This window comes from Diadema antillarum, unplaced genomic scaffold, assembly GCF_040938485.1.
Source record: "Diadema antillarum isolate AM-2024a unplaced genomic scaffold, OU_Dant_1.0 scf00000036, whole genome shotgun sequence".
Taxonomy (NCBI): domain Eukaryota; kingdom Metazoa; phylum Echinodermata; class Echinoidea; order Diadematoida; family Diadematidae; genus Diadema; species Diadema antillarum.
The window spans coordinates 3,377,696-3,485,736 of NW_027270925.1; the positions used below are offsets into that span (position 1 = coordinate 3,377,696).

Below are 108,041 nucleotides of genomic sequence, written 5' to 3' on the forward strand. Positions count from 1 at the left end.
GTACGGAGATGGTGCAGGTACTGTCCGTGGGATGTCCACTAGTCTAGGGAGTTCATGACCCGGTACATCATTACCGCCTTAGTACAAAACGTGCGAAACGTCGCCGGACTTTCTCTAATTTGGTGATGTGCACCTGTGTAGAGGGGTCCCAGACAGTACAGGCATATTTTAGGATAGGGCGCAACAGAGTTGTGTAACACAGGATTTTTGTTTTCCTTGGGAAGGCGTTGATGTTGCTTCTGAGGAAGGCTGATGTTGAGTTTGCTTTCTTGCTTATTAGGGTATCAACATGATGGTTCCAGCTATACAGCTGTATCAATACTCGAAACTCTTGCAAATGTACATCTTGTAAAAACTTAGCCCCCTTATATAGATAAGTTTATATTTCTGGTATTCTGGTACAGGTTAATCGACTGACAAGCAAAAAAAAAAGAAAAAAAAAAAGAAGTTTAACCACCTTTCTGCTGCCACTTCCGAGGTAAGGAGGGGGGGGGGGGGGGAGTAGTTGACCCTTATGTATTCCTATATGTATTATGCAAAAAAAAAAGGGGGGGGGGCAAGTGGTTAGAACCTTATGTATTCCGATGTTAGTATGCAAACTGTATTTGCTCCCCCCCCCCCCCCCCTTTGCGCCGGCCTTGATATAGAGAAGTTACATCAATGTGTTAAGTTGTGCATGTTGTAACTATGATAACATTTTTACAGGTAGTCGAAAAGAGTGCATGCTCTTTTTTTTTAATGATCAATACATTTTTCATTTTGGTATATAAAAAAAAGAAACATCTTTTCGTCATGATAAGGTCCCATAATCACCTCCATCTCCCCCCTTTCTTGGACTGTAGATGTTGAGAAGGTGAGATCTCATCACAATTCGCCTTCTTACCTCCTCGGACTCAAAAACTCTGAAAGAATACCATAACTATCTAGGCCGGGTTTCTCCAACTCACTCGCTTCTAGGATCAGAAAATGTCGAGGAGGCGAGGAACTATCTCGTCTGTTTCTTGGCAGGATATACTAAGTTGCTCATTTCTTTTAGCTAGCGTATATGATATCATATCAGTTGCATGACTTATTCAGCCAGGAATGCTGTCATAAAAGAGGCACCTTGACATCCGTATACAGTGGTGCATGATTTCTTTAGAAATCATTGTAAGCTGCTGAGGTTGATGCTAGGCGTAACCGCAGAATGATTTCTGTTGGTGTAAAAGGCTGATGGACAGCGTAACGCACCTCGCTCATCACCTTTAACTGACTTTATTTTTTTTTTCCGACAGGGCCTTCGCAATCCATTCTGTATTATTATATTCAACAAAGTTTCCAAATGAGTTCAGTAGTGCAAAGCTAAAACAAACACAGACATTTTTTCTTTGTTTCGTCATCTCAAGTGCAATTTATTGACAAGTGAATAATGCTTTATCGCGTTGAGCCCCTCCCAAAACAACCACAAAAACTAAGTAGAAGGTAACTGTCAACGATGAATTCTTCGTCACTGCTGACGTCCATATTAGTCCATATAGAAATTTATCTGTGGTTTTTGTTTTTCAATGTGTTGCCGTGCTGACTACTTGAATATAGAACACATACATAACGTATACCTCTAAGACACAAAGCTATAACAATAAAAACACGTCCAGAATGCCAAATGGTTTACTCTTATGTTAAGAGCAATGGAAAACAATTCTTTTCTCTGAATAGATATAGTGCAGGTCCTATCCTTAATCACTCAACAAGAGTAATTATGTACACTCTCTTCCTTATTCCGTTTCTCTTCTTCTGTCAAAGCACATCAATTAAAACAAGGCAAGTGCCATAATGTGTCTCGCTCATTCGCGTACAAGAAATTGTACGCGGATGGGATATAACAGATAAAAAAGAGATATAACAGATAAAAAAGAGATATAAAAGGGTAACAATTTATGGCAAAAAAGAAACGTGCCATAAACTCTTAACATTGGGCCCTTAAAGTTCGTTGACCCCTGCCTGTGACCATTGACCTTGTGGTGACCATCCACTCCCCAAGGGACGTCTACCATCCAAGTTTGGTCACAAACGGACCTATGGATCAAAAGTTATGACCCATAATAGAAACGCCCCATAAAAACTTAACATTGGGCTCTCAAAGTTCGTGGACCCCTGCTTGTGATCTTTGACCTTGTGGTGATCATCCACTCCCCAAGGGACATCTACCATCCAAGTTTAGTCACAAATGGAGTCATAGATCAAAAGTTATGACCCATAATAGAAACACGCCATAAAAACTTAACATTGGGCTCTAAAAGTTCGTTGAACCCTGCTTGTGACCTTTCACCTTGTGGTGATCATCCACTCTCCAAGGGACATCTACCATCCAAGTTTCGTCACAAATGGAGTTATGGATCAAAAGTTATGACCCATAATAGAAACGCGCCATAAAAACTTAACATTGGGCTCTAAAAGTTCGTTGAACCCTGCTTGTGACCTTTCACCTTGTGGTGATCATCCACTCTCCAAGGGACATCTACCATCCAAGTTTGGTCACAAATGGAGTTATGGATCAAAAGTTATGACCCATAATAGAAACGCGCCATAAAAACTTTACATTGGGCCCGAAAGTTCATTGACCCCTGCCTGTGAGCTTTGACCTTGAGGTGACCTTCATATAATGTTGGTAAAACGTGAAACTTTGTATGACCCCTCTTCCCTCGCAGTTTGATTGCAACTGAAGCCCGGAGTAAAGAGTTATTGAAGTTTTTGTAGTGTTACGGAAAGACGACGGACGGACGGACGGACGGACGGACGACGGACGGACGACGGACTGACAGACGCCGCAGGCGATCCCTTAGTCTCCCCTCACCTCCGGTAGGCTCGACAAAAACTGCATTTGGGCCTACCTATATCTGGAAATTGAATATAATATACATGACTTTTGTATAATTTTGGTGGGCTGGAAACACATCAAATCCTGTTCAGATTGTATAGCCCTTTATGTTTATGTGATCTCTTCAGACTATACTATTAAAATCACGTTGTCATTATACAGGAAAAAAATTATATTTCCTGCCATCACATGATTTGTTTTATACATGCATGAGGTTAAACCATATACAGAAGCCTTTTCATTAACATAATATTCATTGTTAAGTAGAGTGTAAGCTCATTTTCTGGTTGGGAAGAGTGTTTAGATCAATATCCGACAATAAACTACTTCAGAGTTACGCATAGCATCTTCTTCCATTTTTATTTTTTTACACGAGCCTGCATAATCACGCAATATAGCACACTGCTCGCACGAAGCCTGTATCAAAATGGATCACCTTGGACTCATCTCATCACTGATAGTTGGAGTATATAACGTTCATTTGGTCATAGTGGCTCTTCAGTATAACAAACAAATGTGAAATTTTCCTGAGAAGCCAGCACAGTGCGACGAATCGAACTGGCTAGAAAACAAACGAATGCGTGACAAACACACCAAACAAGCAAACAGACAGACGTACATACAGACACCAACAATATAATAATGAAATATCTCTGAAGGCAATTTCGCACCCATACTGAGTAGAAGTAAAATCAAATGAATATGATTACCAGGAATTTCATAAAAATCAGACCTGAAAAAATTATGGAGTAAAATATAAAATAAATAACTTGGCAGCATGGTGTCACGAACAACTTGCTGTTGTTTGTGTCGCTTGTAAAGGTGCGTTTAAAATGTTATTAAACCCCCTTCTATATAGAATTAGGAGGGGCGCTAAACCAAGCGCCATTATTCGTTAGGTACCATAAAAACTTTCATTTTATATTTCATGTTTCATTTTATATAAACGGTGAGTAATCTATACGACTGGGTATGACAGACTATATGCACGGCGACCCTGTTTAATCTAATGACTGTAATCTATTATGACTGACATACGTGATACATCATTTTCGTCGAATGCATAACTTAGCATTATAAATTCGGCCAAGTTTTAGATCTAACTTCCCAATACTTATTTAGTCATGAATATAGAGAGAAGTTTTGAACTTAATCCATTGCCAATGTATGTTTGTCAATTCACGATGAAACTGTCATAAGGTCCTGTATACACTATCACATTTTTATACAATGTATTCTTACACACGTCTCTCATTAACTACAGTAACATTAAGTATCAAAATCATGGATCATAATCACATCAACCAGTGATGTGCAATGCCGTTCTGCATAAGCTACAAAATGTATCTTACGTGCTTATAAATTACTGAAATGGAACTGAAAAAAATTAAGTGAAAAGCGCGAGATACTATAATACCAACAGTACTTGCAAACCCCGTATACCCCCTTTTTTTCCTGGTTATTACATGCTTAACGCAGGGAGGTATACGACCCCCCCCCCCCTCCCCCAAGCATGAGAAGACGTGCAGACCTCTGGTTGAGAAAAAAAACCACACCATACAAGCTGTTTATTTATATTCTAAATGCCATTCCATCATTAAGACATGTTTGGATTAGCTTCAGATAGAGTAAAAATTACGGATCACGGACCCTGTCAAATTAAAAGTGGTAGGTTATTTTATTATAACAATCAGACCTAAAATAAGGTACAATGTAGTTGTGGTAGAATTTCCCTTATTTCATGGAAAAGCGATGTTGTTCGTCATCAATATCCAGACGAGGTGCTGATGATGTCATCACATCACAACCCTGCACCATTGGTTTGTATACACAATTGTAGTTCGACAAAGTCATCTTGCTTCCCTCGAAGATTTTACTCTTTTGATTCTGACCCAATGAGTCAATGTGAGTTAATCTATTCAAATTTCACACATGAACAGGAAATAAAGGTGGCACAGAAGTGGTAATTATAGGCAAATTCCTTTCATTATAGTTTTATCATTCCATTTCATTTCATTTATTCGCTTTTTATTATTCTGTATGACGCAGTACAAGTCATGCAGTATAGACGCGAAAGATATACAGTTTTGTTTGTTTGTTTGTTTGTTTGTTTGTTTGTTTGTTTTCTTCTTTCATTTCAAGAAAGGACATTACCTTCAAACTATTATGTTCGGGGGGGGGGGAGGTTTAAGTTTGCTAACAATAAATCAAAACAGGATCTTTATCGTAGGCCCTATTACATTATGCGAATAGACCACTGATACAGAATTTCGACATCCTGTTGCCCCTTCTATTGCCATGCACCAGCTTCTTAATTACGTACATGCGATTGTGGCAAATATTACAGTTTGGTGAAACTATGATGTTATTTTCACGTCGGACTTCGCTGAGGCATTCTTTACGTTAACAGTCACCTTGAAGATGTGCAGAATTGCACAATTAAAGACTGCAAAAGAGAAAAAAAGAGAGAACAGAATATAAATCTTACACTAATTGACAAATAAGTGGGTTTTTTTCGTGGTTGATACGCCTCATCTTCCAATCATAATACATCATCATCATAAGTCTTCCAAGAATTCGTGTGGAAAGAGGCGACTGTTTGATTTATTTGACTAAGAGTTTATATACTCATAAACACGGACCGAATCCTGTGAATAATTATAGTTGTTTGCTTTACTTCAACCCTTTTGTTGATATTTCATCTCATTATTGTTATCTATTTATTGATTATTATTATCATTATTATTATTATTATTATTATTATTATTATTATTATTATTATCATTATTATTATCATTATTATTATTATTATTATCATTATTATTATTATTTTTTCCGTCAAACATCATATGAGCAAAAAGTCCTCTGAATGTGTTTGCAGTGCGAGTACTTGTAATACATAGACCCACTTGTTACCCACGAAATTGGAAGTGTCAAAGTGCATATCAGTAAGTCTGGACGTGCTGAAGAACGAGGGCCGGGCGCGCTGCATGTGCGGCTGTTGAAAGTTGAAAGTTGAAAGTTTATTGACTCATCAATCACCCCATTTGGGGTATGCGAGTTCAAAAGCATTATATTATACAAAATATGTGAAAACATTACACAAACATAACGTGTACAGAAACGTTACATACAGGCACCTCCTGCGAGCACTAAAACACTGAACTCATAAATACAATCGTATATACAAAATTTCCTAATATCATGCCTACCAACTAAATTTTCATATCTACACACAAAAAAAAATAAAAGTCCTACGAAAGAGACTGTATTTATAATACTCTTTGAATAAGCCCTATGTGATTAATCACTTTTCAAAATATTTAACAATTTGTCCTCACCATTTAAGGTACTGTTTACCATTGGGAGCAGTGATTTAAAAATTGTTGAGATATCACATATTTTGATGCATGTGTGTAGGTCAGGTGTATCACAAGACATCCTACAAGATAAAAAATTTACAATATAGCCTAAAGTATAAGGAGATATCATTATTTTTCTCAATATTTAGAACCATGATATTATAGACTGTTTAGTCTATAGAGACATTTTATTATAACCATTGTTAACATTTTGTATATTTAACTACTTTTATATACTATAACATTATTGATTATACTGATTCAAATTCTTACATAGATTGTTTCTATCCCTGACTCACATTTTAGAACTACAAGCGTATTTTGAAGCACTAAAGCTGGGTTTTTGTTTTATCTGCAAATGGTAAATTATGCCTTTAATGTCTCTTTAGTATATAGTCATTAAAAAGTAAATCCCTATTTATCATGCGATGTGGGATGATGCGAACCCTATTGGTTCAAGTTCAATAACGTAATCCAGTTCCTTTGCATGGGCCACGCATCTACTCCTAGCTTGCGGTAACGTCAAGGAAGGGCTCGCAAAGAGCAGGGTGTTTTGACCCGGTGAAGTGGTCCCGCCTCACATCCAACTGGACCCCATGGAAGACCAGCTTAGCAGAGCTGAAAATGGGCTATCCAGCCATCTTCTCAGATGGAAAATGAACAAACAGACAAAACACACACACAAAAAAAACACAAAACAAAACAAAGGAGAACTAAAAGCCACTGCTAGGCATAGTGATGCTGCCCTGCCAAAACATCTCACTACTAATCATCACATGGTTTGTTTGATGCGTTCATGCGGCTCGACGCTCCCGTCTCCAAGGAGTACACTCTAAGGAAGCTGACTGTATAGGATATAGAGGTCGGTCAAGTGCAGACTGCGGTGCGAATGATAGGTACAGATGCTCATTCCTTTCTACGTAGCGTAGTGACTTGTAATAAATGCAACGATGCAAGCGCCTTGCGGTTTCAGGAATATCAAAGCCCTTTTCTTCGTCTTTCTCGTCATCAATCTGGCTCTTATATTATCCCTTCTGCACATCAGACAAAAATGGGTGAGTATGAAGCAGTGATAACTCCTTCGTGTCATTCCTCATTCTCATCACATTACATAATTCAGCCACCCATGCATGCATCACTGTGTGTGTACCGTAACCGAACAAAATGTCTATCTAGCAAATAATATGTCATTCTCATCTCGCCGTACTGTCGACGTAGGTCGATTTTACCGATGTTTATTGAGATCATTATTTCGAATTGAAGTATCTGCACTGATTTGATTTCTGTCGGTCTCAGTCAAAAGGAAATAAGTCGATCGCTCCTACAACGAGACAAACGGCGATCTTATACTACACGGCATCCCTTCCCACGTACTCGAATGAATACTATTAGTGGATCTGCATGTAGGTGCATAATCAGCCCATGTCCTCGCCTTGCCTGCTGCTACTGCTGCTACATTACCACACAAGCAGACGGTTATTAGTAATCTTGTAGGCAAAGGCATAGATGTGTGTCCCGACTCCTCAGCAACTGCATAGCTGCTGGCGTGATCTTGATTTTGTATTTCCTGCTTGTGTGAACTACTTGTGTCAGTACAAAACTGCGCTCTAAAACAGGATACCGATGTTGTCTACTTTGCAGTTGGGATGTCTACAATTTCTCTGGGAGAAAATCACAACTGCCCCCCACACTTTCTACTTTAGGTTTTCCAGGCCAATTTCGAACTTTTGTCAGTCCAATTCCTTATTGCTGCATTCAATACAAAGCAGAATTTAGCGTAGATGTTCGTTATTTCAATTTTATGATCTCTTCATTGAAATTCATTTTGGAACATTCAAATTACCTTTAACCTCATTCTAATCCACACTTTATCAATTTAAATTCGTAAAACAAGCACCATTTCGTTATTTGGTCATTCAGTTTAGAATGATAAATTCACGTGATCACGTATATGCTGTGTGCGTTCATTCGAAATTCATTTTGGGGAATCCAATTGTTGTTTAACATATTTGCAGTCAATTTAGCACGCATGCTTATGCTATTTTTTTTTTCAACATAGCTATCATTTTGTAAGCATCATAACTTCATATTTTCGTATTCGTTTTAGAGATTTTGGCACCATTTTTTTTCCAATGTGCTTATTGAATCTGCCAGTCCGAAGTGCATGTGGGCACAATTTATCTTGATTCCGAGTGTGTGGGCCAGTTTTAGGAAGTCAAGGTTATGATCATCAACATTAATGTTCCTATAATAACATTCTTTCTCTCTCTTCTTGAGATATACGTCTGTATCTAACTTATGCTGTCATGACTGTAAGAAGATCGGATGAAATTAAACTGAAGTATTGGTACATCTAGGCCTATAATGAGATGTATGAAAGAAAATGGGTGTTACAGAACAACAAACTCGAGTTATATAGGGTCAAAAATATGATACCTTTACTGCTTCGACAGTGTGTGGATGAAACAAAAAGTCATATAAAGAAACACCCGTTCAAATGTCCTCACCTTTTCAAAAAATAAATATCACGACGTAAATTTGATGATGAAAATGTTTGGAATCTGACTGCCCCTTCGCGAAATTGAATGATTCAAATGCCCTTTTCGGCGAGTGATGGTGAATTTGAATGAACGTAGAGTACCAGCCAATTTGAATACCCTTTTTACGAATTCGAAAGCCACACGTGCAAATTTCAAGGATCGAAATGCTAAATTGAACGCACAAGTTACAATTTTGTGACAGACTGTGAGATAACGAGGGGTTTTGCTTAATTGGATGAACTTTCTGTCAAATGGACTGACAAAAATGCGAAATTGGCCGGGAAAACCTATACTATTAGTTTCAGGCTTATCATTTTGAAGACGTGTCTCAAGTATACTCGGGCAGGGTCTATGGGAAATGCGTGTTGTAGCAAAAACCAGTCCTTCCTTAACGGGTTAAAATAAAGAAGAAGAAGAAGAAGAAGAAGAAGAAGAAGAAAAAAACCCCACAATATTGCCCATGACTTCCTGTCGAAGGTTCTGTCCTTAGATTTTTTTTTAATCTCCCCCCCCCCCAAAAAAAAAAAGATGTTCCTAGGTCCCTAAAAATTCCAGCTGTCATTATCCATCTCATGTAATATACCTGAAAGAAAAAAAGTGTAAATCTTTCACCGTGAAGTTAGTTTTAAACATATAGATTATCAAACAGTGATCATGCAGTGAAAAACTCCTCGCTGGATTTTTTTTTTCATTGTATATATATATATATATATATATATATATATATATGTGTGTGTTCCTAGGTCCCTATGAAAATGAATGTATATATATATATATATATATATATATATATATATATATATATATATACTCAGCAAAAAAAAAGAAAGTTAACACTTTTTCAAGTTTATATTACTCATAGAATGTTTGGTGAAATGTTAACGTATTATATACCATATGAAAGGTAATTTAATTGGCTATCAACTTGATAAGTCAATAAAAAGGGAAACTTTACGCATGGGTGAACACCTTTGTTTTTTTTTCTTCCAAGGCACAAACGTGAAAATTGCAAAAATGATCAAGTTGTCATTCATGCCTAAATGCTCTACCATTAAACAATAAGAACAAAAGACAAATTTGACACAATAATGAACATGGATTCAGTTGCAAAAATATACCTATGATCTCTATAAATTCTTTAAAGCCCAAAAGATCAATAAAGGCTAAAAATAATGGAGGAAAATGAAGAATGTTCTGTCAAATCCAAATTCACATGAAATGAGAGAATAAGCAACATTAACAAAAGTGGTAGAATTTTGAATTGAATATTCAAATTAGGAAAATTGTAAATTATATTTGGTTCTTGAATTTTTCTTATGAATTCTTAAATTACTAAATTGAATGAATGAAATAAAGATATTTTGTTCATTTAATCATCTTCGTGCCCTTACTCCCTATGACACTTGAAGTTGTAGTTCATTACAAATTCTTATTTTCCGCCCTGAAGTTTCCCACTTTTATTTTGTTTGAGGTTATAAAGAGATTAAGAGAATATAAACTTATTTTTGCCATTTCTTTGTGTCTCTCATTGTGTTAAACTGGTCTTTTGTTATTAGTGTTGTTTTAAAGGGCATTTGCAAATGAAAGACAATATGTCAATTTTTGCAAATTTTACTTTTGTGATTTGGAGGATAAAAAAAATGTGTTCACTCATGCGTAAAGTTTCTTTTTATATTGACCTACTAGATTGATAGCCATTTAAATTACCTTTAATATGGTATAAAATATATTGATTTTCATGAAAATCTTCTATGAAAATTTTGAACTCGAGAGAGTGTTTACTTTCTTTTTTTGCTGAGTGTATATAGATATAAATATAGATATAGATGTAGATATAGATGTAGATATCGTTGGATCCATCGCGTACTTGAGACTCTTTCTTCGTATATATATATATATATATATATATATATTTCATATGTATCCTATATATATATATATATATATATATATATATTACATTATATAACTATTAAATAGCATAAGTCTCATTTGTGACCCTGCATCCAAAAACCAACAAAAAGTTGCACACACTGATTTTGTGTCAGTACTCAAAATAGGTGATATGAGTCAGCATAGTCAATTTTGAGTTTCTCATGTTTTCTGAAAGAGAAAGACGTCATCTCCATCATGGTAAGGTCTGGGATCATAAACTGAATGGGAAATTGTCTTGTTAGCAGTTTTTCTAGAACTTTTTTTTTGTAGAACAACGTGATTAGGTGTGTCTTAGAGTAAACGTTTCATTTCTTAAAAACCCTTTACACACTCTTCACTTTCAACTCTAATAACTTTTGAAAGGATGATGCTACTTCTGTGAAAGTTGCCATTAGTCATGAATGGAATGTGTTGATATAGAATATGACCAATTTCGGCTTACTCTGATAATCCTTTCATTGTTTATGCTGTGGAGTTTTATATCCTATTTTTTGTCCCATTCACTGCACATCTCTCTTGCACGACTCCGTATTTGATATCAAAACGCTTAAATAATCCGTATACTTTAGAGCCTCTTTTCTCAGTAAACACTTTTCCACAGTTTGTGTTTTCTTTTCAATATTTAGATAGGTTAGGATGTCCATTTGAATTGAGTTATACATGTACATCATTTTAAATCTTAAAGTCTGCTCTTTCAGAATCTGTCCTTAACTAAAAATCCATGTGTGTATTGCGACTTTTCTTTTTTGGTTTTGTGGTGCAGGGTCATTTTTAGTGTTTTTGAGTCTTTTGAGTGCATGGGTACCTCCACTTTTTTTCTCCTCAGGGTGTATATAGAGTGTATGTATCTTTATTTTACTGATCATGTAGACAAGAACATGTTGTTAATCCTGTCTAGTTATATATATTTACAACGATTCGCATGTCAAATTCATGATATTGTTTCTTATACATTCTGTTGAAGAAAGAAAGTGAAAAAAAATTAAGTTTGAATATTGTCCAGTAATTATTTGATAGGAATTGTACAAATAAATGGACAATTACTTCCATGAAATCAAGTGGTCAAAGGTCAAGGTCAGAGGCAGCCATACTCTAGGAAGAAGAAAATAACACATTTAAGTCTTTACTTCCACTTTGAGTGTCCAATGTAAATCGAGTGGATAGGGTGGAAGATAGTCAGCAAACAGTTGTATAAACATTACTGTAGTGATGGGTCAAAGGTCACTGAACTCCAGTAAGAATTGTCGTTCTTGTGCCACAACATCAGTTCAGAAGTGCATTGGTGATATCATTTGGTGGAATGGTTGGAATGAAATAAAAAAACATGCATTTTAATTATAAGAGTCGAAGCTATTAATAGGTTAAGTTCGGTTTAAATGTCTATCAAGGATAAGTCTACTGATAATATAATAAATTTGGTCTAATGTCTGGAAATAAACTGCGAATATATATTTCTTTTCATATCAACTGAACTTTTTTTGTGTGTGAAATAAGTGAAACTCCATAATATTGCATAATTTCCCTGATATTATTCAAATTTTGATCAAATTTCAACCTTTGTGCTAGAAAAAGTTCATTCTTTCTTATCAGACAAACTTTTAACAGGTCCAGAATCCTATAAATGGGAGAAAAGTCTATCTCCTGTCGCTTTCTATTTGAAACTAAACAATTTTTTTTTTACATGAATAGGTGAGGAATTATATAATTGGTGTAGCTTTTAGCACCTCTGAAGAAGAAGTATTAGTTAGTTTATATAGCATACACTGAAAGAACACCACAAGTAATTTGCTTCAAGGTCTATTTAAAGCATTCAAAAGGTAGCTTGACTCTTCCCCATATATACCTTATATCTGCAAAAAATGTTGGTTTCCATAGATTTAGTTCAGTGAGGGACGGTGACACGACATTTGCTCCTGCGACAATTGCTCCGGTCTTATTTTCTCTAAGGACTTAGGGTTAGGGTTAGGGTTGTGATAGGGTTTTAGGTTTAGTTTGATGTGAGAATTAGGATTAGGGTTAGGGTTATGTTTATGGGTTGAATTTACGTTTGGCTTAGCATGCAGACATATCATGGGAGTAATTGTCGCAGGAGCAAATGTCATGGAACCGTGAGAACCGTGAGGGACACACCACATTCGATAGAATGATTGAAGACCATGTTTTTTTCAATCAAGCCAGGTTGATGGTTTCTAATTTGTGAGTATGTGTATGCACATTTATATATGTGTGTGATGCACACAGGTATATGCTTGCATATGTGCTTGTGATTTGTGAGATTCTGTGAGGATGGCACAACACACTGTTTCAGTGCAAAAATGATTCTCTGCACATCAATGTCTTATCTTGCTCATTAGGTCAACAACCACTAGTTCATCCCAACAGGTGTGATAATTTTCTTTTGATTTTTAATCATTTCATTTCTCTATTCACAGTTTGGTCATGTTGATGCACCCGTGACATCAACGAATACTTGTAACAGTGATCTTACAAAAAGGGGGCTTGAGACCAGGTGGCGCCATATTCTATCACCTTGGAATACTACGCGCAGGAGACCATATCCAGATGAGCCCATCGCCAAGGGCTCCATTGGTCAGTCACTTGTTGCTGTGGATGTGCAGCCCATATCAATGGGACTTACTTCTGCGGTCACTAGCGACTATGAACTGATATCTCCACAGCATCCAAGCGTAGGCGATACTCTACACTACCATCTCTTTGCCAAGGATGCCAACGGGCGAGCTCGCCATCGGGGCGGCGACTTCTGGTACGCTGTTCTACAAACACCCAAACTAAAGGTAGATTAATGCTATTAAATGTTGGATGGGTATTTGTGTTTTATATATTCCTCACCCTGTGTCTGATATGATTATCCATCTTGAATGAGCTAGAATTTGCTCTATGCAGCAGTTGTTATAATCTGAAATATATAAAGCATTGCATGGCACTTTATTTTTTCTACCCATTTGCTGTGTATTGGGAAAATTGAAAAATAGCATAGCAGTCTCTTCTCTCTTTGGTACATTTTGTTTTCTGGAGACATACTTTTAATGTAGTGCACCCTCGATTCATTTGTGCTTTGGCAGTGGCAAATGTTCAGATCAGGAAAATATCTCAAAGATTGGCACATGTTTCACACCATTGTCAAGTTGACCTTATGAAGAGAATGTAATCAAATTAAAGGAGCAGAATCTTTGAAGTTTTATCAAAGTGGAATTGAAACTTTAAATGTTACGGAAGTTAGGAGTTTCACACGCTTTTACTCAGTAGAGATATTAATGACAATTGCATTATATGCAATTTAGCTGAGTGGACGGTGTCACTTAGTCACAACTCCCGTGTCAGTTTGTGCACTGAAATATAAATATCATGATTTTGACTGATTAATTAATTGCGACACTTTCCCTTGAAAAGTTACGTCAACACAACAACAAAGGATACAATATATGGGTGGGTTTTTTTTTTCTTGTCACAAAGAAATTTCTGGAGATGTATGTGTTTGTAAATAAAGCAAGTGTGAGACCACAAAATGTATCTCCTTGTCTGATTAACATAATGGCTGCTGTATATCACTGTTTCATGAGGGCATTTGAAACTTGACAGATTTTGAACATTGTTACTTTGCATTCTAACTTGAAGAAATTTCTCTAATTCTTATGAAATGATTTTTTTTTCTCAGTAGAAGCATTGGACATGATGTGGGTTATTGCACTTAGGGCCTTGTGTGATGATCTAGTATATACGTGATGCTCTCACAGGTCCTTACCTGTCCTACTGGCATGAAACACTCCTAATGGAATGATGTGCAAGAAGATGAAATAATGGCATTTTTCTGTTAGATATATATTGAGCAGATGATCTCAGTGGAACATGCTCACATTTGCCACTTCAGTTTAATTCAATTCAAATGATTTTATTCCCATATAAAGTAATACAAAGTAATATACATAACGCTTACATAAGTACACAATACAGGTTTTCCCAGTCAATATCATACTTTTGTCATTGAAGTTCTTATTCCGAGCATTCAATTTCACGCATTCCGCGCTCGCAGCACTGAATCAGCAATCAAATTCAAAATCCGGAAAAAACCAAAGATAGTAAAAAATATTTAAGTCTATTAATAATACCTATATTAATTCGTGAAATTGCTTTACAGAGAATATTACATACAAAGAACTTCCCGTGGTGTTTGTCCATGCAGGCGAGCACTGCTGCAAGGATTGTAGACCACGACAATGGGACGTACAGCTTGTACTTTTTGGCAGGCTGGGCCGGCAAGGTGCAAGTGAATGTGACCCTGGTCCATCCGAGTGAGGCTGTGGACTACCTCAGAAGCTCTTTTCGGTAGGTTTTTGCTTCTTGCTCTTAGAGCAGTGATTTCTATCATCCTGTTTTGACAGTATGACGTATAGTTAATGGAGTCTCCTGAAAGTATCCCTGTTGTACAGTCTGCCTGAAGTGTTTTGCTGCAAGAATTTAATTCAGTGATACACAGTATATGTGGCATAATATTTACCCTGTGTTTTTATCCTTGCAAATTTTGCAGGTTGACTGATATTCGTGAAATAAACAACTTGATGGATATCATCTCAAAGGTTGGAAATCACCAACTTTTGTCCTGATATTTGATGGTTTTTTTTTCTCATTTCATTGCAGATGTTTGCTATTGAATTCAATCACTCATGAAATTGTATACCAAGACTTCATTGGTTAATAAAGCATGGTTTTTAGCTAGTATTTAGTTAAAAGGTCCTGTTTACCTTTGGGAGCAGTGATTTTAAAATGTTCAAGATATCACATTTGATGCATATGTGCAGGTCTGTTGTATGGAAAAAAAAACATCCTACCATCTAAGAGTTTTGCAATAAGGCCTAAAATATAAGGAGATATCAGTATTTTTCTTATTAAATCGTAACTGTAGACGGCTTAGTCTGGAAACATTTCTATTACAAATATTGTTCACATTTTGTATAATTAACAATACTTAACATCGATTATACAGATTCAAATTTTTACAGTGGTCCCTTATCCCTAACTCACACTTCAGAATTATTTTAAGGCACTAGTGCTGGTTTTTTGTTTCTTCTGCAAATGGTAATTTAAGACTTTAATCTGTGTTTTTTATGTGTCAGTGAATCACATTGATTGATCTTTTCTATTATTTTGTGATGCAATGGTCACAATTTTAACACAGTGAACTCCCATTATAGCAAACATTGCTATATAACAAAATTTTTGTTATAACAAAGTTAAAGTTCAGGTCCCAAAGTTACCATCTATACATCTTTGTATTCTTTACTGTTTTTGCCTACATCGAAATTTCGATATAACAAAAGAAAACTGTAAGTCCCAAGGACTTAATTATATCAGGAGTCCCTTGTATACAACTGAATATATCTCTGCTGTCACTTTGAATGTGAGAAATGACAGCTGTTTTGATTTAAAGGAATCACTGATTATTTCTTTTGATCTACTAGTGTGTTATCTTTTTTACGCTCTGTCCTTAACCAATAACTCAACAATCACTTGAGCTCATTTTATGATGTGATTGTATCAGGATTTTCCCCATAACAGCATCATTACATAACTGTAATGATTCTTATTTTCTCAGACACGAAGAAAAGAAAGTGCAATGGGAAGGGATGTTTACATCTGCAGAGCGGACAGAAAATTCCCTTTGTTGGGTGGCTTACAGTGGTGAATGGTCCAAAGTATGCGAGTACAGGCCAGTGAGGGCGCTATTCCAAACACGAATCCTGTGCTCACCACCGCCTAGTCTGCCATGTAACACCCTGAGGGGCTTGAGGGGAACGACAACATACAGGAACCAGTTTGAACGAGTTCTCCCCAGAGAGAAGGTCTACTTATTTCAAGAGTAAGAAGTCTATATTATTAGCAAATTTGATACCTTACTTCTTTATTTGAGAATGTGAATGTAAAAACAGTGTTTCAGACCTGAATTGACCTGACATTGTGGAGATCTCGGTTTATACAAAACCCAGACTTTGCAACAAACTCTCTGCAATGTAGCAAAGATTTGTAAATCATTCAACAATGCATCAATTGTTGCGTTTTGGGCCTTCGTACTATATCATTGCCAGTTTAAAAATATAAAAAAAGTGCAACAAAGTAAACAGGAGAGGCAGGGGCTTGTTGAATAAATCCTCCAGCGGAGAAGAGAATATTGGTTCAAAATAATTAATAAGTGCCATCAGTTTCTCTTGTTGGTCCAACACTTCCTGTTAACTGGAATAAATGTATGATATACATGATATTACTTGAGGTGCCAAGTCTTCCTGATCTGCAGGAGGTTCTGTGAAAAATTCAAATTATTTTCTTCAAATTGTGACAAAAGAATATGAAGGCCTTTCTGCTTTGGTAATCAGTTTTGCCCACCGAGATGAATTCAAATGCACAAATGTCTTCTAAGGTAGCAGATAGATAATCTCCCTGACTTTAATATGTCAATGTTTGCAGCCCTGCATTACGAGGTCATCTCTCTCTTTTATGTTTGTATGCCCATATAGTACTTTTAGAACTGATTTGAGTGTCAATAAAGTTTCAGTTAAGGAATCAAGGGCATTTTCTTTTGACATGCATCTCCCTTGTTGCCACATTAGTAGAGCATGTCCCCTTAGTTTGGTGAACCTGTGCACACTCTCTTCATCCTATTCTCAGATATCCTCAACTATTACGAGAGAAGATAAACCTATAATGCATACAGGAGCCTGGAGGGGCCTTTATGAAGTCACTTGGTTCCTCAAAGTTGTGTAGGTAAAATGATCAAGAGTGAATTATTCAGAATAATGGAGTGAATAGATAGATTTGATTCTACTTGTAGCACATAATGTTTCACAGTAATGTATTGTTTACATCAAGAAAGTGTGCTCTTTTCCCACTGTCATGATCATTGTTTGCAGAGGTTACGTGCACGCAAAATTGCAGTTTTCAAGTTCAGTGACCATCCAGGGTGAGTGAAATCAAATTTGAAAATCATCCATGAGTGTAAGCATCCCTTTGCTGTTATTGTAACACAGAAATTATGTTAAAATCACACAGTATGTCTTTCTGGTGAAAATGTTATCTACTCAGAATGTGCTTCTTCAGAAACAGTAGGAAAGTCGTGAATGTTAATCTCAACCTTTAAAGTATGGTGAACGAGACATTAAAATCAAGAAACTCATATAAAAGAAGGTGTCAAAGCAGAGGGAAATGTCTCCTAAAACAGATTTTTAATGTGACTTATTAAAAGATATTCGCGCTACTGAGAAATTGCGAGTTAAAACTGACTGATTTACTTCACCAATTTTCGCTCCGGAACAGCCGTCTTTTTCGAGCCCTAAAATATGACGTCACGAAATGGACAAAAGTCTTTACGAGTGCAGCGGCACATCGAGGACCGCCATTCAGAAATCACGTTTTTCTTTGTGAGCGGATGCAATATCTGGCCTGTCTTTAGTCGCATCTGCTTTCTTGGCTGAAACATTAAAACGTCCAAATTTTTAACTTATATTGTTCGGAAAGACTTTGAGTTTGACATCGAGAGTGAATTGAGTGGTGCCAGTGACAATGACACTGATAATGACAGTGGCAGAGTCGGGGTGGTAGAAGAAGCGAGGGTGAGGCAACGGAGCCCACTTTGTGGATGGTGTGCGTCCAGGTTGTTGTGTTTTGTTATGGTGCGCCAAAAGGAACTGTGTTTGATTCTGTTAATACAATATCACTAATAATATCGCTAATAATTTTGTTTATAAAAACCGGAGGCTTCAGGTAGTGATATTAATGCCCTTGATTTTGACATAAGAGTAACATTTTGCTTTGATTTTGTACTGAATTCGTGATTTTCATATTGTTTTTATAGTACCGAGCATTAATTACTTTGGCACACCATAGCAATAAACCAGACCGTGTTCGGCATATGGGCTGCGCTTGTATTGACCGACTGATGCTAAGTTTGACTTTCTTGATATGGGCCGAGCTAGCTAGCGGCATGACACACGTCGCGACGCGTCAGCATCCTACTACTAGACTATTTTCTGTACTAGTAACGTTAGAGGTTTTACTATAATAGGGTCTAATGCTTCTAGAGAAAATGTCTAACGGTTACTTCTACTAGTAGCTAGCTGCCCATAGAGTGCATCAGAGATCAAGTTTGGTTCAGGATTTCTGTGTGAGGAGATTTGCCAGCAGCAGGCACACGACGACGATGTTCTATAATTACAACTGTACATTACGTACAAACGAAAACAAAACAAAACCAAAGACGATTTAGCGTGACATCACTTTACCGGGAAAATACAACCTAGACGGTCTGCAATGGAACTGCCACAACTGGTTTGTACAGTTTCGTATGCTTGATTAAATTACTCAAAATTGCTAACCTCACATTTTAAGCAGGTCTAACGTTACAACTTTTTGTGGCACTGTCCTTCCTTCTAAGTTCTCACGTGTTAGCGTTCTAATGTTACTTCTGTAGCGGATAGGGCCTAGGCGCCTACATTCATTGTATTTAGCACTTACCGTAGGTCTACTCTGCCTGTATAGGCCTATTAGTAGAAGGGCCTACTGCTGGTAGTGTTTATGCTACCCATACTGCTGGTAGAGCCTCTGGCTCTACTACTGGCAAGTGGTAGTGTTACCAAGGATCGTACACTTGGTGCTACTGAGTGTGCCAATCACTGTAGGCCTATCGTACGAACAAAATTCAAGTCTTGAGACTGCTGGTCACTGCATGTTGTCGGTGTTGCCTACGTGATTACTAGTACGTATTACGTAGGTCAGAGTTCTGGTTCTAAGTTAGCGTGCCTAGGCCTACTACGAGCCGTTTGAGAGTCGAGACTGAGGCGCGAAAGTGCAAGCAGAAGTCTAAAACGGTTGTCATCTGTATTTTTAATGGTACCGTAATTCTAAGGAAGATGGATTCAATAAGTAGAATTATAAATCACTAAACCTTGTGTCTGATTGTGTGAACAAGACACCTCGCTGCACTCTGGTCATCATGCGGAATTCACGCTTTGAACCACGGCGCCGCGTAGCACAGCGCATCAGCGCAGGGGCTGATTCGTCCATTTCGTGACGTCATAATTTTAGTCACCAAAATTTCGCCGTCAGATCGAGTTCAGATGGTCTAAAAGGGGTCTCAAAACACCATCTCTCCATCGTTCTAGTGACGTTTTCACCTTCTGAAAGTTGATTATTCATATTTATAGAGACTTAAGCTTTCCAGAAATTCATAAATCACCTTGTTTATGAATATCGTCCTTTTTTTTTCTCGTTCACCATACTTTAAACTGTTTGTATGTGTGTGTGTGTGTGTGTGTGTGTGTGCTTCATGGAATAATGCAGAGGACAGAGTAGTGACACTTTACTTAGTATGCCACAATTTTAAATGGAACTTGATGTGAAAATTCATGTTTTCAGGATGTATAATTGTGTCCTAGATAAAAGCTGCCCATTACTGGAGTATATAACCACTATGACAATTCCCCCTCCCCCTCCCCTACCCTGCTGGTATGAGAGATAGAAAATGACCCAAATTTTGGCAAAGGTAATCTAAAAGTAGTTCACATATTGTGAAAATTTTGATTGCCTAAGTGCATGTGAATCCTCATGTCCACCACCACATGGACCCATTTATAACCATAGATTTGGTTTAAGTTACTTTTATGAATTGTACCTGAATTGGACTTATTTTGCAAACATAATATACTTTATAGCCCTCCCACCTAAAACTAGCTGTCAGGCCCATACAGGCCCATACTGAAAACCAGTTGTCAAGGTCAACTTACAGAGGAATGATGCGAGTCCAGCAAGTTGGCAAAAGATGAGGGCTGATATATTGTTTTAACTGAGTGTTCAGTGGTGTACATCATCTCATGTTTCTGAGTTTATGATATCTTTTTGACAGCCACCCGTGAAGGAAGCAAGGTTTTGGATAGGGACATTCTCCCGCTTCCCACCTGCCAGCCTGACCTCCCCGTCACAGTTTCAGATGGATTTTGGTTTGGAAATCGCTGGCACTCACTGGTCTGCAGCCCCCAGGTGGAATTTCGCGGTCCAAGCATTCGCAGCTGCCTCAAGCACCAGAACGTGTTCTTCACTGGAGATTCCACTACTAGGCAGTGGTTCTCGGCTGTAGTCAAAGCCCTGGGTCGTAGTAAGCCAGAGGACAACCAGTTCAAAAATAAGTCGTTCTATCTGGAAAGAAGGGACACGATGAGTGACATTAACTTCAAATTCATTTTCCACCCCTTGTCACTGCATCCCCACGCAGTGTTTGTCAACCTCTCTGTCGTCAGGTTCGAAGCCGATGTTCTCCTTGGCCTTCCCCGTGATTCCTGCAACCATGTGGTGGTATTCAGCCCGTGGGCTCACTTCCCGAATTACCCTTGGAGGTCCTACTTGGAGTGGCTGGAAGGGGTGCGGGACGCTCTCCTGGTTGCGCGAGAGAGGTGTCCAGGTCTGAAGTTTGTGGTGAAGACCCCACATCCAGTCAACATGCAGCAGGAGATGAAGGCGCGGGACTGGATGTTTTACCAGATGAGAGCGGCAATGTTCGATGCCTTTTCTGGTGTTGGCGCCCTCTTTGTCGATACATGGGACATGAACCTTTCCTACCCGTCAGCACCCAGCAACATGCATATGCCAGACAAAGTGATATCGGAAGAGATCAGCCTGTTCTTGTCCCATCTCTGTTCAAGATGATGAATGACCGTGCAATTGACTTTCGCAATCTTGTTAACTTGTTTACTGTGTATGTGTGTGTGTATGCATCCTGTGTGTATATGAGCTACCATAGTGCAATATAGTGTGACCATGAAGACTGTATATAAAACACATTTAATAGTCCATTCTTGACAGTATTTGGTGCATATCAAAATCATGTCTTCCCTTCACTTAGATGAATTTGTTCAACTATTCTTCTCCAGCAATGTCTTCAGTAGTTGTGGGTACGTGCAGTGCATGTGAGGGCAGTGGCAGTAAATAGGAGTGATGGCTGTGTAGTTCATGTAGAGCTATGTGGTAGTACCAGTGGTCATGCTAGGGAGGAGATAAGGAACATTTCAACTAAGATGCAGAAGGCATTAAGTCAGGAGAAGTTGAGAAATAAAGCTCAGAGTAGTCAACATTGCAATATTCTTCTCTCTTCATGGAGGTGAAAATTTTAATGATGTTGACATTGTTGACATTGAACATAATAATTATTATTATCTATCTAAAGCGATGATGATAATGATACTCATATTCAATTTAGTGATGCTTTTACTATGCTTAATGTGTTTTTGTTCACTTGCCAGTTCTTGCATACACGTATAATTGAATTTGTGTGTGTTTTTCTTTACATGATTACTTGAGTACAGATTATTGTTCTGTATGAAATAGAGCAGGCCCCTACAATCAAACCAAGTGGTATACAGGAAGTTTCATCAAAATCAGACATAGGATAAGTCATGACTAATGAAACAAAGCTGGCATGTTTTCACACAACAAGAAAATGAGCACTATAGGCGTAATATGAAGTGTCTGTGCAAGGTGGATGAAGTGATGATTTAATGGCCTCGACAGGTTCCGACTGAACAGCGCACAGATCTCCTAAAAATTTGCCCTTTTTGATGTGAAATGAAAAAGCGAAAGTTATTGAAAACATATCATTGTGTGTTGTAATGACTGAGCAGCAAAGATTTAGCAGAAGTTATGATATTGAGAAGTTTTGCTGATGTTCACCAAACAGTCTTTCAGCACTCGATATGGATATGCAAATGAGCTGATGATATCATCATAGCCTCACAGCTCAGGTATAGTTTGTGCATGAAATATGGAAATTTCCATTTTTCAAAAATTCTTGTTCAAATCTAATCATGCCCAAGTCTCAAATTCTGATATAAGTCTGTGGCTGATCATTAAATCGGAGTTCATCCTTTGTGAATACCATTTGTTATGCCTTTACAGAAGAAGAATTGAATTTTTGTCAGTTTTTTTTTTGTCCATGATCAATTCAAAGTTGTGATATGATTATCATCAGCCACTCACTTGCACATCCATATCAACCATTTTGGGGATTGTTTTACAGAAATTAGCTACGTTGTAACATTTCATAATTTCCTTAATCTTTTTAATAACCAGTTTTGGTTCAAATTTCATTGCTGTGCTCGTACATTGTTTCATTTTTTACTCTTTAAATTGTTATTTTGATACGCTGTGCATTTCAGAAAGGTGAGCACACTATACACATGACAAGAACTCAGTGTCGCAAATAACTGAAATCGTTTCAGCTTGAATGTTTCATAATCCACCCTCTGAATCAATGTCTCAGTGGTACTATAGGTAGGTCACGGTATTGTGGAAAATGTCTTCATTCTTCAGTTTCTTTGTGCAATAGATCATGAACGTGCACGTAGTTTGTATTTGATATACTTGCCAACAAAATGTAACGGTCCTGTGTAAATGTAGGCATTGAGGTGAGCTGCAATAATGACCACAGGCAGATAGATAGATGTCCATAATGATCACTTGTGCAAGGTAGTTCTTGCCCTTGGTATTATACTGTACATAATGTTCATTGTACTGTGTTGTGTGAACAATTATTACTTTGAAATCTGTAATACATGTACCTCCATCAAGTATAGATTTTGCTTATTTTCTTTTAGAAAGTTTCATATGTGCGGGTATAATCATACAAGAATATTTTTGTTATCTGAAGTAAATCTACTCTGAAATACAGATGTACGTGCATCAAGAAACATGTCAATGCTGCTCATTAAAACGTTAAAAAGAAATCAATGGACACTTTGTAATTTATGATCATTTTAATGCAAATTACTTCTGATTGAATGATAGATATCTGTATAATTTAAGTCCTTATACACACACTTAAGGAAAACAAATCGTCATTTTTGTGATTAATTAGTACTGAGCTCCAAAGAGTAGTGTAACAACAGTGTATCTCATCTGATCAAATTATCAAACACTACAACCCCCCCCCCCCACCTCTCAAATTTGTATCACAATCTGACCTTGTATCACAATCTGACTTCAGAAAAGGTGCTGGTAGTATAGTGTTTTGCAATCAGATCAGTGGTAAAAGAAAAATGTTTCATAAAAAGAGTACAATGTGCCGCTCTTCTTGATTTAGATGAAACCTTGCCCCAGCCTCTGACGTGAAACAAATACATGTAGAACGTTCATGTGATAGAATATATATATATTTTTTGCCATTAAAGGTGCCGGAACGGGAGGTTTGAAGGAGCATTACTATATAGTCGACCCAACCACTAGTACTATAGCCCTGATCACCCCCCCCCCCCCCCCCCGACACGTACACACTAAGATTAGAACAAAATCATTCCCATGTAAAATTTTACACGTGAGAGGAAACGCATGGGTCCGTGGTACGTTTTTGTATTGTTTGAGTGTGTGTGTGGGGGGGGGGGGGGGGGGGGGGGGAGTATTCGGCTCAGGGATCAGTAGGGGCGTGGATCAAGGTTGGATCAATGTTCCCTCTCCTCCTCCCCCCCCCCCCACCTCCAATGTGGGTTTCCTTGCGCTTTCCGATGTTTTATCTGTTCACTTGGATTTTTAAGAAGCTAAAAGTCAGAGTGTGAGGAGGGGCTCCGCGGTCTCTGAAAAGCGTTGATTGTTCGGAATCTGGGCACAAAGAGCAACGGATATATGACATTTTATTGTAGTCACAGAATAAGAACACATTAATCAAAAGTCATCTCTGAAGTTGGTATATAGTTGCCGAGAATGTGTGTGTTTTTTTTTTTAATTTTAGACAAGACCTGGATACAATAGGGGTAAAAGAAATTACAGGACTTTCAAAACTAATCTCTAAGAAGGAAATATTTCAGAGGTAGACTGACAGACGAAAGCACATTGTAGATCACTTCTTCGTGGCTCTTTTGAAGTATCGCTTGGTCGAGACGCTTCCTTTGGTCAGCGTGAGGACCAGAAACTCGCCGTCCAGTTCTCTCCTCTCCGTCGGGTCTTTGTCATCGCTCACCGGCCGCGTCACCAGAGCCGTTGCCTCCCATCTGGCGTTGGAAGAAAAACAAAAGAAGGCAAATCAATACAGCTACCACCGGAAATAAGGACAGGATGATTATAACTATATGACACAGGGTTTATGATGATGGTAATGACCATAATGATAAAATTGATAAAGCTTATAATAACGATAGTTATAATGTCAGTCATCGAATGGATTAGAAGGAAAAATAAAGTCCATGATAATGAGTCTACATCGATGTTGAAGGAAAATTCCATAACTATATCCAAGTTGACAAGGAAATTGTTCCCGAATAGAACATTGACATTTCATTGGCCAATAGCAAAAACAGGTGTTCAGCGATTTTATTTTCTCAGCTTTTTAAGTTTCAATCAAGATTCGATAACATTGGTAACAATCACCTGACGCGTATAGGTACAGGAATGAGTGATACTGTTGTTGAACGCCTTACAAATCTCCTTTCGTGCGCTCGTGTGGACATAAACATTTGCCCCAATAAGCGTAGCATGTTGATACGAAATGCACAAAAAAGTGACAATAGTGACGTATGAGGTAAAGTTATGATGTTATGCAACACACTGCATATGTCTGCGATTCTGATCCGTATAACTGGAAATACAGCATCCGAAATGTCGCAACTGCTTCAATACTTTCTACTCATCCAATCTCTGGCTTAAGATTATGCTGGAAGTGCTGCTTCGATTAACTTGCACAACTTTGTCGTTTATTTCGAACATCATATTATATAGCAAGAAATAGAAAAAACAACAACAAAACGTTCATTTCATATGATAATTATACGGTTGAGTATCTTTCGTCGTGATAGCACAAAGAGTGGACAAAATGAACAACTCACAACAATTTCATGAATTCGAAATGAACAACTCGCTCCTTACTTGGCAATACGACGAATGGTCATCTTCCGAAAAGAGTGGTAGAACTCGAACTCCTCGCCTACAGTAAACGTCAGTTCCTGGGTCGCAACAGGCAGTCTGTCGAGAGTCAGCATGCAGCCACACCGATCATTAAAAAAAGAAATTACATCGAGACTGCAATAAATACAGCAAGGTGATTCGAATTGGTATAAGATGCTGATGGGATCATACCAGGGAGGTGCTCCCTGGATACTCTCATGGAGCTACGGTTTAGGTCCATGATGTATTCTAACCAAACATTACATACATGGGTCGTGGAATGTTTTGGTCAATGACACCCCTTCCCTTCCACGGGAAGAATGTCCGGACGGAACCCTCGAGACATCATAGATTTTATATGATTTTCTGTTACCATTATTAATTCGTTGTTGTTTTTTTCGAGTTGTTTCGGAGAGGCCAAAAGTGTGTGTGTGGGGGGGGGGGGTGAGGAGTGGGTTCTGGTGACCCTGGAGTACATAACAAAATGAGCAATACTTGCACAGAGTTAGACTTTGTGCTTATACAATCCAGTAGTTGGGTCTGAGGATGATCATGACTTTCTTTCGAGTAAAGCTTTCTATTGCAGGAACGACAAACGGAAAAACTAATTAGGTCTGCCCTGTCCTTTCTCATTCTGCCGGGCCCTCTATATTATTGTAGATTTGTCCTTCTATTTCCTGCATAGATCCCTCCATATTTTCTCTACTATGTCTTGTGTAATAGTTTGCCTGACAAGTTATGAAATTGTTACCTTCTGCGCAATATTTATATGCCTTGTCAAAGGAGTAATTATGTCTAAGCTGTCCATGAGCTTTGAATTTGCAATGGATGTGAGCCCTACTAAAAAAAAAAAAATGTAGCTATAAAGTGAATTAGCCAACTTAATTTCACCAGTGCAAGCTGTGATGAACTTTCCTTGGTAACGTCATCAATTTCATAATTCTTTTTTTTTCTCCTTAGGGCATGCAAAGATGCAAAAATGGCAAACATAGATACGTATAAACTGCATACTAAGTGTGGGTTATTTAACCGTTTTTTCTCTTTGTATTATTTTTTAATCAAAATAACCTCGTCCCCCTCATATCAAGATATCTGCTTGCATGAGCCATATTATATAACTTATGCCCATACTTTGCTCTTAGTTCAGCTTTATTCCTTTTACTTCATGACAAAAGTAATGCCAGAAGCAACAGCTAAATCAAAACCATTATCTTCCAATCAAATACACAGTAACAAAAGGGCACCCTATGCATACATGCACACTCAGATATAAAATAAACACAGCTCACGAACGCACTACAACTATAGGTGTAACCCCAACTCACAAACTATATCGACGTACGTCGTATGTGCATGTGCACAATCTACACGTACATGTAAGCCTATGTAAAGAGTTTGCTAGCAAAACGAGCTAACTCCATTCTTGTTGATTTGAGATATTTGCAGTTAAAGCTGCTATAAGCAAGGGAAATAATGTGAAAATTTTATAAATCATGTCTACAAGAACATTCCTTAATTGATCGGTTCTACTTCTATCTTGCTCTGGACTTACCTGGTACCTTAAGATGTAATAAAATGGCGCTTAGCCCGTTATAAAACCCATATATATATATATATATATATATATATATATTATATATATATACAACTTATGTAAAGAGACAATCATGAAAAAAAAAATGTCATTCTTCGATACGTTTGACTACGGGTAAATAAAAGTGGCAGATAAATTATGAACCTTACATGACTTTAAGCTTGAAGTTGTTGCCATCTTGTTCAATGTCCTGATACATGGAGGCATTCTTGATCACTTTTCTCATGACGAAGTTGACCCCGACCTCCTGTAGGTATTTATCGAAATTTTCGTCATTCCGCTCCAATTTCCAGTAGCCGGTAAAGTTGGGTACCTGCGCCTCCCCTTCAGCGGCCATGACGGCACCGCCACTGGTGAAGATTATACCAAAGAACTGCGGGGAATACAACCTGAAGTGCCAAGTGAGACGTAGTTAAGCAGTACGGAGAGAGACGTTACTCCCTGTTGTGCATATTGATAATAGAGGGTGCGTTTACTCGTGGTGTTCACATGTTGGTCTATTAAGTTTGTGTAAACACCTTTTGTGAGAGTTCGCTTTTCCCATGATAATTATGCGTTCTCAATCTTGGTGCGCTAAATGGTGAACATAACAGGGTCATCAAAGGGTTATGTCCAATGATTCAAACTCGACGGTCGAAAGATTTCCAGACCAGATGTTCGATTTCCTGTACCTCCCATTCATTGTGATTTCCATGTGTTCAGTTTTGTTGGTATCCAACGGACAAAATTATTGTAATTCGTGGAGTAACTAACAAACTGTATGCACAGCGTTCTGAGATTCGTTCATGGGTGTCTGAAGGTCGCACAGCCTTTTGTGTCCTCAAGCGTGGAAAGCATTGTCATTGGATTCGTTATTTGCAAGGCAGCGCCACAAAGTAGCCTAAAAGATTATGCTTTCAGCGGTGGTGGCGAATGCTGTGCATTAGATACGTATTAATTATCATCAGGTAAGGGAAGACCTAGTAGTATTTCAGTTCCCCTGATCTTTACGGGCGGATCATGGTGTTGATGAAGCGACAAGTTATGAAACACGCGGTATACATGTTGAAGTGATTGGCGTCATTGCTGATTTCTTCTCCCCCTTCCCTCTACAAGCCCTCCTCACAATTTTTGATACTTTAACAAAGTATTATCGAGCAACATGTATTTCAAAATCAGTCTGGCTCCTAATGGACTATGAAAGTAACTATAAGTTGCGGACTCGCCTGCCTTCAAACACTGCCACTGTCCACAATGTAAATGCCGTGCAAAATTTCTCCGGGAGCTGCTGGTCAGTGCCGTATATTATGCTGCTGGTGTCTGCACGGCGCCATCTACGATCATAGTATGGTACAGTGTCCAGGATTGAAGGCCTTGGATTCCGCGATGCTCCAATGAGATTGCCACCAGAATGCGGGACTACTCTAACCAGGATGGTAACGTATGTAATGTTAGTTGCCCCCTGCTTGTTCACGATACTGTATGCGGGCAAATTCTCATATCTAAGGTGGATATTTCCCGTATTACATACGAACAAGCAGGGGGTAACGATTTTGTCTTTTAGTGATGACATTATATCGGAATACGGGAAATATTCAAGCAGGGCATACGCACAAATAGCAAAAATGCAAAAATATAAGAACAACAACAACAGCAACATGAAATACAAGCAATGTGCAGTGGATGGTTGACCAATGAGATGACAGAATAAGTATTATATGATCACTGTAAAATTATCATTAAAATTGAGTTGCTGTCTGCCGCCATCTCTATAATATTATAATGTATAGTCTTGGTAGATCTAACAGACCACATAAAGGGACCGGAGGTCCGATAGACAGAAGATTTCATAAAATTTCTATAATAGAGTATCTTACTTAATATACAAGAAAACACACAAGCACGCACACACACACACACACACACACACACACACATAGTAGGCCTATACAGTGTATGTGGGTTAAAAAAAAGACTCGGAGACATTTTTCCACCAATAAATTACATTCATTTCTGGCCAGTTTCCTTCTTTTTGCGTGACTACTTACACACATCGGTTAATCAGGGCTGTTATACGGCCCTGGGCAGAACTACTAAGTCTCACGCCTAATACGGGCGTGAGTCTCACTCCCCAGCAACCCAATCTCACGCTCACCAGCCCAGCAATCATTTTCTTACGCCTCCCAGAGAGAAAAAAAACTTGAAATGAAAGCAAAACAAAACAAAAAACAAAAAAAAAAACAAAACAAAACCGCCTCAGGTAGATTGATTTGAAGGCCGTTAACTGAACCGAGTTATTTACAGCTACTTTCCTTATTCTTTTTTGTTCGGCTATACAGAATTCCAATGACATGGCTGTATCTTACAGCTATTTTACTTTCCAAATAAGTAATCCAAAGATTCTCTAAAAAATTCTATCATCTATTAAGTCATGCCAGTCATAAAATTCTAGACTCATTTACCCTTGACCAAAATTTAGGCAAAAAATGCTCAAAATGATGTCTTGCAGGACCATAAAAATCTTTCATAACGAATATAAATTATGAGAATTATGCAAGTAAAATTGTAGTTCTAATTCCAATACCAATACCTCCTATAACCCCCGTAAATTAAGCAGATAGGCACAGCTTTATGTCGAAGACAAAGTCCCATAGAAATAGAAATGAGACGTAAGAGTAGCTCTATTACTAACCGACAGACTGAAGTTATGACTATTAATCCCAAATTACTTGTTTGCTTGTTTTGTTTTTGCTTTTTTTTTTGTCAGTACATAGAAAGCAGTTAGGTTGTACACCAGGACTTCACGTTTGAAGTGAACAACCATTGCGATATTGTTGATTTTCTACCACCATAGAACACAAAAGATAAATGATACTCCAGCACTGCACTACAATGTGCCAGGAAAAAAACCGATGATCATACCAGGCTTAAAGGCTGGCATTCTCTTCAATAGAAATTGAAGGTAAGTATAAAGCAAGTCTCAGTAGATGATGTCTGCTTTTCTCCTTTTGCGGGCGCCAAAGTTTCTTGACACTATGGTGAGCGTTTTATACACGTGGCTCATAATTAATCATCGTCGCGTTTGCCACATAGGAGCCCGATGCAACAGCCAACATTATACCAAGAAGGTATACGAGTTCTCTATTACCAGGCACCCGGTTGTGTTCCTACTGTACAACAAAAGTTCATGGTGCTTGAGTTGGAAATAAGTATTTCAAGTGAGCAGCATAATAAGATGGGGGGAATTCTTGGCAATGAGTGTATGAACTTATACGTTTACCTGTTTACAAGGCCAATGAACTCCTTTTCAACCATGATAATGTGTACCCATACTCTCCGTATATAATATTTCACTGCAGTTGAAACTGTGTGACTTTGGAATGATCCCTTTCTCTTCGCATCGAGACGTTTCTGGAGGATCCTCAAAGAAGTATACGAATTTAAAAAAAAATGTTGAAAACATGCAGCCACTTTAGTCGGTAGGATATACATGATTCGTGATTTTGTTATAGTCCATTCTTTCCATTTCATCGGTTACCTTCAATTTTTGGGAAGATATTTTGAAATTAGTTAAAAGTATCGTCATAATGATTTGATATTATTAATTAGTGATTATTTGTAGAAAGATATGGGTCATGTGGTTTAAGAGCGATGGTCAAAGGTCAAGCGAAAATGCTCAAAATCATTTTGCTGTCTGAGATAAATTTAGTCATGTTAAAGGAAATTTGGTCGAGGAATGTATGAACTTAAACATGATAATGTATTATGAGTTGTGCTATCAAACTTCCAAATTAATAGAAATTATATCAGTTTATGTTTTCTTTTATTGATAATGTGAAACTGTCGTCTTACAGAAGATGTTTTGTGGTTTTATTGGAAGAATAATGGCGGAGGCATATCTATCGCAACATCATTTTTTTTTTGTTCTGTTTGTTTTTAAAGGTGTGCAATACACTGTATAACTGTATGAATTTTGTGTAATAATGTAATTCCTCTCATAGTCATACGTGTATGCTCAATGATTTGTAATCGTATGAAAGTCTAGATTTGTTTGTACATTTTTAACGAATAAAAGAATTAAGTTAATATGATTTTTCCTTGTTTTCAATGTCACCTGTGTCCTCATTTCGTTATTTCATGTTCATATTTCTAAATCATTACTTTGTATTTAGTTTCCTTACTTCTGTTACAGTGTAGGCCTCAGATCTCTTGCACGATCATTTATTAAATAGTCTGCAGTTTATATGTAACTGTACGATTTTAAATGTTGACGTATTATTTGTAAAATTATATGCAATTTAGTCACTGGGCAATGATGTATAACATTCATTGATGAACCCTTCCATGAAAAAGAAATAAAGTATTTTTCTCTCCATTTAGAGAAAATGGTCGGGACAGTTTTAACAAAAGACGGTCTACAGTTCTACATTTTTCCACTTGGATCTTGTGTAAGATGGACAGGCTATACAGACTACTCATGTAGTTAATCAACAAAAACAAAACAAAACAAAACAAGATTTTGTTTGAAACAAAGACGAAAAACTGCCACACTCCGATACGTGATTGCCAGAATATTTCATATAGCTGTAGGATTACAATCATTTTGTTGCAAATTCATATCTGTATCTTTATGTAACGGAGACATGTAACGTATATCATTGCTAACTCAATGACACACATCTTTCTATTTTTTGTTTCTATTTTCCTGTCCATTTACTTTCACTGATTGTCACTTTGTTTGTTTGTTTGTTTGTTTGTTCGTTTTTTTCGTTTTATCCCGCCATGGCAATCTATACGAACTGAGCACATCCACGTATCAGCGGAGCACGAAAAACTGTGACTTCTGCTGCCGCGTTTCCGACATTACGACATAGCTTTGCTTTTCTATCAAATGCAATGTTATAGATTGTAACATTATACTGTTTCAAATTTGTTTCGAATTGTAAATTGTATTTTAATATTCTTATGTAATACAGGGCTCTCTTGTAAAGCAGTTTTATGTAATGAAGAGACTACCCTGTATAAAGAAGACAGAATAAATAAATAGATAAATAAATAAATGTGGGTTTGCAACTGCGACTTGGGTGAGAGTAACTGTTGTAGCCAATGAGCTATGCGCATATTTTCAATTGGGTGGTTTTTTTTGTTTTTTTTTTTGCTAAATGTTTATTTCAACAATAAATGGAAATAAACACACACACACACAAATATATATATATATATATATATGAAATATATATAATGAGCTCTATGCAAACAGTAAAAAGAAATGTAGCTTTGAGTGTTGTCTCCTAATGAAACTAAGAACTTTATAAATCGTTGTGCTTTGTTATTTTTATCTCAAAACTGATTCTTTGCATACAATTATTCTCTCCCCCCCCCCCCCAAAGAAGAAGAAGAAGAAGGAGAAGAAAGAATAAGATTGGTCAATATTCAGATTTCACACTTGTGGTTTAATAACATAATAAATCAGAGTTTTACAACAAGTCGTTTAATTTGGAAAAAAAAAACTCAAAAAGAGCCATGATTCACATACATTGCAATAAATCATTATAGTCTACATGGGTCATGTCCAATGTCTGATGATGTCATTACGTAAGTTCGCTTTGCCTGAGTAAGCGGGATCAGACTGATGTGCTGGAATACTGAAACAGTGCCTCCTATACGTGTAAATCTCAACTTCAATTGCACTTAATTTCTGGGCACTCTAAATAGAGACATCCACTATGTAATTTCCAACATCTCTAAGAGAATAATCATTAAAAAATGTATATAATACATGTTATTTGTATGCAATGACGTTGTGTGCATCTCGCTTGAGCTGATCGAAAATCATAGTACGTATTTCATTTTGCTATGGCGCCACACTAAAGAGCAGTTCCAATTCAGTGAGAAGTGCAGGCTTTAATGGTAGAGGGCGCTCCGGTTGATTCCTCACGCTTTGATGAAGTGTCTCTTAGCAACGGTGTCTCCCTTCTGCTGAGTGATAGTCATGTGATCAGCATCTTCGAGCTCCCTGGTGGCCAATACTCCTTCCGGGTTAGTCATATTCCTGATGAAAAAAAAACAACCCAAAAAACAAAAACAAAAAACAAAAACAAAAACAAAATCATTGAGAGGATTATCATAAGAAGAATCTATACATTACGTCAGAATTCAATTCAATTACACTGTATTTCCATCCATCGAAAGGTACTAAGATAATAATTCAAGGTATACAAAGTATATCATACATAATACAAAGTATGCATAGATACAAAGGAGGAGTGGATCGTAGCGAGAAAGAGATCAGTCCTTCTTCAGCAGGGAAGGGCATTGATATTGAATAAATCAGATACTTAAGTGAAATCGAAGGTTAAAGAAATAGAATTAACAAAACTGCAAACATTATGTTTGAGACTGTGTGCTCAAATTTATAAATGGTATATTTGCCAGCCACACCGTAAATGAAATGCCCCTGATGCCCCTGATGTGTCACTTTTTGAAAAGAAATGGATCTGTGAGGATCTGTCTCAGAGCAAATCAAAGTGCTATTCTTGCAACCCATGCGACTCAATCCGGTTTGTACATACATTTCATTATCCGGTTATCGCAAGTGAAAAAGCGATCCTCTGAATACACGTTCCTACAGTGTGTACAATCACATCTTGTTGAAGACGGTGTTTCGTATAACACTACACTCATCAAATTCAGTACTGGAGGACACACACACAGCATTGATTCGTAATGCATGCCTTCAGAGCATAGCATGTTCTACCTCTGGTAGAGCAGTGGCAACACTGCAGAGACAACCCTGAATAAAGAAGATCATAATGATGATGGGCCTACTAATTATCATTAGCATTGGTTCTTATACAATATGCTCATGTCGTCAGTAGGCCTTTACCCAAACCGTTAATTTCCGCTGCATTTGCACTCGAGTGAGCTTGAATGACGTTTGATAGGCAATGAGAGGGATATGTCCTTTTCATTGTGATTTCATGTGAATACATAATTTGTGTGTGTGTGTGTGTGTGTTTGTGTGTGTGTGAGTGTGTGTGTGTGTGTGTGTGTGTGTGTGTGTGTGTGTGTAAGTCAATGGGAGACAAGTGATGTAACGAAAACATCATCCTATCCTATCTTGTGTACAGAATTATGATCAAAATATCACTGGCAGAGGATAAAAGGTGAAAAAACCCTCAGATGAAGTATGAAATTATTTCGTAACTGACTAAGATGATAATCGGCAATGAAGCCTCTACCGTTTTGTCTGTCTTGTTCTGGGAGGGAATTTTTGGGGGAAATGACAAATTGGTGATTGCACGTGGCCACTAAAACGCTTATGGGCAAGCTTATGGTCACTGAACCGATGGCTGTTAAGTTCCCTCTGAAGTGCTATAAGGTAATGAGGATGATGCGTCTTGCCAATGACGCAACCTCTGGTATGCCAGGGAACACGAGATGGAGAGTCAGGAACAAGTGTTCCATTGAAGAGACTAGTGATTTTTAATCAAAATCATAGTGAAATTTTTCCTTTTAAATCTTCATGATGGAAAGACACCACAGGCAGTTATGGCGGTTTTGGTCAGTTTATAAATTAAGCACGGGTGTCGGGCGACTAGATCCGCCGCTTACCAGCAAGTATTTTAATGACTAATTTAGCTATTCCGTTCATTCAAGCGGCGGCGCACTGCGTATCAACATTCAGTGTCCTCTTTTTGTGGGGTTCTGGTGCACTGTAATAATGTAAGGCAATGGCACGTCATAAACACATTAAAATCTAGAGATCTGTGAGAAAATAAGAATGTTCAAAGACCGCCCATGGACAATATTGTGCTGTGTTTGTTGTAGGCAAATATTTGACAGTGTGCCTACACAGAGTTACGTCTTCAAAGGACAAAATGCACCCAGGAAAGTGGGGATGGTGGGGCGTTTTGTAATGCCATGCACGTATCAGTGGTGATTGGTGGTGGCATAATAGTGATCAGATGCTGTAGAAGTAGCGGAAGTGGTGAGAATGTTGTGGTGTTGTACATTAGTTGCTCCACCCGTAAACAGGAGAAGCTGGGTTTGAACCATGAGCATATGCTTGGCAAGATGTTGTACTCCTTAGCGTATGTTTATTTTCACCTATACCATTGTATACACGTAGGTGTACGAACGGGGTATACTTGTAGTTTACATCCATTCATATAATTATTATGACAGTGTAGAGTTAATAGGGCCCTCTGTGTGGAACAGAGCTAATATACCAAAGATACGCTATACCAGTTAATTAGTAGTATAGCCTGCCTAATTTTTAGTAGCCTGGTCTTTTTATGCTTCGCACCTGTTTTCTCAAACGTTGATCACCATGGGCGTCACCAGGGGGGGTGCGTTGGGTGCGAACGCACCCCCCTTCAGATCCTTAAAAAAAAAAAAAAAAAAAAAAAAAACAACAAAAAAATCAATCTGCGAGCGACCTCAACGCCGGACGCTAAATAATTACTCTTTTCAATTTTTTTTTTTTTTACATTTTGCACCTGGGACACACACACACACACACACACACAAATCAATTCGCACCCCTGTTTCTGGCAGCACTGATTTTGTACATATCTATTAGTATTCTACAGTGTTTACTATTTATCGACCGTACTGTACATCCGTACCATACGGAGCACTTATACACGTTTGCCCCATCCCACATAATCATAATATCCGCGATGAAAAGATTTTCCTGCTTTTTTTTAGAATTCAAGAAATCTGTCCAATTATTTCACCCAAAAGCAGTGGCGTAACTAGGGAGGGGGGGGGGGGGGGAGGGGGGTGCGCCCCCCTCCCAATCCGCTGGTAAAAAAAAAGACTTACCGAAATAGTAATTCAAGTGTTAAACTGCTTTTGAATGAAAGGGTGATCAAGAAATAAGATATTTTTCTATGATTTCTTTTAACCATAATTAGATAGGTATATAGTGTGAAACATTGTTCAAAAAGCCCGGACCCGACAAAAGATTGTGATTCAGCGTGATTCCTGGTTGGCATTCTGCATATAAGCAGGATGTGCGCAGTGTACTCAGTACATCCGAACGAAGAGTCGCTACAATGTTGCGCAATGTGATGTAGAATGTACATCTTTGTACCTTACGCTTCGTTATATCAAAGCTAGATCATTGATTTTGCAGTGTTGCTTTACATACTAGTCTATGTAAAAATGTCTTGCATTGCCAATAAAAAGACTTGACCTGGGCTAATTCCTAACTTTTCCATGTACATATAAGACACACACACAAACAAACACGCACAATTAGTTTAGGGGATGCTCTTAAGTGCAGATTTTGGACATCCTTTCCCCGCTTGGTCACTTCGACGCCACCTCACTGGTCATACCTCCCCCAGTCATGAACATAAACCCACACCCTTGACTACCAGTGGCGGATCCAGGGAGAGGGGCGCACCGGGCGTCCCCCCCCCCCCTCCCCCTTTAATTTCCAAAGCGAAAAAAATATATATATCCAGCTTCAAACGGCAGTTTTTGGACAGTAAAATGTCAAAATTTTCAAGCTCGCTCGCTCCTCTCGCTCGCATTTAGTCGTAATGCCATTCTCCTGAAGTTGCTGCCAGTAATTGCCGGCAGTTGCGCCTGGTGCCCCCCCCCCCCTTAATTTCCAAAGCAAAAAAAAAAAAAAAAAAAAATATATATATATATATATATATATATAGCTACAAACGGCAATTGGGGGACTGTAAAATGTCAAAATTTTCAAGCTCGCTCGCTCCGTTCGCTCGCATTTAATCTTTATGCCATTCTTCTGATGTTGCTGCCAGTAATTGCCTGTAGTTGCGCCCGGTGCGCCCCCTTAATTTCCAAAGCGAAAAAATATGGCTAAGAACGGCAGTATTTGGACTGTTAAATGTAAAATTTTCAAGCTTGCTCTCTTCGCTCGCTCGCATTTAATCGTTATGCAATTCACCTGATGTTGCTGCCAATAATTGCCTGCAGTTGCGCCCGGTGCGCCCCCTTAATTTCCAAAGCGAAAAAATATGGCTAAGAACGGCAGGTTTGGGACTGTAAAATGTAATATTTTCAAGTTCGCTCGTTCCGCTCGCTCGAATGTAATCATTATGCTCTCCTGATATTGCTGCCAGTATTTGCCAGCAGTTGCGCCCGATGCGCCCCTTTAAATTCTAAAACGAAGAAATATAGCTACAAACGGCAGTTTGTTTGTTTTTTACTGTATAATGTCAAAATTTTCAAGCTCGCTCGCTCGCTCGCATTTAATTGTTATACGCAATTCTCCTGATGTTGCTGCCAGTAATTGCCGGCAGTTGCGCCCGGTGCGCCCCCCCCCCCCCACCTCCTTTATTTCCAAAGCGAAAAAATATGGCTCCAAGTGGCAGTTTTGGGACTATAAAATGTCAAAATTTTCAAGCTCGCTCTCTTCGCTCGCTCGCATTTAATTGTTATGCCATTCACCTTATGTTGCTGCCAGTAATTGCCAGCAGTAAGATGCGCCCGGTGCGCCCCCCCCCCCTTAATTTCCAAAGCAAAAAAATACGGCTGTTATACAAAAGGCAGTTTTTGGACTGTAAAATGTCAAAATTTTCAAGCTCGCTCGCTCGCTCGCTCGCATTTAATTGTTATGCAATTCTCCTGATGTTGCTGCCAGTAATTACCGGCAGTTGCGCCCGTTGCGCCCCACCCTTCCTTTATTTCCAAAGCGAAAAAATATGGCTCCAAATGGCAGTGTTTGGACTGTAAAATGTCAAAATTTTCAAGCTCGCTCTCTTCGCTCGCTCGCATTTAATTGCTATGCCATTCACCTGATGTTGCTGCCAGTAATTGCCAGCAGTTGCGCCCGGTGCGCCCCCCCCCCTTAATTTCCTAAGCAAAAAATATGGCTACAAACGGCAGTTTTGGGACTGTAAAATGTCAAAATTTTCAAGCTCGCTCGCTCGCTCGCTCGCATTTAATTGTTATGCAATTCTCCTGATATTGCTGCCAGTAATTACCGGCAGTTGTGCCCGTTGCGCCCCACCCCTCCTTTATTTCCAAAGCGAAAAAATATGGCTACAAACGGCAGTTTTGGGACTGTAAAATGTCAAAATTTTCAAGCTCGCTCGCTCGCTCGCTCGCATTTAATTGTTATGCAATTCTCCTGATATTGCTGCCAGTAATTACCGGCAGTTGCGCCCGTTGCGCCCCACCCCTCCTTTATTTCCAAAGCGAAAAAATATGGCTACAAACGGCAGTTTTGGGACTGTAAAATGTCAAAATTTTCAAGCTCGCTCGCTCGCTCGCTCGCATTTAATTGTTATGCAATTCTCCTGATATTGCTGCCAGTAATTACCGGCAGTTGCGCCCGTTGCGCCCCACCCCTCCTTTATTTCCAAAGCGAAAAAATATGGCTACAAACGGCAATTTTTGGACTGTCAAAATTTCCAAGCTCGCTCTCTTTGCTCGCTCGCATTTGATTATTATGCCATTCACCTGATGTTGCTGCCAGTACTGTAATTGCCAGCAGTTGCGCCCGATGCGCCCCCCTTAATTTACAAAGCAAAAATATATGGCTACAAACGGCAGTTTTTGGACTGTAAAATGTCAAAATTTTCAAGCTCGCTCGCTCCGCTCGCTCGCATGTAGTCGTGATGCCATTCCCCTGATATCGCTGCGAGTAATTTGTCGTTTCACACCGTCATTCAATAATCCATTTATAAGGGGTACCACCCTCTCCGGCACTTCCACACCGTCCCCCCACCCTTGCTCGCTCCCTCGCATACTACCCCCCCCCCCCCCCAGGTGCCCTTTCCCCGCTTGGTTTCCCTCAAAAAACAGTAAAAGTCTAGGGATTGAGAGCTTCCTATATTCCAAATGTCTGTCAAAAAAATCTCGTAAACATTTAGTGTCAAAACGCACCCCCCTTGAAAAAAAGCTGGTGACGCCTCTGATCACAAACCCGAAACATTTTAGGACGAAAATAGCATTTTTTCCCTTGTAAATTAAGGTTTACTTACTTGATGACAAGTTTTTGGCCCTCCCAGACCGCCCGCATGGTTTCCTCCTTGCCCGAGATAACGTTGTTAAACTGGAAATCCTGGCCCACAGTGAACTTGAGCGTTGTGGTCTTCAACGTGGTCTTGTTGGTGACGACAAACTCGTCGCCGTTCTGGGTGATCTCCTGCTGAGGGGACATTGATGTGATGGCCTTTCGCTTCAAGACACCTAGTCCTAGCTTCTGCAGCAGAGTATCGAATCCTTCGTCCTTGCTGTGTTTCCACTTTCCGCTGAAATTTACCGTCGCCATCTTTCGCTAATCTTGTAGTTGTACAGCGAGGATACTGTATGAATATTATTGGAGGGGAGGGGCTGATGATAATATGTCAAATGACCGATCAAAAGGTGGACGTAGATCTGCAGTAAGTTGTTTCCTTCGTAACCATATAGACGGTCGCTTTATAATACACGGTATGACAGCGGAGTATTATAGCTGGTGAGGACAGATGAAGCAGCAAGCCTGGGGGAATGGGAGACGTCAAAATAGTCCTATTGTAATTATGGTAATTTTCGATTTTTAAATCACAAGACGCAGTGGTCAAAATGTAGATACGTTATGTCTCTAGCAGTATGGACTGATTTACTTTCTCAGCAGCATGCATCGATGGTCCAATTAAAGCCCGAGGCTGTTTTAGTTGACGCAGGGAGGCAGAGCTTGACACACACGAGCCGCACGATGACTTGCTCCTATATGTGCTTCCACAATCGCCATCGAATATTATACTCAAGGACAGTAAAATACCCAAGCATTTTATACTGACAGCATGTACAGCGTAGGGTGCTCTTATGTGGAGTGCACACAATGCATGCTTCTTTGACAAAAGCAGCCAAGCGCGTAACACATTACATGTCTATTTGTCCTTGTCAAATACCCTTTTGTGTTTACCAGGGTACTCTTACGCAAGCTACAAGCTCATCATGGTATAAAAATACAGTGTTGATTGTTATTGCTGAGTACAGTAAGCCTACTTCATCGACGCACAAGCCGACTTCAAAAAAAAAAAAAACCAAACGACTGCATAACAGTCGACTGTGATGCATCCGCTTCTCATGCAGTCATTATGTTCCGATAAAATTCACTAATCTTGACCACTGACCAAGGGTCTGCCTGTGACCCTCTCTGCACAAAGGAAATATTTTCCACTCTATTTCTATCCATTACACAGTAACATTATAACTGGACTTACCATGAGGAATTATTGGCCAAAATGACATCTTGGCCCTGTTTCATAAAGAGTTACGATTGATCTTACGCTCAATCTTTATGAAACAGGCCCCTGTACTATATGTTTGCGTTCGAAGACCTTGAACTTTAACATTTCATCCCGTTATTTCGGATAACGAATTTCATATCCATTTCTCAAAGTAGTAAATTTCCTTCATGTGCCTATATGACGTCATTACGTGCTGGTAAGTAAATCAGAGAAATGGTATAAAAGGTTCCTCTGAAACTTAATGCATTGTATGTAACAACATAATAACAGGTGGTATTTATCAATACCATCTATCCCTGCAGTATGAAATGAATAAAACAAAACAAATGTATGCATACAACAAATGATCACAAAGGCCATTACAAAAAGTCATAATTAAGTAATGAAACTTTGAAGTTTTTAAAGTTTTGATGAAATAGTCTTCAGTTTCTGAAGTATTCATACAAAGTAAGTAAATCATATTTTCTGGCTGATAATCGACAGCAAGCTCATTGTGATACCAGTAGTCATCCGCTGTCATGTTATTACAAATTTACAATAATTTGAAGCTATGCAGGGTGTATTGTATGTTTGTTTGCCACTTGATTGAATCAAATTAGGAAGACAGTCAAGATTTTTGTATGGGTCAATAAAGAGAGACATCATTGGTATTTTCATCTTATGTGACGGTGAGTACCGTTATCAATAGTGCAAACATGAGGAACTTTACCATAACTCTTAATTTGCCATTAGACTTCAGTTGAACTTCCACCATATTTATTCAAATATGCTCTGTATATTATACTTATCACTTTAGTCAACCTGAGAAATGAGTGGAATTGTCCTTTGATGATTGTGGCTATATAGGACGTAGATGGCTCGATGACCATAGTATTCATTCTCGGAACGTCGTATTTTATGACCCATGCATGTAAACACAGTCACAAGTATCAGTTTGTGATTTGATTGCACTGTGATACACCTCTCTTTATCTCACGAGGGAGGGCGACATTGGTTAATGTGTCGATTTTTGCAGTTTTATAGACTAAAAGCTCTCTGTGCTCCGCAAAATGACAATACCCTGCACAGGTGTCGTTCAAAATCCGTAATTAATTACGACATTGTGACATTTTGTCAACAAAGCCCACAAAATCTCCGAAGAAGTTAGAAACAAACATACCCCGCAGCAACGTCCACAATGATGTGCTGTTCTTTAATCATAAAGTCTTCAATAAATACCAATACATAAAAACAGTTTGTATCTAATCATAACGAAGTGATTTAGTCTTGTACAGAGTAACGCATCCAGCGATGAGATTACAGTAAGCTAAATTATTGACCCAAAACATTGTGTTATTTCAATTCTTTGCACAAAACCATAGGGACTGACATAACTGCTATTCCCAATTTTCTTGTTCGTTGTATATTCCATAAAGGTATATGCGAAACTTTGAAATTCTATAAAATCTCTATATTTCCGAGATTGATGTAACATGTCATACTGTTCATCCGAACATTCCTTATCTATCGAGATCGTGGATCACATTGAGTTTGTGCTATATATATATATATATATATTCCATATTTCACATATTATGTCCTACTCCAATGTACATGTACTGAGTTTTATTTGATCTGAGGCCCGTTGCATAAAAGTTACTATTATGGTATCTTTGCCATCCAATGGTAACTTCCATGGAATTCTTGATTTTGATTGGCTGTTGAGTATTGTTGCCATGGTAGTTACCACTGGATGGCAAATTTACCATAATAGTAACTTTTATGCAACGGGCCCCTGGTCTGAACTGTTTTATCTGCTTTCCGTGTGTGTGTGTGTGTGTGTGTGTGTGTGTGTGTGTGTGTGTTGTTGTTATTTACAACGACTGATTATTCCGGGCTTACATCCATACAAGCATGTTTATCATATATATATATATATATATATATATATATATATATATATATATACATATACATACACATGTATATATATATATATATAAACTTATATATATATATATATATATATATATATACCATCATATTTTTCTATTTTGTGCAACCCGAACCGAAATATTAACCAGTTACATGTAGTTACAAAAGTATTGTGTAAAAGTACACTGTATTTATATACATACATACAAAGTATAATAATTTGAGTTCATATTATTTCAATGTGGCTCGAATGAGAAGTATGAAATAAATTGAATGGAATTAGAATTGAGCATAGTTTGGAATTACATCATAAAGAAGAAATCCACCCAAAAAATAAATAAACTTCAAACAAAAATCGGCTGAGAAAGGAAGCTACGACAGTTTAATATTTCACATTTTGGGGGGAAATATTTCTTGACCATCAGTCCTTATGAATATTCAAATGAGCGAGTTGATGATGTCATACCATCACAATTTTTCATGTATGCTTTATATGAAATTTATTAAGGTTGTTATCTTTAGCTAATACAAGTAAAAGCATGTCATACCCAAAAATATCAGAGTTAACATTTTGTTTTGTTTTTTTATTTTGAGTGGTTTTAAGACAAGTTTTATAAATATATATACAGCTGAAATATGAGTTTTTTGTCATTTTTGTGTATCAAAGAAATCAGAAATTGTGAGAGCATGACATCGTCAACTTGCTGATTTGAATATTCATCAGGACTGGTCACGAAATGTTTCCGAAAAAAATGTGGAATTTCAAAAGGTTTTTATTTTCCCTATTTCGTATCCGATTTTTGTCATTTTTGTATCGTTCTGTAGAGAATATTTTTCTTTTTCTTTAAAAGTTTACTTATTTTGGGGGCAGATTTCCTCTTTAGAATTAATTACCAAAGAACGAGAGCATTCACGTTGACACTTTATAGTGCATAAGTTATGCTCTCTCCAGTCTCAGCACTCTAAACAAAAAAGGAGGAAAACAAAAGAAAAACTTATTAATCTAAAAAGGAATCATTTCTAATAGAGACTCAAACGAGATATCTACTTAAAATTTGCTTAAATTTTAAGTAGATTCCATTCAAATATGATCAAAATCAAGTTACATATAAACAAGAATCCGTTCAAAATTTGAACAGATCAGGAAGGTGAATAGAAGCCTTGTCAGGGCCAATCTGAAATGATTCCTATTCAAAATTGGTTAGTTTTTTTTTTCTCCATAAGAGTGCACCATCATTCACGTTTGACACATTACGAACGTTATTACTTTCATGCTGAAGACATCTGCGCATGCGGCCAAGAAGCGTACAGGGCCATTTGAGAATGTAAAAAGATTGGGATACACAGCTTCCGTCATCACTCTCACTCATCGCCACATATAATCATCGAAACCTTGAAGTTAAAATCAAAATGACAATAATAATCGACGCGTGCATGGGTATATTATGAGGGAATGCTTTATTTTGGAAGCGTGGTGGTCGTTTGAGGACATGAATGTCGCAACACTTTGTGAGATGCATGCGGGATCATAATCGATAACTGTGTAACATCATGACGAGATTACAATAATACAGTACCATATATATCACGCGATAGTGCATCGTTTACAGACTACAGAGCTATTATGAATATGCATGCATAGCATTGATAAATAGCCACTGCCTTTACTCCAAATTTCCATGTGAATCAGCATTTCACATTTTACTAACATCTTCTTCATACATTATAGCAGTCAGGGAGAGGGAGAGAGATGGGAGGAGTGATTTTGTCCCTCGAAGGGAACTTATGTACCATCAGTCTCATAGTTGCTTAAAATGCCTTTACATGCTTTATAAACACTTTGCTTTCACACGATCATGATAATCTCGAAGTCCGAATCGTCTCATTCATTACACATTATCCTGACAATTCTCATTCTCTCCTAAACTATATGAAGTAGTTGGCTTGGATACTTCTTACCTATCGAAGATGGCGGTTGGTTGCTATGGCTATACGACATAATCATTAACATGCCAATCAGTTGCCTACTCCAAAGAGCTCTTCAAACAAATCTTGATTGAAAACGATCGAGCCATAATGACTTTCTTACATTTCTTGCTACGATGTATTCATAAAAAAAAAAAGTTTCCAAACTCCAGTGGCAGCATGTCACAGTTATAAGACTTACTTTGTTCAATCGGCATAAGCAAATTACACAAACCATCATTAAAAGTAGACTGCCTCCAAAGATTCTAGTCCAAGTCTCTTCACATTCACATCTTATGCCCCATTCTGCATATGTTCTGTGTTTGGTATCTGTCAACACATTTTACGACACGACGAACATACAAAATTCACTTGAAGCCTCTTACTTCGTCACTTATGAATCTACCCTGGAAAAAGACAGCTGGGGCATCATGCAAAACAAATTTAATTTCAGTGAAATCGCGAGGTAAAAAAAAGATATCGGTGCAATGATGTCTAACTGTTTGTGATCAATATAGTAACTGCAGAAGCAGTGGAGCAGCATTGTTAGTAATCGATCCATGAAAGGCTACGCCAAAATCATAATACTCTTCATCACATTCCTTTGTGTATTCTTATCACTTTCATTATTTCGAAGTTATTTTGCAAACCCTACGCTAGCTTAATGCTAAGACTTGTTTTACGTTTCTCTAAACACGAATTCGATATACGTTGTACACAGCGATTTAACATTACCTTTTAACGCCTACACTACATATCGCTAATGTAAAAATATAGTGGCGTTCGCTGCGTCATTGCCATACGATATTCTGGTATGTACGTGCATCATGAGCGCTTCTCCCGTTATCCTCCCACACCCCGCATCTCGCTGGATGCTGCGTTATCTGCATCAGTAGGTGAACGACACAAGTAAAGAATGATGACGCCCAACGAAAATATTTGTGGAGATGTCATAGCGTTTGATGCAGGCGGAGGAGATGGGTCACCTTAGCCTCCTGACGCCTTCTGGGAAGGCACAAGGTCACGGAGGTGGTGTTGTCAAGTATTAAGCAAATACTTCAGCGAGGAGATAACGAGAACACCATTAGACAGGTAATCTCAAAGAATTTATGACTTGACTTCACTTGAGGTTGGAGGCGGAAGAAAGCCGTGGGCTGGCCTCCCTTCCCTCGACACACTGACATACCTTCTTGTCTTCTCTTTTTGTGCTGTCACCACAGATATTTTTGGAAGAAAAATATTCAGGCACAGGACGTTTATCGCCTCAGCAATCTCTCACCTCTCAGTTTGCAGCTGCAGCATGTAATATGAATTTGGTTCGGATGACATGAATCATGCATGATGTATATAGATTTCGTAGATGTAAAACTAAAGTCAAATCGAATTCATTTTCCCAAAATATTTTACAAGCACTCACATCAAGTATCGAATTGTCCTTACGATGCTGTTAGCATCACAATAGTGCAATGTATGTGCTAAATAAAGTGACAAAAAAGAAAAACTCGAATGCTCGCATCTCGAGACAGTTAGGCCCATGTGGTGTGGACAATGTATCGACACGGACACAAATCCAGATTTCACAAATCTTACATTTCTCCGTCTTACGGATTAATGTTGATGTAAGTTTGAACACAAGAGCAAAGTGCAGATTTTAAAAAGAAATGTTTTTGGAAACTTCAATACGCGTGTCCCAGCGGAAACCACTGCCATCGTAAGCGAAGTAAATATTGTGGAAATGAAGGGGGCATCTAATGAAGCGTTTTGTCAGATTTTTTTTTTTTTAGAATCTGACAAACTTTTATGAGCTACTGAAATCTTTGCATCTGATTGGCTGAGAGCGAATTTGTCAGAAAAAAAAAAATCCGATCAAAACGTTTCATGAAATAATGCTCCCCAGGGTTGATGATCGACCGACCTAAGATTGACAAGCGCCTCCTACGACGCATATCAGCTTACTCTCGAATCTGTAGGCTGTAGCTATCGCTGAAAGGAAAATCATCTGCCTTGCCATTATAGAGGGGGTGGGGGTCCATACAATACAACAGCACAGTTTCGAGTAGTAGCATAGTGGTCAACAGATCATGTCAACCGCATAGATTATATAATCAGTAACACACTTCAAAAGTTTCAAAGTCCAAATAATCACAGCTGACGATTGCAAGCTATCGCATGAGATTCCCACCTAACAATGACGACACTCAACGACGACACTCAACGAATGATGGCTAGATTTCTATCGCTCTGTCTCATTTCCTGTCACATTTCCACAAAAATAATGATTTAACAATTTACCAAGATGTTTGAAGGCAATATACAGTACTCGTGAGAGCAGCCTTCGCTCACTTACAGCCTCTACAATTTCTACAACGATCATGTTCAGAAAAAATAAATACCGGTCACTATACAATAAGGTAGTTGCATACAAAAATGTGATTACTTTTTATTTTCATGATTTCCTATTACCGCTGTCAGGGTACCAATTCTCCATACATTAAAACATTGTCTGCATTCAAAACACATCATTTACATATATATTCAATTTGAAAATTGCATAAATGCACAGCCTATATCGGTTGTTTCGCCTTCAGATTGAGCTTTCACGTATAGCAACTATGACGGAAACAGATTCACTGCTAAAATGTCCCAAAGAATGATGCAAAAGTCTTCAAAATCAACGCTATTAGACGTTCAGATGTGAAAAACAACATTACCCTTTGGAGAACTATAAAAAGCGACACGGTTAAAAAAAACAAACAAAGCAAGCACAATGTCGAGATGAGTTGAGCTGAGTTGATTCGAAATTATTTCCTAAGTCGAATAAGACAGACATGTACCTGGTGCCTTTGATGTGCCGCTACCCAAACATTAATCCAGTATGCGTGATAATCCGGTCAATAATGTACACTAGATGCATTCATTATCATCCATGAACTTAACTCTACTTATGAACGTTACATCACATGCCACATGAGCAAGTTTAGGCAATTGCTGATCGCAACACCTTTTGCGATCAATAATGATCAGCTGACGATTGAGAAAATACTAGACTGCATCAATGAAAATACAATACTGTACAATGATGTTTACGGGCACGCACGTACCATTGTGTAACATGCAATCTTGATCGAAAATACACTGTAATCGTACCAGTGCAAGATAATAGAGAGCGTGCCCTCAACGAGATGGTCAACTGCACCATCTTTTGAAAACAAAATATCCTCACTATTGACTAACAAACTGAGATATCAATTTAACATAATAACTTTGAAATGAAATTCTGCTGTCATTTCATCCCTCTAAAAGACTGAAGTACTATACAAACATGGGAACACGAGGATCATAATATCATTCTGAATCTGTGGTAGTCTTGTCCGGGGGAAGAGGTTGATAAAAGCCTCCATTCATGCATTCAGCTTCATGGATTTATTTATTTTTTCCAATGCACCTGGTCTTTTTAGCAGATTAGATACTTCTAAGTACATGCAATGTGGAGTCCAGGATGCATGTATTAGTTGTTGCTATGTTGCGCAAACGTCAGGAAAGTTTTCTGGTCATGAGAAAATGGCAGTAACCCGGCCTATTTGGACTAACACATGGCAGAGGCGCTACTTTCAACTCTTTGCCTTCGCGATTCTGAATTTCACCACAGAGTTTGTACTGAACTCATTATATTTCCGTAGGCGATGGCGATGGGATGACACACTGTTTAAAGCCACTGTTTACCTTTGGGAGCAGTGATTCAAAAATACTCAAGTTACCACATTTGATGCAAAAGTATAGTTCAGTTGTATCACAAAACATTCTACCATATAAAGATTTCGCAATAAAGCCACAAATATGAGGAGATATCACTAATTTTCTCAATAAACCATATTGTAGACGGTTTATTCTAGAAACGATTTAATAAAACTACTGTTCAAATTTTATACATTGAACAATACTTAACATTGAAGATAGTGATTCACTTTTTTACATTGGTTGTTTCTGTCCCTTGCTCACATTCTAGAGCTATTTTGAAGCACTAAAGCTGTGGGTTTTTTTTTTCATCTGCAAAATAATGGAAAATGGAGCTTTAAGCGGGTATCTCATTGGCTTGAAGACTAAAGTTAACTTGGTGACATCTCCGCGACGCCTCCATGACGTCTCCTGCCAGGGGAGACTAGCCATTTCTACAGGAAGTTGCGGGAGAATTGAACAAGTTTGATTTTTGTTTCGGAGACTTTTTCCAGTCTCCAGCTGGTCTCGGAGATGTCTCCGTGACGTATCCGCGACGTCTCCTTTGAATAGTTGCGGCCACGTCGCGGAGACTGATTTTGTGTGTGACGTGGTCGAGACGATTCTGCGACCTTGCGGAGACCCATGGCGACAGTGTGGAGACGTTGCGGAGACGTCTCCGCAACTGAAAAGATGTCTTGAAGAAGACAGTCAACAAAGCATTCCGCATAAGTAAGAAATGAGGCATACATTTTCATGAAGGTTCACTGGGTGATCTAACGCATCGCATCTCGTTAGGCAGTTGTACACGTCATTGATATAGATACCTATTCAATAATCAGTTTTGCGTCAGTTGTCTGTTTTTCGTTTTCTTTTCTTTTGTTTCGGGCATTAATTTAGTTCTCTTTCTGTATTGCAGACTTTTGCTTCTCAGTAAGGACCCTACTATCAAAATTATAACTCTTATTTCATTCCGTCAAGACAAGTCCGAAGTTGCAACCAACAAGATAAAAAAACGCAAGTTAAGCATCATTTTTATTATTATTGACCAACGGCGCGCTCTTACTTACGTTAATTCGAGTCTAAAATATAAACATTTCGCTAATCTGCTAATAGTAACTGAAATCGTCTGTAAGTAGATGGTATGACTATAACAATGCGGTTGCTATGTGCGCCTCTGTCGCACAATATTTCTAGTGTTTATCTTAACTGACTCATTGCAGGAATTTTGGTTTGAAAAAAAACCCCAAACAAACAAACTCATGTTCATTAAGAACAAGAACCTAAAAACTCAGCGTCGCCCTATAATTGCACATTTTAAAAGTTCAGTCTGCATTTGCATAGAATTATTATTCTAGGATTGGCATAACCAATAATCATCTATCATTATCTGATTTAAAGGGGCAAAGCTTTCTCGCAAAGACAGTCCCTTTGAATTTCTCTACAGAAGCCTACGGTCTACATGTCAGAATTCATCTCTACAAAACTACTGGTAATGATAGTATATTTCTCAGTGATAAAATAGTAATCGTTGGTGTTAACGATCTAACTTTTTCTGCTAGAATCTACGGTAAGAAAAATAGCGAAGTAAGTGATATACAATTCAAACGTCTTTACCTAGGAATTTTGATAGAATCATGGTAGAAAAAAAAAAAAAACCTGTGCAGCGTCATTTCAATCAAATTACTATTACAAAGTAGCAGGAAGAGCCACGAGAACAAAGAATGCACATTTTACAAGCACTATCGTTAGAAATCAGATACATATACCACGAAACATACATGCACTGCTAAACAAATTAGCGGCTTCTAACGCCATCTTTTAGTTAGAATAATCGTGATAAATTCCGCCTGAAATTATGTTGCAACAATGTTTTCGCGTTTAAAGCTACGCTAAAGAGAGAGGGAGAGGGAGATTAAACTCTCCCTTTCACATCGATTTCTTCACACGGCTCCATCATGCGCCTGTTGCCCCATCATCAGCGGTCAGTCTTTCTTCTCCGTGTTGTAGAAGGTCCTCGTAGCGGTCACGTCCCCCTTGGTCTGAGTCATCACGAGCTTTTCGCCAACCAATGACCTGGTGGTCACCACGCCATCTTCTTGAGACAGTACTCTGGGATTGAGACAGAAGAGAGAAAGTGGAATACTATACTAAGACGTGAGAAGATCTAAGCTTTTGTCATCTTTTAAGAGCACATCACCAAAATGATATCAATATGACACCTTACACAATATTACAATATCACCAGAATGTAGTGGTTGTAATAGATTCGGCACGTTAACATTATCACGCTAACTGCCATAATATATTGTAAAAGACTTCGGAGAGATCGCAATAAAACTTTACCGTTTGCATTAACCCTTCCTGTGCCGATGAGCAAATGTGCACAAACATCACACACAGATCTATGGATAAGAAATTAGTGAGACGCGCAGAGAGTTAATAGGGCTTGATCGTGATACCATGCATATTTATATGCATTCACAAGTTGTGTTAAACTGCTGAAAAGTTACTGTATAGGGACCTACTGTCCATTTGACACGCTTTCGCTATTCCTCCAGAAATTTAGCCGCTCGAAATGAGGAAAAGTGACATTGACATGACTCAGAGCAGCAAGGCTGCAGTCAGTAGCATAAGTTTATGAGATGATGTTCCGACTTTTCTCCCATTTGTTGCCATGGTGACGAACTTGAACTTGGTAGATGTGTCATGGAATCGAACGGTGCCGAAGTGCCGTGTAAAATCGTTTAACAATATTGATAATAAAATCTCAGAACAGCATCGCACAGGAAATTCACAGAAAACTCGCTTTCAGCTCATTACCCATGTCTATATGAATTATCATATCCCGGGGGGCGTATACAACAACTGGCAACGCCTATATATTTTATTCCCTTGAAATCTGAATGACACCCCGGGGAGCCATTGTGTTCTATTAAAAAACAGAAAATTAGGCCATGATCTGAGATCTACTATAACTCTGCGCCAGGAAGCCTTAAAGGGATGGTCCTGTTCCTGTTTATGTGGCGTATGAGAATGTTATTTGCTAGTATTTGCAGAATACTCGATGAAATTGTGTTGAGGAAGGATAGTATCAACATCCACGATGGTTCGTTTCACATTACAGGGTAAAATAGATGAGAAAATTACGAATTTAGTACATAGTAATTTGCTGCAAGAAGGCAAAATCTTTCAAACATCTGTCAGGATGACCGTTACATACAGAGCGCCACCTGCCGTTTCCATTGCAATACGATACTGTCTCTGCGTTTTGCGAGCCAAACTCCAGCCACCTTCCACGCCTTCCATTCCTCCAAGCGACAGGCCCTCCTGACCCCTTGACCGAAACACATCTATTTTTAGGCTTTCCTATCACTCTGCGAGCTCCCCAAGGACTCTCGGCAGAATCTCTCTCCCCTTCTCCCAACTCTCGCCGTACAGACCTACACACACCAGAGAAACACACCCAATACCCAATGATGCCCAGCCACTTGCTTCATTTGGTGTACGGTGGAACACACACCGGTATCGTAACCCCATTGAACGTGTTGGGTCGCCGATACCAGTATCCCTACCTACCTGGTTATGGAAATGATCCGAATGTCTAGTAATGTACAGCTCCATCCATTGAATACTATGTATCCAAGGTTGTGCCATTGGGTACTAAACTTTGTGAGTCCGAAGAAAGTAATTGAATGGTTATGGCACCGACTGTAGATATTTCACGTATGTCTGTACTTGAGCCCACCGGCATCAACGATTTTATCATCTATTCGAACATGAAAGTTTGAAGCTAGACACACGTGTACTAGCTACTACACACACACAGAAAAAAGATCCTAGATGGATTTCGATTGAATTTTTGATGTTCAAACCGCCAGCTCAGAGATATGTTTATGACTGTCTTGACACAGGCTTGATCAGCGCATGTGAGGCACTATTGAATAATCGCGACTAGCCACCCTCACAATTCCCAAAAGTAGGAAAAAAACTCGATCGGTAACTTCCGATTTTTTTGTGTGTGTGTGTGTGTCAAGACATTACAGAAAGTATCCAAACAGATAGACGACGCCAATATTTGAAACGCTACACCTATATTGCAGTCTGCAGCTTCACACACATGAAACGAAAGAAGTTTGCATCAAGATTTCAACCTCCAAATGAGCCAAAATACATTAGTATAAACACTACATTTTTAAAGAAATTAATTGTGAAGTTACAGCCCCCCCCCCCCCAAAAAAAAAAAAAAATTGCTGGGGTGAAATTCAGGCAATCTATCGTCCGGTCATTTATTATCATTTTTTAATCAAAATTTACCGCATACAGTCACTTCCCGTTACAACTGCCGAAAAAAAGCTAACGAGCAGAGATTTGTTTACGTGAATGATCCATAATTATTACGGGCAGGTATCACGGAGTACTTCCTTGGTATCACAACGTTTTGTACGTGAAGTATTTATAGAATATAATAGAGACAATACTTGGTTTCTTATCATCAAACGATGATAATAGATTTAGTGTTAATTTACTGTTACGGAACTATTGTGGCAAAGTCTGTATTATCAATCGCGTCATGAATAATATGACTTACCTGCTTGACAAATGGTTCATTCTGCTTTATTCTGCTTAGCGCGTGTAAACAAAATAAGTAAACACGTACCGAACGCGATGTGATGAATAATTTGAATCAAAAATATTTTAATCAGAATTATTTTAAGTAAGACCCCCTGGCAGTGACTTGATTACACATTTATGCTGTATATACTTCATGGAAACTTCTAGTTAGAATGCGGTTACAGCTCGTTATTCCGAAGGGTCGTTATTCCGAAGGCTCTTTATTCCTAAGATTCGTTATTCCGAAGGTTCATTGTTCCGAATTTCATTTTCGGATTAACCAATCTTCGGAATAACGAACCTTCGGAATAACGCCACAAATTTTCGGATTAACGAACCCTTTTTCATTTTCGGATTAACGAACCTGTAGGTATAGGGAATTTGCGTGTTTCGGATTAACGACCCTTCGGAATAACGAACCTTCGGAATAGCGAACCTTCGGAATAACGAACAGCACCCTTAGAATGCTATATATACTATCAATTGTCGGGTTTTGTCACCGATGGGATCGTATGTTTTGTTCAGTATAATTATAGTGGTCGAGATTTCACTGATTTCACTGTGCATAGCATACAAACTGACTTGCCCATGTTTAGTGGATCGCCGAGCTATAAGAGCTCCACCGGCGATATTGACAGAATGGAGTTATATGGTTCACAATAGGCGTTTTCACATCAGCCCGATAAAAATCCAAGCTCGAGATATTTTTTAATTTCCCAAGTCAGAAAATAGCGCGCTATTTCGAAACATCGGGCTGATGTGAAAGCGCTTATTGAGTCTTACTGAGCGTTATATTGTTATAAACAATGTATACGTTGGAGGCGATGTGATAGAACCATACACAAGTTTCGGTACGGAGGAATCAACAATGTTTTCATCAAATAATTTTTAGTAAGACCCCCTGAAAGACATTTTATTTAGGTTTATTAATTATTCTTTATGGAAATGTCGTGTTACAATTTCAAATCAATGATAGCTTTTGTTACCAATCGTATAATTCGAGGCCGAGATTTTTGTTTACGTGAATGACCCATATTACTGGCAGGTATCGTACGTAGTACCTCCTTGGTATCACAACGTATACGTGAAGTATTTATAGAATATAATAAAGACAACACTTGGTTTCTTATCATCAAACGATGATTATAGATTTTGTGTTAATTTACTGTTACGGAACTATTGTGGCAAAGTCCAAAATCTTCGAGTGATCCCTGCGGTCACTCCAAAATGAGTGAAAATGAATATGTTCACTCGAAATTCACTCCAATTTCACTCGAAATTCACTCTTTTTTGTATTCACTCCTTCGAGAGTGAATATTTTCACTCAATCTTTTTTTTAGAGAGTTATGTTTGATAATAATGTGAGTTATGCGACATACATTTGTAATTGTCAATTGAAAATCAACGACACTGCAATTACCGGTAGGCCTGTAGGACTTGAGTTTCTGAAATTCAAAGTTTTTTCTTAATCATGTCTTTTCAAAGATGGAAATAAAGAAATTAATACATTGAATTGAATTAGAGAAGGAAAATATATACCATTTATTGGCTAGTTCCTTGATTTTGACTGCCAAATCGGTATGTTTAGCAACCAAGGGTCATCTCTATAGGTATGTTAATATTTCAATCTCACTGCTGCTTCTGAAATGTATGAAATTCATGTCCGAAATCATGCGACAAAATAGTAATAATACACGTTTGCATGAATGAAATCACCTTTTTTTTTTAATAGCTGTGTCTGATACACCTACAGTCACTTCCCCGTTACAACTGCCGGAAAAAAAAAATAAGAGCGGGGATTTGTTTACGTGAATGATCCATATTACGGGCAGGTATCGTACGTATATAGTATCACAACGTTTTATACGTGAAGTATTCATGGAATATAATAAAGACAACACTTGGTTTCTTATCATCAAACGATGATCATAGATTTTGTGTTAATTTACCGTTACGGAACTATTGTGGCAAAGTCTGTATTGTCAATCACGTCATGAATGATATGACTTACCTGCTTGACAAATGGTTCATTCTGCTTTATTCTGCTTAGCGCGTGTAAACAAAATAAGTAAACACGTACCGAACGCGATGTGATGAATCATTGAATCAAAAATATTTTACTCAGAATTGTTTTTGGTAAGACCCCCTGGCAGTGACTTGATTACATATCTATGTTGTATTATACTTCATGGAAACTTCTAGTTAGAATGCTATATATAATATCAATTGTCAGGTTTTTGTCAGCGATGGGATCGTATGTTTTGTTCAGTATAATTATAGTGGCCGAAATTTCACTGATTTCACTGTGCATAGCATGCAAACTGACTTGCCCATGTTTAGTGGATCGAGCTACAATAGAGTTCCGATGTATACCTATAATGCAAGTGAATTCGACAGGATCATGCTGGAACATTCAACTCCCTAGCAGTTATCATGATGTACATCTCTCAAGCACCCCGCAGTGAAATTCGACTGCGAAACTCGAAATATATTGACAGAATGGAGTCATGGTTCATATTACACAAATCTTACTGAGCGTTTGTTATAAACAACGTATACATTGGAGGCGATGTGATGATCCATAAAAGTTTCGGTACGGAGAAATCAACAATGTTTTAATCAAAAATTTTTAGTAAGACACCCTGAAAGACATTTTATATGATTCTATATTTAGGTTTACATTATTCTATATGGAAATGTCGTGTTACAATTTCAAATCAATGACAGCTTTTTATACCTATATACTCACGTATGAAACAAGGTGTCTTGGCTCATCTGCAGGTTGAAATCTTGGCTGTACATGGAAGGGTGCTGTTCGTTATTCCGAAGGTTCTTTATTCCGAAGGTTCGTTATTCCGAAGGTTCCTTAATGCGAAACACACAAATTCCCTATACCTAGATGTTGGTTAATCTGAAAATGAAAAAGGGTTCGTTAATCCGAACATTTTTGTAGCGTTATTCAGAAGGTTCGCTATCGAAGATTTTGTTAATACGAAAATGAAATTCGGAATAACGAACCTTCGGAATAACGAAACTTCGGACTGAAGAGCCTTCGGAATAACGAGCCTTCGGAATAACGACCCTTCGGAATAACGAGCTGTAACCGTATGGAAGACGATGCCGTCAAGCAAAAACTCTTGTCAGTCTATCTCCACAAGCAAAATCTATAACATGCAGTGACCATCATATCACAAACAGTGTTTGACAGTGTTCATACAGAGATGTGTGTACATGTGTATTTATTGTAAATTTTGAACACCGCTTGTATTCGCGTGTCTTTTCCCATTCTTCAGAATAGAACTGGAAATTTGAGTAATTTCGAGACAATTTTACGTGTATATATATATATATATATATATATATATATATATATGTGTGTGTGTGTGTGTGTGTGTGTGTGTGACGGAAGGAAAACTTGCAGTATAGACGTTGCAGTGATGTTCAGTCTTGCCTTTATTCCCCAAGCTTTCGGCTGTTTCACCAGCCTTTTTCAAGGGCTTGATGAGACATAAACATAAAAGCAAAATAGCAACCAATTCGCATGCATTTGAACAGAAATAGAAATAGTAATAACAAGAGGCCAATATATATATATATATATATATATATATATATATATATACAGAATTGTAATAAGAAAATTGGTTTGCTCGGCATCTTGATGATAATAAGTACAAGAATTAGTAGAAGAAGAACGCCGTAAAAAAAAATCATAGATCCTGAAGATCTTAAAAACGGAGCATAGCTCTCAAATACTGAAAGGCAAGGTCACACTCTTGAACTGATGAAGAGTGTGACCTTGCCTTTCAGTATTTGAGAGCTATGCTCCGTTTTTAAGATCTTCAAGATCTATGATTTATTTTTTTACGGCGTTCTTCTTCTAATTCTTTTACTTTATATATATATATATATATATATATATATATATATATATATATATATATATATCTGTATATATAACAAATACTTGTATACATGTACCTATGTAAACCACACCACATATTTTTTTTTCAATCACAATTCTGACAGTGCTAAACAATGTATCTTGTTTGATGTGAAAAGGTAAGTAGCATAAGAAACAAGCCTTATAATAAATAATGATAAATCTGTTGATCTTAACATTGGAATATTTAAAAAAAATGCGTGTATTATGGTAAATAATTTTCACATAGTATAAAAATACAACGATAGGCCTACAGACTGCAGCAATTCTCTTTAAATTAAATAGCAAGACTCTTTTGGGCTATTTTGGAGGGGAAAACTATAAAGTATCAACATGGAGACAATTCGCAAACCATAATACAGATGAGACATTGGTGTGAACTATAGATACATGTATCATTTTATAGAAATTGTATACATCACATCCAACTCATTTCGGGCATATACAGATACATAGATGTAAAAGACAGTGTACCAAAATTTTGTGTAGGAATAAGATGTCAATATATTCCTGAAAATCCGGAGATCAGGAGGTCGTAGGTTTGAATTCTTTTCGATTATGTACATCCATGATTTATTTTGTCAAAGATACTTCAAAAACACTGATCAGATTTCTAATGCTTATAAACGTCGATGTATAAAAGGCAATTTTTCAATCGGATGCACCAAGACGAGGGATGAAACTGTGCGGCAGCACACCTCCCCGACCATGGATTACATTCAAATCTTTTCCGACAATTCTGATGTAAAAACTGAAACAAAACAACACGGTAAGCCTGAAACTAAGGTCAGAAAGAGAGAGAGAGAGAGAAGGAGAGAGAGGGAGGGAGAGAGAGGGAGGAGATATCTTTCCGTTCACAGTTCCTTGCTGAAACATGAGGTCGACAAAGCTGTGAACTTGACGAACGAAACAAGGTTGATCTTGTCAAGGATTACAAACTCGGTTCTAGTTTAGTTCAGTCTAGTTTTATTCACCATCAGTACAATGAAGTGCAATAAAAAGACACTAAAAATAATTGAATTACAATATAAATAAATTAGAACAAAACAAGAAGAGTTGATCTTGAAGGTGAACCCTATACATACATATTTTCATATGCTTTATATTCCCTGGAAGAGCATTTCAGTTGTGGTTAATCAAGTTCCCTCGATTGTTTACAGTTAGTTTCTCGTCAGTGTATAAAGTTTATCTTGCAAGTGCTCTGGATCGGCATCTCGCTTTAAAGGACAAGTTCACCTTCATAAACATAAGGATTGAGAGAATGTAGCAATATTAGTAGAACACATCAGTGAAAGTTTGAGGAAAATCAGACAATCCGTTCAAAAGTTATGAATTTTTGAAGTTTTTGTGCAGTAACCGCTGGATGAGAAGACTACTCCAGTGTATGAATAACTTAGATGTCACATGCGTACAACAATATAAGGAAAATATAAAGAGAATTTCACAAAATTCCATCTTTTGAAAAAAGTACACATTTCCCTGACTCGTTACCGACAAATGTTATGGGTAATATTATTCCCCCTGCCTTTAGAAAGAGGCAAGTCAAGAGCTCTTTTATTATGCGAAAAAAGTGAAAATATGTTGAATTTTCTTTTACATTTTCTTTATACTGTTGTACGCATATGACTCACAAGCTGTAGTACGCATATGACTCACAAGCTGTAGTAGTCTCCTCATCCAGCGGTTCCAACACAAAAATTGTAAAAATTCATAACTTTTGCATCGATTGTCCAATTTTCCTCAAACTTTCACTGATGTGTTCTACTATTATTGTTGCATTCTCTCAATCTTTATGTTTATGAAGGTGAACTTGTCCTTTAAAATTATCCCTCTTGAAGCTAACCGAGCTAACCAGTATCCACGATTACTGCACATTATGACCTCGGACAGAACCGGAGATGGTGATATCGGACCGTACATACCAACATTTCAAGGGAAATGTAAGTACAATTACAAGACGAAGTGTCGATCACTTTTGAAAATGAATATTTCTGTGATTATTCTTATCAACTCGTATAACAGCTAATGAGGCCAATGTGGTTGCGTGAAGTAATTAATGCACTTAACTTTTTTTTTTTCATCAATCACAAACACGCAGTTCGTGGTATTAAAAAAAATTCGAGGTTATTGCTAAACAAAACAGCTAACTCCTGGAAATGGTATTACCGCTTGAAATTGTTGCCTTTGTTGTTACCGTTTTTTATACCATTGTAATGATTATCATGAATACTGTACTATTATCATCATCACAAATGATTTCATTCTCTATATAAGTTGTCATTACAAACCTCCCGAGAACCTCTGTTTTGATTGAGGAGAAAATATGTTTTGTCAAGATTATTTTGACGATGCTCATAACGCCAGAGTACGTGGAATCCGTTCCAGTTAGTGCTAATGCTATCGACAATAATTATCTGATATCATTTGGCTCCCAGCCATTAGCCTCTTCACGATTCGCGAGATATAGGCATATAGCACACATACAAAAACAAAAAACACCAATGACCAATGACCTGTAACAGGAACAACAACGATGGCGAGACATAATACTAATAATGTGAATATCATACAAAAATGAATTACACTGATAATACTGAGCAGTAACATGTGAATTATCATTATCTTCGGTTTGACAGTGTTCTTCCCAGTCGTATTCAATATATATCACCTATAATAATTCCACGTCAAGCATATCGCTGTGCTTGAAAGCGCAAATTTAAACTTCTCTCTGCCATTACTTTAAAGAGGTGCGAACATTGCCTGTTTGTTAATAGCAAAATTTACATACTTACCGATGTAATAGATTATCTATAAGAAACTTACGGTCAAGCCACATATTTGCAAAGAAAATTCATACAGGGATAATTCACAGGGATAATATGAGAAAAGGAAGAGAAAAAATATACCTTCGACATAAAAAAGGAAATGTCTGAAAATCAAGCTTATCCGAGGTACTAAAAAGGACAGATTACGAACATCTTGTGGGAATTTACCAGCAGGCCTGTACAGCGTATTGCACTACCAAAGAAATTAACCAGCATACATGTAAACATGTGTGTATACAATGTGTGAACTAATGATTGATCGTTGAGTCAATGTTTTTACTGTTTGAACGTCACTGTACAGTGTAAATTAGGCACTACGTCCATGTGACGGGGGATGGGCATTCAGGGTAATATCTTTGGAGTGACTGTTGCGTAATGTATACTGAGTATAATATTATTATTTTGTATCGTAATTTGTTGTTTTGTTGAATATGACAAGGGCAATAATAAACAAACATACAGCCTATATAAACATGAAAAATAAGTGAAAACGCGCTGGCATTCATTACTCATCTATACACGCCTATAGGGGGATTCACACGTATAAAAATTACTGGGTAACAAAACGAGAAATTTGTAACCCGCTAGTAAACTGAGTTCTTTGCACGAGTTGACAAAAACCCAACAAAGCGCGGTCAGCAGCGCAATGCTAAACCCAAGAAATCTTACTGTTATTAGCGCGCTAATCATTGTCCCGCAAATACACTACACACGTGTGAACGGTCGACCACAAAAACTCGAATCTTTCATATCCCATCATTCATAGCGCACGCCACAACGGCGTGCACTCGACAATGTATGTGAGGTTCAAGAACAATGCTTGTAGTTTTATCGATTTATCGATAGGCAATTAGCGAGTTACTAGTATTTCTGTGAGGGAGAAAGGCTGCAAAAATAAAAACAGACAAATAAAGAAACAGACAAAAAGCCCAACAAACTCTAGTTTCCGAGCGCATAGTATACTCTACTAACCAATTAATTTGGAGAGTGTCGATTAACGGTTTCAACAAAAACAAAGAAAACAAATAAAACAAAACAAAATAAAAACTCGAGTTTCGGGGAGCTTGGTAACCCGCTATATGGTACGTACAAACGCGGCTACTACACTCGTGGACCATATACGTACAATTTCCTTCATACTACCCTATCAGTACAATGAAACAACCCGGATCGTTCGCATTCATGATCATGCATGTCTTGATATTGTGTTTACTATCTTTCCAGTATGTAGAATATCTACGCGCAATTAGCCGGAGCCACACGTATAACAACATAGCGGGATGACGACCCAGGATGACGATTGAACTCCAAATCTCGAGATTTTTCCCCCTCTTCACGCGTTTGCATGTACCGACAATATTTACGCAGCTGCCACACAGTAGTGTGATGTTGTCATTTACCCATTATTGTGATGCTCGCTTGAATGATGGAATATAAAATCTGGAGATGAGTAAAGTATTTTCGGTCAGCCGTTTACGCGGTCACCGGGAGCAAATCAGCGCACTATTTCAGAAATCAAGTGCAAGATTTGTTGGGGGTACCGTCGCGATGCTGATCGCGCAAATTAGTGGGATTTTGTATGCACATTTGCAAAAATCTCGAGATTACGATGGTCATGTAAATCTCGAGATTTGTATCCCGCTTTTTGGCATACGCGCGAACCCTAATAGTGGCTCTTGTGTTTGTGGGGATATAGTTGTGTGCAAAACTTAAAACAATGTACAGTACACTGTATTTAAAAAAAAAAAAAAAAAAAATTACGGCCTAATAGTACACCATGATACAGTCTACTGCCGATTCCACAGCGGAGTAGATTACCAAAGGAACTGTTCATACAGTTTGAACAACCACCGTGGATACTCGCTGTGATGCCATCAACGTCGTTCCCCAATGATCAACTCTTTAGACAGGTGGGCAGTGGTAGCAGCGGGCCAGATGGAATGACAGGCCTCGGGCTGGGCATGGTTTTCGCCAGGAACGTTCAGGCTGTGAAGGGGCTCAGCCGAACTTCGGAGAGGTGGAGGAAGAAACTTTTCAGGAGAAAGACAGATGGATAAAGCGACTTGTCTCTGGCGATACTTCGTGGCCGGGAATAGAAAATCGGCATGTCCGAACCTCTCCAATTTTTTTAGTGCTTTTGGTTTTGGTTTTGTTATTCTGTTGAACACATCTGCCTGTGTAATAAAGAACAAAACAGAAACATTTTCATATATAATTTTATCATTACCATGGTTCCATGAGTAGACATTTTCTTCAACTAATATACGATTCAATTGCACATCCTGTAGTTTATGTACCAGAGTAAAATGATATTCACACAATGCCTTCCATTCTGACTAATAAGAAATTCGCGGAATAAAAATAAGCGTCATATAGGCCGATATAGGCCTTACGTGTTTTCACATTCTACAAAAAAACAAAACAAAATAAAACAAAAACACAAATACACATGCACACACACACACACACCCAATGCGAAAAAGAACAGGTCACGTTTGTTGATATATTTATTAGAATAACATTACCTTTGTTGACTGGCTTCCAATGCGCATTCCTGTCTTTTCTCGATTTGCTCCTGAGATCTATAAAAAAAATTGATACAGTGGAATTAGAGATTCATTCTTTTTTCACGCGTAAACGTATATTGAAAGAGTAACGTCGGGTCATACAACGTATCTCATTGACTACCATGATTCATCGTAATATCCCGCGTTCCCTGTTAATGGAATCAATTGAGTTTTCACAAGTTAATTCCGAGACAAACTTGAGTTTTATTTATTCATTTATTTTTGGTGTCCTGTTCGGATCGCTTACAAAAACGTTCAATTCGAATTTTGATGACCCGAAAAAAGAAATGTATCGTGGCCTACCAATGAAAGGAAACATTTTTTTTCGACACAGTTCTCCGATGGAACCGTCAAAATATAAACTGTTTAGAAGTTAGGTGGTCTGATTTCATTTTCAGAGGTCCCGAGAAACCACTAAAGTGCTACTTGAGATGTAGAGTATCCATAGCCTACTGAAAGTGTAAAAGGAAAAGACATTGGTTGCATTCATAACCGACAATCTATGAAAAATTATACACGCATTGTTCCCAGGATGAATCCCTTTTGAGAAAAAAAAATACATCTGAAGATTTTTTTTTTTCTCAGAAGGGATTCATCCGGGGAACACGCGTAATCATAGCATCCTAAAAAGTTTTAGAACCTGACATCAAGCTGTTCTCACTGACTGTGATAACAAATTATGAAATGGAAATGGAATTATGCAACCTGCAAATCATCTTATAGCTTGTCAAATTACAAAATCTATTTCATATTTCCATTTATCATAACTTTCATATTCATTCAGTACTTCAAAGAAAAGGGCACATCAAAGCAAACAGCAATTCATCATGATGGATCTATGTACAACATGTACGATCTACATAGATGGACAAAACTGACACAGTGAATGAACAACCTACAGTCTTCTACGGCATATACATGTAGAGTCTCAGTCAATTTAATAATAACAAACAGTAATTGAAGAGCTTTGAAAACAAAAGCAAACAAATCAAAATACAAATCAAAATACATATAAGACTTTAATTAAAAAAGTATATAGGATACTACGCAGAGAAAATTGAATGAAAATGATACGTAAACACACGCACATTATCATGATGCATCGGACCACTGAACCTCCGCCAAACGGCCAGCGTTAGTCGTTATGTTGCAGGTATTGTATACTTCATTTTTATGATTATGATATGACAGATTAATTACATCATAAGGATGAGCTATGTAATATGATGAAGAAACGGTTATTATAAATAGGGGCTACTCAAAGGTAGGGAAAAGAAAATGACACGACGAGGGTGCAATGCTGCCGCGCCATTGTGTTCCCCTGTTTCTGATTACTACCTAGTAGTATACAGTGTAGATCATCCCCTTCCAAATCTCATGTAAACTATACTCGACAGAAATTATGATCACCCCTTCCCCCATTCTCTTCGGGCACATATTATTCACTTTTAGAATTAATAACGAATATTCCTTCATTTTTGACTAACGAATCTCCTTATTGGAATAACGAGCCCTATTTCGTTTTCGGATCGATACACATAATCTTGAGAATACTATGGACGCTTCAGAATAAGGAAATTTATTTCATTTTCAGATCAACGAACACTCGGCACTAAGGGACCCTACTTCATTCTCGTTTGGCCGATTACCCCTTGCGAATTTCATTATTCAGAAATCTATTTTTCTGAACTTTTTACACGCATAAAACCTTGAAAATCAAGGTGAAAAAATAAAGTAATCAAGTCTTTTGTGGGTCATCCTACATACATCTTTTCTAGCAGGCACAGGATATTCTTCACGAGATAAACTTCAAGCTCTCACATCATGCACTTACCAGTGGCGTATCTAGGGGGGGGCAAGGGGGGCACGTGCCCCGGGCGCCACTCCTTGGGGGCGCAAAAAACGGGGAAAAAAAGCGAAGAAAAGAAGAAAAAAAACGAAGAAGAAAAAGAAGAAAAGAAAAAAGAAGAAGAAGAAGAAAAAAATTCGCCCGGAAGGGGGGGGGGGGGAGGGAGAATGATGGGGGGGGGGGGCAGAAAACCAAATCAAACAAGATAAAAACAAAACATGATGATGACGCGGGCAAAATGACAATGTTTATTGTGTTCACACAAGAATTCCATGTTTCGTAAGCTGAAATACACAAATTTTCGGCGCGCTCGCTGCGCTCGCTCGCCAAATATATATAAAAAAGAAGAACAAAACTTGATGATGACGCGGACAAAATGACAATGTCTGTTGTGTTCACACATGTCATTTAATATTTAGCAGGCAAAATGTTTCACTGAGCAGCGGCTGCAATTTCTTTCGTTCTGAAGCGATCGCCAATTGGATCAAAAGGCGCCAACGGTTTCGAACATACGGGGGGGGGGGGGCGCAACAAAAACCCCAAATCAAACAAGATAAGAACAAAACGCAATGATGACGCGGAAATATACAAATTTCGGCTCACTCGCTCGTACTAATTTAGAGTATTTTTCTAGTCCTCAGTTTGGTGGTATAAATCGTTATCTATAAGGCCGTCACTATATATCTTGATTAGAATTGTAAGATCTAATAAGCAAAAAATGACAAGAATTCCATGTTTTGTAAGCTGAAATACAGAAATTTTCGGCTCGCTCGCTGCGCTCGCTCGCCAAAATTTATATATATTATTATAAAAAAGAGAGATAAGAACAAAACGTGATGATGACGAAGAAATATACAAATTTCGGCTCACTCGCGCGCACTAATTTAGAGTATTTTTTTAAAGTCCTCAGTTTGTTGGTATAAATTGTTATCTATATGGCCGTCACTATATCTTGATTAGAATTGTAAGATTTAATAAGCAAAAAATGACAAGAATTCCATGTTTTGTAAGCTGAAATACAAAAATTTTCGGCTCGCTCGCTGCGCTCGCTCGCCAAAATTTATATATATATATATATAAAAGAGAGATAAGAACAAAACGTGATGATGACGCAGAAAAAATATATACAAATTTCGGCTCACTCGCGCGCACTAATTTAGAGTATTCTTTTAAAGTCCTCAGTTTGTTGGTATAAATCGTTATCTATAAGGCCGTCACTATATCTTGATTAGAATTGTAAGATTTGATAAGCAAAAAATGGCAAGAATTCCATGTTTTGTAAGCTGAAATACAAAAATTTTCGGCTCGCTCGCTGCGCTCGCTCGCCAAAATTTATCAAAATTCGCTACATTTAAATCACCCTCAAAAGACCCATTTTAAGTGCTTGAAAAAAGCATATCATGTAGACTTTGTTTAAAGTCCCTACCGGGATGGGGTTGGGGTTGAACACTTTTTCAGAAATAGGGGCGCAATTTTCACGCTTGCCCCGGGCGCCGTTTCCCCTAGATACGCCACTGGCACTTACGGATAAAGATGGGTCGGACTGACTAACTTCTACACTAAATGCCTGTATACTCACTTTTTCACTCAGGACATCGCGAGCTGGGGTCGATCGGTAGATCCAGGTGTCGCGTCGGTTCATTTCTACGGGATGAAGGCATCTTGTCCAGTTTCAATAATCGCGATCCCTTCGTTGTCCCCTACGCCTCATTTCGAAAGATTCTATATTCTTTTGCGAGATTTCTGGGTCGGAGACGTATGTACACCTCGTCTCGCAAAACCTAACTGTCTTAGTTGCTCTCGAGTCGGAATCCGTAGAGCTCTATACGCAGCATCACACCGAGGAAAAGAGACTATGTGCCCTCAAGTAAACAAACGGAACGACGCGACGGCTGATAGCGCAGTGCGATCACAGAACTCCACGCACACACGACGTGCATACAGGTCTGCAAATGTGCCATGAACCCCCATGATTACGCAATATTCCCTCGCCGCGCCGTCTCTCTCCCAAATTCACGGAGGTGAAAAGGTCAACCTCCCAGACCAAGCCGTGCGGTACACATCGCTCGCGTGTGCGGAAGATAACGGTTGAAAAAGCCCCAAGCCCAATGTAGTCAAATTCAAACGGTAGAGGGAGGTAAGGTCGTATCACGGGGGAAAGTGTGGGTCCACACTTTTATCGGACGACGTATTTTTGCATTTCTCAGCCATTTCTAGACCAATTTTTGTCAAACAAACTTTGAATTCCCCATAAATTTCAATGCTCTTTCATATTTCATAAGTAGTTTCTCATTATCTTGCCAAAAAATTTCATCCCGACGTGCCATCATCAACCAAAACAGGACCTTCCCTTTAACGACAAGGAAAGTTTTATTGCCCAATGTGGAATTACCCAACTTTTTTTTTCGTTTTCTATGCGAGACCAAAAGAAAAAAAAAAAAGGTCAAAAGAACACAACACAGCTGCCTCACTTCAAGCCCGAGACGGAAAAGTATAAAGGAAACTAGCGACACCTCACCGCTCTCCTAAAGGGCAAAGGTCAAGGGGACCTACGAGCACTTCCGCTGGAGGCATATTAATTTTTTTTTATGAATAGTCTTTTCAGTCATTTTTGTCGCCTGCGATCCTTCGTCATTTTGCTGTTACGTATTGTTTTTTTTATTGTTTCGGTTTTTGGTGACCCCATTTCCATGAAGCCAGATAGTGTGCCAAAATCTGTCATTTTGAGACCCTATTTCCTTGAAGCAAGAAAATATGCCAAAATCTGTCACTCTGCCAACTTTTGCCTATTTGGATCAATGTCTTGCAAAATTACAATATCACAGGTACAGAGATTTTACCCAAAATATTCATGTGGATTATCAATGCAGCACTAGTTAGGCACATCAGCGCATTTTGAGAATATCGGATAATGTAATTCGTTCAAAAGTGGTGAATTGTTGTTATATAAAAATTTTGGCAGTTCGAAGACTCATCAGTTCGAGTAGTACTGTGTAGAGAATTCATTACTTTCATTTTTAAGCATAATGAAAGAGCACTTAATTCGCCCATTTCAGAAGGTAGGGGAACATAATGTAAGTAAAAAGTTGAGGGAATATGTACTTCTTTAAAAATTCTTGTTATAGAATTGTTACACTGTCCCGCTATACTGTGACAAAGAAAAAAAAAAGTTGTTGTAGTCTTTTTACAATATCATCAGAGATGTAAGCACGCAATGTTAATAAAGTTGTAAAAAAAAGAATCTTTACTTTGGAAAGGACTGTCTGATTTTTTTCAAACTTAACCGAAATGTTTCTCTTCAAACTATCTTTGCATTTACCGTATCCATAAATCACGTGGTGTGGGTGATCTCAAACTGATTGAACTGCTACAAACCTTTCTTAGCATTTGTACGTAAGACGTAAAATTCGTTGTAAAGATAGTCAAACATGAACAAATTAACTAGGAAAGACAAAAAATGTCAGCAAATCTACATAATTCGTTGCCGTTTGAAATTTAATAATAAAGCTTTCTTTGCTTCACTACTCCTTTCTTATTAATGTGTCGAGGTGATCGAGCGATGTGTCTGTTGGGTATGCAGAAATATGTGTAGGCCCTAAATGTGCGTTTGTAGAAATGAGATAGAATTGTAGACATGTCTTGCATGCATACGAGATAATTATTTTACTATTTTACTGGTATACAGTGTTGTAGGCCTATAAACATATATTATAATGAGAAGTAAAAGGAGCGAAATGTAATAATATATAATAATCAAACTGTGATAATCATGGAAATAACAATGGAAGAATGCTGTATCTTGTTTTGTAAAATCTTGTATCATTGAGGAAGAACAAAACATTCTTTAGAATAAAACAAAAACTACCTAAAAATAGATGAAAAGTTTTATCACAAGACGAGCTGGTTCCTTTTTCGTAAAGTTGAGATATAAGCGACTAGAATTATGCAAAATAAGAACAGAATAAGAACATGCGGGATATTTTTAATCACAACTTCTTGAATACTCCCTGATAACCATGATCCAAATATGAGGTGACACTGGAAAGGTTTTATTTTCCTCTTTGTGACGATAGACTTACTTTCAATAGCGCTTAGCCCATTTTGCGACCAAACTCTTCAATTATAGACCAGGCGGAAACGCATGGTAAACTCATGCCATGGGGCAAAATAATGCATGGTTAGTCCATAAGGAAAATCTAATCAAAACAACGCGCGACAAAGGAAAACACTCACACATAGCTGGTGGTGTGCTGACATGCAGGTGACAGTCACAAACTGCCTGCCATCGAGCGGGAAAGAAAACGACCTCGTCACTCAACTGACCTACTTTCTAAAAGGTTGCTAAAGAGCTAGGCTACTGTCATCACACGGGCCAGTGTTACTGCAGGGATCACCGCGCCTTTATCCCTCCCATTAATGTGGAATTCATGTCAGCATAATATTGTCATAAGCTACGGGTCAGGAACATGTCAACTGCAGTGGGCTAGCCTGCAAGAAAACACTTCGCCGCGAAGATTTCTGTCGGTTTGCTTTCCCTGGTTTACTTTGTGGCTCTTACCGAGGAAATGCATACATTGATATATTATGCATAGGTAATTTTGTGTACAGATACCAAAGAGTTTTGTGCAAAATACTCTTTCTGTATTCGTCAAACTGAAGGTATGTGTCCATGGAATGTGCCTACAGAGCAGGTGCCTAGAGAATCCAGACTTTACCATATTCTGTACTGATTGCACATTATCATTATCCGAGGGCTTCCCCCCCCCCCCTATAATGTGTGTGTGTTTTTTTTGTGTGTGTGTGTTTTCATTTAATTCATATTCACTTTTTGGATTACTTTCTTGATAAACGACGAATTTACATTCCTTGATTAAAAAAAAAATATCCAACATTATTGAATAAGGTTTGTTATTCCGAAGATTCGAAAGTCCGAACGAACCTTTGAAATAGCGAACCTTATTTCGTTTTCGGATAAAGGACCCTTCGGGGAAATGAGAAAAAAAAAAACCCGAACGTATGCACACATTCGGAATAATGAACATAGGCCTACAGAATAACGAACCACATTTCACTTGAGGACTACTAAACCTTCGGAAGAGGAGAACCTTCCTAATGACGAACCTTCGGACTCGGCATCGGAGGTGACGTCATCATCTGACGAGTCTCCCACAGCGCCATCCACAAATCTTCAATTATTCCCTTTTCTTATACCTGAAATCAATACGAATGAGTATATCCTGATCAAATTATCACAGTCTCGCACTAACATATAGCTTTGATGACGTTTATGAGGTAAGAAGTTCCTGATCAAATTATGACAGCTTCGTATGACTTACAGAGCTCCATACTAACTTTTATTTTTGGTGGCCCAAAGGCAAACATCCGACCGTTTTTGGTGGCCCGATCAGGCCACTAAATTCTTTATTTCTGAAATTTTGGTTGCCCGACGGGCGTTTTTGGTGGCCCCGGGCCACCGGGCCACCGTAAATGTCGAGCCCTATTAGAGCAGATTACTTCAATGTGAGGAGAGGAACTGCAGTTGCTAACTTACTTAAAATCTTGTGTTTATTAGTTTATTGTTAATAATATATATATATTTTTTTTTTTTTGGGGGGGGGCGTGCACAATGCCCTGTGAGAATTATGGGGTTATTCTTATCCTCTGTTTACATTTTTGCACGTATACAATTCGGGGAATTGTAAAATTCCATAATATTCTCATCTTGACGAGTATTCTTTTGATTCAAAATAGAAGGGTTTTTTTTTCATACTGTAACATCAACACATAACATTATTTTCTTTTTTTTTTATTTCACTCTATATTATTATCAAAACCAATGTGATCGCTGGGTGGCAGTTCATCTTTAAATTTCATACATGAATTTTAAGTCCAAGTTTTGATACACATACACGACGCTACAATTTATTTGGTTTAGTACGCTAATCATGGAAGCAGCCTGAAGCATGGTCGTTTTGTTTTGTTTTTGTTTTGTTTTGTTTTGTTTTGTTTTTTGGGGGGAGGGGGAATTATAGGTTTTTATTCAGTGTCAAAGTTTGATAAACACTGTATAACTGTGTTTGGGATTGTTCATTGTACTCAATTGATATCACAGACACGATTGAAAGTGGAGCTGTATTTCACGTCAAATTCCATCATTGTTCCATGAAACTTCTACCGTTATTTGAACTTTTTCCACTCAACAAAGGCAACTTAATTAATGTGTAGTGGTATTTCACGCTAAGAATCCATAAACTTATCTTTAGCGGCTGTAAATAAATATTCTATAAACTTTCTGGATGATTATACACTATCTAAAGTCAATCTTTATATAGGTAGGCGGTATTTCATAACGTTTCAATCCCTACGATGGATTAATTTGTTTTTTGATATTTTACTTAAGGAGCAATACTTTCTCTATACATTCTTGCATAATTTTCTTGATTACTGAGTAAGGGATAAAGCTCAATACCTTATCTACGTTAATTCCAAGGAGCGACATTGTAATATATGAACGATACTGCGTATAATGATATATCTGTATGGGTATGATGACTCCAAGTAGATTTCCCATTTCCGGGAAAAGGGAAATCTAACTTCTTTGTTAGTGCCGTATGCACATAAATAGGCATAGTTACAGAAGTTGATCATAATATATCAATTCTAGTCTAGTATCATATACCTTCAAGTTGATATAAGCATTGTAGTTCGTCCAAGAGGAAAAAGGGTTAAAAATGAAGAAAGTAAAGAGAAATAATAATGATGATAATAATGATAATCGGAAGCTCAGTTCTTTAGATGGACGTTTAGGCATTGAGGTACTTGACTGCAAAAAAAAAAAAAAAAAAACAGAAAAAAAGAACCCAACCAATCAAACAAACAAACAAACAAAAAAGCTGGGAATCTAAGGAACCTGCCTTTTTGGACTGGAATAAAAACAAACAAACAAACTGCCGAATTGTATATAAACCGTTCCATAGGGATTACTTGCCATTGTTTTGACTCCTCCCCGACGAGAATAAATAATTTACCTTTTATACAAATGCTGATATTATTTCTCATTGCCTGTTTGTTGTGCTACTACAAAGCATATAATTTGGACAAAAACCTAACGACATGAACACAATTGTTAATTACATTTCGTTGTATAAGTCATTAATAAAATGAATTAATATTGCTCACATCTTAAACGCATTATAGTCTTGAATGATAAAATAATTATGTTGATCCTATCAAAAGGAAAGGATAATACGGTTTCTAAATCATCGACGAAAACCATTTCCTTTTGTTTTCTTTGTTCATTATAATTTTTTATATGTAAAACAATGGAGGGCCCTGAAATATGAGGCAATTACGCCATTTTGTGAGTAGTTTGTTATTGTAAATTTCTCGTCCTTGGCTTTCAATATCACTCTTTGTTCAATATGACTTTCATAACTTGCGTAGAATCAAACAAAACTGTGAACGTTTGGTTACGAAGAATATTTGTGAATCCTGAAAGTTACACGTGTGTTCCCAAATGGGTTAACTGAAACCGAGCGGATAAAAAAATAAAGGCATCAAACGTTTCTCATATACTTCTACACGTATACTTGAAAACAGATTTTTACCTAATCTTCTTCTTTAACATGACTTAAAAAAAAAGGACGTGTATGTGATTCACTTCTATAATTGTAACAATTTAGCAATGACTTGGTACAGCAAAGGGGATCAATGCGGATGTCCCCCCCCCCCCAAAAAAAAAAGGTCTAAAGTATTTGCTTATTATCATGTTTAAAAAAAAGAAAAGTACGAGACAAGGACATTATCTCTTTGTCCTAGCTGCATACAAATTCTGACAATCAAAAACATGCTTAAAGGGGACCTCCGGATGATTTTCAGATTTTTACACTTGAACAACTATAAACTAGTAAAACTGAGTACAGAGTTTCAGAATTTATAGTGATTGGGATGAGGAATGAGAATGTTTTCAAAATCTAAAACGAATCACAATGAACAAGGATGATGACATGGCAGCCTCATCATAAGAATGCGTGAATTGGGGCTCAAGGAAGCAGAACAAAAGACGAAGGCATGCATAGATTTTTCACAGGTGAACTTGTTGAGCAAGCGGTATTGTAATGGAATTACCCTGCTACATTTCTGAAATATATGAGGCTCTGATGTCATCAACATTGTTCAGTGTAATTTGTTTAAAATTTTCAATTTATTGGTTTCTCTGATCAAGGACCACAATAAATTCCAGGAATCTAAACATGGAGCTGTCAATTTATATACTACATGATTTGAAATTATGAAAATCGTCCGGAATGCCCCTTTGACTTGTAAGATGTTAAACGTGTAAACATTATAATAATTGCCTTAAACACACAAACAAGAATACGCAGCGTCTGACATATAAATTCTGTCCCTCCCCATTTACACTGAGATCTCTTTCTCGGGCATATTATCATTGTGCTTTGTCAGTTTCCTTTTTCATGCATGAGTAAATGGAGTTATTCATGTTTACATATTCCTGACAATAAAGCGTTTATCCGCTATTACACATGTTGAATAGTACCATCTGCCTGACAATGTGATCAAACCCAGAATGCGTGGTAAAGGTGGAACATTATTATGCCCGATTTTTACCCTTTTTTGTGATCAAACCCACGATAAGTTTGTGAAGGTAGTTTGCTACACACGCAGTCCAGTAGCATGATGGTGCTAAATGAAGCTCCGTGGTTGCATGCGCTACTCTGCATTTCACCAACCACCAAACCACAAGTGCACCACTCTTATCGTTTATTCAAAAAAAGAAAAAAAAAAAAACAATGCACAATGGATTCTATTTTTTTTCTTTTGATATTAGATTGAAAGCAGTTTTTTTCTCGCTCACCACGCAAGCGGACGACCTCTGGCCGCCCCTCGACCGCGTACGCTCCATGCTGTGCAGCGCGATGCCCGAGGGGTGCTGGGGGTCAGTGCATTCCTAGTGCCCCAGCTGCACATGGAGCCTGCTGTACTCGTTGAGGGGTAAGTGGCACCACGGCACAGGGGCATCAGCGGGCGGCCGATTAAAAAAGATGGGGGCATGTATTTTACGAATGTGTCATTACTATCCCCCGAACTGCTCAATCTCACTAACGAGCAAAGTTCTTGATGGTTATCGTAGGGAACTAACGAGTAATAAGTTCGCTACGTCAAGGATCTCAGTCAGTTTAATGAACCGCACATCAGATATTGCTTTTCAGTCATCGTGGGAAAATGCAAATAACAGTCCATCTGAAAGTAATGTTTTGGTAAGAAAAATGAAGGCAAATGATGCGTATAGCGTGATTCGACTCCACTTTCAAGTTACCTATGGCAAATAAAGTGAAAAAGGTAACATACAACACTAATGAGGTATAGGATTTCTTCAACGGCGAGACAACTGTCAAGTGAAAAGAAAGGATATACACTGCATAAAAGATCCACAAACACATAGGCAAAACTCCTTGCAATGTCGCAAATTGTAATCAATTTCATCTTTCTTTCTTCTTTTTTTTTACATGAGTCATTAAAAGAAAATTGGTTCTATATCTTTATTTACCCCGTGGGTGTAGGCCTATCTCTCTACCTAATTCGCCTTTTGAAGACCTATGTCGATAATCATAACAGTAATTTAAGATGTGATTTTCTTTTCAAAATGAATAGATTCATGGATGTGGGTCAGCTTACTATGTTTTTAAATTGAAATTTGAAATAATTTCAAATCACAATCAACTTCTGTCTTTGTCAGCATATAGAAACATGCCCTTTTGTAGTTTTCAAGGTGCAAACTGCTTCCATGACACGCGCCCAGACACTCCAGAATAGCCGAGCATGGCGCGCACGCTCTAATGCGCTTCTATTCGTCGTCATTGAGCGTAACATAATAACCTATCATCATAATCATTGATCAAAGATAGTCAATGTCAGCACGAACCTCTGCCTGCATGTGTTAGAGATGTTCCAGGAGGGAATTAGAGAGTAGACCACGTTTCGCGGTTTGATCTTCTGTTCTACACGTTGTCTGAGGGAGATCCTCTTATGTTTTTATGTTCATTCTTGTCATATACCGCACAAAGCATTTGAAAGCTGAATTGCCAGACGCGCATTGAATGTTTCAATTCAATTGGAGGGTAATAACCCGATTTTGTGAATAGACTCAAGGTAGACGGACACACCGCTGTAGTGTTGTCTCTATTTTAAGATGAAGGAAAGCAGCTGTTGCAGCCATTCACGGTCATTGGTGTTTGAGTCCTTTTGGCCTTTGAAATGTGCAGCCCCATTGATTACTGGCCTGACCAGCAAGGCTATGTGTCTGGTCAGATAGTATGTATTAAAGGGAAGCACCATTCCACGTTAAAGTGGGCTTTGGTAACAAAACTAATTTAAAATAGAGAAAAAGCAGTGAAATGGTCATTAAAAACAGACCAAGAGTTAAAAGAGAGTTACAGAGATTGAAGTTGAACAATTCTTTGCGAATAAAGTAACGATTATCCCAATCACTATGCAAATTAGACATTGGTATAATTTTCTCTTCTTTGTTATTATAGTGAAAATTTGTGTGCAAGTCAATGCTAGACTTGTGAGAAATGAATGGTCTCAGCACCTTACTCATGCAATATAGATATAGGCCTATATAGACCTATATACATAATATGTATTATATATATATATATATATATATATATGATATATACATTTACATGTACATTATATATATATATATTATATACATATATCGAGAGAGAGAGAGAGAGAGAGAAAGAAAGTCAAAATGATTATGATGAATATCATTATTCAGAAAAAAACTAGAAATGTCGCTATATGGCGACTGGTATGCCTCCGCCATAGTGCATGGTTCTCCTAATAGTTGTATAGCACAATGTCTTCACAATGTGTGATGACAGATTCACATAACTGGCAATATATTGAAATGACAGGTTTGTCACAAATGTCTTGAATGTTCACTTTCCTTGAACTAGGTTTGCTATTGTCTAAGAGTGCAGGTACATGTATTTTGGGAATTGAGGATTTTTACTTGACTTTTGACCCTTTTATAAGTTTATGCATTGAGTAATTTTCAAGGTATGAAGAAAAAGTGTAATTACAGTATAAAACAGATTTTTTTTTGCACTTTAGCCTGGCCTTTGACCCTTAACCTTTGACCTTTGACCTTCTGGCAGGAAATTTCCCAGAGAATCTCCATTAGAAGAGATATAGGCCTATATTAAGTTTTAAAAATAATCCTGCAAGCATTGCATAAAATAGTATATGAGGGAAATATTGACATTTTGAGGAGTTGACCTTGATCTTTGACCCCCTGACTATTGACCCATGACCCCTAAATTCCCTAGATAATCCCTGCCAGTCAGTATATGCGTATGTACCAAGTTCCATGAAGATACATTGAACCATTTACGAGAAAAGTGAAATTGCAACATTTTCTTTTGACCTTTGACCTTTGACCTTATGACATGAAACCATGAAAATACCTTCAGGCATTGAATAGATATGGGGGAAATAACAAAAATTTTAGCCTTTGACCTTGTATTTTTGACCTTTGACCTCTTGCCAATTTCACTCAAAAACTAATCAAGTAATTATCCCATCATACATCATCCTCGGACAAAGTTTGGTGCTATTTGCTTGATTCAGTCTTGAGTTATGGCGTAAACGGATACAATTTCATGATTTGACCTCGACCTTTGACCTTTGATCTATAGCCGATTTCACCCAAACTCTAATCAAGTAATTGCCCCATCATACTTCATACGTGGACCAGGTTTGGTATATTTCCAGTCAATATTCCTCAAGTTATCGCTTAAAAAATGCGGACGGACGTACGGACGTATCGACGTATGGACGGACGGACAACCCGAAAACATAATGCCTCCGGCACCACTTCGTGGCGGAGGCATAAAAACAACCTTCAAAGCTTTTCATCATATTGTATTTTGTCAAATTTCAATCTAATTTCCAATCTATCATCTACCGTTTTGGGTTTGATTACACATCAAATTTTTAGGTATGAGAGTCATCCTGATCCGCGTATGACATTATGGATACTCTAGTACCAGCACTGGACTGTGATGTGTGAATGTATAATGGATTATCTAAAGACATAAACACACAGCATACAAGTCATTTAGGGCCTACACGTTACATTCTGCACACACACACACACACACACACACACACACATGCACACGCGCAAATGATAATTCAAATTAAAGATCATACACACTGATCTTGTCGTTATCATTGATGTTACATTAATTTTACACTCACTGTTATCACCTCTATTAAATATAGTAGCGATAACATAAACTTTATAGACTATCATTATACAGTGTAATTAGGTCTCATCTTTATCACCATTCTTAGTATTGCTACCCATATGATCTTCACCATCATTACTAACATCATTTTAATTATCATCGTCAGCGTCATTAATTAACATGCAAAACAACAACAAACACTACATACATTCATGTATGACATAAATGATATTGCCTCGATTATCCCTCCTACCATTTGCTGTATGTATGTGTATGTGTGTGTGTGGGGGGGGGGAGGGGGTGTTTTCTTGGTTTTTTTTTTTTTTTTTTTACGTCGGTCGAATTGTCATTTTGTGTGGAGCTCCAAAAATATTCCATCTCAGTTCATGCACAAAATTCAAGACTATTTTTGAAGCATTTAACATGAGCAGTGTCTTTTTTTCTCTCTCTCTCTTTTTTTTCTTCTTCTTTTTTTAATTGCAGCCTCGCTACCCTTCAAGGCAATTACGGTGAATATCGTGCGTTGTATGAAAGTTGACATTTACGTCGCCGCAAAAACCATACTTCCATTTCGCGTTCCCCACTCTACCTCTCGCGGACTGCTAGCTTCTCTTCTCAATGGCTTGCGCGGAAATCCAGATGTATATTTTGTTCGGGGACAAAAAAAACAACAACAACACATACGCACACACAAAGGCCCATCCTTCATGTTTCCTCTGCGTTAGCTGAGCAAGTGATTTAAAACGGATACTATTTTGCATATGCACACTACTGCAATACTAATACGGTCAGACAACCAAGGTGAAAATACATAAACGCGGAATATTGATTTATGGATCATCCAACAGAGGATCAACCCCCGTTGAATGTCTATGAATAACCAGACTATATTCACACTTGGTTGATGTAGCGACATTATCCAAAGGTGTCTGAAGCTATATACGGTGATTTTTTTTAATCCGAGAACCAAAGTAGACGAGCTAAATTACCAGAGTGCGGTCGGTTAAAATCTGTTAACCACGTGGCATTTCTAGGATGCACGCCATTGTTCAGAGAAAAGAGGTTCCGTTGCCTCAAGGTAAAAATTGAATTGTCGCAGCGATAACGCGGTGGGTTCTGCATTGTCCTTTTACTCCTTGCCACAATCGAGCACGTCATGCAGACAAAACAGTGTGGTTAGAGTAAGTTAGAACTTTATATGCACACTCCAAGCGGGTGCTGTTCGTTATTCCGAAGGTTCGCTATTCCGAAGGTTCGTTATTCCGAAGGTTCGTTAATCCGAAACACACAAATTCCCTATACCTAGTGGTTCGTTAATCCGAAAATGAAAAAGGGTTCGTTAATCCGAACATTTGTGGCGTTATTCCGAAGGTTCCGAAGATTTGTTGATCCGAAAATGAAATTCAGAATAACGAACCTTCGGAATATCGAATCTTCGGACTGACGAGCCTTCGGAATAACGAACCTTCGGAATAACGAGCTGTAACCCTGCAAGCAGTAACATCGGTTAGACCAGGGAGGTGGGAAGAGACCAAGGATACCTCCTTGGTTAGACTCTTATCAACGTATTACAGGGTTGAGTCGAAGAGGTGGTTACACTGGTTAAAGGCATAATTTACCATATGATTGCAGATGAAACAAAAACCCAGCATTAGTGTTTTAAGATAGTTCTAAAATGTGAGATAGGGATTAGAAACAACCACTGTAAAAAATGTAATCAGTAAAATCGATGTTAAGTATTCTTAAATATACAAAATGCGAACAATAGTTATAATAAAAAAAATTACAGATTTAACCGTCTGCAGTTACGGTTTATTAAGAAAAATACTTATATCTCCTTATATTTTAGGCTTTATTGAGGAAATTTTATATGGTAGGATTTTTGTGGTACAACATACCTACTCATAATATGCATCAAATGTGATATCTTGAACACTTTTGAAATCACTGCTCCCAAAGGTTAACTGGACCTTTAAACCATGGAGCGCGTAGCACCATGATGCAATAGTCCTCTGCTCTGGATTAGGCCTATTCTTAGTTTAAAAAAAAAACCTCCAAGCTATGAAATAGTAAAAATTAAACTTTGACGCAAATGTTCCCGTCACAGTTGAGTGCAGAGGCTCTGATTTCAGCGATGAAACTTGCCTTTTGATAAACATGACAATGAACCGATAAGGTCAAAGTTTTTGCAGTTGTTTATGAATCCTGTCTCGGAAGAAACAAGACACATTAGGGCTTTTTACACTTGTAAAATTTTGCTTAGCCCCGTACCAACGGTGGGGCTAAGGGGGGGCCTTAGCCCCACCGTTGGTACGGGACTATCCTTAGCCCACTTTCTGTTTACACTCGTTTTTGCCAAAGTGGGCTAGCCCCACCGATAGTACGGTACTATCTGGCCCTACAAAATAGCAGGGGTTAGCACCGCAATTGCGGTGCCAAGCAAGTGAGTGTAAACAGAACGAAAAAATAATCCTGGGCTAAGCGACGGAGACGAAGTCCGACCCTCACTGACCAATCAGAAACGAGGTAATCAAGTGCTGCTGGTGCGTGCGTGTACGTGTACAGTACACAGCGTAATTATGAATATTCATGTGGTTTGGAAAGTCCGGGGCTAAGAAATACGAGTGTAAAAAGGTCAGTTTTCTCCTTAGCCCCGGACAAGAGATAGTACGGGACTAATTGGCGAGTGTAAAAAGCTGAAAAAATTGGTACGGGACTAACGATAGTCCTGGGTCAGAGAAAGTCCGGGGTTAAGAAACACAAGTGTAAAAAGCCCTTTATTCTTGTCGGAAGACAAAATGTGATAAACGTGTTTACATTCAATGCATACCAACATGCAAGAACCTGATTATTATTTCGACTGTATGAAGGAGGTTCCCTGGGCGGATGCAGCAGCGTTGTAAATTTGGTTTCGCTGTGCCTGTCTCTCTCACCTCATATCACAATATACAAGATAGGAATTGGAGATGCGAGTGGGTAAATAAACAGTATATCTTTCGACTGTCTTCCAGTTATACAGTTACCTTTTTTTCTCCACATGAATCGGGGAGTTTCGTCACACCTCCCTGCTTAGATATACATCCTTCTGAAGTAGCTAGAGTGCAGTTCCACGACATATTCAAATTGATGTTAAAAGATCGACATTAAAAAAATCAGGTAAACAGAATGCTGGAGTTTTCACGAAAACTCGATTTAAAGAAATTGTAAGAAAGTAATCGAATTGCAGCTTCTGCTATTGTGACATTGATCGCAACCACATTAACCCTTTGAGTCAAGGGCACACATTAATTTTCACACACAGTTCCACGGACAGGAAAAACGTGGGACACCACGGATTAATGAGCAAATTAGCTGAGACGATACCGTTTATCAACTTGTAGCCGTCCCTTCGGTTTGTATACACACAGGAAAAAAATACAAATAATAGTTTGATGGATGATTTAACAATTGCACCCCTTTTCTCATCATTGTCATCATTGCAGCATTGGTTAATGCAGCATGACAAAATGTGATATATGCAGATGACAAGTTATTTCTTTTCTTCTTCTTTTTTTTTCTAGTTGACATTATGACAAAGACCAAAGGCAGATTCACACGCCGCCATGGCATCATCTTGTCATAATTCACTCCACGAAGTTGTTACTGGATCTGGATCTGGATCTGGATCTGGATCAGGATCTGGATCTGGATCTGGATCTGGATGAATACGCTGAAAAACCCTGAACAAAATATCACTCAGCACTGAGGTCGGCAGGTAGGCCCTACCTGCTATTGAGACTGGTACACTGATATCAATTTAATTGGAAAACTTGTGAAAATTAAGAATTAAGATAACTTTCTTCTATAAATACGTCATTTTTTTGTTTGGTCTGAAATCTTTGACAGTGTGTTTGTTTAATCTTACTTCATTCGTTAAGGACACTTGAACATGTTTTCGAATCGCACGTTATGCGTTGCAAGCAGCAGCCAAATTGGCTTCTCAGTAAACGAAATATATTCATATTCAGTGACGATATTAAAAAAAACGAAACAAATTACATTTTAAATAAAATTGTACTAACTTGGTCACGAGTTTGTCCTGGTCCCACGTGGAAATCAGTGTATGGTCGTCCTTGAAGTCGGGCGGCAGCTTGTGTGTGAACTCTACGCCGACCTTGAACTCGACTTTGTCTGTAATCATCGGCATCTTTGTCGTGATGACGAAGTCATCGCCGTCCTGCACGATCTCCATCTCGGGCGTGAACATCCACATAAGTTTCCGGATGACGATCCCAACGCCGGCGGCCTTTAGGAATTCATCCATGTTCTCCACTTTCTCCGACCTCCATTTCCCGCTGAGGTTGACGACTGCCATGTTTGTTCGAGCTTAGCGATTTTGTCCACGCGAAGAAGAAAGGGTTATGGCTAAAAAACACAAGAGTCCGTAAGCCAACGCAGCTGTGCGAAGAGTGCTTACTGGTCTGCGCCGTGTTCTTGTATGCGATCGCGCGCTGACGAAGTCCAATGTGTGGATGGACGACAATATGAAAGTGAAGTCCAATTTCAGAAACACAACTGATGCTTTGTCACACACATAATAATGTGACTCTCAAAAGTCACTCTTCCAGTACCACGTCGATACGTGAAATTCCCAGATGGGACGAGAGGCATGCACTTTTGAACCCACTAGACAAAATGTGGTGGAAGAGAAAACTAGCTATCATCCTTTATTGGGGTCACGGGAAACCGGAAAACGGATGACATCAAAAATTGCAGATTATTTTTAGAATGTGAATAGATAATGCTTCGCAAGGAAGGTGTTAGTATGTGGTGACATCCGGTAAGTGATGACTGCCCGCCGACTGGCCGTCTGACTAGCGACAACATGCATGTGCGGCCGTCTGCTCGTCAGGGGCTCTCTGCTAATTTATGTCAACTGGCAAGCGAGTATCGACAGCACAATCGCACTGACTTCAGTTTCCCAGCGGTCCCGGAGAAAGTCACGCTGTCTGCTTCGATATCGCTTGCAATAAAGCCATCTCCTCTTCTACAAGATCACTCACCTCTTCTCTTCCCTTTCGCATTCAAAATGCAGTGGCGTACTCGCTTTGGAGGGTGGGGATATTTGGCCTGTGGAGTGTTCCGCAAACGGAAAGCTGTCGATATGTCTAGACTACGCTCGGCTTGTATTTCCTAGAAGTAAAGTTTGTTAGTGACTGCTCGATCAAATTGCAGCTGTTTTTATCGATTTTTTTTTTAAACCGTAATGCCCTTCCGTTTGCACTGCTCCTCAAATACAGCCCATTCAACTGGTGCGGTTTCACGGTCATATTGTGAATACTGTCTTAACTATCCACTATTATTGCCCCCCCTCTCTCTCTCTCTCTCTCCCTCTCTCACTCTCTCTCCCTCCCTCTATCTCTCAGGGACTCATGTCTGTTTTACATATCCCAAACCATCCTTTTGTTTCTATTGCTTTTCCAGGTTTAAACATAGAATTTTTTTTTTGTACGTTTTTAATGTCTTGTGACCATTGGGAAATATCAAACAGTAGGCCTAATTGTTTTCATGGATGCCGTGATGAAAATATTAGTGTCGATCTTTCATCGTGAGTTTAGGATCAACTGGGAAGTGTTTCATCACAATGTGAACGAGTGAGGTTAGTTTGATTGTTTGTATGTTTTATGCATCAAATGGTGACCCAGAAGCATATCTCATTGTGTAGGCCTACGTGCTCTGCGAAAAGGTTGTTGTGAGGTGAGGAGAAGGTCGTTGCTCACAACAATCTTTCACCTTTTTCACTAGGAGACGCAGTACAATGAAATGGCAGTAGTGGACAGTCTATAGAATTATGGGGACACAGGCTATTCATGGATTAGACTCTGCACTGCTTGTCGAAGTTTTGTCACTTTTCAACTCGCCCTGTCTCCTCTTCTCTCTCCCTCTCTCTTATGTTAGCTGTTGTCCCTTATTTCTATAATTTCCCCCATTCAATTTGCAAAGAGACATAAATATATTTTAGTGATATGTGCTACATAATCACGGTAATGATGATGATGATGATTATTATTATCATTAGGCCTCTTATCATTATCATTATTAATATCATTATTATTATTATCACTATTATCGTCGTCATCATCGTCATTATCATCACCATCATCACCATCACCATCATCACCACCATCATCATTATCATCATCGTCCCCATCATCATCACTATCATCGCCACCATCATTATCATTATCATCATCATCATCATCATCAGCATCATTATCATCATTATCAACATCATCAACATCATCATCATTATCACCATCACCACCACCACCATCACCATCATCATCATCAACATCAACATCATCATCTTCAACATCATCATCATCATCGTCGTCGTCATCATTTTGAACATCATTGAGGGAGCTAGGACGTGATCCCCCTCAATTGAGGCTATTCCCTGACAGTCATTCGCATGCATAGCGTGAAAATCAATGTGGACAGGCAAGAGAAAGAAGATGAAAACAGAATATTCTTGATCAGACAGCGTTCAATGACGCATGGGACTTACACACTGTCGAACTTCTAGTGTGTGCTATCATTACTGATTACTGAACAATATTTCCAAACAATGCTAGGGTATGCGACCATAAAGCTGATCGGAAGGAAGTATATACCAAGAGTTTGATCCGAGAATGAGTCAGGTCAATGTTAAATCTTGGAAGTTGGAGCATGGAGGTGGAAGTCTCTTCAACCTCTCTGCTTTGAGTGAGCAAACGGGAAAAGTTAGGAGTGCCACAAATCTCTGAGCGGCACGAGAAGAAAGAACAACTTGATCATTCACACGGTACTTTAGGTAAGCATTGCTTTGTTGAATGAGCGAGCCACGCTGTTAGGAAATTTGCTTGGTGTACACAATGCCTCACATAAGTGAGCTAATGATAATAATGGATGTCTCTTTTTTTCTCAAAAAAAAAAAGAAAGAAGAGAGAATTGAGTCGCACTTACCAATGGATGATGTTGCTATGGCCGGCGGGTTTCCCACCGGTCACGTGACTGAAATCCCATAGGCGTGATGTTTACAGTATAAATCCATGCCGTCTGGGATGCGGAGACCCAGGGTTCAGCTACGAGGGCGTATCTGGGGAAGATAGACCATAGAGGGAGAAACTCTTTATGAGGGCGACACTGAGGAGCGAGGAGGATGAAGATTATAACCTATAACCAAAGAATAAATCAAAATAGGAACAGTCATAATTCATATTATAAGGAATCGTACTCAATTTCGGGATAGTCTGAAAACGCAAATGAGGGGGTGACGAAATTTAGCGAGAGAGAATTTACGATAATTTTGTAGGTTTGAGTCTCGATTAGCACAGAAAAACTCACAACGTTACACTACACTAACCGTAAAGTCCCTGGTACAGGGTTAAGGACTTTGTGAGTGATATGTGACACATTGTGGGAGCCGGGCGCCTTTGAATGTTTCTACAGATAAGTGGGGCTATATAAATGCTGTTTCATCATCATCATCATTATCATAATATGATAATATAGAGAGGATAAGGCGATTATTCACCAAGCTTCTTAAACTGCATCAGTGAATGAAATGTTTCAATGTTTTCAGGTGGGCAAAGTAATCAAATTGGAGGTAAAATATGGATAAGTTACATTGGACCTAAATGCATATAGAGTACAACGTAATCACAGAACACAATAACGTGGAGATAACTGATTTGTTATAATATACTAGCCCCTTTTCCCCAGCCCCACCTCAAATATGACTTGCAACCATTCTCACAAACGCTCACACACCAGTTCGAGACGCATAATGTAAGCACCAAACCTCGATATTCCTCATTTTACAGAGTGGATTACCAACCTTCTGAATACTGGATAATTCTGGATACTGAAAATCGAAGCACCTTACATCTATCAACCTGTATAAGGCGAAACTTCAGCAAGAAAATGCGGTGGGAGTTAAGGCGCGAAGAATAATTCAATACCACCGAGCGCCTTTGAAGTAGAAATAGAAATGATACACAACGCCTTAAGGCACATGCGCAATATTCTTCAACATCCTGGCACCTGTTGTAATAAATTGAGCCTAAATATTGTACCCAAAAGCCATTCATTGGTGAAAGATTCAAGTCGACAGCTAATTACTTCTTTCTCTGTGCATCCAAACACGACTGGATATACCCAAGAGAAGAGGTCTCTGAAAATACAGATTCAAATCGACAACATCGCTATTATTTGTGACGTGACAAAAAAAGAAGAAGAAGAAAAAAGCTTGGTCTTTTTATTTTTCCTTCATCGAGTAAACAATGATGTCTATCAAGAGAACACACAATTTTACACACATTGATTTGCGCTGTATACTTCTCTGTTCGCGGCGCGTATTGCTCTGTGTATAGCCTAATTTCTCACACAGAAATTAGGCTATATATGAATTAGAATAAAAAAAAAAAACCAACTCATCACTCAGCCACTAAAGTCGAATTTCCTAAGATGTCACCATTGCATAGTCATCACTACTCTACAATAATTTCGTTTAATGGATACAGTATATATCACTGGGTTTTTTTTTTCTCTCTCTCTCTTCCCTGCTTTCTGGAAGAGGTATAGTCAAGTCCTCTTCCATTATGCTGGGAAAATGAAAATATGACATTTCAATTAAAGTTGTGTAGTTGTCCTGCACTGCCGTCACTAACCGTTGGAGTTTTCTTTTCCGGAGAGGCGGGTCCCGAAAGATGTCATAACTTTTGAACTGATGGACCCATTTTCCTCAAACTTCACTGATATGTTCTACTATTATCATTTTGATTATTATAGGTTCCATCCATTTGATAATGTAACTAGGTTCCATCATACTTTTTGATATTTCCCATCGCATTTCTCTGTTACTTTCACTTAAATTCAAACTTTCATAAATTGTTCTATATTTTCTGGTGCATCCAGCAACCTGGATATCTGTATCGGCGACACGACATGTGCTTATTGTTTATCGTCTTATTGTCTTGTTTTCTCGAAGGATTTACTACATTGTATTGATATTAGGGTGGTGATAGGGTTTTAGGTTGAGGTTAATGTCCGGATTATGATTAGGGTTGGCGTGCCGATATTTTATTGCAGCAATTGTAGCAGGAGCAAATGTCATGGAACCATGAACTGTATCATTCTATTTTGTAATATCTTATGCATTCTTTTTTTTATTGAGAAATATGAAAATAAACTGAACTGAAAAGAATTGAAGTATTGTTGCATTCACGCGATCGACATTTTGGGCACATCGTTTCCCTTTAAATGTGTGTTCACTGGTCGATGTGAGGCTTGTGGCGTTGGGGTAGGTTAGTGTGATTTTGACAGATACTAAACGTGGTCGTGACAGCATGTGGAACTTACATGAAAGATATTAACGTCACAGTTGATGTTGTTGTTGTTTGTTATTGTTGTTGCACTTGCTATTGATGATGTTGTTGTAGTTGTTGTGATGATGTTATTGTCTTTGTTGATGATGATGGTGGTGGTAGTGGTGATGTTGTTGTTGCTGTTGTTAGGTGGATCAAATATTAATGTAAATGTGTCTGCTTGTTTGATTCGGTTTATCTTCTTTTTTTTTTCAAGTCAATTTATTTGAACACGGATAAGAACCATCATCTCATCTTTGTCTCTCGTGTCAAATACAGCTATAACAGGGCTCGACACTAACGGTGGCCCGGTGGCCCGGGGGCCACCAAAATGAAAGTCGGGCCACCAAATTTCAAAAAGGGCAAATCTGGTGGCCCGCCTCGGGCCACCAAAATTTTTCAAAGTATGTCAATAAGATTCGTTACTTTTTGCGCCGGAAATGAGCAGTTAAATTTCTCTAAAGGATGGATGGAAAGGACTGAATGAGTTCCTGATCAGCAGAAGCGGATCTAGAGGGGGGGGGGGGGGGGGGGGGGGGGTTTGCAACCACCCCCCCCCCCCCCCCCAAAAAAAAAAAAAAAAAAAAAAATCCGGGGACCACCTTTTTTTTTTAATCTTATCTTTTTTTTAACTTGTAATTTTATTTTTTTCTATTTATGTATTTATTTTATTTTTTGTTATTATTATATATTAGTTGTGTTTTAGATGCAAGAAAATGCCATTTTCACACACAGATTTTCAAAAATTCTCCCTACTGTGGGAGGGGGGAAACCCCCCTCCCACAACCCTCCCGCCCTCGCTCGCTCCGCTCCCTCGCAAACCGCCCCAACCTCCCCCCCCCCCCCTTTATAAAAAGCTAGATCCGCCCCTGATCAGAGTAAGTGTTGCGAGATTGTTGAGGTTTATTCATGAGAAAATTATGTCCAACTTCCAATTCTTACTATTATAAAACTTAGATATTTGACTCATTACAAAAGCAGGGCTTTTAATGTGTTTTATTGTTTTTGTTTTTATCGGGCCACCAAAACTTTGAAATTGACGATTTTGGTGGCCCCACCGGGCCACCAAACAAACAAGTTAGTGTGAAGCCCTGGCTATATATATCACATGGTTAATGTTAGTGCCAACGACAACAACATGGCAGGCAGAGATATAGCCGTGGGACTGCTTCCACGCAGACTGTGTCATTCCTGAGACGATAACGTCGATGACATTTCTGACATTGGCAAGGTGATAAAGTCTCAAAAGACTTTTGATAACAGTGAAATAAAGCAGTTTATTTCTTAGAATCAAACTGGTCATAGTGAACTGAATAGGGACATTAATACAGACCAGGTATATCTGCTGCCGATTGCGATAATATAATGGAAATCTTGACACAATTGACAAACTTTATCGGTGTTCCAGTGCGATTGAGGCAAACAGTTCGGGGGGGGGGGGGGGGGGGGGGGACAACTCAAGGACTAAACAATGATCATATAGCAGTCAAATTAGGAGAACTTAATTTCCTGTGATTGAAACCGAAGTAGTACACTGTATATGGACAAAAACTGAATAGATAAATGGACAAAAACTGAATAGATAAATGGATAGATAAAATTAGGTAAAAAGTAGGTATCCTCGTACCCCCCCCCAAAAAAAAAAAATAAAAAAATAAGATAGAATAAAAAATTGACATAAGTATTGAGACGGACTTCTTGTTCATCTGTTGATAAGACATGGGAAGATGATGGTGCTCATCAAATGTCTTTTTTTGTCTTAATCGATTATTAAAATGCCTCAGGAGAAAAACAAAGAATCAAACAAACAGATTATTGTCACAGCCTTAAATAGCTCCATGATTGGATTCAAAGCCAAATATGCTCGTAACTTCCAATTTTCATGTGCGTGTAGAATAAATCTTCAGCATCGAGATTCAAGTGGCTTAAAGCATGGAACACTGGTCCTGCAGATTTTTTTTTTTCAATAGAGCTGAATTTTTAGCATTTTCCCTAAAGAATGACATAATCTATTGTCATGCTCAAATTGAAATGTATGCATTAATTCTGTTATGCTACAGTTACGATCAATTGCAATGTTTCTAAAACCCAAAATGTTGAAAAGGCTGCCATTCTAAAAGGTATGGTGTTCAGAAGTCAACCGTGAATTTCTATGTCTGGGTGCATATAGTACGATCCCTAAAAACCACATGACCCGGATAGCATTTGTGGAACTAGTGAAAACTGCTTGCAGTTATAAATTTTCTTTCTTTTTTTTTGTGACAGAATTTTACAGTTCAGATGTCTTTCAATTTTTGAGAATGCTCAGTGAATTTCATAAATCCTTTTTTTTCCCTTTCAAGGGTCTGAAGATTAATATGAAAGAAAAAATTTAAGCTCTAAGCAAGAGTTTTATGCAAATGCTGCAGTGATGTGTGTTCAAATTAGTCAAGAGACATATTCATGCTAGTGTGACAACCTGAGAAAGTCATTTCCCATTTTTTCTGTAAATCTGACATCATGGGCTGTGCTTTTTGTCTCTTCATTCAAATATGGTACCAAAGAACTGCTATATCATGCAAAAAAAAAAAAAAAATAGATTATCAAACTCATAATGTGATAGTGTCATTTTAGAGTTACATTATACTACTGTATAAGCTGTTATTTTTGCAAGGGTTTAATTTTTGTGAATTTCTCAAATCACAATTGGATGGCAACTTCAACGGCAAACGAAAAATGTCACCATGCGCTTGGGTAATAGTGCATTTGAGATAGCGTCGGTGTCAATTCATGAAAACAACATCTCGCGAAAACATCCTGTGACCTCGTCATTCGCAAAAATAACAGCTTTTACAATACTGCATTCTTAACGCTCCCACATTGTTGTTAGCTTCTTTTTTTTCTCGGTAGTAATAGAATGTAGAACAACATCCAATGATTTAGAACTACACAGTATGGTGAAGTGTGGGTTTAATGTGCTAAGATGGGAACTGACAGCTCCATGATGATTTCAGAAGGAACCATGTATATATTTCATTCTGTGCCATTTCATGGGTTACACTAACCGTTGCACCAACTAAAATGCATGTCTGAATGGATAAAGAAATGCAGTGTTCAAATCAATATTAGTTGGCATAGCTCGTCTCCTATGTTACGTTGAGGTGCCTTTCCACATGACATTCAAGTTGACTGGGCGTAAAAGACCCATCAAACACAACGGTAGAAGTTTCTTCAAAATCAGATCAAAAATGAGAAAACCACGGAACGTTCAGGTTTTGCGTGTTCTCACTGAATAGTGATACTGGGTCACAGCCACATATGCAAATTAGCTGAGGTGATGATGTCATTATCGTTCAAGTATCATATTGTAGAAGTGGAAATTTTCGCATGAGTCGTGTTGTCATGCTTTGCGGGATGAGATGAATTTTGCCTGTTATTAATTGAACAGAATCAAAATATGAAACAGTATGACATATAACAAGCAAAACATTTGTGTGCTTTTAATTTCACGCTAGTATCACGTTGTGCAAAATGCATGAAATTTTCTACACCGCAAAAAAAAAAATTTCTTCTTCTCCAGTAATGGTATTTACGTGAACTTATTATCTTTTTTTTTTTTCTCTCTCTCTTTTTGGCTAATCTAGCAGCTATGGTCTTTGCATCATTTATAGGTTTGGCATCACAGCAAAATTTAAATGAGAATACAAACTTTTTATCTCCATTTTACGTTGAGACATTGGGAGATATGTCCAATTAATGCATTATTACCTCATCAATATTGCATATGTGGTTGCTACTAATAACACTGTTTTGAAGAAGTTGAGGTAAATTTTAAAATCCCATAACTTGTTTTTATGCCTTAGCCACGAAGTGGTGCCGGAGGCATTATTTAGTTTTATTTCAATGGAACCTGTACTATTCTGTTTGATTTTATTCTCTTCGCTCACGCCAACTTGAACACTATGCGGAATTGCATGTTGACTCTAAGACTTTTCTCATCACGTATATAATTACTCAAATCATGATTGTGGGTCCCTCGGCCATGCCCACACACGCTGGTTTGGCAGTCATTCATCAACTAACACACGCCATGCATCCCATCTAAAAAGCCAAGTCTTTGACCGTTCACGCTCAAGTTTCTGCCGTGCAAATGCGTTAACCTCTTTTTGCTTCATGCTGATGCTTTGGTGATGGTTGAAATACAGTGATGGACCTCCATTTTAAAATGGAGGATTGAAGCAATTCAGAGAGGGGGAAAAAGCAGACAAACTAAAAATTGCTAAATGGCTCTGCTTTGAAAAGTGTTTTATTTGCCTGAAAACAAGCCTGCATAACACCAGTGGAAATCTAACTCCAAATGGCCGTGATTCTCCCTTACTTGCGGGGCTAGGTACCCTTCATGCAGCTGCGTCGTCGCGCTAACAACTTTTTTTTTTAATTGTTATCATTGAAGTCTATTTATATTGTAGTAACATGTATCTTGTGAATTTTAGATAGTGAGTTTTGTATACAGCAGCTTTGAACATGTAACCATGATAGGTAGAATTATTGCAGGTAGGGTTTGTGTACCGCTGTGTGATTTGTAATGCAGTGTCTGTTACTTCCCCCATTGTTGTTGTTTTTTTGTTTCCTGTTGCGTATCCCATTTTATGTCATATCCTGTACTATCCTGATCGTGTTTGCAGCTCGTCCAGGTCTATGTTATCTCTCCGACTCCTGCCAGTTATCCCCCATCCAGAATTTGCCATACTTTTGGGCAAAGTTGGTAGTCTTTTCATTACTTGTTTCGCCTGTGCGATTGTGCAGGGGCCAGAAAGTGCAGCGACGTGCAAAAACAAATGAAAAAAAAAAAATCAGCTGTGAGGGAGCCATTGCAGCAATGGGGGAAACACCCACACTTCAGTGTTGGCTTCGCCTGAGGTCTATATAAAGAAATTAGGAGATGATTTGATATGTTACAAATTCTGCCATGTGAGTGGTCTGTCACAGCGTAAAGACAAAAAAAAAAAAAAAAAAAAAATATACTGAAATTTTTATCTGTAAAGGGAACAGGAGCCATAGCTGTGTGCATGCAGAAGCTCTCACATGCAAGATACATGTCTAGAATATGAAGTGGCTCATTAAAACGACAAATGACAAATTGCAGCCACCAGTTATGTCAGCAGTTTTAAGGGATAGTTGTGAAACATGAGACTAGATGATAATATGAGTTAGGCAGTCCAAAAAAGAAAAAATTGAATTCAAAGAAGTATGTTTATTGCTTCAACTGATTGTTGTATTGTTGGTTTAAACTACCAGTAAGATATTCCACTACACTGCGAACAAAGTAGAAAGGTCACCATCTGACATTTTTTGGTTTTTCCATGGGGGGGGGGGGGGGGGGGGGGTACACTGCCCAAGAGAATAAATGGGTCTTTCTTTTGTCTATCTTTTTATTTATTTTTTTAAATCTTATTACGCTGTACATGATGCAGCATGTCTGTGATTCTGATCTCTCTTTGTGTATTTAGTACTAGTGTGTGCAAGATTCTACTCCCGTAAATTGTGAAGACATCATTGTCTCCCCCCCCCCCCTTAATGATATTTGGATGATTAATTGTTCTCAAAAAGTGAGACATTGCTTGAAATAACTCCTGTATGGAAGAAAGAAAAAATGTATGTATATATATATATATATATATATATATATATATATATATATGATGAAGTGTAAAGTCTATTTTTCTTCTCTTTTACTTTTTTTTTGTCGTTTGTCAGTGGTATATATGAAGATGTATTTATACCACATAGCATGGCTATGTGTGTTCATTCATGTATGTCTTAACTTATATTTGCACGATCAAAGTAAGAATTTTGTGACAAAGTCAAACAGATAGATGGTGATTTTGTGTTGTCAATAGATTCTGTACCCCAGATATTATCAAGCCACATGCTTTAAAATCATTATCGCAAGGCAGATGGGGAGACGAGAAAAAATTGCATGACTGGATGTGAAAATCAGTACACTGTTCCGATTCATTTTATTAATGCAATTCAGATAGTGACAATTGAATGGAGGGGCGGTTGATCAAGCTTAAAGCAAAATTGAGTCTGTATTTAAAAAGTTTACCAGAAATTGAGTGTTCATTGTGATTTTGTTTTTGTGGTTTTTTTTTTTTTTTTTTTTGGGGGGGGGAGTGTTATACAATATAGGCACTATGATATCCCAGTGGCCTAAATTTCATCTGAAGCACTAATCCATTTATCAATCTGGCATGTCATGTAGACTTGAAGCTAACTTTTTATTCATACCAGTTATTTTTTTCTAGTATGTTTGTTAGTGAATTTGGTGACAGCAATACAAAATACCCATCCATCATTTGGAAGGGGCTACGTGTCGGGACAAGATGGGTGGCCTGATGCAGTCGTTCAGAACTTCACAATCTGCCCACATATTACTGCTTCTCCATACGCTTTGGATGGGCGGGAGCTATTTTTCTTCATCAAGTATGCATCAGTTTGCATGGCATGTCGCAGGAGGGGTAGGAATCGGGATACAAGATCAATGCTTTGCAATGATATGTAATGTAGCATACTAAAAAACAATTCCCAAAACGTGCATTGTTTCTTTTGTTTCTTAGTTATACACAGTTGTTACAAAATAGATAAATGGTATTATGAAATAAATAATGATAAAAATGTATAAATGAATCAAGAACTATCACTTTCATATCAAATACAATGTATAGTTAATGCTAGTTTTCTGGGGCCTTTAATGTAATTTATTTGTATTCAATTTTTAAAAGTTGCTTGATTTGGTCATAAGTTTTTTTCTTCTTTAATGATATGTAGATGAATCAAGAGCCATCACCTTTATATAAATACCATGTATACTGTATGCTAATTTTCTAGTCCCTTTCATGTTCTTGTATGTAATTTTTAAAAGCTGGTTGATTTGATCAAGTTTTTTTCTTCTTTATCTTCTAGGACCAATGTACTTTAAAACACAGATTTTAATGCATGGTTAATTTTTTTCCAAAAGAGTCAAGTCCATCTGAATTTGGCTAATGAATGTCAGCCTCTTGCTGTGCATCCATGCATGACCATTTCATATCCGAAGCAAAGGGGCTTGAACTTGTTGACAAATGTAAACCCAGTCATCTTGGGCAATCATTGTGGGCTTGCACTAACCCCTTAGCAGTAGTGGAGAGAGCCATGCCTTGCATGCTGCAACCACCTGACTCCCCTTAACTCGGCTCATTCTCCATTGGATCAGTGGTTGGTGGATGGCGAATCCGTCTACGGATAAAGGTGCAAGACAGATGCAGTGAGGTGGTACTGAAGCTCAAGAGCCGTGCAACCCCGGGTTGATGCGGTCCAAACGCATTACTCTTTATGTGGACATTGTTCATTTCCGTAAATGTTTTGGTCCCCTTGTGAGCAGTTGTAAATGCCAAACCTTCCAGATGTAAATGAATCAAAATCCTGAAACCCAAACAACACCAAATGTGAAAGAACAAGAAAACCAAACAGTAATTTTCATGCAGACTACCAAATGGAAGCACCCAATGATAGTACAGTGTATCACTGTTTGAATCGTCAATGCTCAGTACCAACCACTGCATTTTGCTACCTTTATCTTTCAGCAGTTCTTTTGTAAAAGCTATACATGTAGTTCTTTCCAAATGTTAACTATGTCTTGACAACATGTTTTCAAGTCTGAAATACAAGTTGTTTTTTTGTTACGTTAAATTTGAAAGTGATTTCTTGTTCTACATTTGAATTTGATCATATTCATTATCAAGTCATTTTTAGCTTTTGATTTCATTTGTTTCATTTGCAATTCAAAGGAATATGTGCTTAAATTCAAATGTTGTTTCTTTTATCATGCTTTCAATTAATTTGTTCTAAAGGCAAAGATGCATTACCCATGGTTGGCTTTAGCCTTTTCAAATTTGTTTTTTGCATTTTTAATTCAAAACCTGTGTTATTCATGTGATCTGTTTGATATAGGATTGCCTCTGTTTAAACATTGTGACTCTTTTTGTCTCCTTACTTCTATAAAGTGAAATTTGAGTCACAGGAAGACCACTTATAAGGATGAAGATGATATGAAAATTAATCAAAAGAAGGAGGAAGAATTTGATTGAGACCTTTTTTTTATTTTTTGTTTTCCTGTATATAATGAAATAATTTATACCAAACATTCTGCTATTGCTTTTTTTATTGTATGGTAAAAGCCATGCAAGGGATCTGGCAATCTGTTTGGGCAATTTCAGTCTTTGTCTTTTTATTCTAAAATGAAGGGTACGCATTAAACCACACGAAAACAGTTGTAATATGGAGTGCGAGTAGCATTTTAATAGGGGAAAAGGCATTAGTTTCAGAAGGGACTTTCAAAACTGAAACTTTCAGAGGTGCACATGCTTTTGCTGTATTGAATCGTTCAGTCTAAACTAAATCTTTATGCATTCTGAGATGTGATGGACAGTGATTAAAAACTTTAAGGTGTCAATAAGAGATAGGGAGATAAAACAGCGGAAAACTAGATTTTTCAATCATTCTGCTTAAGACGTATGACCAGAGAGCAGTATTTGGCAAGACGGCTGTGTCTTGCACCAAAATTGGTATCTCTAAAAGAACAGTAGGGAAGGCTTAAGGAGAAGACATTCCAATAGACCAAAGTTCTGTAAAGTAATAAATTTTATGGATTTTTTTTTCCAGGTGACCTAGTAACAAATATCTATATTAAACCTATTTCTTCAAAATGCTCTTCAGCACTTGTAATCACTTTTGCATGAGTGAGAGCTTTCAGGTTTTCGGGAATAATCTTTGCTGTAAAAATACACATATATGTGTGTAGTATGAATGTATAGTATCCAAAAGCTGGTGGTTTGTTCATGTAGTCATGTATGTAACATGAGGAAGAATCGAAGACTCCTTTTTGACAGAGGGTTCAGAAGTAAAGTAGAAAGACTGGAATAATCGTTTCAGCATAGCCACAAATAGCTGCAAAATGATTCCACAAGTCAGTGGGAGATGCTGGGAGAATGTTCGGTGTTCTCAAGATCTAGTTTGTTCGCCAGTTTGTGCTAAAGAGAGCTCAATTCAAATTTAAATCGGCTTTTGATAGTAAATGTTGTGTGGGTTATTTGTTATAATTGGCAACAAATGGTATAAATGTTTCAGTGCTGCAAATTTCACTGTTACATCTCGGCAGTAGTCATTCACATCAAATTAATCTCGACCCATAGTCGTATCTAGTTCTGTTGTGTGACAGTATGAGAATGATTACATGGTAGACGTGTGTCTCTTATAGCGAGTCTTCACACTAACCATCATCAAAAATTGACTTGACATGCTAAACATGCACTTCTCACTGAATGCAAACTTGTGGCTATACAATGCAGTCCATTTCGGTCTGGCAGCCTCTATATGTCTCACTGAAAATCTAAAGAAACCAAGTTTGGTCACACACAGCATCAAATTGGCAGAATTGAAATTGGTTGCCATGGATTTTTGTGTATCCTCTTTAAGCAAATGTTGTGTATAACAAGTGTCACTTGTGGGGATATCAACAAGAATGAGACAAGGCATTATATAAAAATGACTGATACAGTGACCAAGTTTTGCACTGGTTGTGGTAGATTTCCTGGAATTCACAGGTATTGATTTTTTGCAGTGTTATTTGTTGGAAGAGTATTAAAAGAAATGGCTGGGAATGTGGTATTGAGCTTTGCCATTGCAGTGTGATGTGCATGTTTGGCCCAAGAATTAATGCAGGAGGGAGTGGTGATGCCAATGAGCTGTTTGTTAACCCAAAGCCAACCTGCATGTGCTGACACATGATGTAAAATATGTCAAGTCATGCCAGTACTCCATGTGTCAGTGGAGCGTCAGGCCGAGTATAAACCATGCTGGACTAACTGTGTGTGGCGTTCTTGTGACTCCTGCCCCCCGACCCTTATTTTGACCCATACAGGGACCCACACGTACAAGCGTGTAGACAGTAGTCTAAAGGAGAACTTGGGCATTCCATACAGAGGGCGGTCCAGCGTCGGGCCCATCGGGTCATCTAAGGACAGCAGCGCCGGGATGTCCATTACCTCGGCCAACAACCCCAACCAGTCGGACATCCCAGATAGGAAAAAGACAACGCCAAAGAGCGGAAGTAAACTGCCAACCAAGGTTTGTTAACACAGGATGCAAAGTCTCCCTGATTCTGTAGGAGGATCCCTGAAAAAAAACAAAAAAACTAAATGACAGAAGAAATTGAAGAAAGCCTGAGTTGAGAATGATTTGTAAGATTTGTACGATTTTATTGGCTTTATTGACCCCCTCTCGGGGTATGAGAGTACAAACATATTTACAATATATGAATACAAAAATGTAAGTGATAATGTACATGTGCATGTGAAAATAACAAATATAGATAAACATGTTTACAAATCAATGCATAAAGGACTTTAACTACTCTACCACTACGTGTACACACATTCACATCTACTTTACTTTCTACAAAACTACTGTCTTTCTTCTTTGGTTTTGAAGAAAACAGAAACATAATTATTTTGAAAAATTTGGCTAGTTTTTTCAAATGGCAAGCATTAGCTGAATTGAATAGTTTGGCCATACGTTTGGCCACTTGGTCTACTGGCAGTCAAGCTACTAGGTAAATACAATAGTCTCTCTTTGTGGAAAAAGGGACAAACAAAAATATAATGAAATTCATCCCATATATCTGCAGATGAACATATAGTACAATGCAATTCATCTGTCAGGCTTGCATCGAACCTGCCCTTATTAACAGGTAATCCATTATATCGACATCTGAATTTACTTAAAGGACAAGTTCACCTTCATATACATGTGGATTGAGTGAAGGCAACAATGTTAGTAGAACACATCAGTGAAAGTTTGGGGGAAATCCGACAATCCGTTCAAAAGTTATGAATTTTTAAAGTAACTGTGCAATCACTGCTGGAGGACTACTACAGTGTATGATGTCACATGCGTACAACGATATAAGGAAAATAAAAAGAGAATTTCACAAAGCGTGACTTTTTAAATAAAGTGCAAATTTCCTCGACTTGTTACTGACTTATGTTAGGGGTAATATTATTCCCCCTGCCTTCTGAAAGAGAGAAGTCGAGTGTTCTTTTATTATGTGAGAAAAGTGAGAATATCTTGAATTTTCTTTATACTTTCTTTATATAGTTGTACTCATATGACATCACAAGCTATAGTAGTCTTCTCATCCAGCCGTGACTGAGCAGAAACTTCAAAAATTCATAACTTTTGAACGGATTGTCCGATTTTCCTAAAACTCTCATTGATGTGTTCTACTAATATTGCTGCATTCACTCAACCCTCATGTCTATGAAGGTGAACTTGTCCTTTAAAGTAATATAGTCTTTCTTACACAGGACCTGTAAATACTTCTCAAACATCAAATTATCCTTAAACATTCTATGATTCGTACAAATTCTATTTGACCATGTGGCTGCTCTCCACTCTTGAATAAACATATCAAAAAGTCTAACGTTTGAAGTGATATACCCCTTTCAGTAACTCTCTGGTGAGGGCCAGGCCTGAGGTCAGAGGTAAAATTTTGAGTTTATGAATGGCGCGGACCAAAATGGCCCGTGTCAGGCTCGCGCTATTTCGGTGCTGCTGCATAGGCCGGCACTAGGCGCTGACCTGGCGACAACGGAAGGGTCTATGATGAAAGATAGCGGCACCAGGCTCCAACCAAAATTCCTTGCATGGTCAAAGGTCACAATTCCCTGGCCGTGCCTCCACCAGAGCCCGCGTTCAGTTATCAAGGCCGTTATCCCTTATGTGGCGGAGTTTGTGAATGGGTCATAAAAGAAGCGCGGCTCTGCTGTAAAAACTGTACACAATTTTTACTGCTTGGTGGGGGCTGTTTTAGCACGGGCCAGGAGTTCGCCAAAAATGCACGAGTTGCTGAAAGGGGTATAATACTGCCTAGTGAGGAGTTCATAAGTGCTCCGCTGAAAGCTATATTTGGAACCTCCCCGACTTTCAATGCACCAAATGTTTGCAGTGTTGCATGTAAAGCCACCAGGACTAAGGTCGGGAATACACCCCAGGTGATGAAGCTGGTGTACATAAAGTGTCTTTTCAGAGAATGTATTCAGTGACAGAGTATGATGATATGATTTTAGAGCAAATTAATGGCAGAGTGCTCTAATTTGTTTTTCTTTGGTTTTGTGGGGTTTTTTTATTGATGTTCAGTTGCTGTCTACCCTCCAGTTCCATGAGTGATACACTAGCTTCACTTACTTTCTTTGGGTGTCTTAACTTTCGTATACACAGATGACATAATCATGGTTGATAACTTGTATCCTTTGATATTTTTAACATGATGAAATGCCCATACAATTCAGATGAAGATGTATAGAGAAGTAGTTAGATCCAAAGTAAGAGAAGTTTGCATGCTTAATCACCCACCACAGGGAAGGTCCATGTTTAAATTTCAAGTCAGTTTTGCTACTTTTTACATCTTGCAATCAGACTTTCAGGTGGAATCCTTTGTTTGTTGGTCTAGACTTGCAAAAGAATTAGATGTTACCATTATTTTTTCCTTCGATATTTCAACAGCACAATCCCCCTGGGATGAATAGGAGAAACACGTACGTCGTAGGAGAACGAGACTTTCCGGGCTCGAGTAGACCGAATGGTAGCAGTGACAGGTATGTATCAGTCGGCGCCATAGACTCTTTCCTTTTCTTACTTTAGTAGAAACCAGTAATCCTTTCTTTAACTTTTCATATCCACATAAATCTGGTATTTACTATTTCTAATGTCCAAGGTCACTCTTTGTTCAGATGCTTTCGGTAGGATTGATCTGTCATGATGCAGAGAGGACTCCACCAGTGAAGCAAGCCTGGCTCACCGCAAGCATTTTTAGATGGAAGTCCGGGGAAATTGTTCACATTTTCACGTCCTACAGTGGGTTGTGGAACTTTTTTTTTGTGGCAAGGCCATGGTGAATGTAGGATTAAGGAGTTCTATCAGGGCAGATCTGTTATCAGCGTTGGTTCGACATCGACAAGCCGACTTCTTCAATGAAACACACACTGATGATCGTTCTCACAAGCTATACCTGTTTGTTGCTCACCAGATTGACATATAATATATATCTATGATTGTTTGTATATATATAATTGTATATATCTACCTATGTTTATGCACCCGGTGTGCTTTTGACGTCTTCACGTCCACTTTATGGCTACTGACACCAAGGTCAATTTATTTATTTGTTATTTTTATTTTTCTGGTGGTACTTATGTATTTGTATGTGCTTGCTTGTCAGCCAGGAGATATATGGAGGGATATAACCTGTGTGAGTGGAAGTGAATGTTTGTGTGTATGTCAGTTTGTGGTTGTGTGTTCTGATTTCATTTGTGCTTATCCTCTCAAATGGACCAAACGAGGAATACGTACCAGCGAAATGTGGACATCCCTTTCAAAGCTGGCCTGGCTCAGAATATATTTGAGATTCCCCGTAACAAATTGTATACAGCTTTATTACTGATGTCTATCTAAGTACACACGCAGACGAAGAATCTCAACTGGAGTTGACCGCTGGAGATTAACAATGTGCTTCAATGCACATATTCACTGACCGGTGCTCTTTGTGGTTTTCGAGTGTGCCCTGGTTGGCAGCAAATTAATCGGGCCACCCATGCAATCCCCGTGCTGCCAGGTTTTCAACATGCATTTAGGATTTGGATCATGTATCAAAATTTGGCTGAGGGTTTGGGCGGCAACAACCTATGTTCTATGCACACAGGAATCCAGGTACAAATGGATATATCCACATAGGAGAGGTCTGTTAAGTCTGTGTCTATGTGTAAGCACATGTTTTAATATCAGGAAAGGAAATTTCTGGTTGTGTAATTTGGTAATATGCTGGTCAGTATTGTACATGTATGTTTGTGTGTGTGTGTGTGTGTCTGTGTCTGTGTCTGTGTGTGTCTGTGTGTGTGTGTTTGTGTGTGTGTGACTCTGTGTGTGTATGTGTGATATTGACTTGTAAAGTACACACACAATCACAGTGTTGCTTGCTAATATACAACTCGGTGAGCTCACAACTCTGCATAGCAATTCCAAGTGGGTCGTATAGGTCATAGTTTATGATGCATTCTTGGGGAAAATCACCAAGGCTTACCCAATTTTGTTGCCAGCACAGGGATTTATTGTTTATTTCATCCTCATTTTCACATTTCAGTTGTAGTCAGCAAGACGTATATATTTTCCACACCTTGAAACCAGAGAGGAAGTCTGTAATTGTGTATCTCCTCTGAAATTTCTGCAATACCCCTTTGTCTTTGAGCCAGTAACGAATAGACAGTTCGTCTTGTGTGCATTTTTTTCAAACACACACACAGTTTTGCATAGGTGGGACTATGATCTGCTGAGGCAAACAAATCCTGTTTTATGTACCCTCTTTGACAGCACTGCAACAAAACTTTAAAATCTCACATTAGCAACAGCAAATTTGCTGTATGGGCAGCTTTAATATGCATATACCGGGCATGTTCACTCAAAGTAGAAAGCTTGCCATCCCCAGCTTACCGTGCAGGCGCTAGCAGAGTTGTGAATCCACTGCACTATATATGTATATATATATATCCTTGTGGTATAACAGTTCACCTTTGTCCATATACCCAGTTCTGTGTGCTGCCAATTATGTTTCAGTGGAGTAGAAATGTGTTGCACCCCGTGGAAGATGTGTAGGGGGAAGAAAAAAAAAAGCTGTCGAGGGGCAAGAATACAGAAGACTGTCATCCCAAAGTGTGGCGTGTGGTCCTTGTGTACAGGTGACATAGTAGAGATCAGTCTGAAGCCAGTTTTTTATGTCATTGGTCGTAGAGGTCATATCCTTTTTGCAAACATCACAGAATTTGCGTGGTTTAAGGATGTCTCCCAACATTGTGTATAAAATCTTCAAGTAGTACACATCAGAGCTAATGATAAAGACATGAAAAACTATTGACCCAAAGTCACTTTAGTGAATGCTCCCCTTTCGTACGGAAAATAATGGTTTGAATTTTTCAGGGTCAAATGAATTCATAGGAATCTGTAGTATTGTTTCCCCTCCATTATAAGAAGTTTCCAGTTCTGTTATGCTGAGGAAAGGTCTGAATTACCTACCTGTAAAATATACCAGCTTATGAAAGGAATCTAATTTTCAGGGTTGCAAAAGAGACACACAAATTTGAAGCACATCCTAAAAGGACTGCCCTATATGAGGAAAGAAGCCAGGTTTTTGTTTGTGTTTTTGCTTTTCTGAACTGGTGATTCAAGGACCGTTGGTTTGATGTGTATATAGCGCAATCAAGGACGGCCTGTATTGCCACGCCTAAGGCTTCTAGATTTAGTCAGCCGTCCCCTTACAGTTGGTATTATCTCCTATAGAACCAGTTCAGTTTGATCTCCCGTTATGTCAAACCCACAAACCCACATGCCACATCTTCATACCCTACCACCGCCACCACTTACCCCCCTATACCCCCTCCCGCCTCCCCATTCCCATGGAGAAAGATTGAGGGGGGCAAAATGAGGTGAAGCCAAATGCAGGAGGAAGGAGGTAGCTAGGCACCACCCCTCTTGTGGTCGAAAGGGGTGAGTTTGGTCACGCTTATGATTTTACGTTTTCGCGTCCAGGTCGTCGAGACATCAGAAATCAGCGTCCACGTCCAGTCATCCGGTCAAAGGGGCGATGCTACCGCCCATAGATGACCCTAGTAATCGGCCCAGGTGAGCGCCCCTCTTTTGGTTTGCCCTCCAGGGTTCTCTCTCACGAGATGCATTCTATAGATCCTCTGTCTTGTCTCTGGTGTCTGTCTAACCTTTGGTCCTCTTCCAAATCTTCAAAATACAGTACCTGCTCTCTTCGTCAAATGGGGATGATGGTTTTTCCTACCAATGCAAATTGAAATGAGACTCTGTTTGATAATGAAGAAAATGAAAAGGAAAAAAGATGACGCATTGCTATGCCTTTGATACCACAAATGAGCTCAGTGAGACTGCTGAAGGGTAGAAAAGGTACATCTTTAGTCCAAAGCCCCTCCCCCTAAAAAAAAAAGATAAATAAAAAGGTTCTAGAAAACAATCATCTAGAAATGCAGGGAATATGGTAGCATTCTCTCTTTCCGCCCTCATCCTATTCAATGTGCTTCATGGTTGCAGCTGTAGCTATATGGTTATCACGCACGTATGATGTTTCGCTTCAGGTTCATGTTGATACCTGTTTGTGAGTGTGCATTGTTGGTGTGTTCCCGTTCCCCCATTCCCCCCATGGCTGTATTTTATTCTAGCTCTCACCCACTAGTCAACTCACGGACTTTGTCCAGTGGAAAACAGTGAAGTGGTGAGCTTCCACCTCCCTGCGTACTCATATGACGTTTACTTCATGCATCACCCAAGGGGAGAATCATATCCATTATTTCTGGCTTGTGCTTTACCATTGCATACGCCATATATTTTGCGGGTATTTGTTCATGCGCATTCTGTGAGTCACATGCTATTGGCAAATTTAAAAAAACACAAAAATATTTACTTCATTCCCGACGTTATTGCAAAGTGCGTGCAAACTTTTCTCTGCGAATTGTAGTAATTTGTAGTAGTTTCGCAGTAATACAAATACAAAAATGTGGGTGTGTGTATTTTCTTTAACATCACAAGTTGTACATTGATAAGCCATGTGTCTCGAATAATGGGAAGCAATGATTATGGCCTAATATGCATGTATTGTGAGGGATTAGGTCTCTGCATAACTTTGATAAGTGATTGAAGGCGTTAAATATGTAATGCGTCGCAGGGAGGTGTGAAAAGCACACTCACTTGTAATGCCTGGTGTGATTTGGTCAAACCTTGTGGAATAACCCGTACTCATTCTTGCAATCAATGTGTTTGTGAACTGCACCGGAGGTATGCTCCCTCTCTCATGTCCTTGTGTGCCCTAATTATGCCCGTGTCGTGTTCTAAAAAGTTGTTCTCACATTTGTACGGTTCCAGTTGCAGACCACTGAAAACATTTTGTGTCAGTTCACATTTGCTCATTGCTCATAGTGTAACTGTGGACCAAGATTTTTTCCCCTTTTTTAATTTTGTTCTTTGCCTGGAGTTCATGTGTAGTCTCAGAAACCAGACTGACGGCTGCCATTTTGTTCTGTTGTGGTTGTTGTTGTTGTTGTATTGTGTAAGATTGATGTGTGCTTTTTCTTCTTCTTTCTTTTTGGTCTTGTATGTATTATTAATTCCAACATTGTTCCATGAGAGGAACCTTTACTAAAACCTGACAATAATAGTTGTGCTTCAACCACCAGAGAATTGGATTCAAAGATGAACTCAATATGAATTGTGGTTTGATAATTAATGCTCCGAGTTCAAGTAAAATACACACCATTCCATATTTTACTACAGTAGCAAACATTAAACAATCTTAAACTATGTGCCAAAGGAAACCATGTTACCTTGCACCCTGTATTGACTGGTTGAGTGGGTAATATTAATTTCACTGTAGTGAGTTTCCAATTCCAAATAGGACTTTTCTCATGACCACAGTGTGTACCATGCATGCATGGCATCCCAACAACATGGAATGATATCCCAGACAAAACGATTCCAGACCCCCTTCCAGTATTTTGACACTATCATCAAACAATCACAAAAGGCAATGGCCGTATCCACATCTTCCATTTTGGTAATTTTAGTCTCTCGGAGAGAATCGAGGAAGGCCCTGTAAAAACATTTACCCGCCATGCAGTACGGGACCTCAAATATCAAAAATTTGCTGGAATAGATCATGAAACTGATGTCAGCCAGAAGTCGGTTAGCACACCCATGGACAGCACAAACATGCACAAAAATGCACACACACATGCACACAACACACACACACACACACACACACACACACACACACACACACACTAACACACACCTTTTGCAGCATTTTAGTTGCAACATGCACAAGTCTACCAGATAAAGACCTCCCAACCATTCTGAATTTGGAGGAAAGAATCTGAATTTTGACCATTCCCAACCCTTGTTTCAATGGGAGTTTCCTGTTTTTCTGGATAATTTTACTACACGCTCCAATGAGAACTGCTCTTTCTTTCCTACTTTTGTGCCAAATCATCCGCATTTTGTATTTAGAAAGGTTGCGAGGTCTGCATATATATGTTTCTTATCGGTTATAGAAACGAGATTATGGTGGATGCTTAACAATCGGGGAAAAGACAGCATATGACACCACCCCCACCCCCATCAACCCAGGTCATGCTTCTGACTCTTGATCCCTTTCATATAGCCAGGTGTTGTGTTCACTGTCTTAACCAAAGCCGAACATTTGTAGCCCGAGGATACTCTAACGTGTTGTGGTCATACTACAGTCGTTCTTGTGACACCCTATTAACGTGTGTGATTCTCCTTCCAAGTTTATACGCACTTCATTCTTCTTAAACACCGTGTGTCTCCTCAGTGAATCAGAGTGCATTCACCTTGCCTTCTTTGGGGTGAATGCACTTTCAGGCATTCCAGGTTTGTATTGTGTTTGTGTCATGTAAAATGCCTGAGCATTCATTCTCCAGCCCAGCAATCAATTCAGCCTGATCTTATACGTATTTTGTGATGGAAGTGTCATGTTTGTGTCATGTTTTACAACTTCACTTTTAATCCTTCTTGGTCTTTGTCTCTATTTCAACATGAGCAACAAACTTTATTTTCCCAGGATTTTTTCTTTTCTTTTTCACAACTGTTGCTGATATGAAGCCATCAGTGCCTTAATTAAGTGTGTATGGACTCAATATGAAAAGTCACTTTGTGAGACCACTAATTTCTGAAGTAAGAAAGAATCTGAGCGAAGATACTGCTGCAGTATAGTGCATAAGTTCAGACATGTTTGGAACAGTGTGATCGCGTGTTACTTTGCTCTACTTTATCTGGAATTGAAAGGGGAACCAGAAATAAGACACTTTTTTTTCCTTTATTTGTTTGTTTGTGACGTATCAGAAATTTCCAGTCATGGTTTTATTTTGTCTGTTTTTGTGGCAATAAGAAACACATGTTTCAAGCTCCCCCAAAAGACAAAATGTATTCTTGATTACCCCCAGAAATCGGAATGTTTACCAGCAATGTTTACCAGTAATGTCATCAGGCAACACGGGGCATAAAAGTTGTGCCAAGCAAACTATCTTAAAAAACTGAACAATATTGATGGGGAGGGGGGGGGGGGAAGATTATCAATGAGTAGGTGTTACAGAGAAGCTAGTGAAGAATCTAGTTAAGAAGTATTACATAAATTGATTTGATTAGCTCCTTTTTTAGATTCATTCTCACTCGTCTCTTGTTACCTTTCTCGCTCGTGCTTTGCAGTACTGCACCCTCCAAGCGACACCAGATCGGTGGGTCGCCCAGCACGAAGACCCAGCCAAGCCAGCTGGCCCGGGGGACGGCCAAGCGGAGCACCTTCCACGGCAGGCCAAACATGTTCAACGGGCCCACGGTGGCCCAGGGCAGCGCCCAGGACACGTCCACCATGGACCGGCGCCAGAACATCTCCCTCTTCAGCAAATTTGCTTCCAAGTTCAGTAGAAGGTCTCTCCCCCTCACTCCTCATCATATTTTGTCAACTCCCACACTACCATGAAACAGATGTTTTTGAATACTGTGTACAGCAAAATTTCCAGATATTAGGACAGAACACACTTGCAGTTTGATTGGTTTCGCGTGATTTGGTTTTATGTGTTTCGTAAAGCAACAAGACACAAAAGAAGCATTTGTTTTGTTAGTAAAGGTTAGAGGCACATGTAACTCACAAAATATTGACAACAAAATGCGGTAGTAATTCTGGAATTATTTTCCCTCTCCTATAGTCCCTGCTTTAGTGTGTTGTATGTCTGTAGAGAGTTGCGATTAAGTGCAAACAGAGCCAATTATGCCCATTAAACTTAAACTTCTCGATCTTTTGCCAGTCTGACCGCGCCTTGAGGGTGTGTTCTTGTTTTATGTTTTTTCATGCTGGCACAGAGTCAAATGACTGCATGGATACTTCTCTATTCATCTTTACATATCCATCTCTATTCTCTCCCTCCCTCTCTTTCTTCAGGGGTCCATCTCATGAAAGTCTTTTGACAGACATTTTGCTCATAAGACACACGAGAGACTCCATGAAATGGATTTAACATAGCTACATATGAGCAACTTAGGCCATTCTGAGATTTTTGTAAAGACTTTTATGGGATGACTTCATGAAATGGACCCCTGGTCACTTGTTGAGCCAAGTGACCCATCTGATGCTTTGCTGACCACACTCTAACGTCCATCTTGATTCTCTGTCTCCCTCTCTCTAGGTCACTTGTTGAGCGGGAACCACCCCTGGAGCTCTCCAAGCCCCGCTCGCTACGTTTCACGTTCAGCATGAAAACCACCAGCTCCAAGGAGCCGGACTCCATCATCGGCGAGATCCGCCGCGTGCTCGAGTCGAACAGTGTGGACTTTGAGCAGCGAGAGCGCTACCTACTGTTCTGCGTGCACGGCGACGGCCGGGGGGACAACCTGATCCAGTGGGAGATGGAGGTGTGCAAACTCCCGCGCCTCTCGCTCAACGGCGTGCGGTTCAAGCGGATATCGGGCACCTCCATGGCCTTCAAAAACATTGCCTCCAAGATCTCCAACGAACTGTGCTTGTGAAGTGAGGCCGGAACCATTCAGCAACATGACAGCTGCGACGAAATCGAAGTCAAACTGGGCTAGTAGTAGTTTGAGAACAAGTTCACATCTGCATCCGTTGAAGTCAGCAAACACCAAAAAAAAAAGAAATGAAAATATCAGCAGAAAATAAAGATGCAAGAAAACCATCACAAATTTTATCATACAAAAAAAAGGCATGTTAACACTGTTCATTTTCACAGCCACTCACAACCACCCCTTTAGTGTAGCAATGGAAGAAAGGATTGCACAGTACACCCAAAGACACTGGTATTTGATCTAAAAGCTTTCTTCTTCTTGGAAGTGTGAACCATCCTTTCACAACTAAAAAGAAGGAGGCCAAAAAACATAATGTATCAATCTTGTGCAATCTGTGTTGTTTTAAGTCATGGGTGTATTTTGGTAACACACTTGCTGTTTTATGCACCTCATTAGTTCTCACCCCATCCAGCGTGGCAGTTTGCCACGCTGACTCACTTTTTGTCCCACGTGCTGTACACTACTTGGGCGTGGGAGTATTGAAAGAATAACCAGATGAAACAATGGATATCAAAAGACGGATGTCAGGATGACTTGAAACGATGTGAACGAGGACTTCTGCAAGCTAGAAAACAGTGTGAGATAAAAAGCAACATCACTCAACCATTCTGGAAGAGCTCTCTGTGAGAGTGGTGACTTCTTCCACGCTGCGATCTCAGCTGATGCCATCTTCTTCTCTCCGTACCTCGGGAGGAGGGGTCAAGGTATCACATGACTTCACAGCCGACTCTTCTCACTGCCCTGCCGCAGCTGCATGTCAATTTTTATGTTCCACATACGATGGAGGACTCCCAGCATGCCAGAGGTGCCTCCCACCAGCCTTTGGGCAGCTGTCTAAGCACAGCCGCTGGGTGGTCGCAGTCCAGCTTGGGGGCCGCGCGCCACAGTGGATTGCGACGAGTCCGTCCTCTTTCCAAGCGAGCTGATTGGTTCCACATAACTATGGCTGCTTCCGTGTTCCTTTGGAACAGTGAAGCGTCCTATTTTTAAACTGCCAAATGAAGGGGAAAGGCACATGTGGTGTTTTGGATTACACCACGTTGCATGGTTGGGGTTGTACAAAGGCTATGGTTGCCAGTTATTAGCCAGCATAGTACAGAAGAAGGCATCTAGGGATTGGCGTCGTTTTTAATAACATGAATTCAATTGCTTTTGTGAATTTAGAGACTAAGAGTGTTTCTGCATCATATTTTTGTGCCCTTCTCTTCTTCTGCCCTTTTTTTATGAACGTTTATTCAGAATTTTTTTTTATTGTCTTTTCAAAAGTGATGCAGGAATTCCATCTAATTAATGTGAATACCTGTAATTTGATTAGCAGATCCTGCAATGGTTAGCTGAGCTGAATAAACTCCCTGTGTTAGTTTTGATAGGCTGTTCTTTAACCAAGATGCTAGCTGTCGTGGAGTGTATTGCAAGGTGCGTTGGTGGTGTATTCCGCGGTTATCGGAAAACAAACCAAGACAAAGCAAGCTGTTGACACTCTGTATCATTTGTATTGGATAGTATAAGTATATCAGCCCATGCTGCCACTTGCAAGTGGATGATTTGTGTAGCAGATGGGTTTTGGCGTTAGTCTCCAGGTACGTGCCCACATTGCAGATGGATGATATGATCCAAACGTGTGTAATTGCTGTCTCATTTTCCATTATAGATAACTAATCTTGTGCCCACATGTGTGGCAAAAAATTGTTGTGTAGGGCAATGGTGCAGACATCATCACCAGATCCAGAGATGTTCCCAAATTTTTGATACCCACCAAAATTGCCATGTGAACCTAAAAGAGAGAGGAAGAAGAAAAAAAAAGCAGGTAAATAGAGAAAGGG

The 108,041-nt window shown here is 38.5% G+C and overlaps 5 protein-coding genes across 5 annotated transcripts; 2 read left to right on the forward strand and 3 right to left on the reverse strand.

The window, feature by feature from the left end:
• The first annotated feature begins 7,015 nt into the window (after window positions 1–7,015).
• Window positions 7,016–21,398, forward strand: LOC139708292 (NXPE family member 1-like). Its single transcript, XM_071620262.1, has 6 exons — window positions 7,016–7,066; window positions 13,127–13,489; window positions 14,896–15,038; window positions 16,306–16,569; window positions 17,615–17,664; window positions 20,602–21,398. The coding sequence occupies exons 1-6, from the start codon at window positions 7,016–7,018 to the stop codon at window positions 21,396–21,398; spliced, it is 1,668 nt and encodes a 555-aa protein (XP_071476363.1).
• A 3,083-nt stretch (window positions 21,399–24,481) lies between these two features.
• On the reverse strand, window positions 24,482–27,552 carry LOC139745317 (fatty acid-binding protein-like). Its single transcript, XM_071655719.1, has 3 exons — window positions 27,360–27,552; window positions 25,599–25,694; window positions 24,482–24,727 (listed from the first exon to the last, which is right to left on the reverse strand). The coding sequence occupies exons 1-3, from the start codon at window positions 27,545–27,547 to the stop codon at window positions 24,577–24,579; spliced, it is 435 nt and encodes a 144-aa protein (XP_071511820.1). The 5' UTR covers window positions 27,548–27,552; the 3' UTR covers window positions 24,482–24,576.
• A 5,210-nt stretch (window positions 27,553–32,762) lies between these two features.
• Window positions 32,763–39,972, reverse strand: LOC139745326 (cellular retinoic acid-binding protein 1-like). Its single transcript, XM_071655730.1, has 2 exons — window positions 39,162–39,972; window positions 32,763–33,241 (listed from the first exon to the last, which is right to left on the reverse strand). Exons 1-2 carry the CDS (start codon window positions 39,449–39,451, stop codon window positions 33,124–33,126), a joined length of 408 nt encoding a protein of 135 aa, XP_071511831.1. The 5' UTR covers window positions 39,452–39,972; the 3' UTR covers window positions 32,763–33,123.
• A 9,709-nt stretch (window positions 39,973–49,681) lies between these two features.
• LOC139745338 (fatty acid-binding protein-like) lies at window positions 49,682–81,257 on the reverse strand. Its single transcript, XM_071655740.1, has 2 exons — window positions 80,152–81,257; window positions 49,682–50,120 (listed from the first exon to the last, which is right to left on the reverse strand). Exons 1-2 carry the CDS (start codon window positions 80,442–80,444, stop codon window positions 49,994–49,996), a joined length of 420 nt encoding a protein of 139 aa, XP_071511841.1. The 5' UTR covers window positions 80,445–81,257; the 3' UTR covers window positions 49,682–49,993.
• Window positions 81,258–95,301: 14,044 nt separating this feature from the next.
• LOC139708304 (MAP/microtubule affinity-regulating kinase 3-like) lies at window positions 95,302–106,594 on the forward strand. The gene is made up of 5 exons (XM_071620271.1): window positions 95,302–95,622; window positions 98,059–98,150; window positions 101,131–101,223; window positions 104,845–105,066; window positions 105,822–106,594. Exons 1-5 carry the CDS (start codon window positions 95,302–95,304, stop codon window positions 106,159–106,161), a joined length of 1,068 nt encoding a protein of 355 aa, XP_071476372.1. The 3' UTR covers window positions 106,162–106,594.
• The last annotated feature ends 1,447 nt before the right edge of the window (window positions 106,595–108,041 follow it).

Bases quoted from the DNA above. Each gene is read 5' to 3' on its own strand.
- LOC139708292 (XM_071620262.1), top strand. From the start codon at position 7,016: ATGCGGCTCGACGCTCCCGTCTCCAAGGAGTACACTCTAAGGAAGCTG. The intron at 13,490-14,895 runs GTAGATTAATGC...TTGTCCATGCAG, and splicing joins TACAAACACCCAAACTAAAG to GCGAGCACTGCTGCAAGGAT. The intron at 16,570-17,614 runs GTAAGAAGTCTA...CATTGTTTGCAG, and splicing joins AAGGTCTACTTATTTCAAGA to AGGTTACGTGCACGCAAAAT.
- LOC139745317 (XM_071655719.1), bottom strand. From the start codon at position 27,547: ATGGCCGCTGAAGGGGAGGCGCAGGTACCCAACTTTACCGGCTACTGG. The intron at 25,695-27,359 runs GTAAGGTTCATA...GACTCTCGACAG, and splicing joins AACTTCAAGCTTAAAGTCAT to ACTGCCTGTTGCGACCCAGG. The intron at 24,728-25,598 runs GTAAGGAGCGAG...TTCCAACGCCAG, and splicing joins ACCATTCGTCGTATTGCCAA to ATGGGAGGCAACGGCTCTGG.
- LOC139745326 (XM_071655730.1), bottom strand. From the start codon at position 39,451: ATGGCGACGGTAAATTTCAGCGGAAAGTGGAAACACAGCAAGGACGAA. The intron at 33,242-39,161 runs GTAAGTAAACCT...TTTTTTCATCAG, and splicing joins GGCCAAAAACTTGTCATCAA to GAATATGACTAACCCGGAAG.
- LOC139745338 (XM_071655740.1), bottom strand. From the start codon at position 80,444: ATGGCAGTCGTCAACCTCAGCGGGAAATGGAGGTCGGAGAAAGTGGAG. The intron at 50,121-80,151 runs GTTAGTACAATT...TCTCAATCCCAG, and splicing joins CAGGACAAACTCGTGACCAA to AGTACTGTCTCAAGAAGATG.
- LOC139708304 (XM_071620271.1), top strand. From the start codon at position 95,302: ATGCCAGTACTCCATGTGTCAGTGGAGCGTCAGGCCGAGTATAAACCA. The intron at 101,224-104,844 runs GTGAGCGCCCCT...CGTGCTTTGCAG, and splicing joins GACCCTAGTAATCGGCCCAG to TACTGCACCCTCCAAGCGAC. The intron at 105,067-105,821 runs GTCTCTCCCCCT...CCCTCTCTCTAG, and splicing joins GCTTCCAAGTTCAGTAGAAG to GTCACTTGTTGAGCGGGAAC.